At 42.6% G+C, this 131458-nt stretch overlaps 2 protein-coding genes, 2 long non-coding RNA genes and 1 other non-coding gene across 13 annotated transcripts; 2 read left to right on the top strand and 3 right to left on the bottom strand.

The window, feature by feature from the left end:
- Positions 1 to 12671: 12671 nt before the first annotated feature.
- Positions 12672 to 18020, bottom strand: LOC147369721 (uncharacterized). Its single transcript, XR_015167824.1, has 3 exons — positions 17839 to 18020; positions 13527 to 13693; positions 12672 to 12905 (listed from the first exon to the last, which is right to left on the bottom strand). It is a non-coding gene; the product is annotated as an uncharacterized LOC147369721 (long non-coding RNA).
- LOC147369722 (uncharacterized) lies at positions 14282 to 25143 on the top strand. Of its 2 annotated transcripts, XR_015167822.1 has the most exons (5): positions 14285 to 14420; positions 14576 to 14681; positions 20226 to 20320; positions 24062 to 24203; positions 24844 to 25143. It is a non-coding gene; the product is annotated as an uncharacterized LOC147369722 (long non-coding RNA). The 2 variants fall into 2 exon arrangements; XR_015167823.1 differs by lacking the exon at positions 24062 to 24203 and having other exon boundaries at positions 14282 to 14420.
- Positions 25144 to 35828: 10685 nt separating this feature from the next.
- On the bottom strand, positions 35829 to 70303 carry FAM114A2 (family with sequence similarity 114 member A2). Of its 7 annotated transcripts, none has more exons than XM_086412560.1 (14): positions 70256 to 70303; positions 65195 to 65436; positions 64789 to 64888; positions 64297 to 64389; positions 61159 to 61250; positions 59888 to 60022; positions 59221 to 59379; positions 58475 to 58598; positions 54220 to 54299; positions 46477 to 46599; positions 45832 to 45971; positions 42143 to 42215; positions 38516 to 38569; positions 35829 to 36462 (listed from the first exon to the last, which is right to left on the bottom strand). In XM_086412560.1, exons 2-14 carry the CDS (start codon positions 65420 to 65422, stop codon positions 36361 to 36363), a joined length of 1503 nt encoding a protein of 500 aa, XP_086268686.1. In that variant the 5' UTR covers positions 65423 to 65436; positions 70256 to 70303; the 3' UTR covers positions 35829 to 36360. The 7 variants fall into 7 exon arrangements, with proteins under 7 accessions (XP_086268686.1, XP_086268684.1, XP_086268687.1 ...); XM_086412558.1 differs by having other exon boundaries at positions 70235 to 70303; XM_086412561.1 differs by having other exon boundaries at positions 70038 to 70303.
- LOC147369724 (U6 spliceosomal RNA) lies at positions 68663 to 68765 on the bottom strand. The gene has a single exon (XR_015168728.1). It is a non-coding gene; the product is annotated as a U6 spliceosomal RNA (small nuclear RNA).
- MFAP3 (microfibril associated protein 3) lies at positions 70274 to 87347 on the top strand. 2 transcript variants are annotated; one of them, XM_086412566.1, is made up of 3 exons: positions 70274 to 70392; positions 79755 to 80239; positions 83091 to 87347. In XM_086412566.1, exons 2-3 carry the CDS (start codon positions 79945 to 79947, stop codon positions 83882 to 83884), a joined length of 1089 nt encoding a protein of 362 aa, XP_086268692.1. In that variant the 5' UTR covers positions 70274 to 70392; positions 79755 to 79944; the 3' UTR covers positions 83885 to 87347. The 2 variants fall into 2 exon arrangements, with proteins under 2 accessions (XP_086268692.1, XP_086268693.1); XM_086412567.1 differs by lacking the exon at positions 70274 to 70392 and adding an exon at positions 73144 to 73260.
- Positions 87348 to 131458: the final 44111 nt, after the last annotated feature.

Here is a 131458-nt window from a genome sequence, read left to right on the forward strand (position 1 = left end):
CTCCAAATAGAGTCACTGATAGGGGAGTGGTAGGAAGTAGGGATTCAATTTAGGAATTTAAGAGTGGGACACAATTCAACCTGTAACAGGGGGATTCCTCTGAATTGTCACTCAGAGGGAGAGAGAAAGGTGAGTGTGGGAGTTTGAGAAACAGAAAGACTCAGAAAAGGAAGCAATAGGAAATGCCTTCCAGGGCTGAGAGGATCAAGTGGTCTGCAGGTGCCTCCTGCCCTCGCAGGCAGTGATGCGCTTGGAGATCAAAGGGGATGTCTTGCGACACACCTTGAGAGGCTGTGCCCTGTGTGCTTTCCAGGAGCCAGCGAGGCACAGAAGATAGAGAGTCACGCGCTTTCAAAACCCCGTAGGCTTGAACAACGAAGGATCAGCTGCAAGTGTGTGGACACAAGGTCTGAGCCATACACACCGCCCCCCACCAACCCCTGGTACACAAGACCTCAGGACATGCCAGGGACAAGGAAGGGCCTGAGCGATGACTGCAACGGAATCACCCACCACCCAGAACCATGGAATCTTGCAGCAGATTCAACCCGTTTTAGAAACATGAACTAGCTATTGCACACACCTGTGTTTGGAGTAAAGTTCACACCTGACACTGACATTACTAGCTGGGGGCCGGGGTATAATCCATGGGGAGTAGAGTGAGAAGCAAGGTCTCAGGGGCAGGTCCAAGCCTGGGAGAGAGAGATCTGGAGGATTTCCAGCAAGGCTGGACCACAAGAATTCGGACCAGTCCAAATTCATGACACAGGATTTGTAATAAGCAATAGAGTAAATGCTGACTCCTGCGGGACAATCAAGCCCAGTAACTCAGTCTGACTTAGCTGCCCTCTTTGACTTAGTGAAGGGAATATTAGTTTCCTGATATAAAAAATTATCACAAACTTGACGACTGAAAACAACAGGAATTCTTTCACAGTTCTGGAGGCCAGAACTCCAAAATGAAGGGTCACCTGATTTTGTTGACAAAAAAAGGGTGTTGACAGGGCCACCCTCCCTCCAAACGCTCCTGGGAGAATCTGTTCTTTGCCTCGTCCAGCCCATGGAGGCTGTAAGTGTTCCGTGCCTTGAGGCTGCATCACTCCAGTCTCAGCCTCCATCTTCACACCACCTCCTCCTCCTCAGTGTGTCTCTCAAAACTCTCCCTGCCTCCCTCTTGTAAGGATGTATGTGACTGCATCGACGGTCCACTGGATACTTCAGGGAAAATGCCCCCTCTCCAGATCTGTAACTGAATCACAGTGTCTGCAAAATGAGGTCCATTCACAAGTTTAAGAGCTTTGACACGGATATCTGTTGCAAGGTCATTTTCAGCCCACTACAGGAGGGTCGAGACCTTGGGAAGCTTGCGACCCATCCCCCCCACCATAGCTCCCAGGACAAGGCCTGGGACATAGTGTGGTGGGCTCTTGAGATTTGCTGAGTGAATAGTTTGTTGGAAGCAATGTGATGAGAAGTAAAGTCACGGGCTAGGCTCACCCTTGAAAGGACTTATCGGTGGACTCTAATTTTTTAAATTTTTAACTAGATAAACCTACATACAAACACAGAAGTTGAAAGTGGGGTCATGCACGGAAGGGCCCCCACCTAGAACTTCCAGGCTTTTCAATTGCTATGTGAGGAGATGAAAGAAAATGCCATTTACTTTCATAATCATTTCATAAAAGAAAGAACATTTTAACACCAAAAGGAAGGTCATTGCCTCAGAATAAAAGACAGTCCTTGAAATTAAATAAACCCAGCCTCATTAAAAATTCACACAAAGTCCTTTTTTTTTTTTTCTTTCTCAGTTTGCCACAGACATATGAAAATTCCATCATAGACCCATTCCAGTTTGCAGATGGGCGTCTGGAAGCAATGACAGAGGGAAAACGTTAGAAGAGAAAAAGCTGAACCCAAGCAGGCCCCTGTGGGGCTCCTGGGCACAAAAGCCTTTCCTTATCCCTCGTTTCTTGCTTGTAGGAAACAGGCTTCATTCAGCCTCCATGACCTTTCCTGAGTTCCAAAGGAAGGACAGGTTCAAACAGTTGCTAATCACAGAGGGAGAGGATGAAGAGACGAGGGAGGAGCAGTGAAGAAACCCCAGCATGGGGCATGGTCCCGGTTCCTCCTCGAGGGACATACATTAACAATATCTTTGAGCTGTTCTGCAGACACTGAAGCCCCCACCAGGTGGAAGAAGTTAACTGTACGCTGTCCACAAGCATGGAGACCACAGACCGGCTGGAACCAGAAGGTTGATGATGCTGACTCCCAATTACTTCACCACCAACCAATCAGAAGAATGTCCATGAGCTGATCACACCCTCCTCTCTGAACCACTGCTATAAACCTCACTACCACCCTCCAGGGGGCATGCACAGTTTTGAGGGCATTAGCCTGCTGTGGCCCTTTTTCCTGGGGAAACAATCAAGCTATTCTTTTCTACTTCATCCCAGACTCTGTCTCTGAGATTCTATTTAGTACCAGGGTACAGAGGCCGAATTTCAGCTACAAATCTACTCAATTCTAAGAATGAAGGAATGAGCGTGTGTTGTTCAGACTGCCTCCTTCTCCCCACAATGCCATCAGAACTCCAGGGCATCAGCCTATCTGTGCCCTTTTCTGCCATGAAGCAGATGTGTACATTCTTCAGGAGCCTCTCCCCTTGCCAGGGTCCACCCCAGGGTTGTGCCAGCAGCATCTGCTTCTTAAGGACCTGTCTGTTCCCCATCCCTGGGCCCATGTGAGGTGAGCTCCAGGTGCTACTGTCAGGGAAGCCACTAAGGAAGGAGGTGCATTCCCCCAGGTGCTATGTGGCCAGGGGGATTTCACAACACCTCAGAGAAAGAAGCCACTGGAACCCAAGAGTCAAGCCTGTGAAGTCCCTGGAGTGATGCCAGAGGTCGCCTCTGATCCCTGGGAAGAACTCAGGACTCTGCCTGGGAATTTACACAACCATCAGGGCTTCTCAGGTGGCACAATGGTAAATAATCCGCCTGCCAAAGCAGGAGATGCAGGAGACAAGGGTTCGACCCCTGGGTCAGGAAGATCCCTTGGAGAAAGGAATGGCTACCCACTCCAGTATTCTTGCCTGGAGAATCCCCATGGACAGAGGAGCCTGGCAGCTACAGTCCATGTGGTTGCAAAGAGTCAGACATGACTGAGCATGCATGCACGCATGCTAGAGGACAAAAAAAGACCAAGTTCCTTGGAAATGAGCCGGATGAGGGGCTAAAGGAGGAGGACAAGCTAGGTGCTGTCCAGTGTGTATAAGCCTTCAGTTATGCTCAGATAGATTGCCTATTTCCATGGCACATTAAAAAAAATTCAATTATGTAAGATGAGTAAGTTATAGAGATCTGTACCTACAGTTAACTATACTGTATGTACACTTAAACATTTGTTGAGGTAGGCCTCATTATCTATTCTAACCACAATTTTTAAAAATAAAGAAAATAATTTTTTAAGCTAGACTCTTTAACCCAGTAACCCTACTGCCAGGAATTACGAGAAAACACCAGAGATCCACCTGCATTTTAGGTGTAAGAATGTTCGCTCTAGTTACATGTAACAGGAAAGCACTGGGGAAACCGGAAATGCCAATGTGCTGGATTATCTTACAGCTAATACAGGTTACCCTGTAAAAAAAGAATTCTTAATTACATTTAGAAAACAGTGACAGAATAATAAGTTGAGATACTCTCTGGTGGTGTTGTCACTGTGTAGAAGCATTGGCGAGGACAGAAGCTACTGTGGCTTGCTCTCCCTGCGTTCCTTCCTTGCCCACACAAGCCGCGGCTCCGCTTGCTGGCCTCAGGGGAGACTGGTGATGCAAGGCAACCTCCTTTCTGGGTTTTAGTTCTAAATTCTAAAGTCACTGGGGCGATCTGCAGGGGGAAAGGGAGAAGCTGTTGACAGGGAGAGAGAAGTGAGAGGAGAGAGGGGAGATCAGGTTTTGCAGGCGCTCGTTGCCCCTCCTCGCTTCCCGGGTATCCCCTCCTCTGCACCACAGGGCGTTGGAGGCCCCGGGAGAAGGGTGGCAGCCTGCCCCGGGGGCTTTCCCTGAGTTCCAGCCCCGCACTGTCAGTCTTGACGAAAGTTGCCTGAGCAAACCCAGCACAGAACCTGCAGCAGGCTCACCATGAAGGGACACCTGGCAATGGGCCCATAGCCCAGCAAAGGACCCGGGACAAGACTCATTATTTCCAGGCCAGTCCTAGGGAGGCCCAAGGTGCGGACATGGAGAGCCCACCAATGGGGCAGGGTGGATATGCTAAAGGAGAAAATATTTGATTTAAAGATCTAATCTGCCTCTGCTTACATGCCCAGGTTTATGGAATAACATCCATACTGACTGCAGTAGTAAAGTGAAAAACACACGTCATAAAATAGTGTGACCTGCATCATCCCATGAGAAAGATGATGCCATTTTCTCCATTTCACAGATGAAGGCACAAGGAAATCAAGCAGCTCCCTGGATGGAGGCCATGCAGCTGCCAAGTGTCAGAACCAGGTTTTGAACCCAGGTTGTCCAAGTCGAGTGCCCCTCACCCTCCACAGTCCCTACCTCACACCCATGCAAGTGCACCCCACAGAAACATATGGACTACAAGGGTCATAGTCTAACCTCGTTAGCTATTTTTTATAACAAGCATACATTTCTTTCACAGTTAGAGAAAATTCAGTTCAGTTCAGTTCAGTCGCTCAGTCGTGTCCAACTCTTTGCGACCCCATGAATCGCAGCACACCAGGCCTCCCTGTCCATCACCAACTCCAAGCTATATTTAAAATAAGGAGTGGGGGGGAGGCCTCTGTGTTCTCTGAAGTCCCAGGAAGCACCCAGAGCTCAGAACAGCCCCAAGGGAGAGCAAGTTGTAAGTAGGCACACCCTACCCCTACTCCTGCAGGCTCGGGACCCTGCTCCTTCCCCAGCGGGATGAGTCCAGCTGCCTCTTTGGGGCCCAGGAGAGAAAGTCACATGGACACAGAGGTCAGCTGAGCTGCCTTCTCCCCTCAAGAACCCACCTGCCAATGCAGGAGGCATAAGAGACAAGGGTTTGATCCCTGGAGGAGGGCATGGTGATCCACTCCAGTACTCTTGCCTGGAGAATCCCATGGACAGTGGAGCCTGGCAGGCTACAGTCCATGGGGTCACAAAGAGTCAGACATGACTGAAGAGACTTAGCTCACAAAAGGGACCCCAAAAGGCAGCTCCACAGCACTTCTTCCCCTCTATGCTCCAGGCTCCAGGCCCTGAATCTGCTGGCTCACTGGCTGGGTGGGAGGACTCCTGGGGGCCCTCGGGATGCATAACATTTGGCTGTGCAGGAGCTGCCCTCCCAGCCCAGCTCCAGCCCTGATGTCAAATCCCAGTCAATGAGACCAGAGCTGGTGAAGGAGGCTCGGATTCCACTGAGGGGGGAAGGTCTACTAAACGCCCCCTTGAGAGGGGAGGGCAGAATCTTCCCTGATAGCCAGGAACCAGGTCAGCCCCAGGGCAGAGATATGTCAAGAGCCCGTTGACTGCCGGTTCCATTCAGCCTCTGACAGCTCAGTCCTCCTGTAGCAGCCTCAGTGGGCCCTTCTTGGCTGCCCTATGTCTTCACAGCTGGGATGGCTCTCTGACTTGTTCTAATAGGCTTTCTCTCCTCCTCCTGATGGACAGTCTGTCCTGAGCACCCATTCCAGGAGTTCCCAGAGCACAGGAGCCTTTTCCTGCCTCAGAGCCTCTGCTGGACCTCCTGCTTGGCACACATCGTAGGACAGGCTGGGTCTTCAGGTCTCAGCTTGGAGTTACCGCCACCACAGCCCCCTGAACACCCTAAGTAGGGAGCCAGGTCCTGAGTGCAACATTCCCTGGCCAGACATCACCAACTCAAAGATGAAACTGGCCCAGAGTTGGTGGGTGAATGGCTATGGCACTGGACTCCTGGGCTAGACGATGCTGGGGAGTAATGGGGACGGTATTAGACCAGAGAATGGGTGCCTAATCCAAAAGGGACAGCCAGCATCAGCCTCAGTCAGGGTGCTGCCTTGTAGAAATGTAAGCTATGCTGTTGAATTTCTAGTTCTCAAGAGGAGTCAGAAACCTGGATTTCCATGGGAACCCCTTAGGTAATTTCTATCGGCTTCAAGCACTGCCGAAGGCACCAGCAGGTTCCCCTGAGTCTCTAGGGTTGAGCCCCACCACTGCAGCCAGGGCTTCCCCCCGGGATCAGGCCCCTTACCTATCTCCTCGCCACTGTCCTTGGCTCCACACCCCACCCCCAGGATGTGCGTGGTGGTCCCCACACTGGCCTCGCTGACCCCACTGTTCAGACAGTAAAGCTGGTGGCCCCACCTCTTGCCCTACTGAAGGAAAGACCCTTACAGGATTTTTCCAAGTCTGCCAACACCGTACAAGTGCCCAGGAGCATCGGTGCCAAATCACCAGGGAACACAGACAAATGCCACCCCCACCCCTCGAGTTGGTGAGCTGTTTCCTACCACATCCTGCCCTCCCACCCACAATCTGCAAACCAGCATAGTCTGGAGCAGATCCCAGCATTTTTCCCAGTTCTGGAACTCAGTTCCTAAACTCCCTGGGAAGGGACTTCCAGCTGGAATAAGGCTGTCCATCTCCCCACCTCTTCAGGTTCTTCATCCACGACTCCACAGAAAGATAGCCAAGGTTCCAGCTGCAGAGCATACAGCAGGGGCACAGTGGCACCTTCTCTGGCTGGCGGGTCTAGTGAGGAGATGTCCCATCCCCAACACCAGCTTCCAGGCTGAAATCGATGTGCAAAGACGGGGTTCATCCATTAGTTCAAAAATTTCAGCAAACCCATTTGGCAGGGGCTGCGCCATGCCCAGCACCAGGTGGGCTGTACTAGCTAGCTGGGTAAGGTCAGCTGACACTACCATCTCCTTTCACAAATGAGGAAACTGAGGTACAAGCTTTAAGTAACTTTCCCAAAGTCACACGGCCAGTAAGTGGCAGAAGTGGTATTGAACCCCAGCCCATGGAGGCTCTCATGCTTTAATGCTGCCCAGTACTTGTCACAAAACTACTGGGGCACTTCTACACTTATCCACGTAGAAACATGCTCACGATCTGTTATAAAGAGAAAGTGGCAGAAGAATACACAGAGATCAATCCCTTTGGGAGAAATACACACATATGAACATGCAGTTGCACAGGCTAGAACATGAAAAGTCATGTCCCAGTGACAAGGCGGCGGAGGACCGTGGGCCACACAGACCTTAGCTGGGTCCTTGCTACTCCATTCTCTCCTCCTGTGCCAGCTGCCCACAGGTCACTTACCCTTGCAAAGCCTCAGTTTCCTCATCTGTAAATGAGAAGCATCTATCACCATTCATGTTGATAAAGACCATCTAGCGCACTGCTTCATTTATACGAAATGTCCAGAAAAAGTAAAACTATGGAAAGAGCAAATAGATTAGTGGCTGCCTTGGGCTGAAGGTTGGGAATGAGGATTAACTATAACCAGTCCTGAGGGATTTTACTGGGGCACTGGAAGTATTCAACAATTGGACTGTGCTGATGGTTGTACAACTCTGTAAATTTACTTAAAAGTCTCTGCATTAAAATGACTGATTAATTAAAATGTGTGGATTTTATGGCATATAAATCATACCTCAATAAAGTTCTTAAAAAATTATATGGAGTGGTGCACAGCAGACCCTCAGCATGTAGAGGTGGTTACTGCCATTATGATTGTTAATTGAATTGTTGACAGGCTTATGAAGTGGTATTCCAAGTGAATTAAAATGTTTCTGCTTATCCATATTTTTTTATGTTTGTACAATAAACATGTATTTCTTGAATAATAAAAAGAGAAAGAGAAAAACAGTTACACTAAAATATCCTTGAAGAGAAGGATCCTATTATCATGGGGTTGATTTTAATTTTCTTCCTTTGGTTTATTTTCTCTTTGGCAACAGTGACTATGTACTGCTTGGGTAAAACACTGTTGTTTTCACATAGAGCTTATTTTATGTTCAACCCCAGGCTAGACACTGTGATGTACGCACACAGGAAGGTGAGAGAATGTCTGCTAGGGTCTTTTCATCTGGAGTGGAGGCAGGACAGGTAAAGGACAGATCTAGAAAGTTGAAGAACAAGAAGACAGCCTGTGCTAAGAAGCCAATGTGTGCCCCTGGCAGGGCTAGAGGACCCCACCGAGGAGAAACTCCTGCAGGCCGAGAGCTGAGCGGCCAGGGAAGAGGGCCTGGAAGACAGCCAAAGAAGAGTAATGTCTATTCCCTCCATAAATATTAACTGAGCACTGATTGTATTCTAGACCACGTTATGAGCTGGGAATTCATGATGACAGGACTGACAGGCTCACTGCCCCACGATGCCATCCCTGCGCCCGGCCATACCAGCCCGGCTCTGAACACTGCTGCTGCTGCTGCCAAGTCGCTTCAGTCGTGTCTGACTCTATGTGACCCCATAGACGGCAGCCCACCAGGCTCCCCGTCCCTGGGATTCTCCAGGCAAGAACACTGGAGTGGGTTGCCATTTCCTTCTCCAATACATGAAAGTGAAACCGTGAAAGTAAAGTCGCTCAGTCGTGTCCAACTCTTAGCAACCCCACAGACCGCAGCCTACCAGGCTCCTCCGTCCATGGGATTTTCCAGGCAAGAGTACTGGAGTGGGGTGCCATTGCCTTCTCCAGGCTCTGAACACAGCACCCGCCAAACATCCTGTGCCTGGAGACGGGGAGGGCAGGGACTCCCCCACTGCCCAGGGCCTCATCCACAGCTGCCGGAGGCCTGAGAATAAGAGGAGGCCCAGAATTATGAGATGGCCTGAATTCACAAGCCAGCAATGCTGCTAATTCCCCGATGTATATCTCTTCCTTCTCCACGTATCACTTTCCCCATCAGTTTAAATGAGAGGGTAAAGATTAAGTGCGCAGCTCCGAAGCCAGAAACCTGCAGGTCCCAGCCGGGCTCTGCCAGTGAACCAGCACCCTGACCTTCACCAGGCGGCTTAGCTTCTCGGAGCTCCAGTTTCCTCCTCTGAACAAATAGGTGACATGACAGCACCTAACTCGGAGAGGGCTTGGGGGTAGAGGGAATTAAACTAGGTAACGCATAGAAAGCATGTCGGGAAGCCAGATGAATAACTGGGCAAACGTAGAGCACAGCTGCAGCTGGCTTCTACCAGATGAGGGTTAGAGGAGACCCGGAATTCCTGGGGCAGCCCAGCCACGAAGATCAGATCTGAGGTAACAGACAGCATCAGCTCAGCAAATGCAGATTTAATAGCCTAGTTTGGCTAGAATGTGGGAGGGAAACAGGCTGCAAAGCCACCTGAGGAAAACAATAGAGGATGGTTCTCCAGTTAGCGGTTCCTCTTCCCCCTCCCCCGCCCCTCTTACCCACGAACTCAGTCCAGCACTGCCCCCTGCTGGAGCTTTGCAGGAAAGACACCTTCCCACTGGTTGTTGAGTCGCCCGGTCCTGCCGGACTCTGCGACCCCATGGACTGCAGCACACCAGGCCTCCCTGTCCCTCACCATCTCCCGGAGTTTGCCCAAGTTCATGTCTATTGCATCAATGATGCCATCCATCCATCTCGTCCTCTGACGCCCTCTTCTCCTTCTGCCCTCAATCCTTCCCAACATAAGGGGCTTTTCCACTGAGTCCGTGGGTCCTCCAATTAGCCGCTCCCACCCTTGCCCACATACTCAGTCCAACACTGCCACCTGCTGGAGCTCTGCAAGAACGACACCTTTCCCATTGGCTGGAGATCTTTAATTCCAGCCTGAAAAGATGGAGTCGGAGATGCGGGAGGAGGGGGTCATGCAGATAATTCCATCAGAAGAGATTTGAGCTCCGGAGCTGTGAGACTCAAGTTCAAAGACAGACTTCTGTAGTTGCCAGCCATGAGACTTTGGATAAACTATTTAACTTCCCTAAGACTCAATTTTCTCAACTATGCAACAGGAATAACAATGTCTCCTTGTAGGAAGACAATGCATGTAAAGTACCTGATCCAATGAGAACTCAATAAAGGGTTTTTTTCCCGTTGGATTTCTCCTCCCACCACACCACACCTCTGGGGTTTAGAAAGTGAGGTATAGTGCAGGGGTGTATCATCATCCCTGAATGCTTGTCAAAAACACAGATGCTCCAATTATTAGAGAAATGCAAGCCAAAACTACAATAAGGTACCGCCTCACACCAGTCAGAATGGCCATCATTAACGAGTCTTCAAATAAAAGCTGGAGAGGATGTGGATAAAAGGGAACCTTCCTACACTGTTGGTGGGAATGTAAGTTGGTGCAACCACTGTGGAAAACAGTGTAGAAGTTCCTCAGAAAACTAAAAACAGAACCAACATATGATCTCGCAATCCCACTCTTGGGCACATATCCAGAGAAAACAGGAATTTGAAAAGATACATGCGCCCCAGCGTTCACTGCAGCACTGTTTACAATAGCCAAGACATAGAAGCAACCTAAACGTCCATCGACAGATGGAGAAAGATGTGGTATATATATAGATGTGTCTATATATATATGAATATTACTCAGCCTTAAAAAATGCCATTTGCAGCAACATGGTTGCAGCTAGAGATTATCATACTAAGTGAGTCAGAAAGAGAAAGACAAATACCATATTACACCACTTACGCATGGAATTTAAAATATGACGCAGATGAACCTAAGAAAGAGAAACAGAATCACGGGCACAGAACAGCAGACTGGTAGCTGCCGAGGGGGAGAGGGGTGGAGGAGGGGTGGAGTGGGAGATTGGAGTTGGCAGATGCAGGCTTTCAAAGATGGAATGGATAAGCAGCAAGTGCCTACTATATGACACAGAGAACTATGTTCAATATCTTATGATAAATTATAATGGAAAAAGAATATTTTATATATATGTATTTGAGGCACTTTGCTATATAGCAGTAATTAACACAACACTGTAAGTCAACTATACTTCAGTTAGAAGAAATACAGATGCTCAGGCACCACTGAAGTTGCTCTGGATCTCCTTTCTGGGGATGATGGCCTAAGAATCTGCATTTTAGCTAAGTCTCATGTAACTCTTACACTCCAAGGTTTAGAGTCACCAGCATGGTGCAAAGAATACCAGGGCAGGAGTTGTAGTTCTACCAGAAGGGCATGTCCTTTGGCCTCTCTCAGCTTCTGTTTCCCTGCCCATGAAATGTGGCTAAGAGTCCTGGCCAGCAGTCCTCACAGTGGGGGGCAGGAGGATGCCCTTTGGAGACTGTGGTGCCCATATTAGCAAGAGAAGCAGGGGTGGTCAGGATAGCAGGGGCTGACAGCTGATGGGGAGAGGAGGAGCAGGCACAGCTCATTGACCTCTCTTTCCAGGAAGGGCCAGAAAGCCTGGGTATGCAGGCACATGAGCCTGACTCTCAGCCCCCACAGAGCCTGTCACCTGCAAGCTATGTAACCCATCCCACCAGGTAAAAGGTAGGAGACAGAATTCCACCTTTGGCATGCCAGCCCCCTCCAGCAGCCACCACGGTAGGCTGGTCCTTTCTGAGAAGCGGGTCAGAAGCGAGGGGAAGAATCTGGGGTGTGCCTGGGTTATGCTGCCAGGGAGAGCAGCAGCCCCTCCACTTCCCTGCACCCTCCCAGGTCACCTTCCTCTCCCCCATCTCCTGGCTGGACTCACAGCCTCCCTGAACCCTGGAGACAGATGGAGTATTCACTTTGCAAAAAGTAAAATCAAGGCCCACAAAATGGATGAGAGGCCCTTGCCCAGCACACTGGCCTGGGACAGGAAGCAAGCTAGATTCCAGAATCTATGTGCTTTCTGGTACAGGGGTCGCCGCTTATCCATGGGGGATTCATTCCAAGAGCCCCAGGGATGCCTGAAACCAGATAGTACCAAATCCTGTACATATCAATACTATGATTTTTCCTATGACTACATACCTATGATAAAGTTTAGGCACAGGAAGAGATTAGCAATAACTAGCAATAAAATAGAACAATTATAACAATATACTGTAATAAAAGTTACATGAACGTGGCCTTACTCTCTCTCAAAATATCTTATTGGACAAGTTTAACGCGTTTTCCATCTTAACTGAGCACTTATCCCGCACTGTGGTAGCAAAATTTGCAATTTGAGGCACAACAGTAAAACTAGCACAAATTGCTTTTTCCTTCTTCTCAATTTCACGGATAGAAGATTCATTCTTATCACAGATATTAGCAACCTCAGCAAACAATTGCATCTTTATTAAGTCAAGACATTTCCCCTTTTCCCTTAAACAGAGCATTTTATCACTTCACTTTGGTATATCCGAATTGCCAGCATCACTGCTCTGGGGCTTTGGGGTCATTAGTAAGTCAAATAAGGATGACTTGGACACAAGCACCGAGAGACCGCAAAGTGGTCTGAAGCGAAGTTGGTTACTGAGTGACTAATGGACAAGTTAGCTGAACACAAGGGTGATTCACACGCTGAGCAGGACAGAGCGGGACAACCCGAGATTTCGCCACACTACTCGGGACAGCATGCAATTCAAAACTTATGAGTTATTTACTTCCGGAATTTTCCATTTAATATTTTTGGACCTCAGTTGACCACAGAAAGGAAACCGCTGCGAGTAAAAGCGAGGATAATGGGGGACTGTACACAAATGACATGTAATTTTCAAAGTTACTCAGAAATACTTACTTAGAAGGCTCCTCTACTGCTGGTCTGGCTCATGGCCACTGTCCTGATTTGCCACCGTCCTGGGTACCCAGACGCCCTCCTGGTGTTCAGGCGACTCTGACACTCCCGGACCCCTGATTCTGTAGAAACCCACTTCAAGTCTTCACCATCATCAAAAGTTCCATGTGAAAATGACAGGTTTTCTGGAGGGGTTTGCTCCTTGGTAGATTCATGGCTCAGTGCCAGAACAAAGCCCTGGGCAAATAGAAAGTACAGCGTGGAGAAAGGGGCTGGAGAAGAGGCAGGCACCCATTCACCCAGTGAAGCCTGAAGGTCCCTCTGCAGGTTTTGGGTACAGTGAGAACAAGACAATCCCCAGAGTCCAAGACACAGATGCTGCCTCCCTCCCAAGTTAGCTGTGGGGGAGGAGAGCACAGGAGGGCTCCTCCTACCCAGGGACCCTGGTGGTCCCACTGGCTTGGAGTCCCTCTCAGCCACAAGCTCCATTCATCACCCCTTGTCACCCTTCTAGGTCCAGCTCTTAGTGGACCTTCCCTGGAGTGGCCTCCCAGAATCCCAGTTCTCCTCCCACCCCACCCCAGAGCTGGATATGAGCTCTCCTTCCATCCTGCATCCCTCCCCCTCCCCTGTGTATCCATCACATCCACCCAGAGCCCAGGTCTGATCCCCTCAGGGACCTCTCAGGGTCTTGGAGATGCAAAAAAATTTTTTCTAAAAGCGTGAGTGAGCGAGTGAGGTCAGTCAAGGATAGAAGGGGCTAGCTATTCCACAGTCCTGACTCTGTAAAGGAAGCTGATTGGTGACAGGGTGAATCCAGGCAGGTGAATGCGAGTAATTTGGGTTTATCTTGTCTACCTGAGAAGCCACCTGGCAGGCAGCACCACCAAATGCAGGTGGCCGGGTATGAGACCACAGGAAGAGTGAACAACTGGAGATCATGGTCAGTGGTGGCTGGGTTGCCCAGTGGATTCAGGCAGTGTTTCTACACAACGGGTCCGTGGAAGCCCAATTTGAGAGATGATCTGTAAGAACAGAGGCCACGGTTAGATTTGTTTAGTGAATGCAGCACATTCCTCCTCTTTTTACAGACCCACAGCACTAAGGTACTGAGCAGTTGTGCTGCAAAGTCAGCAGTTTAACCACATTGAATTATTTTTGCTTGTTTGTTTGTTTCAGTAAAATCTGTTTCACATCCCAAGGAACTAGTGTGTCCACAGGACACACCCAGAACACAAGAGAGTGCTAGTTATTTAGGTGTCTGTCTTTCAAGGAGGCAATCTATGATGGTCTGGAACATGTTTCTTCCTCTGTCAAAAAAGAAAAAGAAAGAAACAAAAATCTGTATTTTACAAGAATTACCGCTTTAAAACAAAAGGACAAAATTCCAATGGTGGACGGTTAGGTACCGGTCAGCCACGTGGGAGGGGGAAGGAATCTGCCATACAAGCTCTTTTGCCCTCTGTCCTTGACTGTAGATGTGGCCTTTTAACAAGTGACTTTTCTGGGCCCCCTGTTCCTGTTTTGTAAACAGTCACAAGGATCAAATGAGTTACTCGTGACTAGCTCTTATTGTCGCAAACATACAAATTTAGTGATTTCCTTTTCCACTCACATGATAAGCTTGATAGGCTTATAACTTAGTAAAATAGCCCTTTGTGTGACATAATTTTGGAACAGAGAATGTTTACAAAGGGAGGATTCATCTGAGTCTGGGTTGCTGCTAGGAAGACTTTCTGGAGGAGTGGAAAGGTGAGTAGGGTGTGGCCTGGGTAGGGAGGACAGTACCCAATAAATAAATAAATAAGAAAGGACTGTCCCCGGAAGGGAAGAGTGTCAAGTGAATACAGGCATGGAGGTGCCGATGAAAAGAGCCTGGGCCTTGTTCACTCAGCTGTCGTTCTCAGAGTCCGCTCCCAGGAAGACTGCTGCTGACCGGAGGCGAGCCAACCACTGGGAGCTGGCAGCTCTGCTCTGACTGCTGAAAAAGAGAACCATCTCCAAGTCGCGGAGGTAACGAGCACTGACAGGTGGTCCCCTGAGCAGAAGGCAGCGTTTGCTCCCCCAGTGTGCAGCATTTGCTCCCAGGCAGCTCTGTGAGCTTCCCACCGCCACCCCCTCCCAGAAACCCCTCCAGGGCCAGGCTGGTTGGGAACTGCATCACTGAGAGAGGCAGAAATCCAGTGGAGCTCACTCAAGTGAAAGGTGGTTGGGGAGAGATTCGGGGCATCTCGGGGAAGGCAGACAAGGGCAGGGGGCAGCGAGACTTTGGGGCTCTGTCTGACTTCTTCTCTTTCATTGTCTAAGTCAATCTCCATCCCCTCTCTCTCCCTCCCTCTCTCTCACACATGTCTCTATTCCAGTCTCTCCCTCTATGTCTCTCTGTGTTTTTATCCCTGTATTTCTATCTCTTTGTGTATATGTATGTGTGTGTATCTCTGTCTCTCTCTGATGTTTGTTGCAATCTCTTTCACTCTCTAAGTGCCCCTCTTTCCCTCTCCCTCTCTCTCACTGCACAGTCTCCTACCTCTAGTTTCTCTCTGCTGGTCCTCTTCCTCGATTTGCTCCTCAGCATACGTGGTACAAAAATTACCACCACAACCCCCAACCCTGGAGTCTGCTTGACCTCTTAGCCCAGGGCTGAAGAGCATCAGTGACCCACTCTCTTTCAAGAGAAAATCTGAATGACCCAACTCAGAGAGCTCTGCTGGCCAGGGAGAATCCCGTGATGACACCATGATGGCTTCTTTTAAGAAGGGGTCTCAGAGGGGTGTTGGCCTTCAGTGTGGCTTTTCCAGCAGGACAGAACTGCACTGCACAGTGGGAAGGGCACCCACCAGGAGTCATGGGATTGGGTCTCCTATGGGCACCCATGGAACAGCCGTGTGAGCTGAGGCAAGCCACTGCCCTCTCTGGGTCTCAAATATCCCATCTATAAAAGGAGCAGTTGGATAAGGTGTTCTGTTAAGAATACTTCCAGACCCCAAATTCTATGATGCTCTCTTTACAAAACAGGTCTGGAGACCAGGAAAAAGACAGGAGAACCTGAAAAGTGACAGAAGAGTGTTAAGAAAAGAAAAACTATGTCCTATCAGAAACAATTGGTAGAGTGTGTCCAGGGCAGGCTTTGAGGATGGCAGGGCAGGGGGTGGGGGCAGGGGGTCGGGGCCAATGGTAACAGCTGTCATTCCCAGTGTGGAGAAGGGGGGCCAATGGCTCCTCTTCACCTGCCGAGGCTGTTGTAGGTGCAGATTCCAGGCCTCTCCCAACTGGTCTGATGCAGTGCGTCACCCTATGTGACTATAGTACAGGAGGTCTCAGAACCACCCTTTCCAATCACTGAGTGGGACTTTTTGAAGGGTTAGAGCTGCTTGAGGAGAAACTGGGCTTCCTAGAAAAGGTAGTGATCCCTCCACCTTTGGGAGTATGCAAGCAAGGCAAGGCTGCTCTAGATGACCTCATCTCTAGATGCTAGACCTGTAGATCTAGACTTCAACTCTAGATGCTCTAGATGACCTCAACAGGGCTGCTCTAGAGGACCATCTTGCCTCCTGTTTCCTCAACACTCTGAAGTGCAAACAGAATCAAGACTGTACTGGGAACTCAAGACTCAGGTGGAAAAAAAACTTTCCTTTCTTTCTGAGGCTGCTTATCTAGATCTCACTCATCCAAGCGAGAGCCCGTGGATCTTTAAAAAAAAAAAACAAAACACTTATTAATTTGGCTGCAGCAGGTCTTAGTTGCAGCACATGGGATCTTAGATCTTCATTGCAGCCTGAAAGATTTTCAGTTGCAGCCTGTGGAATCTTTAACTGTGGCATGTGGGATCTAGTCCCCTGACCAGGGATTAAACCTGAGCCCTGTCCCCCACCCTGCATTGAGAGCATGGAGTCTTAGCCACAGGACTACCAGGGAAGACCCAAGGCCATGGATCTTATGTCCAGACAAGGGGCAGGAAGAGAGTTGGCTAAACTGATCCTCCTCTGCCTCTCCCATTATAGCTCCTGAGCTTTCAAAGCCTAGAATCCAGGTCAGTGGGGAGTAACTCTAAGATACTGTCTTGGACTAGGACTCACTCATCTTTCAGAAATAAGCAGAATCTGGGTGGAAGGAGGGAGTTCAGCTATAGACTCTGTCCTGCGATCCTGAAGCCAGGACATTAGAAGAATGGCTCATCTCCCGTCTCCAAGGCGGGCCCCACGGCCTGTGCACTAACTGGGCTCCAGCTAGCACCTGGCATCCTATGTGGCTTGGGAGGACCTAAATAGAGGTGGTAACTTAAAGCTCTTTATTAAAGGGCTCAAGAACTCACAAAGCACCTCACACCAACTAATCCGTTTAATCTCAGGAATCTGGTGTAGGGGTTGGTTGAGTGTCGGAAGGGGAAACTGAGGTTCAGAGAGGCTGGGAGTGGTGCAGATCTGAAAGAGACACAGATCTCCACCTCCCTCTTTCTTCTGTGCCCCCTACTCCTCCAGGAAAGCCCTGGCATGGAGAGGTAGATGGACACCCCACCCAGTCAGAGCAGAAGCTGGGACCAAGAGAGAGTGGATCCCATGGAAGCAAGTGGATGGAGCAGCGTGCTTATTAAGTAGATAGGCCTGTCTCAGGAGGACAAGGAGAGTGACCAGCTGGGATGGAATCCTTGGAGAAAGGGGTAGGAGTCAGCTAGGCAGACAGGAGGCCCGAGGGTTTGGGTGTCAGGGGACCTGGGACCTATGTGTGATGTGTGTAGCCTGGAGCAAGTCCCTACTTCTTCCCAGACCTCCGTGTCCCCACCTGTTCTTTGGAGTGGCTGGACTCCATGGTCTCCACTGTCCATCCTTCTCTGGCACTGGGGATTTTCCCTCCCTGAGTCATCACCCACCCACTAGCAGCATACGGCCAGTGTGACTCAGAGGCCACAGAAATTCCCTGGGCTTTCAGGTCACCTCTGGTTCTGCCCGCAGGCATCCCTAATCCCCAGAGCGACGACCAGAAGTTTCCTAGAAGCCTCAGTATTACCTGAAGTCCGTAGTGGATGGACACACTGCAAAAGGCTGCAGTGATGGGGATTGGCCAGAAGATGGAGCCAAATGCCCTGAAAACCTAAGTTTGACCTTGTGAGTTTTTGTTTCTAGCAGTACAGGTGCAGAAACTAAACCATAAACACTGTAAGAGATGTACTTACGGCATTCTACCTGCTCACTGGCAGAACTGGAAACCAAGCGCCTCTCTCCTACCCTTGGATCTTTCTACCATCCCTTCATCTCTGCTTATGCCGCAGGATTCTGGTTCAGTTGAGTTCATCCCAAGACGCCCTGATCTAGTTGTAGCTCATTTGCGTTAGGTTTATGGCACTGGAGAGGCCCTGAGGGAGAGACAGTAAACCTTTAAGTGGATGGGGTCTGGCTTTCTTGTTTCATGTGGATAGGCAATATGTTCATACACACTCATATGTGAAGCCCACCCACTCCACCACTGTGTTAACTTTGGGAAGTCTCTGATGCTCCTTAAACCTGTTTTTCTCATCTATAATTTAGAATTTCTCATCTATAATTATAGACTTATTGTGTTGTGATGTTAAGTAATTGAGAAGCACTCTAGGCACCCTGCCTATGATATAGTTGGGGCAGTAAGGACCAGGAAAGTGGACACTGCAACAAAGAGACATAGATTTTAGTCCAAATTCTGACACTAGCTTCTTGAAGTCTCTGACCTTAACTATAAATGGCTGCTGTCAGATTCCTTCTAGAGAGCTGGTAAAGGTGTAAGGAAGAACCCCTAGCCTCAGTATCAAAGGCTACAAGGGGAGGATGGAGGAGGAAGAAGTAAGCAGAGAAAAAGGATGGGGTGGCATCACAATTTTCCTACTGTAAGACCTCTCCAAGAGCTGCCCAAGGCAGAAGGCAGCTGCATCCATTAATCTGCTTCTTCACACGCTTCAAAGAGAAGTTGGTTAGGAAAGTAAATTTCTAGAGGAAAGGGAGAATGTTATTTGGGGATGCTGCTGCTTGGACATAGGACTCAGGCCAGTGACTCTTTGAGGAAGCTAGGACCGTGCCCCTGCCCGGCTGAGGTGAGGCTGGAGAGGAATCAGGAGCAGATTCCTTGGTCTGATACAAGGAATCACAAGGACTGAATCAGACCAGTCCTTGGTCTGAGAACAAGGACAGCATCCTGTAAATCAACATGCCTTATGAAGCCCACAGTCCTGCTTCCCCAGCCTCTCAACCCTACTCAGTAATTTGTATGTGGTTTTTGAGTCCTCTTATACAGCCATTTGACATTGACAGGTCCATTCACAAAGTACTGAAGTCAATTCACAGTTGGCCAACAACTTCCTTTCTGGGTCCTCTTATCCCTGAGCATAGCCAGCCTCCCCCACTCCAGGACATCTGCTGGCCAGGAGAAGCTTAAAGCTGGACAGCACAGTCACCCCAGAGAGAGTGTCCACATGAACTGTGGGCCCGGCAAGTTTCATTTCCTGAGTTCTGACACAGAGAGGGTACAGGGGCCTCTCCACCTTCTCAACCTTCTGCTGCTACTTCTCACAGGACATACTCTTCAGCTTCCCCTTCTCTTTCTCATGCTCCTTCTCTTTCATCATCTTTGCCAAACTCTGGACCGGGTGGTGGAGAGAAAGCATGCACAGATGAGAGACTGGCTTGACAGTGTGACCTGAACTCATCAGGGTCTGTTCCTCCCATGCCTACCTCTCCTGTGCCCCTTCCCCCTCTCACATGCTCAGTTTTTGCAACTTTCTCAGAGCACTTTCATACCGAGTATCACATCTGAGCCCTACTGCCATTTTCAGAAGTGGGTAGGATGGGGATTATGGACCCATTTCACGGAGATATAAACCGAGATCCAAGGAAGAAAAGTGGCATCTGTAAAAGCAAGAAAGGAAATTGGTGCCATGGGGGAACTAGAATCTAGGATTTCTCCCACACGGTCCAGGGTCCTTCCCCAACTAAGTAGACCATGATGGTTGTTGAGGGAAACGGCCAGCTCCCCCATCAACATTGACTGGTGGCCCTAGTTAAGCACCTCCCCAGGTAGGACCTGGAGTCTCTGCCTGTGAGGGAAACTTTGAGGTCAGCCTTTGGGCTCCTGCAGGCTGTGGGAAGGGATGCTGGGTGCCTGGTATATGTAATGACAAGTGAGTGTCCGTGGGTGATGTGTGTGCACGTAGCATGCCCGAGCTCGGCCATTCACCCTTCAACAACCCACGTGTGTATGTCCCCGTGCCCATTTCTGCTCATGGCTGGCATGGCCTCTCACTCCAGTATTGTTCGTCCGGGGCTCCAGACTTCCTGATAAACATTTGTTGTCATTGTTTAGCCGCTCAGTGATTTCTGATTCTTTTGTGGCCCCATGGACTGTATCCCGCCAGGCTCCTCCATCCATGGGATTCTCCAAGCAAGAATACTGGAGTGGGTTGCCATTTCCTTCTCCAGGGGATCTTCCTGACCCAGGGATCGAAACTGCGTCTCCTGCACTGGCAGGCTAATTCTTCACCACTGAGCCACCAGTGAAGCCCCTGATAAACATTATTTTTTTCTAAATCCTAATCAGACCTCAGAAACCCTGGGAAGAGCCTGCTGAGCTGGCTGTTTCTCCCACCAGCCCCGCAGAAGGTCATGCCCAGGATACAGAGAAAAAAATCCCAGGTAAGGAGTAACTCGCACTTTAGGACAAAATCTATCTTGAGTGAAATTTCTTGCTTCTCTGCACACCAACCTGAGAACAAATAGATGGACAGCAACTGGCATCTTCCTGGCACATTCTAGCTTACAGAGGGTGTTTATGGATATTGTCTATGATGGGCAGCCGTATGAGGTCAGCATTGCTAGCCCCACTCGACAGATGAGGAAACAGAGGCCCAGGGAGGTGAGAGGAATTTCCCAAGAACCCATGGAATCAGTGCTCACATACAGTTCTCTTTGCCTAAAACCTCTGATATCTCTCAACAAAGGAAGGAGCTGCGTCAGGTGGAGAGCCAGGCTGGGGTGCAGAATAAGGACCATTTGCCACTCTTTGTGTTCCTTTTCTCTGCCTCCCTGAGCCAGGCCTCCAACAGCCCGGAAGCCTGGAGGACCCCCCTGTTTATATGAAGCCCCACGGGGAGGTTGCCTCCAGGCCCAAGTGCACATTCTCCAGGGACGACTGCCAGGAAAGGCTACCCCTCCATTCCTCATGACTCATCCCTGCCCGGTGCCCATGAGACTGCTCCGCTTCTCAGCCGTGGTCTCAGGATTCTCTGAGAACATTGACACCTCCCTTCTTTCCACCTCCACCAGACAACTTACTAGAGCAGCAAAGACAAGGCCAGATCAGACAGCACTGGGCTTTAAATATGGGATTTCAGACTGCAGAGGACTGGAAATGATAGTTGTGTGGATGTGAAAACTGAGGCCCGAGTGGGCAGGGACTTGCTGAGAATCTGTTGGGAGCTTAAAGGCAGAGCTGGGCTGGAACCCAGGTCCAGGAACCCACCACCAGCACGCCTGGCCAGACATTGGCCCTGCTTCCCACCATCCTGTGATCACAGGAACTGATTTTCACAGGCTCTCGTGAGCTGCCCAAGGACTTCTCTTCCTCCCCAGGGAATCTGCCCTCTGGTCTGGGGACACCTCCATTTAGGTTTGGAAGGAGGCATCTACCCTGGTGAGAAGAGGAAATGAGTTTCTCAAAGCCCCAGCCAGTTCAGAGACCTAGGAGCTCCTTTCCAATGCACCTTTGACTCACAAACTCTCATGGGTGCATACTTCTCAAGTCTCCCTGCCCATAGAAGCCTGGAGGAACTGGACTTTCTCTGCACAGCCCTGGTGGATAGAACTAGGGCCAGTAGGTGGAGTTTATACAGAGGCAGATTCCAGCTCCACATAAAACAGAACTTTGTATAATCAGAACTGTTCCCAAATGGAATGGGCTGTCTCCTGAGGTGGTGAGCTCCCCAACACTAGAGGCAACCAACCTGCTAGGGAATCCTACTAATAGAATAGAGTTCCTCAAAGTGTAGCCCACCTGTATCAGAATGAATTATCTGGGATTATTCTTAAAAGGGCAAAGTCCTGGGACCCACTCAACAATCACTGAATCAGGCTGAGTGTGGGCTAGGATCTACCTTTCTAACAAGCTCCCAGGTACTTCTGATGTAGGATTCTGGTTCACAAATGAATGTTTGAGAATTCCTGCTCCAGAAGAATACCAGATGGAATCTACTCCCTTTCGCCTCTGAAATTCTATGATTCTATCCTCTGAAATGCATATCTCCCCTCCTTATTTGTGTTGTACAAGGACCATCCTAAAGACAGATTATTAAGTTACAAAGTCACAGCTCCATGATGGGAAATGGCTGGCAGGGGAAGTGTGTGGGGGCAGACCAACCACAAAGGCAGCTGTTAATTCTCTGCCCCCCAACCCAGTGCTGACCTGAAGTGATAGCCTAATATTGCAGATCCTTGACTATCTAAGACTCCATGGTCCCACTCAATTTTATCTCAACACCATAGTATCTAAGGCCCAAATTCACTAGTCATAGCAGAAGCCAAGAGAACAGAGGAAATATCCACTTACCAATCTGGAGCTCGAGGGCAAACTGGTCTCTTTGCTGCGCTGGCAGATACTTTCCTGGGCGTCTCTATTTTGCATGCTTTCTACGCTTCCTTTTTTCAGCCCTGAGGTGAACTAACTCATTGTTCATACTTCGTAAGGCATCACAGTCAGATCATGACAGATGTTTCCAGCCAAAGCCTGGGGCTCAGTTCCACCCCTTTGGTCTCCCTGTCAGTGGCAAGCACACCCTCCATAAATTGGGGATGAATTTTATGCCAGCCTTCACACTGCTCTACCCTCTGACCCAGGAAATAATCACTTATGTGTTCAAAGATGCGTATAAAATGGTAACAACTATAGCATTATCAAAATAATAGACCTAAAAGAATAACCTTCGCTAACACACATACAGTACTTGTTTCATTTCCTAAACACTTTTCCTATAATAATTTATTTAATCAGCACAATGACCCATGAGCCAAGTATTGTGATTATCCCCAGGTTAGAACTTGTACATTCCCTTCAAGAAACTGAAAAATAATTTGAAACAACCTGAGTATCTGACAATAAGGGATTTGCCAAATAAACTATGGAACTTCTCTAAAATAGAATATTATGAAGCTATTATAAATGAGGTTAAAAATGTTTAATAAGCCACAAATATGCTCATATATTTGGTAGTATAAAAAGCACAGGAAATAAAACTACATATAACTGAATTTGGGGTGAATGTGCATATGAAATAAAAGCATATTGTGGTTAGGTTCTTGGCAGGGAAGGCTTCCTGGAGGAGGCTGGCATGGAGCTGGGGTTTGTTCAGAAAGCTGGTAGGGGGCTGGGGCAAGGGCTGTGCTCCTGAGGGGAGATGTCCTGATGGGAGAAGCATGAGCTGTTGCCACTCACAATCTCAGGTAACGATGTCAGAGGACGCGCAGGACTTAAGATGCTTAACACTGCCTAAGAGTTTGGAGATCACGGTTCACTTCTGACTGTTACCAGCTGCACAGTGAACATGGCCAAGTACTATCCCTTCTCTGGGCCTCAGTTTCCCCATTGGTACAAAGGTGATAATAACACTTTTCCAACTCTCCTATGAACCAGGCTGGAAATGCAAAGCTCAAGTGAGGACTTAAGCTTGAGAACTCCTAATGAGCCATAGCAAAGCTGGACTCTCTCCTAACCACTTACTGAGGGCTTACTGTGGACCACAGACCAGGCCAAAGGCTTGTCGGCACATACAGGGCCAGCTTCATGGGTGTGTGATCAGTTCAACGCACAAGGCCCACGCTCAGAAGGGCCTGTGCTTGGGGGTTTAATGCTCTGTGGCTACCATCGTGAAATGCTTAATAATTTTATCTTTGGACTGGACTCTTAGAAGCAATGTCAGATGGACAATGAACATGTGCTGGGGTCTTGGAGCCTCCACTAACACATGGCCCAACTCACTTTGTCTCAGGGCTTCCCCTGTGGCTCAGTTGGTAAAGAATCCGCCTGCAACGCGGGAGACCTGGGTTCGATCCCTGGGTGGGAAGATTCCCTGGAGAAGGGAAAGGCTACCCACTCCAGTATTCTGGCCTGGAGAATTCCGTGGACTGTATAGCCCATGGGGTCACGAAGAGTCGGACATGACTGAGCGATTTTCACTTATTCACTTGCACTTGGGGCCCCAGGCGCCTGTGAGGGTCTACGCTAGCCTGCCAAGTATCCTTGTGCTTGATTCAACACCAAATAAAAACACCATGGCATGCTGAGAGAGGAACCATGGGTGCCTGCCTGCTCAGTTGTGTCTGACTCTGCGACCCCATGGACTGTATTAAAGCCTACCAGGCTCCTTCATCCATGGAATTTTCCAGGCAAGAACAGTGGAGTAAGTTGCCATTTCCTCCTCCATGGGGATCCTCCCGACCCAGGAATCTAAGCCACGTCTCCTGCATTGGCGAGTGGATTCTTTACCACTGGAACTACCCAGGAAGCCCTGAAGAACCATGGAAGAAGGTAAAAAGCTCTATTCTTGCTTTTTGAACAGAGAACCCCATTTCCATTTTGCACTGGAGCCCATAAATTAAATTGCCTGGGAAAATCCAGACATTCCTATAAGGAATGTGCTTGTTTTCTTCCATTTCACAGACAAGGAAGTTGCTCTTAAGAGTTTATGGTGCCTAAGGTAACATAGCTGGAAGTATTAATAGCTTAGACAGAATTTGAACCCAAGTCAATTGGAGTCCAGAGCCTGGACTGGACTCCAGCCCGGGTGGGGAGCCCCTCCAGAACAGTAGTCCCTGATGCCCTCTAACCACAATCAAGGCCATCACAATTCATACCAGGGTCAGCGTCTCACCTAGATGGAGAAGGCAGAGACCCCCTAGAGGCAATGAGAGGCTTAGGAAAGCGTTCACACCTTGAAATACTCTTCATTAGCTGAGAGTCTGACCCAACCTCAGCTGGCTGTATGAGATTCCTCTGCCTCCTGGGGAAGCTGAGCAGAACCCAGAAAAACCCACATTTCAGCAGAGCCACCTACAACTGAGCGAACAGACACTCCTCTCAACCCCTCCAGACCTCAGATACCCCACCTTAAAACAGGTGTGAGGCTTCTCTGGTGGCACAGTGGATAAGAATCTGCCTGCCAATACAGGAGACATGGGTTCAGTGCCTGGTCGGGGAAGATCCCACGTGCCGTGGAGCAGCCAAGCCCATGCACCACAACTACTGAGCCTGTGCTATGGAGCCCAGGGGCTGCAGCAGCTGAGCCCGTGTGCTGCAACTACTGAAGCCTGCACCCTACAGCCAGTTCTCTGCAACAAGGGAAGCCACCACAATGAGAAGTCCACCCACGGCAACTACAGAGTAACCCCCACTCGCCACACCTGAGTAAAGCCTGGGGATCAACGAAGACCCAGCACAGCCAAAAATAAGTAAAATTATTTCTTTCAAACGGGTGTGGAAATACTTTTGTGCAAGTTTTATACACAGGGAAGGTGATACAGTCATTGCCATATGACTTTGCCCACATCAGCAAGGACTTGCCAGAAGCTGACTGCTTTTATGGTCCTGATGATTTGTCTAGGTGTGTGGTATTATGGGCACTGGGACTGAAAATATGAGCCAGGGCATCTTTTGGGGTAGGGAGGAGAGCAGAAGGCAAGAAGGAGACTTTGGAGAAACCCAGAATTCAGAGGAATATCATTTGGTTTGCAAATGCTTTGTTTGAGATCCCAGAGCTCTTCCTGCTAGTCTCTACGTTAAATCTCACTATTGTGGGGTGGGGATCTGAAGTCCGCCCAGCAGCCTGAATTCAGGATGAGGGAAATAAGCAGATCTAGCTGATTCAGACTGGTTGGGATGGCCAGAATGAAGCTTGTTCTGGCATTTACTTCCCCTGCTGCATCTCTCAAGCTTGCAAACCAGAGATGTTGGCTCCTTTAATCAGGAAACAGGACCACAGATGGGGACAGTGTGGGGAGCAGATTCTGCACTGGAACTGAGTTCCAAGGGCTTTATCACCTCAGTCCTCACTCTGGAAGTTAGGGATTACTGCCCGTATTCCACAGTGGAAGAGACAGTCTCAGAATGGGAATCATTTACTCAAGAATATCTTTTAACATTCTAGGCCCCATGGTGCCAATTCTTCTTTAAGTGCTCTCATATACAGTGTCTTAAGAGATGCACAAAGGTGTTATGAGATGAACAGAGGCAGATCCTAGTATTCCCATATTATAGGTGAGGAAGCTGAGACTCAAAAAGAAAAACTAAAGGACTAAGGCAAGAAGTCCCGTTTCTCCATTCTCTGCCCCCTGGAGGTCCTAGAGCCTAATGAAGACAAAAACTACTCTGGCTTGCAGAATACCAGGAAGCTTTGGGGACCTTATAATATCCTCAGACATCTTAGAGTCATAATCATTGGAGCTAACATTTATGGAGGGACTTCTGTGGCCAGGCACTGTGCCAAGCACCTGTGTAACACCTCACCCAACTCTGGGGTGGATGCCAACCCGATGTTACAGGGCATGAAACAGCAGAGAGGTTCAACAACTTGCCAGGTCACAAAGCCTGGGGCTGGGAAATGAACTGAGGCTCTGTGGCTCCAGGGCTCACCCTTGCTCTAAAACATCTTGCCATTCTGCCTCCTCAGGGAAAGTGATCAGGGTAAGGATTGCAAGCTGAAGTGGATTTTAAGCAGCTGCTGACAGCCGATGGGCCCGCCCACTCTAGGGAGAAGCGTTCTCTCACCCTAATTTCATTTGAGTGACCCCCTTTTTAAGACATGCTAACCCTGAAGTATAGAACCAAAAACCACCCAAAGGTAGTCTCCTTAAGCCCAGAGGAACTTCGAAATGCAGAAGAAAACCCCTCAGCAGTAATTCTGCTTGTTTGTGGTGTTGTATGTTATCTGTCCTCTCCTGTTGGATCTTGGTATTTATCTTGGCTAACAGGGGTCCTATCCTGGTTTCCTTCCTATGGTATATTAACAGCACCAGCTGCTTTTCCAGGAGGGCTTAATGTGAAATTGAATGAACCAGAATACCAATATTTTATCATCCTATTGCTTGTCTTGGAGAAGGCAATGGCACCCTACTCCAGTACTCTTGCCTGGAAAATCCCATGGACGCAGGAGCCTGGTAGGTTGCAGTCCATGGGGCCACTAAGAGTCAGACACGACTAAGCGACTTCACTTTCACTTTTCACTTTCATGCACTGGAGAAGGAAATGGCAACCCACTCCAGTGTTCTTGCCTGGAAATCCCAGGGACGGGGCAGCCTGGTGGGCTGCCGTCTATGGGGTCACAGAGAGTTGGACACGACTGAGGTGACTTAGCAGCAGCAGTAGCACTGCTTGTCTTTCAAGTAATCAAGAGACAGGCTATGATATACATTCAACCATCAGGACTCTTTAGAGATCCTAAGTCTACTGGAGAGAGAGGGCTTATTATTCAGATTTAATTAGGCTATAACAGGAAGTCCTAAGTCAGTCACATCCCTTTGAAGGGTAAAAAATAATTTCCTTACCCTCTCTGACCCTCAGCCTGCCCAGACTTATCTTCTTCCCTGTAGGGCAAGATTGGCAGTTCTTACATTATTTCCTTACTACCCCCTGATAGGTTCAGGTGAGAACTAGCTAATTGGCTCAGCATCCATTAGAGCCATGGAGAATCCAGACCCAACAACCCAATCTCCTCTTTTCACGGCTGAGAACCAAGCTGCCATCGGTGCAGTGGCTATAAAGGCAGGCAGAGCTGGTGGTGAGTCTGCTTGCCACACCAACCCCCCAACCCCCACCACACACCATATAACCTCAGGCTAATGTCTTCACCTCTGCAGGCCATCATAACAGTTCTGGCTTTGTTGGGCTGTTGTGAAAATAAATAGCATAAAGTACTTAACACCTTCAGCACACTAGCCTGACACATAGTAATCACTGTTAACATTATCTATTATCAAGATTAATACACTGAAAGTGTCTCCATATAAATCTTGAGTTAGAAACTAAACCAGCATTACAATCCCGCTGTCCTGGGTAGCTTCTGTTCAAACCTTTGTTTATAAATAACTTTAATTCATAATGCTTCTTTCACCCATTTGATGCAGAATCTGGCTTTGATAATGCTGGAAGCAGAATTCCACAAATATCTTTTCGACTAAATGGGTGGATTTCAATGAACAGTTCAGTTGCTCAGTTGTGTATGACTCTGTGACCCCATGGACTGAAGCATTCCAGGCTTCCCTGTCCATCACCAACTCCCGGAGCTTGTTCAAACTCATGTTCATCAGGTCAGTGATGCCATCCAACCATCTCATCCTGTCGTCCCCTTCTCCTCCTGCCTTCAATCTTTCCCTGCATCAGCGTCTTTTCCAATGAGTCGGTTCTTCGCATCAGGTGACCAAAGTATTGGAGCTTCAGCATCAGTCCTTGCAAAGAATATTCAGCACTGATTTCCCTTAGGATTGACAGGTTTGATCTCCTTGTAGTCTAAGGGACTTGCAAGAGTCTTCTCCAGCACTACAGTTTGAAAGCATGAATTCTTTGGCGCTCAGCTTTCTTCATGGTCCAACCCTCATATCCATACATGACTACTGGAAAAACCATAGCATTGACTAGACAGACCTTTGTTGGTAATGTCTCTGCTTTTTCATATGCTATCTAGGTTTGTCATAGCTTTTCTTCCAAGGAGCACGTGTCTTTTAATTTCATGGCTGCAGTCACCAACTGCAGTGACAATGGATTAAAATTATCCCAAGAAACTTCTCAAACACTTTCCACTTTGGAACCTGCTCCCCAAGGACCTGCTTATGAAGAGGAGCCAGATGGTGCTATACTTACTACCGTTCCTGCTTCTGAGCCCCTGTAACAGGGACAGTCACCTGAGAGGCCCCGAGGCCTTTGTTAAACCCAGGAAGTGGGCAATGTTTCTTGACTCTTTGGCTCTGTTGGCCCAAAGCCCTCGTTTTTTTTAAAAATTGAAAAGTATTGAGATAACTGTAGATTCACATTTGATTATAAGAAACAAAGTCTGTGTATGTTTTACCCAATTCCTCCCAATGGTAACATCTTACAACACTAAAATTTCCCAACCAGGATACACATTGATACAATCTATCTGCCTCATTCAGATTCCTCAGGTTTCCTGTACGCAGTATGTGTGTATGTGTGTGTGCATTTAGTCTATATACCTTACTTTATGACTAGATCCCTGTGGCCACCATTACAGCCAAGTTAGTCCATCACCACAAGGATGATGTTGCTCTTTTAAAAACATACCTACCTACCTCTTCCCCCATCCCCATTCCTAACCCCCTATAGCTATTCATCTGTTCTTCATTTCTGTAACTTTGTCATTCCTGTTACAGAAATGGAATTATATACCTTAAGCAGTTTTGAGGGGATTGGATTTTTTTCACTCAGTGTAATTCCCTTGAGATTCAGCCAAGATCTTACATGTAGTTTGCTTGTTCCTTTTGACTGCTGAGTAGCAACCCATGGTGGGGACACACCACCATTTAATTATTCACTCACTAAAGGACATCTCCAAACCAAGCTTCCAGTTTGGAGCTATTACAAATAAAGCTGTTATGAACATTCATGTACTCCTCTATCCACTTTGATCACTAATTGATACAGATGCTCTTACTTCACTGAGATCTTTGTTCCTGTGGCTGCAAACATGACTCATCACCACACCATCCTTTCTGTGCCAGCTCCTAGTGGCTTTGGATAATCTGCCCAGATGCTCCCCTACAGACACTTATCACTAGATAGGCACCTTCAAGCCTTTCTCCTAAAAGAAATAAAATAGAACAAACATGAGTTTGCAAGCCAGACAACGTGGGCTCACATGGCAGGGGCTCTGCTATTTACCGTGGTGAAGTCTCACGAGAGTCACTTAATGCTCAATCTGTTTCATAATCATAATAAAGTAGCTGATAGCTGGGAAGGTTTCTTTATCGACAGCTTTTGGTGGCAGTGTAATGTAATGGCTAAAAACAGGAACTCTGGTACCAAGCTGCCTGGGTTTGAATCCTGACTCTATCACCTGTTGGGTATGAGATCTCAGGCAAGTTATTTAACCTCCTTGTGCCTCAGTTTTTCCATCTGTAAACAGTTCCTATCTCATCAGAATTAAAGTAATACACACAAAACAAATGTTCACAACAGTGCCTGGCACATAGCATTTACTAAGCATTAGTTCCCACTGCTATGTGGCAGACACTATTCTAAGCACTTTATGCAGATTATTTAATCCTATCAATGACTTTATTTATTAGTGCTATTAGAAGATCAGTTTTACAGATGACAAAGCTGCAATTTTAAGGGATTAAGTCACTTGCTCATGATCACATGGTTGGAAAATGAGGGAACTGAGAATCCATTTTGAGCCTGTCTTTGCTTCTCACCTCTATGCCACCCTGAAGGCCCATGAACTGGAAATGGCAGTGCCCTGCCTCGAGCAGTTATAAGGATTTACAAAGAAGTGTTTTTCATGGTGCCTGGGAGTCAACCTGCTCCATACGTGTTAGTGTCCCCTTGTAACTACTGGTGGCTGATGAACAATACATCACTCTATAGTTCTATATACAGCAGAAACAGGCCTAAGACACAAACCACCAAAACAGAAATCTGAGGGTTTTGAGGATGCATCTTCATTTACAATGTGACCTGCCCAACAATCACAACCACATTTGGGATGAGTCCATCCAACTCAGCCTCAAAATCCCTTACAACAGAGCAGCTGCCTCACTTCTTTCTCAGGTTTTACAGCTACCATGCAGAGATCACTCAGTGGCATCCACGGAGTTCCTACAGGATAGAAGCTACACATTCTGCAGTCTGCTCCCTGCAGCCCTTATCCCAGTAAACACGTACAGAACCCCAGGGAGGCTCTGGTGTAATGGAGTGACAAGGCCAGCATCCAAAGACCCAGGTTCAAGTCTCCACTGAGCCTTCTATCAAGCCATGTGACTTTGGGGGTCACTTCCTTCTATGAGGCCTCAATGTCCCCAGCTATGAAATAAGCATTTTCCACCTTGTTGTTGTTCAGTAGCTCAGTCATGTCTGACTCTCTGTAACACCATGGAATTCAGCACGCCAGCCTTCCCTGTCCTTCACCATGCCTGGACCTTGCTCGAACTCATGTCCATTGAGTCAGTGATGCCATCCAACCACCACTTCCTCTGTCACCCCCTTCTCCTCCTGCCCTCAGTCTTTCCCAGTATCAAGGTCTTTTCCAACGAGCCAGCTCTTCGCATCAAGTGGCCGAAGTATCGGAGATTCAGCTTCAGCATCAGTACTTCCAATGAATATTCACAACTGATTTCCTTTAGGATTGACTGGTTTCATCTCCTTGTTGTTCAAGGGACTCTCATCTTCTCAAGCACCACAGTTCAAAAGCATCTATTCTTTGGTGCTCAGTCTTCTTTGTGGTCCAACTCTCACATCCATACGTGACTACCGAAAAAACCACAGCTTTGACCATGTGGACCTTTGTCAGCAAAGTAATGTCTCCGCTTTTTAATATGCAGTCTAGGTTTCCACTGCTTTTCTTCCAAGGAGCAAGCATCTTTGAATTTCATGGCTGTAGTCACCATCCACAGTGATTTTGGAGCTCAAGAAAATAAAGTCTGTCACTGTTCCCATTGTTTCCCCATCTATTTGCCATGAAGTGATGCGACCGGATGACATGATCTTAATTTCCTGAATGCTGAGTTTTAAACTAGCCACACTCTTCTTTCACCTTCATCAAGAGGCTCTTTAGTTTCTCTGCTTTCTGCCATTAGGGTGGTATCACCTGCATATCTGAGGTCATTGGTATTTCTCCCAGCTATCTTGATTCCAGCTTGTGCTTCATCCAGCCCATCATTTCTCATGATGTACTCTGCATATAAATTAAATCAACAGGGACAATATACAGCCTTGACATACTCCTTCCCCAATTTTGAACCAGTCTGTTGTTCCATGTCTGCTTCTAACTGTTGCTTCTTGACCTGCATACAGATTTCTCAGAAGGCAGGTACGGTGGTATTGTATTCCCATCTTTAAGAATTTTCCAGTTTGTTGTGTGAAAGGTTTTAGCATAATCAATGAAGCAAATGTTTTTTTGGAATTCCCTTGCTTTTTCTATGATCCAACGAACACTGGCAATTTGATCTCTCATCCCTCTGCCTTTTCTAAATCCAGCTTGTACATCTGGAATTTCTCAGTCCACGTACTACTGAAGCCTAGCTTGAAGGATTTTGAGCATAACCTTGCTACCATATGAAATGAGTACAATTGTTGGTAGTTTGAACATTCTTTGGGATTGGAATGAAAACTGACCTTTTCCAGTTCTGTGGCCACTGCTGTTTTTCAAATTTGCTGGCATATTGAGTGCAGCACTTTCACAGCATTATCTTTTAGGATTTGAAATAGCTCAGCTGGAATTCCACCACCTCCACTAGCTTTGTCTGTAGTGATGCTTCCTAAGGCCCACTTGACTTCACACTCCAGGATGTCTGGCTCTAGGTGAGTGATCACACCATCATGGTTATCTGGATTAAGACCTTTTCTGTACAGTTCTTCTGTGTATTCTTGTCACCTCTTCTTAATATCTTCTGCTTCTGTTAAGTCCATACCATTTCTACTGGTTAGGATTTGGTGCTCTTACTGCTGTGGCTCAGGTTCAATTCCTGGTCAGGGAAGCCTTTCTTCTTGAGTTCCAAAGAACAGCAAGGAGAGATGAGAAAGTCTTCTTAAGTGAACAATGCAAAGAAATAGAAGGAAACAACAGAATGGGAAAGACTAGAGATCTCTCCAAGAAAATTAGATACCAAGGGAACATTTAACGCAAAGATGGACACAATTAAGGACAGAAATGGTATGGACCTAACAGAAGCAGAAGTTTCCACCTTATATGTTTGATATTCTAGCTCCATATTCTCTAGTAGCAGGAAAGCACTAAGCATCCTGTTCTTTTTCCTTCCCTTGCTCCTTTTTCTTCATTCTTTCTTACAGTCAGACAGTATTTCCTACCATGCGCCAGACCCAATACCAAGAGCTGGGAATGCAATGGTGAGCAAAACAAACACAGAAAAACAGGTACTTAAGTGTTTGTTGATTTACTGAATGCTCTAAATGCTTTTATTGTTGTTATTTAGTCACTCAGTCATGGCCAACTTTTTTGCAACTCCATGGACTGTCACCCACCAGGCTCCTCCATCCATGGGATTTCCCAGGCAAGAATACTAGAGTGGGCTATTTCCTTCACCAGGGGATCCTCCCGACCCAGGGATCGAACCTGCATCTCCTGCATTGACAGGCAATTCTTTACCACTGATTCTTACCACCTGAGAAGCCCCTCTAAACGCCTAAGAATACTCAATTCTTACTTTCAAACTTTTGCTTCAACATACATGCTAACCATGCAGTTTTCATTATGCTCAGTAATGCAACTGGAAGCAACAAACGAAGAACAGGCTGTACTAAAGAGAAGTTCTTCAGTTATGACATAAACAGCCACAATTATGATATAAACAACTCAGGCTTAAACAAGTTTGGCTGAAATTGGCTGAACTGTCTGGTAGAAACTTTGTGACAGATTATTCCAATTTTTTAAATGTGCTTTAAAAAATTAACGATACTGGTACATGTACAGCAGATTTGGGAAAACGACTTCCCTTTAGAACAGCTTAAGAGCATAGCACTGGCCAGTGTGTACACTGGAGATAAATGTGGGGTTGACATTAGTTTATGAACATTTCTATTTCCTTTAGATCAAATTAATGAAGTCTCTTAATCACAGCCTTTAAAAAATCCAATAGTAGGAAGAGGAACATTTACTCTAGTAATAACATTTAATCTATCAAGGTGCTAAGTGAATTGGGAAGAGGTGGGTGGCACATACTAAGACATAGCGGTAAATCTTTGATACCAGAAAATTTAAAGGAAGTAGCACCAAAAAGGGAGAAGGCAATGGCACCCCACTCTAGTACTCTTGCCTGGAAAATCCCCTGGACAGAGAAGCCTGGTGGGCTTCAGTCCATGGGGTTGCTAAGAGTCGGACACGACTGAGCGACTTCACTTTCACTTTTCACTTTCATGCATTGGAGAAGGAAATGGCAATCCACTCCAGTGTTCTTGCCTGGAGAATCCCAGGGATGGGGGAGCCTGCGGGCTGCCGTCTATGGGGTCGCACAGAGTCAGACACGACTGAAGCGACTTAGCAGCAGCAGCACCAAAAAAAAGTAAGGATCGTTACGAAACTACATCATGTACTCACTCCAAATGGGATAATGAAGCATGCATCATCCAAAACCATCACCATAATCCAACAGGTTCCAATATGCCCCCTCAACCTACCTACTTCACCTATCAATGAATGTTTACGTTCTTATTTCCTCAACTCTACATCAAGGAACTTTCATTTTTTTTCATTATATTCTAGGTGAAAGGTAGGCAACTGTTATGTAGAATCAACTGGCCCTTTCATCACCTCATTGGTGGTCTCCAGAATCCACTGAAACACATGTGGGTGGGCGGGTGAAGCTGATGAGAGGGATGAGAGAAGAAGAAGAGGCGGTAAGTCACATTGGCCTTTTGTAAGGTCTAATCTAAATAGGTGAAAATGGGGGCTGCAATCTGGACAGATGCATAAACAGTCACTGTTATATCCCCGACTCTATACCCCTTTCTTGAAGAAAAACCTTAGATATGTTTCCAGATAGAAGAGTAAAAGCTGAAAATTGCCCTTATATGAGAGTCCAAACAGGTAATAGTCAGCGTGACCAGTTTCCAAACCTTGCTCAAAAGAATACTAAGTTCAGTTCAGACAGAGCAACTAAGCTTGAGGCACACATTAGGGCTGGAACACCAGCTTTATTTACCATAACACAACCGCTTTTCTGAAATTACAGAATTGCTCACTTTGGGAACAGTGAAATGCGTCTATTAAAAAAAAATACTCAAAAACTTTTCTCATCATGTTAGAACATAGTATAAGCAGAGTTAACATTTTCGTGATGTCGGTGATTCCAAATCTGCCTAGCTTAACAAATTGCCCCCTACCCCAAATAAGGTGCACATAGAAATAGTCTTGATATCAATCTATGTTATAGCTTCACTTTGCTATTTCTTCGGTCCGGGAAAATACTGGGGCTTACATTTGGAAAACTAAATAAAAGGATAAACTGACAGAATTATTACATTTTACTTAAAGGTTTACAAGATATGGGGCAGAGCTCATAAAAGTTACCTGAAACATTAAAAATCACCAAGTTGGAGAACTTTTTTTTTTTTTTTTTTTCAAAAGAGTGGATAGCAAAATAGCTGTTGCTACTGCTGCTGCTAAGTCGCTTCAGTCGTGTCCGACTCTGTGCGACGTCATAGATGGCAGCCCACCAGGCTCCCCGGTCCCTGGGATTCTGAAGGCAAGAACACTGGAGTGGGTTGCCATTTCCTTCTCCAATGCATGAAAGTGAAGAGTGAAAGTGAAGTCGCTCAGTCGTGTCCAACTCTCAGCGGCCCCATGGACTGCAGCCTACCAGGCTCCTGCGTCCATGGGATTTTCCAGAGGACTTATAAATCTTTTAAATTGCTGAAGAAAGCAAAAGAAGGCTTAGAATCTGAAGGATAAAACTTATATTTATAAACATGCTAAAGAATACATTAAAAGAAACCAAAAAAAGTGAAGAAAAATATACTGTGTCTTAATCCTATTATACATGAACATCATTTTCATGGGACTCTACAATCCATTTCAACCAAGTAACAAAATCTCCATCACTGAAAGAGCTTCAACCCTCCTTTGGAGCTAGCTATTACAGAATTCATCCTGCATACAGGGTATGAGTGAAAAACATCCTAGAAACTCAGAATATCTACAAACATGAAACTGTTTCTCCAAATTGCATTTCTTTGTCTTGAATCCGGTAGAGTGGGAGGCAACAACAATTTGAAGCTTACCATTGTGGGACAGGAGAGCAACTTGAAGTCAAAGGACACTTGGCTATAGTTAATTAATGTGGCTATAGGTAGGTATATTCCATAAGCTTCTCCTCAATGCCACTGAGAATTAAAGAGTAGATGAAATTTTCTAGCCAATTCCAAAAATCCATGTAATCAAGGGCAATCACTACAGAGTTTATACATACTCAGTTTTCTTAAAAGCAATAGATTTTATTATAAAAAGGAGAAAGAAAATGGCATTAACAGATCAAGCACATAAATTCCAAAATACTGAATTCCTTTTCCTCTTTTTTTTTAATTTCTTTTCCTCTTGCTTAACAACCAATTATATCCATGGACTATAAAATGACATCCATGACAAAAATATTAGTGTTTTACATATTGCCAAAGAAAGATCAATATCTTTGCCTGAGTATCCCATTAACTTTCGCCTGGAGCTATTATTTTTGAACTGTCTATAAAACTTTCTTTTCAAATAATTTATTAATTATAACAACTGGGAAGAGCAGTGTGAGGACCTGAATACTTCAGTCAAGCAGTGAAGACAACAAACTTCCTTCAAATCTGCTCTCCTGCCAGCATTTTTATATACCAAAATAACCTTTCTCCCTCACTTCCGCAGGGCTACGCAGAAGTGAGTGGCATTTCTCAGCCATCACAAGTCTCAGGTAGAATCTTCTCTGTTCCTCAATGTTCAGACAAAGGCCTCTGGACATGAAGCTCATGCCTCTGGTAATTCAGTCTTGTTCTCAATAAAAGAGATCTCCAATACAGGTAAAAGTAGCTGAAAGGCATCCTGAATGTAGGAAGCACTGTTTGATGCCTACAGGGATAAGAAATGAAAAATAAGAAAATGAAAATATTGCTGTCTCTTAAAAGAGAAAATATAAGACAACAAAAACCAAACTAATTTTTATAATCTAACTGAATCTATAGCCTGGCAAATAAGAATACAGACTTAATCATTGCACTGAAGTTAAAAGGAAAAGAATGATCCAGCTCTTAAGATGATATGATAGCACAAAAAAAAGAATGTCACCATTTTTGTCCAACTGGTCCATCAAAAATAACAGCCATTTTTTGGCATCATGCTCAGATTCAGCATTCAAAGCTTACTGATTCCTTGAATGAGTGGGTAAATCCTGTCACAAGCATTTTACTCAATTACTCAAAGAGGATTTCAGAAGGCTATGAATTCTAAATCAACAGAATTTATAGTCCGTTGTGACTGCTCCTCTACCATGGACTCAGCACAGTTGTGAACATGTGACAGGTGCTCACAAGTATAAACAAAGAATACTACTTTTAAAGATGATAAAGTACAGATATGTTTCTGTCTAGTACAAGAGATGTATTTATGAAAAGCTAGGATTCATTATGCCCAGAGTTTACCAGACTTCATTAATATCTGACAACTTCTGACTTTCTAGAAGAACAGAGTTCATTACATTAAAAAAAAAAAAAAAAAAAGTATAACTTCAAGGACAAGAGTGTTCAAATCTATAAGCAAGAACAACCAACTCAAAAATAGCAGAAGGGTACCCATATCAAGTGTGTTAACCCTTTTTTGATTTATCAGTAGCATAATTTAAATGGTTATTTTAACTTCAATGTGACATCTGATGCCAAACTTTCAAGCCAAAAGAGACCTCACAACACATCTAGTTAAATCTCTTATTCTGTATATAAATATAACAAGACTGCCGAGAAGGTAAATGCCTGGTCCATGATCATACTGCAAATCAGGGGAGATCCAGAACAGGACTGGGCTCCTGGTTTGCAAGCTCCTTTCATCTATACCACTCTGTCATCTATTAAATCATAAACATATTTAATTGCTTAAGTGATCAGAATGATTTCTTTGACTATTAAAGGAAAATGATTCAGTTAAGGAATGAAAGGCATTCCCTCATTGGTAATATTAAAAGAATCTAAAACTAAAGAAGTAACAGTCTGGTGGCAAAAATATTTAATTCATATTTAAAACCTAACTGATTATCAAATGTATTTTTCCCCTTAGACTTAGATAATATGCTTTAAATAGGTAATCAAACATCTAAATTTTTGCACAATTAATTTACAAGATAGAGTTCTTAAACCACAGAATCCAGAAAGCATCCCATATGGAGGGACTATAATCCATCCATGGATTTAAACCACCCACCTCCTTAAATCTAATGAATTGAAAAGGGTTATATAAACACATGTACCCTTTTGACAAAATAAAGAAAATTCCCAGGCAAGGAAAAAGACAAAATGTTTTATTTTTGTTTTGTAACTAATCTCCTCTGCATGAACCTTAGCCCTTCAAGTAGCAATACTAGCCTATTTGTAATTTCCAGCCCCTCATGTTTACCAGCTGGTCTCCAGAAGATGTTTCATTACTGAGAATTGTCCACTAATTACCAAGGGGTAGTACTAAGTAATGACAGCCTAACTGCTTCTTCCTCTGCACTTTACCTGGCATCTTTATGCTTTGTAATTAAAGGACAGGAAATATGTATCAAATATACATCATTTTGGTCATACCTGCATCAACACAGCTAAAATAGTTTAAAAAAAGCCAAAAAATAAAACTTAGAAGTGAAGTGAAAGTCGCTCAGTCATGTCCAACTCTTTGCGACCCCATGGACTATACAGTCCACGGAACTCTCCAGGCCAGAATACTGGAGTGGGTAGCCTTTCCCTTCTTCAGGGGATCTTCCCAACCCAGGGACTGAACCCAGGTCTCCCACATTGCAGGTGGATTCTTTACCAGCCGAGCCACAAGGGAAGCCCCCCCACCAAAAAAAAAAACACTTAAGAAGAGTTATTAATACACAATGCCCTAGAAGTTAGAGACTTAAAAAATAATAATAATAATTAGTACTACTAACCTCTAGAAATACTGCAGTGATTAATGGATTAAGGACGTCAGCCTTTTCCTTAACCTAGAACAAAGGATAATATGTTAAGGGAGCATAGCATATTTAAAAAAGAAAAAATAGGTAAAGTATGACCCCACTTTGAAACACACCCATACACACCCATACATAAATATAAGCATAGAAAAAGTCTGAATCAGATCAGGAAGGACTTTAAATTTCCTTCTTTCTATCCTTCTGTGATATCCAAGTTGAGAGTGTACTCCTTCGTAGTTTTTACTGACTTTGAAAAGTATCTTCATTTCAGAAGGGGATAGAAATGGTCTATTTGACCAAGAAAACCAGAAAAAATTTTAAAACAAAATCTGCAGATATAAAACTTGTGCTCAAAAGACTCAATTGATTTTTTAAGATACACCATTTGGAAAACATGAAAACAAATAATGCAAATTTAATACTTCCATGTATTAGCTAGCACCTCAGAACCAACTTGCTGTGACATCTTTATGAAATACATGGAAAAATTTAGCCTCAGAAGATTAACTTTAGGAAACCCAGAAATTCTTTTAAAGAAAATACTAAGAGGAAAAAAGAAGCTATATAACAGAATTGTCCCCTACAGGAAAAATCTAAACTCAAAGTGAGAAAAATTAATTTGGGCCATGCTCTTAACTAAAATAAATGTAAAGGCCCAGAATAACTTTGCTGCCATACTGATACTTACCACAAGCTGATTTTTTTTCAATTGAGGTATAACTGACATATAACAGTATATAAACTGCAGGTATTTTTGCAGATGTACAACATAATGATTGTTATCTGCATACACAGCAAAATGAGGACAGTAAGACCAGTCAACATCTATCACTATACATAAATCATTTTTTTCTTGTGATGAGAACTTTTAAAAACTCTCTTAGCAACTTTCAAATATGCAATAGGCACTATTAACTACAGACACCATGCTGTGCATTACATCCCCAATGCTGTACATTACATCCCCAATGCTGTACATTATTTATTTATAACTGAAAGTTTGCATCTTTTGACTCACTTTACCCATGTGGCCCAGCCCCACCACTTGCCTCTGGCAACCACCTATCTGTTCTCTGTATGGATGAGCTTGGTTTACTACAAAATGATTTTTATTTGTCCATTTAAAATGCCCTTGATTTTGTCCCAATTCATGATTACTGATGTCTGAATCATCTTCCTTAGTTCACACACCTTCAGTAAATTTTTACAATTCCTTAAACCAGAACAAAACAAACAAACAAAAAAAAAAACTTTAGCTTTAACTACAACTCTTCTACTGGCTGCCAACTGCAAAATATTAGAGTTACCATAGTCAAAGTAAGGCGCTGCCCTTAAGACTAGAGTCAAACTTCGGAATTCTTATCTTATAAAGTCTACATTCTCATCACAGGTCTCAGGAGAGCAGCACAAAATATACTGAAGATTGTATATAAAAGAACAAAAATGAGTTGCAAAATTCAGTTAGATGTAGATAAACTGATCCTAAAATTCAGATGTAATTGCACAGGGCCCAAAACAGACAAAAAAAAAAGTCTTGAAAAAGAATAACAAAGTTGGAAAACTTACACTGCTTGATTTCAAAACCTACTACAAAGCTACAGTAGTCTATATTGGCATAAAGATACACACAGATCAATGCAATAGAAATAAGAGTCCAGAAAGAAATCCACATGTCTACAGTCAGTTGATATTAGACAGAGAGGGGCTAAGACAATTCAAAACAGGAAAATTTTTCAACAAACGGTGCTGGGAATACTGGATATCCACACGCAAAAAAAAATAAAGTCGGGCCCCTACCTCACATCCTACACAAAAAAATGGATAACAGACATAAACATAAGAGCTGCAACACAGAAGTCTTAGGAAAAAAACATGAATAAATCCTCATAATCTTGGGTGAGGCAATGATTCTTTAGATACAATACCAAAAGAACAAGTGATAAAAGAGAATATTGACAATTTGGATTATATCACTATTCACTATCAAGAAAGTGAGAGAATAGCCCATGGACTGGCAGAAAACATGTGCATATCATATATTTGAAAGGAATTTGTATCTAGAAAAACTAAAGAACTTCTATAACTCAATGTTGTTCAGTTGCTCAGTTATATCTGACTCTTTGCAACCCATGGATGGCAGCACATCAGGCTTCCCTGTCCTTCACCATCTCCTTCAGTCATGTCTGACTCTTTACAACCCCATGAACTGTAGCCCACCAGGCTCCTCTGTCTGTGGGATTGTCAATGCAAGAATACTGGAGTGGGTTGCCATTCCTTTCTCCAGGGGATCTTCCCAACCCGGGGATCAAACCCAGGTCTCCTACATTGCAGGTAGATTCTTCACTGTCTGAGTTACAGGGAAGCCCCCTATAACTCAATAATAAATCGTAAATAATAAAAGACAAGTAATTAAAATCAGAATAAATAAGAAATAATAAACATCCCAATTTAGAAACTAACAATAAAAAGATAACCTTAAAGAGAGGCAAAGGACTTGAAATGACATTTCTTTAACAAAGACATACAAATTGCTAACAAGCACATGAAAAGATGCTCAACATAATTAGCCAACAGGGAAATGCAAAAAAAAAAAAAAAACAATAATGAGATAATACTTCACACCTACTAGCTCAGGTAAAATTTTTAAAAACAAAACAGAAAACACCAAGTGTCAACAAGGATGTGGAGAAACTGGAACCCTCATACATTGCTGGCAGGGGTGTAAAATGGTACAACTACTTTGGAAAACAGTCTGACAGTTCCTTAATGGTCTGTATTACCCATATGACCCAGAAATTCTACTCCTAACTATCCACCCAAGAGAAATAAAAACATATATGCATGTTTATAGTAACAACATTCATTATAATCAAAAAGCATAGACAATCCGAATGTCTATCAACTGATGAACAGATAAATAAGATATATCCATAAAATACGAGTACTATTTAGTAATAAAAAGGAAATACTGATACAATGTGGACAAATCTCAAAAACATTATGCTAAGTGAAAGAAGGGCTTCCCAGGTGATTCAGTGGTAAAGAATCTGCCTGTCAGGAAGGAGACGCAGGTTTGATCCCTGGGTTAGGAAGATCCCCTGGAAAAGGAAATGGCAACCCATGCCAGTATTCTTACCTGAGAAATTCCATGGACAGAAGAGCCTGGTGGGCTATAGTCCATGAGGTCGCAGAGTCAGATACAACTTAGCAACTAAACCACCACAAACAAGTGAAAGAAACCAGACACAAACACCACAATACTGAGTGATCCCATTTATAGTAAATGCCCAGAATAGGCCAATCTATAGACAGAAAATATATTAATGTTGCTTAAGGTTAGAAGTATATAGAGGGTAAGGGAAAAGTAAGTGATTGCTAATGGTGTGAGGTTTTCTGAGAGGTGATGAAAAAGATCTAAAATTAGATTATGGTGATGGCTACACAGCTCTGTAAATATATTAAAAATCACTAAAATGTACACTTAAATCAGCAAATTTTTAAGATATGCCTGTTTTAAATTTAAATGTCTGTTAAAACATTTTAAAATGTCTGTTTTAACAAAACAAAACAGACATTAGCCCAATAAAAGTCATGAATTCTTACCCCAGCAGTTGTTAGGCAGGTGGTGAACTCTTTAGACAGACAGGACAATTCTTTACACAACAAAACTGTCATCCTAGAAAAGAAGGGAAAAGAGAAGGGTTCTTTTCTGTTTTATTATTTTCTCTCTGTTTTTTAAAATAAAGCTACTACCAGAAAAAAAAAAAAAAACCCACACCTGATACTAAATGTGAAAGAAGGCAGCTTTTAAAGCAAGTATTTGGAGGCCCATACTACAGGAAGAGAAGGTTTAGTCCTTAGAGAAATATTTTTCTACAAAATTCTCTGGAAAAAACTATGCTTTCAAATTAAATCAAAGGAAATAACTAAGATACATTTTAAGGATACAAGGTAGTACCTGAAAGATCCTACTTTTCATTTAGAAAAATAGTTAAATATTTATTCATTCATTCAACACATACTGAAAGGCTTCTATGTGCCAGGTACTTCTGAGCACTGGGGATATATTAGTAAACAAGCAAAGTACCAGTGTTCATGAATACTGACTTACTTGCTGATTAAGAGGGAGACTATAAATATAGAAAGGATGGGTATTTGTATATGTTTATAGTTATGTATGTATACATTTATACATAGACACATAAACATATAGATATATTTATATATACATAATATGCACTAAATGGTGATATGAGCTAAGAAAATAAAGAATTCAAAAATATATCAGGAAAAGGCAAATCAAAGCCACAGTAAGACAGTAACATTACACTGAGTGAAGTAAGTCAGATACAAAAAGACAAATATGGTATCACTTTTATGGGGAATCTTAAAAAAAACTTATTTACAAAACAGAAGTAGAGTCATGGATATAGGAAACAAACTTATGGTTACCAGGGTGGTGAGGGATAAACTGGAAGATTGGGACTGATGTATACATACTACTATATATAAAATACATAACTAATAATAACCTGCTATACATAGAACAAGGAACTCTACTTAGTACTCTAATGGCCTACATGGGAAAAGAATCTTAAAAAAAAAAAAGTGGACATATGCACAGCTGATTCAGTTTGCTGTACCCCTGAAACTAGTACAACACTGTAAATCAACTACACTCCAATGAAAGTTTTTTTAATTTTTAAAAATTTAAAATTTTTTTAGAAAACTACAATGAGATATCACCTCATACCTGTCAGAATGGCTGTCATCAAAAAGAACACAAATAACAAATGTTAGCAACAATGTGGAAAAAGGGGTACCCTTGTAACTGATGGTGGCAATGTAAATTGGTGTAGCCACTGTGGGAATAGTATAGTTTTCTCAAAAAACTAAAAATAGGACTACCATGTGACCCAACAATTCCACTCCTGGGTATATATCAAAAAAGAACAAAAACACTAACTCAAAAAGATACATGCACTCCAATGTTCATAACAGTATTATTCATAATTGCCAAGATATGGAAGTGACCTGAGTGTCTATCAACAGATGAATGGATAAAGATGCAGTATACATACACAATGGAATACTACTTGGCCATAAACAAAGAATGAAATTCTGCCATTTGCAACAACATGGATGGACTAAGAGGACACAAGTCAGATAGAGAAAGACAAATACTGTATGATATCACATATATGGAATAAAAAACATACAACTATTGAATAAAATAAACCAGAGGCAGACTCACATATATGGAGAACACAGTGGTTACCAGTAGGGAGAGGGAGGGAGGGGCAACATGTAGGTGAGGGAGTGGGAAGTACAAACTATTGGGTGTTAAGACAGGCTCAAGGATGTACTATACAACATGGGTAATAAAGCCAATATTCTGTAATAACTGTGAATCTTTATACTTTTTAAAGGTAATCTTTAAAAACTGTATAAAACTTTTTTTTAATTAAAAAAATTAAAAAACAAAACAAAATGGGCTTCCTTGGTGGTCAAGTGGTTAAGAATCCACCTGCCAACGTATGGGTCACAGGTTCAATCCCTGGTCCAGGAAGACCCCACATGCCGTAGAGTCACTAAGCCTGTGAACCAGAACTACTGAAGCCCAGGCGCCTAGAGCCTGAGATCTGCAACGAGAAGCCACTGTAATGAGAACACTGCACACCACACTGAAGGGCAGCCCCCAACTTGCCACAACTAGAGAAAGCCTGTGCACAGCAATGAAGACCCAATGCAGCCAAAAATAAAATAAATAAATAAATCTTAATAAATAAATAAATAAAATATAAATCCAAACCTTGAGGAAGTTAAATTGATCTATGTGATACTGAAACAGTCAGAGGGGAAAAAAGAATGAGAAAATGGTTGAAGATAGCATTTTAGACTGGAGGTGAAAAAAGGAACCTCTTAGAAGTAAAAACTGAATTCAGTGAGGGGAAGAGCCATGACTTGAAAAGCATTCCAAGCAGTGGAAATAGCTACTTTCCCAAAGAACAGGATGCTGTAGGTTTGTGAATCCCTCATCCTAAGGATGGGGCTTCCTTGGTGGCTCAGACAGTAAAGTGTCTGCCTGTAATGCAGGAGCCCTGGGTTCGACCTCCAGGTAGGGAAGATCCCCTGGAGAAGGAAATGGCAAACCACTCCAGAACTCTTGCCTGCACAATTCCATGGATGGAGGAGCCTGGTCAGCTATAGTCCATGGGATCGCAAAGAGTCGCACATGACTGAGCAACTTCACTTCTCATCCTAAAAATGTTTAAAACAAGACTAAGCCCCCTCCTTATGGGATGTTGTAGAGGGGCAGCAAAAGTGTAGTGAAGAAGAGGCCCAGAGACCATCAAGGGTCTCTTCTAATCCTAATACACTAGACACTCTCTCTCACGTTTTTTTCCCAATGAAAATTCTCATTATTTTTTTGGGAGATTTAGTTAGAAAACAGTAGGATTTTGTTTTCTCCCTCTTGTGACTATAGAAAACAGTAGGGTTTTTTTTTCCTCCTGTGATTATCTACATTCTATTATTTTTAAAAATTTTGTTCAAAATCATCAATATAGTAAAAAACAAACCAAAAAAAAAAAAAAAGGGTTTGAAACTTAGACCTGGGTTTAAATCCCAGTCTGCAAAACTTGGCAATTTACTTAAGTCTGTGTTTCCTCATTTTTAAAGCTGGACTGATCACTTATCTTAAAGTTTGTTTTAAAGATTACTAATGATACATTTACATGTATCCCTTAGCATGGAGAAGGCAATGGCAGCCCACTCCAGTACTCTTGCCTGGAAAATCCCATGGACGGAGGAGCCTGGTAGGCTGCCATCCATGGGGTCACTAAGAGTCAGACACGACTGAGCGACTTCACTTCACTTCATTTAGCATGGTACCTGGCATATAGCTAGCACTCAAAATCTAGCAACTGTTACGCAATGTAGACTCAGCACAACCAAAAATAAATAATTTTTTTAAAAAATTTTAAAAAACTGAGGTTCTCAGAACTATTTTCTGTTTTCACTTATGTACAATTCTACTCCAAATAAGGCCAATAATCTGGGGAAATAAATAGTTTTCAGAGTATGAGTTGGTTAATTAAAAAGGGTAAATTTCTAATGCAGATTTAAGGCTCAATGAAAATAAACAAAATCCAAAATAAACCTCAAAGATGTGAATGGTGCAACGTGAATAACATCTTATTGAGAGGAAAGTTTCTAAAACTTTGGAAAGAAAACTGAGAAAACTCTTACAGCAATATGCTTCCTTTTAGAGGGATACTTATTACACTTACTGGCAAAGGGCTCTGCTCCTTTCTATGGTTGTTACTTCCTGTTTCCGGCCATGTAGAACCAGAGCCGCTGTTTTGTGAAAAAGTTCAATTGAGCAGGCAGTCAGTTCTGCTAGGCTTCGGATTGCAAATGCATGGATATCCTGGATGGAAAACAAAACAAAGCATAAGAAGTCTGAGCACTTGGCTTTTTTTATACAAGAGGAAATGACACCACCTTGCTTCTCCCATACTGAAGTATTCAGTACCTTGAAAGCAACGAAGACTAGTATCTGCCCGTCAATAAACCTCCTCTTCTTCTAGAGTTGTTACATAATTTTATAACTGGGCTCACAGAGGTAAAAAAGAGGCTCCCATGAAGTGTGACCATGTGACCAAGTTTTAGTCAAACGATTAGAATAAAAAGTGTCAGATGTTAGCTTCTGGGAACGTTCTCATGACGCCACATACATGCACCCTTTGCCTCTTTTTCTTCACTCTTTCCATCCTATAGTTTGGAACTAAGATGCTGGGATCTTGGATCACAAAGCAGAAATTATGGATAGCAGTACAACAAAAATAGAAATTGCTTAGGGCCTTCTCTTACGTATCGATACTCCCATCTCAAATTAAAAAAAAAAAAAAAAGCCTTAGTTGTTTTCATTTTACCTCTATTGATTTGTTATTGATCTGTTCAGTGTTTTCTGCTTCCAACTGTTTTTCTCCTTCTTCCTTCTCTTTCAACGGTTTGGCCAGAGATGTCCTGATCCACTCATAGGCTGTATTTCTTGCCTAAATAAGAAAAAGATTACAGTCAGCCCTCTATATCCACAGGCTCCACATCTTCAGAGTTAATCAACCATGGTCTGAAAATATTCAGAAAAAAAAAAAATCCAGAAAGTTCCAAAAAGCAAAACCCGAGTTTGCCAAAGGCTGGCAACTTCAACAGCATTTATATTGCTTTTACAACTATATACACACCATTTACACTGTATTAGGTATTATAAGTAATCAAGAGATGATTTAACATATACTAGAGGATGTACATGGGGTATATGCAAATATTACACCATTTTGTATCAGGGAATTGAGCATCCCTGAATTTTGGTATCAAGAGGGGTCCCTGGAAGCAGGATACTTCTGAGGCTGTCAAGGGATAGCTGTATAGTCCATCAGCAATTTAATTTAGCTCACCAAGATTCCTGTGCCTCCACCAGAAACATATTAGCACAATGGAAGTCAGCGTTCTTGTTCTCACCCGAACATACTATTGAACTTCTCAGTGCTGAACTCACCAGATCTCTATAAAACTCTTAACATCTATGACCACTCATTCCCTCTTGAATTCTCTAATCCTTTGGCTGTTTTTAAACTCAGGTGTAACTTACATAAAGTGCACAAATTTTCAGAGTATGACAGGTTACATGTGTACACATTTATGTTTATGTGACCCAGATCAAGATACAGAACATTCCCATCCCTCTAGAAAGTCCCCCATACCCCTTCCTAGTCAGTACTGATCAAACCAAATAGCAGTCATGGCTCTCTACTTCCCTCACCCTACTCTCTTCTCTCTCCATCAGTCCTAACTCAGTAATTTTAACTATTCCCTATCTGCTGCTGACTCCTGAATCCTTATCTCCAGCACTAACTTCTCCTGAAAACAACATATTCCAACTCCTTGCTTGACATACATATCAGGATATCCTATGGCATCTGTATCATGTATAACATGGACAAAATTTAATTAAATGTCATCTTTCTCTCCCTACCCCTAATTTTTTCATCTTCTCTTATTCCCTTGAGCTTTAGAAGAACCACCAGTCATCCAAGCCAAAATACCTGAGCCATCCTAGATTCTTCCTTTCCAAGCACCAACATGGTCTGATTTTAGCCTACGTATTTCTCCAATTTGCCTCTCCTCTTCCTGTTACCACCACAGGAGTCCAGATATACTTTATGGCAATAGCACTCTGGTCTCCCTGCTTCCAATTTGGCTCATCTTAAAATCCATCTTCCACAGTGGTACCAGTGACCTATCTAAGCCCATAGCTGATTTCTCCGCTTCTCTTCAATGGCTCCCCATCAACTAGATCATGCTCTTTGACATGATCTAAAAAGTGCCCATGATCTAGTCTACCTACCTCTCCAGCTTCTCTCACCACTTTCCACTTTATGAACTGATAATAATGTCCGGTAATGTGCCTGTTCTTTCATGTTATTTACTTAGTCCAGAGTGTCTTTCCCATTTTTCCCCCTTAAATCAAGGCAACTCAATTTTCTTTCAATTCTCCATCCAAACACTGTCTGCTCCAAGTAACTTTCAAAGACATCTCAGGAGATGGGCACCTCAACAACCCTTTTATGTATGCCTACAGTCCCCTAAATACCTTTTCAACTTGTTGTTTGGTTCTAGGTTGTGTCCGACTCTTGCAACCCATGGACTGTAGCCCACCAGGCTCCTAAGTCCATGGGATTTCCCAGGGAAGAATACTGGAGTGAGTTGCCATTTCCTTCCCCAAGGGATCTTCCCAACCCAGTGACTGAACCCAGGTCTCCTTGCATTGGCAGGCAGATTCTTTACCACTGAGCCACCAAGGAAGCCCCAGCTTTCTAGTTTCTTGAGCTAATAAATATGCCTTTCTCTTAATCCAGTCTGATTTAAGTTTCTGTCATTTGCAACTGAGAGAGTCCAGGTTTCTAAGGAAATGTTTACTGTCATTACATGAGTTAACCCACTTGAGTGACTTTATATAGACAGAATGTGTTCAGAGTTGTAACTAAGCAATAGGAATCCAAAGAAGACCTTGAGAGTCATTCCAACTGAAAACTGAGAGAATCGCAGGCTTTATTACAGACATAGTATTAGGGCTGAGCCTTTAAGGATCAATAAGTGGTGCCATAACCAAGGGTACACATGAATGAGCTAGAGTAGAATCTATGTACTCGACATTCACTTCAAGGTTCTTTCCCCTGTAATACAGGGACTCCCAGAAGTCCCTCAGGTATAATCTGGCTCTGATCTATAACCTTCCCACTACTTATGCATTTTATGCATTAACCTTCAAAATTAAAAAATAAATAAAAACATTAACTATATAAAGGTTTGGAAGCAAGAAAACACAAGGTGTACTGAGAAAACTGTCAGATAACTGGTAAGACCAGATAACAGGGCACATTCATTCATTTGTTACAAATATGTAGCACATACTGTCCTAGATGCTGGGAATATAGTGACTAACACAAACTATGGCCCTGATCTTTATTCTACTACCAAAGGACAATTAACAAGCAAACATGTAAATGTGTGAAGAAAATAAAATGGAGTGCTAAAGAGTGTAGAGTGGGTGAGTAGAAAGCAGATTCCATTTGGGTGGGCAGGAAATCTCTGAGGAGCAATATCTGAGCTGAATTATGAAATGTAAGAGGTATTAGCCATATAAAATATTTAGACAATGAGAGACATAAGCAGAGGGAAACCAAATTGGTATATTCAAGGAACAGAACCAAGGCCAATATGGGAGAAGTGTGATAAAAGATGAGGTTGGGGAGGTAAAATTTATATAGAAGAGAACAGTGAAAGATGAGGCTGTTAAGAATTCTAACAGTTGACGAATAGTCTAAATATATGTGAAAGTCTTTACAATTTCTTTGAGGAGATAAAATGAGAGGAAAAAACAGACACTGATTTATGTGAGATGGAAAAAAGAAAAATAAAGAGATAAGGCCATATAAAACAGAAAGAAAACTGATACTATAAATTTAACATACTTAAGAATCATTTTAGTAGGCATAATATATACTTAAAATAACCTCTCTAGTAATAAATACATTAAGTGATGTTATTACAGTCTATTGTATCAACTCAGTGTAATTTATCATCCTTTTCAAAAAAATACCAACGGTAGCCACCCTCCACACCCAGATCAGTCTGGAACTAGTCTGAGATCTAGACTCATCAGTGCTTATTGCTGTTGTCAGTTGCTCAGTTGTGTCCGACTCTTTGCAACCTCATGGACTGTAGCCCATAAGCTGTCACTCTCCTGTCCATGGAATTCTCCAGGCAAGGGAACTGGAGTTTGCAGCCATTCCCTTCTCCAGGGGATCTTCCTGACCCACGGATCAAACCCAGGTCTCCTGCATTGCAGGCAGATTCCTTACCATCTGAGCCTCTAGGCTCATGCTTAGTCATGTCCAACTCTTTTCGACCCCATGGACTGTAGCCCGCCAGGCTCCTCTGTCTGTGGGATTTTTCAGGCAAGAATACTGGAGTGGGTTGCCATTTCCTCCTCCAGGGGATCTTCCCGACCCAGTGATACAACCTGCAACTCCTGCACTGCAGGCAGATTATTTAACCACTGAGCCATTAGGGAAGACCTAAAAATTAAAAGGCACCTTTGAGCCTAGCTTCTGCAACAGCTTATTTATTTATTTATTTTGCTTAAAAAAAGTGAGGCCTGAAGAAGGAATGGGATTTGCCCATATCACATGTGAGGGTCAGAATAAGAATCAGAATTGTGCTTTCAGATTTTTACTTCATTGCTTTTCCTCTGAATCATACAGACTCTCATATAAATTCCTGGAAATAATCAGGCCCTTATCCTTAATCATTGTATATCTTAAGTCTCAAAACCCAAAATATAAACAATATGAAAACTGCTTTCAGAGAATGACTAGGACTAATAACTTATTATTATAATCTCTTTGAGCAAAGAATCTATGTCTCTTTCATTACTTTTTCCCTAGCACCTAGCAAAATAAAGGTTTATTGTAAACATATATTTATTGAACATCTAAATGTATAACACACTGAGATAGCTTCTTCAGGACCATAAACAATGTATATTTACTATGGGCCAGGCACTTTTAAGAGCTCTGTGTGTATTAACACATTAAATCTTTACAGGAACCCTACATTATCCCTGCCTCACAGACAGAGAAGCTGAGGCACAGAGAGATTGAGCAACTTGTTTAAGACTGCACAGAAAGTAAGATGGCAGAGGTGGGATCTTAAGAACAATAAAGCATATCACAGATCCAGCCTTGACGAAATTTAACTGTTAGAATGGGAGGTAAGATACACACATTTAAAAACAAATAAGAACCAATGATAATTTTATGAAGTACATCTGCACAGTTAAGTGAATAAAGTGCTACATGGAGTATACATATAGTATGTATACTTTTATATAAGAAGGAGATTAAAAAAATATATCTGTTATCTAAAAAAGAAACATAGGAAGGATATGCTGGAAAACAAGAAAGTTCAAAATATAAAAGGAGAGTGGAGAATGGAGTAGATAGGAATTGAGAGGGAGCGACACTTCTGTGTATATTTTTTTGAAGTTGTGACTTGAAAACATGTTAATACTCTACATATTCAAAGATGAAATCAAATTAACCAGAGGAGACAGTAAATAAATCATAAATTTTTTTGTAGATTGGTTTTATAGTAGTATGGGCAAGCATACATTTCAAATGCATTACAGAATAGAGGAAAGTAGAAAGTGTGGTAATGTTACTGGGAGACAGAGTTCTTACTGTGAAAGAGACAAATGTAAAATGGGGAGAGGCAAGGAAGAACCCATAAAAATGGACTGAAACTGGGGTTATTGGTATGAACTCATGATCTCTAAAATAAGTATATGAGTATACACATTTACACACATGCATACACTTATGCATATACACAGGGTGGTGCACATGTGTGTAGTTAAATACATTTCCTAGCTCTGCAGCTTCCCAGGTGGCACTACTGGTAAAGAACTTGCCTGCCAACTCAAGAGACATAAGACTCACAGGTTCGATCCCTGGGTTGGGAAGATTCCCTAGAGGAGAGCATGGCAATCCCTTCTAGTATTCTTGCCTGGAAAATCCCATGGATGAGGAGTCTGGTGAGCTATAGTCCTTAGGGTCACAAAGAGCTGGATGCGACTGAAGCAACTTAACACATGCACACAGCTCTGCCAACAAACACACACACACACACACACACACACACACACACACACACACAGCTCTGCCAACAAGCCTAGAAGCAAAGATACCCTAAGCAATGAATACATCTAGCACCCAAGTTTTGGCTTGAAATAGCAAAAAGGAACCATGGCTCCTTGAATTTCAGGTTGATTCTAGGGAGAAATATGGAAGGCACAAGATCTTGTTATGCCCCCAAATAAGGAAGTACTCAAAGACTAATAGGGACACATCACACAGGAGTCAGCTTGAAGGACAATTTGAACACCAAAGTAATTAAGGACAGTAATGAATTACAAACCAATGGGGAAAAAAATAGAAACCCATGAGACCATACCAATAACAGATAATAAAGAGACAAAGGGAGAAGGGAAAGTTCTTAACTCTTCAGCAGCTGACAGCCAACTGGTAAATGTGAAGCATGTACTGGGATTGAAACAAATCATCATTTGGCAATCCTCACAGTAAAGACTGGTGCATCAAGAATCATGAATAGTTGCTAAATCTAGAATGCTAAATTATGAGCAGCAGGGTATTTGTATGGTCTTAAAAATGTCTCCCCACAGAAAGCTCATTAGCAGCACAGGAACAAAATCATAACCATACAGTAAGAAATCAGACAACACCCCACCAATCAGGGACAGATGGACATCATGTGCCTCGAGATATGTTGTACCCTGTGCAGGATACAACATTATTTATGAGCTCTTTCAGCTGAGAATGCATAACCTGACTTTAATCATGAGAAAACATCAGATAACCCTCAAGTAAGGAATACTCTACTTCTATAAAGGGAGAAGGGGCTTGTATTTCTCAAAAATGTCAAAATCATAAAGGACAAAGAAAGGCTAAGGACTATTCCATATTAAAGGAGACTAAACAAACAAAAACAAAGCAAATACAGATTAAGAGAGACAGAGTATGTGACAAAGAAATACAATTTATGATCATGTTCTTGCTCCAACATTAGAGGAAAAAAATGAAGGACATTATCAGGTCATGACAAAACTGGAATGCAGACAACAGACTACCTAAAGTATAATATCAATGTTAAATTTATTGCAGTTGATAATTAGTGTGGTTATATAAGGGAATATCCATATTCTTAAGAGACACATATTGAAATATTTAGGAGTACAGGGCTATCATACTTATAATTTACTCTAAAAAAAATAGTCCCAGGGACTTCCCTGGCAGTCCAGTGGTTAAGATTCCGTGCTTTCACTGTGGAGGGCATGGGTTTGATCCCTGGTTGTGGAACTAAAGACCCTGCATTGCACATGACAGGGCCAGAAATAATCCCAACAATAGTTATAACATGTGTGTGCATGTGTGTATGAGGGAGGTAGAGAGAAAGGGATAGAAAAAGAGAACATATTTGCAAGCACAAATGATTAAGTAAATGAAGTAAAATGTTATCAGGTACATCTGCATAAAAGGTATATGAATGGCTATTTGTACTATTCTTGCAACTTTTTTCTAAGCTGGATATTATTTCCAAAACAAAAACATTATGATCCAAGCTATAAAATGCTATAGACAAGATGAGGGAGAGGAGCTGCTGAGGCGAGGTGCTGAAAGCTTTCTTGGAGAATGCAGCATTTTCACTGGTAATGACAGAGCAATGCATAACTTCCCTCAAGCATCATATTTCTTACCCTGGGGTATGCAAGAGATGACTCTGATGTCTATTTAATGGCTGTAAGTTCTCCCTGGCCAGGAAGCAATGTGTACCTGCTGCTGATTCTAAGATGTTTCTCGAGATTAGGAGAAGAGAGTGAAGAGGCAGCAGGCAGCCCAAGACCCAGAGAATAGTTCCCAAGAGCTGGCACACTGGCGTAAATGGTATGCAGGTCCTACTCTGCTAACAGTCTCTCCCAACCCACTCTGAGCTCTGACCAAAGTCCTTCCATGCTCCAGTTGTGTGACGACAGCTCAGGCACCACCACCAAAGAGCAAGGTCCAGGCCAAGAACTCTCATTTCCACAAGCTAAACGGTCATTATCTGAGTTACTGGGTTCTGGGAAATGGCAACCTCTAGCTACCTAATTGCAGGGGTCATGCCATCATCTGTGAATCACTCAGAGCCCTGAGAACGTCAACAGAGTGAGACCTCAATAGAGAACTAGCCCGTTGGTATCACAATGGCTGGTGAGCACAACCAATGGCTGGGGCCTAATTTAAGCTTTTAGACAAGCAAAGCAATCCATATGAAAACAGGTGAGGATGGCAGACGTGTAGGGGCGTTGGGGGTGGGAAGCACAGTGTGAGTTTAGCACACTAACCTGTGAAACCAAGAAGAGGATACAAGGTATGGATCTCAGAATGTACCCTTGGTGTTGGTGACATCCTTGCCAGGAATTTACAACCTTACATTCTTTATCCACTAAATATATGTATGTAAAAAACTGAAACTCACCAAGAGGAAAAACTTACCCTGGCAAGTTTCTCTGGTTTGGAGGAGACATGCAGCTGGGAAAATAGCTCTGTTATCTCTTTGGTAAAGTCTTCATCCCCTAGAAAAACAAGTCCCATGTAAAACACTGTACAAAGACTGGAGTGGATCATTGCAGGGGAAGAAAAGAGAAATAGTAGCAGCAGCAGTAGTACTAACAGCAGAAGCGAATTATACGAGCAAGGTGCTTTAGTGGTTACAAAATCCTTTTTAATGTATATTTTATTATGAATTCTTTTAATGGGCTTGTTAAAAAAAAAAAGGCATCATTATCCCATTTTAGAGATGAAGAAAATAGGGCCTGAAGAGGTTAATTTTACATCCCCCAAATCTCATAACAAATTAGGAGTCAAACCTTGCCCTTCCCACCCCCAATCCACAGCCTGTGCTCTTTGTATTCCATCCTATAAGCATGAATGGAGAACTGATGAAGGCAGAGTACTAACCGAGTACTACGCATGTGCTTCCCAAGAAACTAAATTTAAGTTGGAACATAAAAGATGAGTACAAGTTAGCCAAGAGAATGGCTTCAGGCAGAGAAAACAAGTACAAAGATCCAGAAAGCAAGGCAAGAAGTTCCATACGTTGGGATTGTCCTGATGGAAGAAGGAGAAGAGGGATAGAATGAAGCTAGGCAAGTAAGCAGGATTCAGGTATTAAGGGATGTCATGGTGAAGCCATGGTGAAGAATTCAGAACTTTTCACAAAGAGAATTAGGAGCTGCTGAATGATTTTAAACAGACAGGTAAATCCAATTAAAATTTTAGAAAGATCACTTTAGCTTCCTGGTAGGAATGGAATCAAAGAGAAACATGAAGGAAAGCAGGAAGGCTGAGGCAATAATCCAGGATCCAGATAAGAATAGTGGTAGATAGTAAGAAAGGAAGAGGAAAAAGGATTCCAAGATGTTGGAAGGATGGTGAGGAAGCTATTGGAATAAGCTTGATGAGCAATGATGTGGAACATGGAATACTTAATACCTGAGAAACACGCAAGCAAATGGGTGAGTCAAGATCAAAAACAATCAACACATCCAAACAAATGACAGGAAATTCTCTGTTTCTCTCTATTCATCTAAATCCTAGCCAATCTCCTCTTTGAAGCAGAGCCCAAGTGTTTTCTGCACCAAAGACTACAGAGAGAACTCTTGTATACAGAAATCTCCTAGCACTTACAATCTATGTGAGTATCTCTCAGTCACTAGTTCATGGTTACCAAAGCAAATTATTACAGCTTCATACCTGCTTTCCTCCCCAAAATCCTTAGGGGGAAGAAAATCTGCCTTGATTCTTCTCTATCTGCTAGTCTTTTGTCCTCGCTTGGGATTCAAGGCAGACCATTCAAATCGTTTAGTGATCCCAGGTATAACACAGTTTGGGAAAAACTGACCTCACTCAATGATACAACTGTGACCTTTGTAACTTGTTTAAACAATTCCTAATCATATCCTACTAAAAATCTGACTCTTAGCAGGGAATTTTGTTTTCCCAGCAAAGCTCTAAATTATTTGGGATCAAGGGATGAATATGCATCCAAGTGGGATGCAAGCATCTCAAAGAGTAAGTGTAGGAGGGAAAAAAAAAATGACTTTTACTTATAGCCATTTGTCTCACTCTTTAAGAAGTTATTTTCTAGGATACACTTTAAAATGTAAATTAACATATTATTATGGGGACATGTTTATAATTTATACACATTCAAATATACACACACACACACAACACACACACATATTAGGGTTTAAGTGCTCAAAAAACTTTTACTGCTGAAGGTTAATCAAAAAATGTATTTGCAATATGTACAGACCTGGTATTAGGCTTAGTGAAATAAGTGAAACAGAGAAAGATAAAAACTATGTTATCACTTATATGTGGAATCTAAAAAACAAAACAAATAAGTATTTTTTGAAAAGATAAAATACAGGGGGGGAAATGGAGATCTTTGTCATGTACTCCCCATCAATTTGAGCATAAAAAGCAGTTGTTGTATTAGAACAAAAGTATACAAAGACAAAAGGAAGACAGGGTTGGTGCTTTGGGGGGACTCAGAAGACAGGCTGGCACCACAAGCAGGAAGTCTCCTACAAAAATGAAGGGATCAGGTACATAAGGTAGAAGGGCAAAGGCTAAGGATGCTGACAGAAACTGAAGATGATCAATATCACCAGAATCGGGCTCTGTGGTTTTCTCTCCTCTATCCTACCATCACTTTTTTTTTTTAAACTTCATTGAGATATAATTAAATACCAAGGTCAGTGTTGCATTCTCACCCAGAATCACTATGGAGGTCTGTTGGAAAGGGTGGCATGCAGCACTCCAATGCTGTCTTTGAAGAATCCTGATCTCTGGCAAACAGGTAGGGAATAAAAATCTCATAGACACAAATCCATCTGTTTAGAAATTCCCTAGAGTCCTCTGAATGGTATTTAAAATCAGGATTTCTGATTACTATACAAAGTGAGATGTTGACTAAATTAAACAAATACTGTTAATGGTATTATGTACAAATAACCTAAATTAAGTTCATAAAATAACCAGGAATTGGTTAGGAATAATGGAGCAACTCGGAGAAGGCAATGGCACCCCACTCCAGTACTCTTGCCTGGAAAATCCCATGGGCGGAGGAGCCTGGTCGGCTGCAGTCCATGGGGTCGCTAAGAGTCAGACACAACTGAGCGACTTTACTTTCACTTTTCACATTCATGCCTTGGAGAAGGAAATGGCAACCCACTCCAGTGTGCTTGCCTGGAGAATCCCAGGGACGGGGGAGCCTGGTGGGCTGCCGTCTCTGGGGTCGCAGAGTCGGACACGACTGAAGTGACTTAGCAGCAATGGAGCAACTTAAGCAAATCAAAAATCAATTTATAGGTGTCCTGCTAAGTGAGACTTTGAAAATGAACATCTTTATTTATTTACTCCTGCTATTCTAATAACGAAAATAATAGCCACCATTTGTTGAGTGTTTACTATGAGCCACACATTAAACATAACATTTCATTGAGTCCTTATAACAAACTGAGAGGGATTAGCCACCTCTACTTATAGTTGAGGAAACAGAAGCTCAGGGTTAAGTAACTTCCCAAGTCACAAGGCTTAATAAATGGCAGATCTTGATTTAGAACCCAGGTCTAACTCCAAAATCCATCCTTTGATCTACCATGCTTACTGTCTTCTCAGTATGTCAAGACAGCTTTAAAAATTCATATTCAAGGACCATTTCGTATCAGGACTCTTTACACAGAGTAAGATACTATATAAATATTATCTATTTAGCAAGATATTATATAACCAGACAAATGGTTTAAGAAGATGTGGTACATACAGGGCTCTGGGATAACCTAGAGGAGTGGGACGGGGTGGGAGGCAGGAGGGAGACAGGAGGGGACATATGTATACCTATGGCTGATTCATGTTGATGTACGGCAGAAACCAACACAACATTGTAAAGCAATTATCCTCCAAATAAAAATAAATAAAATATATTCCACATCACCCATTAAAATTACCACAGACCAGAATAGATCCCTGCCCAATATTCATTAATTAATACCCCATTAGGTAGGAGGCCATAAAAGAAAAAAAATCTATGCTATCAGCTTACATTGAGACAGGGCATATTGTGCCTTGCCCCAACCCTTTAACACTCCCCATCTGCTGGTTAAAAAATCTAATGGCAAAAGTTAGAGATTTGTAAAAGACTTGAGATCTATCAATGCTATTATTCTTTGCCATTCTGTAGTGCCAAACCCCCATATCTTACTGTCCTATATTTCTAAAATAGTGACTTGTTTTCTGTGCTAGATCTCTATAGTGCATTCTTCAGTATCTCTGTACATTCTGGTGACCAATATCCTTTTGCCTTCATCACTTGGAATGAACAATAATATATAGGGACTCTAATGCCACAGGGCTATGCTGAAAGCCCCACTTATTTTCCCAGATATTAAAAGCTGACCTTGATGATCTAGATTTTCCTCACAAGTCAGTTCTAATACAATACACAGACCATTTGCTGCCATGTTCAAGTTCTTTGATAAATAGCCAACAAGATACCCTGTACTTACTTCAGAAGCTAGTTTCAAAGGTATATAAAGTGTCCAAGGAAAAATTATAATTTTGCAAGACTAGTATAAAATATTTAGGACATATGATGGTTATATATGTACTGACATCTACATACGTACAGCACATAAACACACTGTATCTTTCCCACTCAAAGGCTGGATTTCCATATTACCTTTCTTCTCTTCCTCCTCTTCCTCACAGAGCTCTGCTAGGGAAAATGCTTCTTTGAGTTGCTCCAATTCAAGTTTCAGAGTCTCTAACTCTTCTCCACTTAGAGAATTAAGAATAGACTTCACCTGAATTGATATAAGATAATAAGCATGAAAAAGAAAAACACTCTCAAATGCAAAAGAGGTTATAGACCATAGTAAAATGAAAATTATGAATTCACAAGCTCTTAAGAACCTTAACACAAGAGGAAAGATAGGGAGAATTTGTGCTTCCAAAAACAATATAAACCACTGCAGCCATACCACCCTGAATGTACTTCATCTAGTGAAAAACATATAAATCAGAAATGTATAGAAATTAGTGCTTAACTCAGCTTAAAAATTAGGAGAAAATGAAATAGTCTTGAATCAATTAAAAGCTAACAGGTAACTAAATCCAAATCAGCATCTTAAGCCAAAGAAACTTGAAAAAAAGAACAAGATGAAGGACAAATAATAGATGTACTATTAAGACATCTTTGTTAATCTGTCCATTTGTCTTTAAAAATTTAGAGAAACAACACTTGACTCATTCTTTTCTAGCAATTAATTCAAATATTAATTTGTTTGTTTTGGCATAGTATTTTCAGAGTGTCTCATGCCTCTACCTGACATACATTTCATTTTCCAACTGCACAAAGGCAAAGAGACTATGCAGTGTGCTTTTGCTGAAAGACTACCCCAGATGAAATTTTTGGTTTGGAATTACCTTTATTTCACTTTCTCGAGAGAGCATCTCCAGAGCTTCTAGATGTGAAAGGCCTTGAAATTCATCAAAGAGTAGCCCATAATGAGTTTTTTTGTCTGTTTCCATGGTAACCTCATTGGAAGTCCATAGTTCTTCTTTCTCCTTTGCCTCTCGTAAAACCTGAAAGAGAGATGGAGGCATTATACTGCAATACATAACAAAAGCTTAAGGATGAGTTTTGAAAGTCGAGGGAAGCAAAACTGAGATGAATAACACTGCTCTTTCATTATGGAACTGTGATTCAAATCAGATAGGCTCAGGAGCTGCAGGGAAAATATGATCACATAACTTGCTCCTACACAGGGTAAATAACACCCTAGGAACCAAGTATTTTTCTGAACGTGGTTTTTACTATTAATCTAATAAACAACCCTAAAAGGGCTTGGCATCTTATACTGCATTGAGAATACATTCTGAGGGAAGGAAAGAGGAGGAAAAAAAAAGAACTGCGCATTTTTCTAAGCATTAGAGCTGTGCATCTCCTCACCAAAAAAAAAAAAAAAAAAACCTTAATTAAAAAAACATTCACTAAAAAGTCCTCAAAAGGAAATACTAACAAGGTCCCAAGTTAACACAGGCAAAAAATCAAAATAGAAACAGAAAGTAAACAGATAAATGCAAATAGTACCTGAGACAGCGTAGAAGTCCGGTTCATCAGACCCTTGGTTCTTTTAAATCCAGGATCCCCCTCTGCTATTACATCCATTGTCTTTTTTCCAATGAATTCTAAGGCATCCAAACCCCCACTGATAACACTCTTTCCCTAGGAAACACATGTAACCTCGTCACAATAATGTTGAAGAAAGACACCTGCATGTTTTGATCATGTAAAATAGTGGATAACAATACCAAATGGCAAGAAAGTGGGGCAACTAAAACAATCATATTGTACTTATGGGAATGTAAAGCAGTATACCCACTTTGGAAAACTATGAGTATGTCTGAATATATGAATATCCTATGACCTAGCAACGGTACCCATGGTTAAAAACTCAAAAAATTGTGTAGAGGTTCATCAAAACACACACAAGAATGCTCACAGGAGTACTATTATAAAAGCTAAAAACTGAAAACTACCTCAACACTTACCAACTCTGGAATGAGTGTTACACAGTCACTCAATGAAGCACAACAAAGAAAATAGAATATACCACACAGCTATACCATGAATAAATTATACAAACATAATAATGAATGAAAGAAACCAGATACAATAGAGTACATTCTTTATGATTCTTTATACAGCAAGCAAAATTAATGTATGTTGGTAGAAGACAGAAGTGTAGCTATCTTAGAGGACAATAGAGGGAGGCATAGAAGACAGGGAGACAGCACAGGGAGACATCTGATATACCACCATGCTGTTTCTCAGTCTGAATATGAGCACATTGTGAAAATTAAAACCAAACACTTACGATTTCATTTTTCTGAATATAGATTATACTAAGTAAAAAGTTAAAATAAAAAGTACTAGCTATTGTCATGCAGGAGATATTAAGCTTCCTATATAATCCTTTCAAAAATGTTTCTAATCATCTATGCCTTTATAAGTACTCATCATAAACATCTCATTTTCCCTTCATCTAAAAGATGTAATTATGAGAAAAATATTTTTGTAAAGCAGAGAGGTTTTTCTAGGATCAACAAACTAAGAATTCTTAGTCCATAAAATATTATGTACATTACCTCTCCATTACTCATCTCCTCCTCCCTCTTTTACTTCTAAGTTTTTCAAGTAGCTCTCACTCTACACTTAAGATCAAAGTGAATGATCTTCGGCAATTTGAACTACCATAAGAGTAATCAGTCCCCACAACTTTTAAGGAAAAAGAAAGAAAGAGAGACAAGACCCATTATAATCATGGAAGGAAGCAGGCCACCTTGGCAATTTTTACTCACTGTGCTCTGAACAGCAGTAGAGATGGTCGAGAATACCCCAAACGGCCCACTCATTGGAGAGGAGTTTCCATTCTCTTTGGCACTTGTCTCTCCTATAGTAGGGAAGGGATGTGTAAATAGGTTTGCTTTATTAGCATCTATATGAATTTTTTAAAATCAGATCTTACTTCCAACATACAAGGCCTTAGCATTTTTCAAGCATTTTAAACCATTTGCCTATTTAAAATATAAGCTAAGGCAACTTTTTTTCATTTTCATTTCAAAACAAAATCCAGTCTTTTGAACAACCTACTGATTATATACAAGAGACAACATGATTTTCTGCACAAGGTAAAACCACAGGGTCAGAAAACAGGTCAGTGGTCACTGAGAGTGGAGAACTGGTGGAGGGGAGTGACTACAAAGGGGCATGGGGGGTGTGGTGTAAAAATATTCTTGTGTCCTGTCTATACAGATATAGGAAATATTCTATATCTGAATAATCACAATGGACTATGATTACACAGTGTAAAGAGGATTTAATGCTTGTCAAAATACATAAAACTATAAACAGTTGGTCCTCTGTTCTGTGATGTCAAACCTGTGGATACTCATTTTTATATAAAGGACTTGAGCATCTGAGGATTTTGATATCTATTGGAGGGCTCCTGGAACCAATCTCCATGGATATTACAGGATGACTATACCTAAAGAGAGCAAACTTTATATAAATTATTAACTCAATAAATCTGATTTTTTTTTCAAATCCAGGCTATTTTAAACTTTATCCTAGAAAATTATGCTTCTTCATAAGATTCAGACATGCATTAGGGAGATTTTTTTTTTAATCTGTACTATTAACACTAAAATCTATTATAGGAGATCAACAAATAATCTACTGTAGGGAGGACTTTTGCTTCCAACTATGATGGATTATCTGATGTCAGACTTGCCCTTCTACCACAACATCTAGAAAAGTAGACAAAATATGAAGAACAATTATCTCCAGATACTAGACAACAGACTATACTGGACTATGGTTCAGGAGAGAAAAGAAAAAAATGAAGAGAATTCTCATTGGTTTGCTTTCCAGACCACAGCACAAGGAAGGGAAACCCAAGCAGAGCATGGTAGTCTTACTAAGTGGAAGAAACAGGCAAGAAAGCTGAAGCACCTGGAATTTGCAGGTCAGAGTACAAGTACACCTCATTTTATTGCACTTTACTGCACTCTTCAGATAATGCTTTTTTTTTTTTTTAACAAACTGAAGGTTTGTGTAACCCTCCATTGTCAGATAATGGTTAGTATTTTTCATTAATGAAGTATTTTTTAATTAAGGTATATAGACTTTTTTTAAGATATAATGCTACTGCACACTTAATAGGTTATAACATAGTATAAATTTTTACATATGCTTGAAAACTAAAAAAAAAAAACTTGTGAGACTCGCTTTATTGCAATATTCACTTTATTGAAGTGGCCTGAAACTGAACCCACAATATCTTCAGACTTTACTGTACTGAAGAGGAGGGAGCTACAGAGGTAAAGATTTCCAGCTATCTACACAGGCATGCCCTTGAGTCTTGGGCTGAATACTAAGCTATTCTTATATTGGAAGACTCCATGATACTGGGCAAAGAATGACCATGAAGCTATAAACTAAACAATGCCCAAAGCTCATGCTAGGCTGAGAGATACTTGACTTCCAAACAATCAAGTAGACAGACCTAGTTAAACACCTAGAAATTAGATAGAAACCTCAGAAGGATTAGAGGCTTAGTAGCTAAGCTAACTAGCACTTATAAAGGCTACCCTAGATTCACCCTAAAGCAGCTTAAAATGAAGTCTTAAAAACATCAACCTAATCTACAAATGGGCTTCCCTGGTAGCTCAGCTGGTAATGAATCGGCCTGCAATGCAGAAAACCCCGGTTCGATTCCTGGGTCAGGAAGATTCCCTGAAGAAGGGATAGGCTACCCACGCCAGCATTCTTGGGCTTCTCCAGTGGCTCAGACGGTAAATAATCCACCTGCAATGTGGGAGACCTGGGTTCGATCCCTGGGTTGGAAAGATCCCCTGGAAGAAGACATGGCAACCCAATCCAGTATTCTTGCCTGGAGAACCCCATGGACAGAGAAGCCTGGCAGACTGCAGTCCATTGGGTCATAGAGTCGGACATGACTGAGCAACTAAGCATGCACACAAGCTACAAATATCTTCACTGCCCTCCAAACAAAACTCACTCCCTTTAAAAGACAACAAAATCCACTCAACTATGTAACATTTTTAATTTTGAGAATCAAAGAAATGAAAAATGTGATCCATAACCAAGAAAAAATACTACTCAACAAAAATAGATTCAGATGTCAGAGATGACAGTATTAGCAGACAGGGACACTAAAATAAATACATCAGAAGGTGAGAAACGGAAAATTCAAAGAAAAAAGAAACAAATGGAATTTCTAGAATTGAAAATATAATGAAAGTAAAACTGAACATCATTCAGTCGTGTCTTATTCTTTGCAACCCCATGGATTGTAACCTGCCAGACTCCTCTCTCCATGAAATTCTTCAGGCCAGAACACTGGAGTAGGTAGCTGTTCCCTTCTCCAGGGGAGCTTCCCAACCCAGGGATAGAATCCAGGTCCTTTTAAAAGTCACTGAGTGGACTTAATAGCATTAGACACAGCAAAAGATTAGCAAAGCCACAACAAAAACTATGCAAACTGAAGGACAGGAAAAAAAGGCTTAAAAAAATGAACCAAACTTTAGTGACAGGGCAACAACACCAAAACTAATACATTAAAATATTTTTTCAAGCCACAACAGATTCACATTCAGCTAACTCTTATTAGACTCTTACTCAATTGTGCCAAGCAAAAAGGTAGACAATTTTTACATTCTATATTCATGGTTTTATTTAATGTTTATAACAGTCCTCTGCAATATAAAATATCATCCCCTTGCATAAATAATGAAAAACAGACACCTAAGTGGTTAAAGGACATATATCTCTGTCAGTCAAAGATTTCAAGTCTCCTTTCTCATCAGTCCCATGACACCCTGAACATCACAATCCATAAACATCTACTGAAGAAATGAGCTGAACTATTCCATTTCAATCCATAATTCTAGGCTGTAACATTTCCATATACTGACCTGTTGCATACTGGACTTCCGTTGAAATTTCACTAGGACTAGGGATTCCAAGGGAAGTCTCTGCCTTCTCAATGACATTTGAAATACCTTGTCCTGATGAGAAAAATGATAACATTTTCATATTTGAATATTACTTGCAATTAGCCACCAAAACTTAAGAAACAAACCAAAATTCAAACCCACAGATTTTAAAATTCATTACAAGACTTTACTTTGACCTTATATAACTGATTTTGGGGAGTTTATCCTTATCTCCTCCCCCCAAAAATTGATTATCACTAAATAATAGTTTTATATTTATAATTCCTAAATGTCAACCTTCTAATGAAAATTATAAATTTTAGTGGCAATATAAATCAGCCCATCGTTCTAATGCATCCTCAAACTATAAAGCCTCTGCATAATCATGGAAGAATGATTAACAAAGTCATTTTTAACACAGATCTGTAGCAAAATATGCACAAAAATTAACAAAATGACTGATGACCTTACCTACTGTGGCTACTGTAGCTGAGGCTGAGGACAGCAAGGACTTGCCCCAACTGCCCCAATAGCCCCATCCGGACTGGGGTACATCTTTGGAAACAGTCTCCTATTTTTCCCAGTAGCCAGAAAAACCAAAGAAAAATGGAAAAATTAGAGGGAAGTCAGAGTGCATACACAAGGTAGCTAATTATTGGCCAAAAGTATGGCTGAACAAATACATACTGTGTGGCTCAAGAAATGTACTGACTGGCAGATGTATGTTAACTGCATGTAAGCATTTATAGAACTGAGAAAATTTAGTGTTTTATGGTTTTAAAAGGAAGTAAATAAGTATAATCCCAAGTTTGTTTTGATTCCATATTCCTTTTAGCCCCAATATTTTTTAATTTCAGTGTTTTAATAGATACTCTACTTTGCCTGCAGCCTGTGATGCCTGAACAGGGAGAACTTCTGTCTCAAGGTCACTGGAAGGTTTGGACTCTGGTCTTTTCCGAGTAGAAGCTACAGGTTCTGATTTACTCTCCGACTTGGCACTCTGGTCAACTGACTCAAAATTCTTGACTGGCTCACAGTTCTCATCTTCACGGATAGGAGTTGCTTCAGTTATCACTGCAGTCTCAAGATCATCTTTATTCGACATGATTAGATCATTGCCTGGTAAAATAAAAGCCCCCCCACCCCAAAAAATTAATTATAGGCTTTTTTTACTTGTTACTTGTTTAAACTTTTTGAGATTATCACTAAGTCACATGCAGGTGTAAGAAATAATAGAGCTCTAATGTACTCTTCACCCAATTTTCCCCAAGGTAACAGTTTGTGTAACTATAGCATTTCATAACCAGGATACCGATATGTACCGATATGTACCATCCCCTGATCTAACTCAAAATTTCACCAGCTTTACACTCATTCATGCGAGCATAATTACTTCCATGAAATTTTATCACATGCACAGATTCATATAATCATTACCACAGTCAGGATACAGAATAATTCAATTACAATGATCCCTTGTGTTTTAGCTATCTTTAGCCACTCCCACCCACCTCCTAACCCACAGCAATCACTGACACTCTCCATCTCTATACTTCTGTCATTTCAAGATGTTATATAAATGCAGTCATACAGCATGTAACCTTTTGAGACTGAGTTTTTTTACTCAGCAAAAGTCCCTCAAGATCCATGCAAGCTGCTGCATTAGTAGTTTCTCCCTCTTCATTGCTGAGCAGTGTTCCTTGGTATGGGTGCATCTCAGTTGTTTCACCACTCACCTGCTGAAGGATGCCCGGGCTGTTTCCAGTTTAGGCCTATTACAACTAAAATGCCTATAAACATTTATATACAGGTTTTTATGGGAACATAAGCTTTCATTTCCCTGGAATAAATGACCAGTGCATGCTTAATTTTGTAAGAAGCTGTGTGAAAGTGAAGTCGCTCAGTTGTGTCCGACTCTGTGACCCCATGGACCTGCCAAGCACCGTGGTCCATGGGATTCTCCAGGCAAGAATACTGGAGTGGGCTGCCATCTCCTTCTCCAGGGGATCTTCCCAACCCAGGGGTCAAACCCGAGTCTCCTGCATCGCAGACAGACACTTTACCGTCTGAGCCGCTAGTGGCAATCTTGGACTTAAGAAGCTGCCATACTCTTTTCCAAAGTAGTTGAACTATTTTACATTTCTACCAGCAATATACGAGAAATCAAGTTTCTTTTTATTCTCATCAGCATTTGGCAGTGTTATTTTTTATTTGAACCATTCTGATATAGGTGCGCTAATATGGGTTTAAGCTTTACATTGCATTTCTCTAATGGTAATGATACTGAACATCTTTTCATGTGCTTGCCATCTGTATATCCTCTTCAGTGAAACAGCTATTTTTATCTTTTGCTCGATTTCTAATTGGACTTTTTTTTTACTGTTAAGTTTTGAGAGCTCAATTCAAGTCCTTTGTCAGATATGTGCTTTGTAAATATTTTATTTTAGTTTGTAGCTTATCTTTTCAACCTCTTCATAATTTTTCACAGAGCAAAACTTTTAAATTTCAATGAAGTCCAATTTATTAACTTTTCCTTTAATTGACATTTTTTTAAAAACCTTATTAGTTCTTAATCATCCCTACCTCAATTTTTCAAAGAGAAGATTATGAAATTTCAGCTATCAGGATAAGATTTACATCACGCCAGCTTTTGAATAGCAAAGTTAACCAATTCAATTCCTTCCAGAAGTACAGATCTTTAGCGATTAAAGCAAAGATATTACTGGTGTATTTACAAACAGGAGATGCTGGTTTCTGAGATAACAAAGTATCACCAGGGGAGGAAAAGAAATGCATTTCACACATACATACACACACCCAGACCTTAAATATAAATAAGCACATATCTTGTACCTATATATACTAACCACGGGCTTTCCTAGTGGCTCAGATGGTAAAGAGTCCACCTGCAATGCAGGAGACCCAGGTTCAATGCCTGGGCTGGGAAGATTCCCTGGAGAAGGGAATGGCAACCCACTCCAGTATTCTTGCTGGAGAATTCCATGGACACAGGGGCAGTTTATGAGGTTGCAAAGAGTCAGAGGAGACTAACTCACACACACACAATCTAACCACATAATTAGATCCAATCCATCAATGCCATCAAAACATTTCTAACATACTAAAAATGAGAGACATAATAACAACTAAGGCAGCCTGTAAACAGCACTATAACTGAGGTACACAGAAAATTTTAAAGGACAGGCAGCAAGGAAAAGTATGCAAGGATCAGGAAATAACATTCAACTTTAAATACCTTTAAAAACTTTAAATAGCACAGAACAGTGATCACAAACTGGAATTCTGAGTTCCAAATCAAGCCTACAGAGGTTTTTGTTTGGCCTGCAGAGTGTTTAATGCTTTTTTATACTAATTGGTTTAACATTTTAAAATCAGACTTCATATACAAATAGAAATCTCCAACTTCCTTTGTAAAACCGAAAGATCTGACAACACTGGGCCCACATTCAACTTGGTAATAACTGCTGCTGCTGCTGCTGCTAAGTCACTTCAGTCGTGTCCGACTCTGTGCGACCCCATAGACCCACCAGGCTCCCCCGTCCCTGGGATTCTCCAGGCAAGAACACTGGAGTGGGTTGCCATTTCCTTCTCCAATGCATGAAGGTGAAAACTGAAAGTGTTAAGTCGCTCAGTCGTGTCCGACTCTTAGCGACCCCAAGGACTGCAGCCTACCAGGCTCCTCTGCCCATGGGATTTTCCAGGCAACAGTACTGGAGTGGGGTGCCACTGCCTTCTCCGTGGTAATAACTAGCTCATGCCAAATATTTGCTAGGATCTTTTAGACAGGGTAGTGCTCTCTAGATCCCCATAACCTCCACCCAACTCCACTTGACTCATTTATGTTACCTGAGTAACCTCTGTAGGCATCTGAACTTGTAACATCTGCCTTAAAGGGAACTTAGGATTTTGGTCTTTTTTAGTTTTTTTTTTTTATTACAAAAGCATGATAACACATTTACAGGAGACTTGGGAAAACTGAACAAGGTTACGTATGGATCCACTATATATTACAATTATTTTTTTAAGTAGATAAACCAAGATTTTTAGTCAGAGTTTCAATATAAAACTCTCAAAATTAATAGAATGAATATACAGAGAAATAGAAGGATATTAATAGAATGAATATCCACTAATAGAATGAATTAGAGAAATGAATATCCATTAATAGAATGAATATAGAGAGAAACAGAAGGTCTACTACCTGTAAAGCACTGTGAATCAAACCAACATAATTAAGATTTATACAATTTTCACATAATAGTAGAATGCAAATTCTATTCAAGTTCCCATGGACTATAAACTGCAAGACACTGGAGCATAGCCAAAAAATTTGGAAGGCTTCACAAATTTGGGAGTCATTCTTGAGCAGGGCCCCTGATAATCTTCTCTGGATGGTTCCAATTTTAGTATATTAGCTGCCAAAGCCAGCACAAGGGCACTTAGGATTTTGACAGATCAAGACGCCAAAGAGAGAATTCAAGGGTGTGGAAACAACACAAAGGAAAGCTCAAAGGTCTGAAAGTGTGGAATGCAGACAGATACTGGAAGTAGTTGTTATGAGAAGGAGAATGATGAGGAGGCATAAAGCTAGAAAGATAGATTTATATAACATCATAGATCCTAAACCATAGAGAATATGATAAACCATACATTATATGATACATTATACACTTCTAAAACATCAAGGAAATCAGTCTGAATATTCATTGGAAGGACTGATGTTGAAGCTGAAACTCCAATACTTTGGCCACCTGATGCGAAGAGCTAACTCATTTGAAAAGACCCTGATTCTGGGAAAGATTGAAGGCAAGAGGAGAATGGGGCACAGAGGATGAGACGATTGGATGGCATCACCAACTCAACGGACATGAGTTTCAGTAAACTCCGGGAGCTGGTGATGGACAGGGAGGTCTGGCATGCTCCAGTCCATGGGGTCGCAAAGAGTCAGACACGACTGAGGGACTGAACTGAACTGAACCGTATGACAAGTTTTGGAGACTGGGAATTAATTTAAGACAATTTCTGCCTACTTACAGGGGCCTAACAGGAAAGGCTACAGAGTTGCTATTTTGTTGCTGTTTTAATTAAATTATTTATTTAGGCCACACAGCGTGGTTTGTAGGATCTTAGTTGCCCTGGTCCCCAGTCCGGGGCAGTGAGGGTGCAGAGTCTCAATCACTGGACCACCAGAGAACTCCCAGAGCTACACAGTTCTTGCACAAAGTTCCATCAATGTTTCCTGTAGCTGAATACACATATTTACTTTTTCTTTTACCATCTTTTTGCTATCCGTGTGCTCTCGCCAAGCTACAAAACACAGTGGTATGTACTTAACACACATATTAGATGTTATATATAGTATATAGTAATATAATGGGCTCTGGAGTTAGGCTGACACTCTTCCAACTCTATAACTGAGTGACTGTGGGATTAGTCACCTATCTGCGTCTCTGGTTCCACATCTGTAAAACCTACATGCCAGAGTTCCTAGAAAGACAAAACGACCCAGTGGACGTGAGGGGTTCGGAACAGAGCCTGGCACATAATCGCTCACGGGTAACAGCAGCTGTTAGTACGAAGTGGTTGCCTGGAGCATTACTATCTTTACTAAATAACCACTTGTCTCGAGACGGACAAAATCTGCTCTCCCTTCTTCCCAATTACAAGACCGAGTGCCCAACGGGAGTTCTGGCGTAAACCTGGGCTCCTAAGTTCTCCGACGCTGACAACGACGAGAATTCCTCACACGGGCTTAGCGTTTCAATAACCAAAGGACTTCCGCAGCATCAGCGTCCACCGCGAGGGGCCAGCCGCCCAGCCCCAGGCTGCTTCCTCCCGTTCCTCGGCGACCCCAGGACCCCACACCCGGCCCGCCTCCTCCGGGAAAGCCCCTCACCCAGGCCGCCTCCTCCCTCACCGCCGCCACTGCCTTCTCCGACAAGCTGCTCCTACTGCCCCGGAAGTCCTCTTTCAGGGTGGAGACGGCCTCGCTTAACCGAGAGAACTTCCGGGTCAAGCAGCAGCTCCGGCCGGAAGGAGCTCGGCAGGCGTCTGGTGAGTGAGGGCTGGTTTGGGGTCGCTGTAGGGGGTGTGGAGGGTTTAGTGGGGCACCCGAGACGTGGGTTTGAGCCGGTGGGTTAGGGTACAAGGTAAAAGAAGCTGGAGTATCCGTGGCCGTTTTGCAAGCCTGGCTTGGACTGCTGCAGGCATTCGGCCATCCTGTATTTACTGAGCTCCACCTACCTGCCAGACACTTCTCTGGGCTTTTGGGACACCCTGGTTTACGAGAGACTGTGGCTTTGTGCTCAAGTAGTTGACAGCCTAGTGGAGAAAACCGACCATAAACAAGTTTACAAGCAAACACGGTTATCTAAGATAGTAGTGCGTGCTTTAAAGAAAATTAAGCAGAACAAAGTGATGGAACGAAGCGAGGGGTAAATCTTATGAAGAGCTGCTGATGAGTATTAGGAGCAGAAGAAATAGCAACTGCAAAGGCCTTATCATGGGAACAGACTGAGCCAGGTTAAGGAAAAGGCAAAGGGCCACTGTGAGTGGACCGAAAAGAGGAAGATGAGACCAGGAACTTAAACTGGCCAAATTTTGTAGGGTTTGTGAGCCAAGATAAGAATTTTGACTTTTATTTGAAAAGCAGTGGAAAGGCATTAGAAGGCTTCTGTGCTGAAGAGTAACATGCTGTGATTTATGACTTTAGCTTACCCCTGACCCCTCATCAAAAAGATGTACCTCTTCAGTTGCTCTTGGGCAATGAGAATGCGTGAAACCAAACTGATAGCCAGAAAAAAGTTACAGACACCCTCATTGTACAGATGTACAGATGTGAAAAAAGTCCCAGAGAGGTGAAGGCACCTGACCTTTTAAGAACCCTAGACTTCTAACTCAATTTCATGTTTTCAGAGTTATTTTAATATCTATACATAATAACTGTCACTTCCTAAAACCCTTCAGATAGTTTATTTGCTTTAATGGTGATCCTCTAAATTTAGGGGCATCAGTATCACCTGGGAGCATGTTAAAAATGTGTATTCTCCCCAAACTAAAAACACTATAAGTATAAAATAGGTGTTTTCTTCTGATCTTCTGTTGTAATGTAAAGTGCATAGAATTTGGAGTTTAAGAATAGAAATTTGGTAAACCGCTTGCTGCTGCTGCTGCTGCTAAGTCGCTTCAGTCGTGTCCGACTCTGTGCGACCCCATAGACGGCAGCCCACCAGGCTCCCCTGTCCCTGGGATTCTCCAGCCAAGAACACGAGTGGGTTGCCATTTCCTTCTCCAGTGCATGAAAGTGAAAAGTGAAAGTGAAGTCGCTCAGTTGTGTCCGACCCTCAGCAACCCCATGGACTGCAGCCTTCCAGGCTCCTCTGTCCATGGGATTTTCCAGGCAAGAGTACTGGAGTGGGGTGCCATTGCCGCTTAATTGTGTCTTAATCTTACCTTTTAAATAGTGTTGATGATAATTGTAGTGAAAATTGTTCCAATTTTTTGATCTTAGAATCTCTTGAGACTTTTCAAACTTTTTGAGAATATTGAAGAGGTTTTGTTTGTGTGGCTTATATCTATTATTATGCCATTTTAGATGTCAAAACAGTTTTCCAAAGAGTTATTTATTTAAAATAATTAAATTCATTACATGTTAACATAAAAGGCATGTCTATGAAGAATAGTTTGCCCGCAAAAAAAATTTTTGAGAGAATGGCATTGTTTTGCATTTTTACAAGTTTCTTTAATATCTGACTTAATGGACGACAGCTAGATTGTCATACTTCCTTTGCATTCATTCTCTTGTGATATCATTCATTATGTAGCCTCTGGAAAACAGCACCTATTGTGTGAGAATGAGAGTGAAAGGGCAAATAATGTTCTAGTGTTGTTACGAAAATCATTTTGAAGACGTCTCAGGGACCCCCAGGGACCCGTGCAACACATTTTGCAAATTGCTGAATGACAATATGGTTATGAAAAATTAAAAGATATATGGGCTAAGTTTGCGTGGGACCAAGAAATCTGCATCTTTAATAAGCACCCCAGATTAATTTAAGTGATCTAAGAATTGCATTTTGAGAAAACGAGTTATAGATCAAATTCACTCTAGAGTGTTCTGCCCACCAAAAAAAAGAGAGAAAAACTATGTTTCCATATTTCATATCTCTCGATTAATAATTTCCAGAGATTGAGACTAAAAAGTCAATAAGACATTTATAGCAGGTCCCTTTCTGACTGCCACATTAATGGGGGTCTGAATTCAGAATGTTGATTCCACCCCCACCAAGGGGGTTTTAGACTCTTGTCTTTGGTAAGCTTACAGTCTTTTGGACATACAGATAATTCATAAAAGAAGGAAACTGCGAAGTCTTACAGTTGAGTGCTGTCAGTGTGCTAGAAGACTGACAGCAAAAGAATTCATCTGAAATCCAGAAGGAAGAGTGAGAGCTTAGGTAGGAAGGCTTCTTGAATAAGGTCAAAAACACATTGGATATTGTAGAGAAGGTCCAATTTCCACAGAAAGATGGGGAGGGCAGGAAGTTTCAAGCAGAAGGGACAATTAGAACCAAAACTTTTAGGTGGAAAGTTATTTGGAGATAATAGAGAGTGAAATAAGTATAGTTAAAGCTTTGAGCCATGACAGGGAAGCTGGGGAAATTATAGGATTTAAAGGAAAATAGGAATGATAATCAGTTTGTAAGAAAACTGAGACCACTAAAGATTAGGTTACACCTGTCACACAACTGATTAGTGACAGGTATAACTAAAGACCAGATTTGACTTCTAATCCACTCATTCCTTTAGCAAGGAATTAGTGTACATGCAGGCACAGCTGGGCTCCAACTTCGTGCTTCTCTTCTACCACCTGAATCCATTCCTGGAGAATTACGGATACCATAAAATGTGAAGCTTATTTCATGGGTAGAGGATTTTAAAATTGCCTTGACTCTTTTGGGTTTGTGTTTAGGACCAGTTCTGAGGGGAGCAATATTTGGGACATCAGAGGGATATGGTGGGAATTAAGGAGACCCATTTAAGAATTAAGAGGATAGTGTGGTACCCAGGTAAGGTAAAAGGACCCAGGTGACCTAGGGCAGGGACAGCAGGACTTAATCGAAAAACATCTAGAAGGAAGAAGGAAAAGGTGAATAATAATGGCATGAATTTAAAATGTACATTAGTTCATCTAGTGTTCACAACTACCTTATGAGGTGGTTACTGTAAATAACCTTATTCAATAGATGTATATACTAAGGCCTCTTGATCCCATAGCTTCACACAAGGATAGGATCAAGCACTCTTAATCCTAATTCGCACTCCTAACCACACAGCCATGATGATACTGTAACTTTGATCTTGCAAAACTGGAAGATTTGTATTGTGTGGCTATCATTCAAGTTACATATATGCTAGACAGGTAGATCTGAGGGTGAGAGTAAAGATCTTTTTTTTAGTTATCCTGAAGTTTGAGATACTGGGGGGTAGGGTCAGACCACAGAGGGAAAAAAAATGAGCAAGGAAATCAGTGTCTTTGTGTAGCTTCAGCAGATGCTTATGGCAAAAATGATCATAGTCAAGGGCAAAACAAATAACCCTGGGTTTGAAGCACAGCTTCAGCAAATACAGAAGAGGGTATTCCTCAGTGTGCCAGAAAATATGCTGACGTTTGAGTGCCTAAGCGCCAATGATGAGGTATGCAGTGGCTCCAAGATTCTATTGGGAGCATAAGGGCTATGTTAAGTTAGAAACTTTTTGGAAAATGGCCCTCAAAATGGTGATTTCTGTTTGTGTATTACTAACCTTTGTATGTTACAGATTGCTATAGTAAGGCTTGCGTGTAAGCAGAACAGCTTTTTGTTTGTTCTCTGAAAGGATAGAGGAGTGCTAACAGTCTGCTCTTCATTTCCTTTTTCTCCCCTTTGCCAATTCAGAATGTCACTGACCATTTGTGTGCCTTGTGTAAGGGAACTTCTCCATTTTTCAAGTGTAACAGTGCAGGCAGAGAAGAGTGGATGAGTTGTAAATACAGCTCAAATGCATTTAATTATGGAGAATGAACCATTACGATCCCAGTATTCTTGGAGCAAAAACCAGTACCATCTGGGCATCAGTGTTTTTCCTTCCTTTGAATTATCCCAGAACTATTTCTGCAAACAGCCATTTCTTCAGCCAACTTAATATTGAGCCACGAGAATGGAAATTAGCCACGTTGCTTCCTTATTCACTTCTGTTGAGAATTGGAACAGAATGGGAATATTTCTTCTCTCAGAAGTTGGCAGGCACAGCAACAAGGCAGTCTGTTAGGGATAATAACTTAGGCACTTTTCTTTTTCCTTTTTAATGATACAGCCAATATCCAGAATGGTTCTGTAGGGTAAAATCATCTATATTTCTGATTATTCATGATCCTAGAGAAGCTAACTTTTTACTGTACCTGAAAGATGAAAAAGGAGTTAGATTAAATTTAAATATCACACTCTTCTGTTATTCCTATTCATGCAGAAGACAGGTAATAAAACATTCTACTAAGTAACTTCACTCACAAGCATAGCATAGCTCTTTTTAACTATTTACAGAAAGTGGCACTTTGATTTTCCTTTTTGAATTCTTCTTACCCTCCATATGTCAGCTGCCCCATTGAGAATAGCAGGCATGATATACAAAGTCCCAAACTTAAAACTGAATTGCATTCCTAAAATTTCTGAAGTCTCCCTTTCTCTTTTGTGCTCAGAGCACAATTACACTTCTGTTAAGTACTTCTCCCTGTCTTATATATAGTTAGCCCTTTCTTTTCCTGTCTTCCAGGTTTTGCTGAACTTAATCTTCTTTCTCCCACCTGACCAGTTCTCCATTTCTTTCATTGTTTGCACATTCAGTTTTCATTTTTGTGGTTTTAATTTTGAATGAAATTAGATAAAGATGTTTATTTCTTTAAAAAAAAAAAAGTCTTATTGGAGCCAGGAAGTAGAACTCTGTCAAGAGCCAGAGCAGCATGTGTGAGCCTCTCTTTCTCTTCCCCTCTGTAACTCTCTCCACCACCACCACCACCCGCCTCCCTAGACCCCGTCTCCTGGCTGCTCTTTTTCCCTTCTCCATCCCTGTTGTCCTTTAACGTGGTTGCCTCAGCTCCCTATAATCCTTCTTTTCCTCAAATGTCCCTAACCCACAGTGTCTCAGTCCACATTCCAAGGGAACATTCTTCTTAGTGAGTTGACTTCCTCCTGGATCCAAGAAGGCAGAGTTCCAAAAAAGAAACAACAAAGGCTCTCTGGCACAAACTCAGGACATGGTGAAAACAATGTAATGTCCTGTTAGTCTCCAAGGTCCGTTTACAATGCCTGTTTGATCCATATTTTTGTGAACTATTTGCACTGAGAGAGGAGTGTGAAATTTAAAATTAAAGACTGAAATTACCTTATGATGTTACTCCTTCCCCCTCCAAAATATTTAAGTGGTTTCATGGTATTCCAAGTAAAAGTGTTTTATATATCTTAAATAATGGTTTTGCTGTAAAGTGTTGATTTTAGCACTCGAAGTGATATCAACAATAATAATAACTAGAGTTAACAGTGATTACTGTTACCAGACTCTGTTTTTCACATACTGTCTTTTTCAGACCTTGCAATAATCTTGTGGAAGTAGATGCTATTATTTTCCCTCATTTAAAGATGAGGGAACTGAGGCATAGAGAGATTAAGTCATTAACAGAAGTCGAAAGGCTGATTAGAGTCGAGCCTAGGAAACCTGGTTAGAGAGTCTGTTCACTGAAGTTCTCTGCCACTCTGCCTATCAGAGGCCTGCAAGTATGAGTTTCTAGGGTGAACTTAATCCAGAGTGGAATCTGAGTGATAGCTCTTTTGTGCTGAAAGTGTTCAGACAGTCGAGCACCATTAGGTAGGGCTGTTACAGAGGAAATGAAGAAGTATATTAGTGGTTGCTAGTCCATGAGCCCTCTGCCTCAGAATCACCCAGAGAGCTAATTAAAAACCGTAATTCCAAGGTCCAAACCCAGAGATTTTTATTCACTGGTCTGGGGTGGGACCCAGTAATCTTTATTTTTAACAAGTTCTTTAGGAGATTGAGATGTTCAACCTGGTTTGGAAACTGTACTTGGTTATCTTTTATTCCTACCATTATTTCCTGGGACACGATGGTAAGTGAAGACATTGAGGGTTAGTGGTCGGTTCAAGGAATGCATTTAGGCATTATGCCTTTAAGATCTTTTGAGGTTACTAGCAGTAGCTCTTTTTGTCTCAGAGAATAATCACAAGTGCTAGTAAGTGCACGTAAGTCTGGATAATTATGATCCCTGTTGTATAACATTTGTCAGTTTACAAAGATCCATCACATACTTGATCAGATTTAAACTATTCATCATTAAGTATTTATTGAGTATGTGCTAGTTATGACACATAGCGTTAAAAAATACAGTCCTTGAGCTTAAGAGGCTCATAGGTGAGATGGAGTAGACTGCCTGGCAGTACAGAGCCAGGTGAGTCGTGTACTGGTGAGGGCCACAGGGCTCAGGGAATAGCCGTCTTGCATTCAGGTGAACTCCTGATCTGGATGGGAAGAAGCAGCAGGCCTTGCGAGGAGGCTCGGGGAAGCTGCGTAAAGAAGGAATTCCACACTGCAGTAATACTGCCAGGACACTTGCCCCACAGCCCCCTCACGTGGAGGCTATTCGTTCCTCTGAAATGCTTACATGTCAGAGCAGGGAGAGTGAGTCCATTTCTTCCATTCCTGATGTCTTCTTCCTTGATCTTGGGGTGACAGTAGCATCCCCACAGGTGATCTACCTCACTTTTGAGCCTTTTAGTTCTTTGACTGCTTCACCTTGGACAATTCTTAATTATAGTGAATTTCCTTCACTCACTTCAGCCTCCCACTCCAGTTCCCAAAGTCTTATCTCCAGTTTTTATCTTGGGCCAAACTGCTCCTCTTCAGGATCAGGAATGAGACCCATGACTCTCTAGCCACCATCTCTCATTATGACTGCTTGTAGCTCTTTTTCTTGACTACCTTGCTAACCAATGACTGATCTGCTTTTTCTCTGCCCCGTGTCCCTTTACCTTGATGGCTCTCCCCAACATTCTCCATTCCCATTTACCCCCCAAGTCTTGTCACACACCTTACTTTCTCAGGGAAGCTTTCTGCAACATGGTTAGCTCCCTATAGCATCCTGTACTTTCCTTTGGGTAGCATTTAGTGTATTTTGAATATATTTAATGACCATGTCCTCCACCTGACTGAGTTCCATGAAGGCAGAGACAGTGTCTGTGGTACAGTAGGTTGGCACATAGTAGGTACTCAGTAGACACTGTTGAATAGATGAAAATGTATACCCCTAGTCTAAGATAGTGGGTTGTAGACTCAGTGGTAGGAAGCAGTGGGGAGGAAAGGAATGGCAGGATAAGAAGTGAGGTACTATTAGAATAAACAAGTTGTGGAGGTTTGTTTTGTTTTCTCTACAAAAGAGAGCAGGCCTGCAGCTCAGAGCCTTCAACAGATAGAAGTTTCTCTGCAAGTTAATAACATAGCTTTGTTTGCATTGTGCCTAGTGTACAGTTACTTTTATCCAGACTTTGTGAAAGACAATGAGTTTAAGAAAAGCAGAAATAATAATTTATGAAAAGCATAAAATATAATTTTAAGAAAAGCATAAAAAATAATAAAAAGATATAGTTTTTAAACAAATCATGACAGTAGAAGAAATGAATGAAATTTGGGAAATGCCAACTTGGACGAAGCCACAGAATCTCCTTATGGAAGTCCTGGGTGAAACTTGGAGTACTTTTCAGCACATTCATTTCCTATCACCATTGAGAACCAGTAGTCTAGAATAAAGGACAAAAATCTTATCTGCCAGTTGTAGTAGAAAAGAAGTTGAGAACTATCAAGCCTGAGCACAGTGCCTGGTTTACTTCAGTCATTCTGTAAGCTTTTATTTCCATTGTTTCCACTCTCAACTCCCTCCCAATAGAGGCCAGGATTCTCCTGCTTACTATATAATATGAAGAGCAAGTCAGGGTGAAGAGGTTAGATCAGATCACTTCTGTAATCCCCTTCAGTGCCCAAGAGCTTTGTGTCATTTTAATGGGATTTGGGGAAGAAATGAAAACATACAGTGTTCATCTATTATGTATAGCAAACTCTGAAGTTCTTTGTTTTACTTCAAATGGTCCCTCCTTAAATTTGCAAGATAGAGAAAATTATTGTCATCATCTAACCATCCTTTCAAGGACTAATGAAATTTATATGATATTTACAACTTAACTGTCAAATTTAGACTCTGAGCAGTTTAATGGCAAAATACAGTGATCTGTTGCTTTTTGTGTTACATGATCAAGCAGCTTTTGTATGAATATACAGGGAAGTAAGTGTCATTTCCAAAACTCTTTAGTTTGGCCCTTACAAGAAATAAAGCTAGGTGTTTCATCCCATATTTTATAGAAATTGAAATGAAATATTTCTGTAAGAGTCAGTGATTTTAAAAGAGGAATCAGATGACCAGGAAGTTGATCATAATCACATAGATTCTTGAAATGGGATATTATTTTGCTTTTATTTGTGATATTTTACTCTTCTGAATGTGTCTAACAATCTTTCTCTGTAGTTTGTATTTCTGCTAACTAGACATTTAAGGTGTCAGTTCCTCCCATAGCTAGTTTATAGACTTTGAGTTAGAAATTTGGTATTCTTACAAGCTTATTAAATATACTGTATCTTATCTCTTGATATTGAAAAAATTATTAAAGGAAAATTCTTTTGTTTAATGTTCTTACCCAAGAGGAAAGTTCTATAGCCTCAAAAGCCAGTAACTATTTATTTATGCATAGTGGTGCAATTTTCTAATATTACAAAAAAAACTACTTCAGGTAGCCCTGCGTTATTTATATCTAATGTCTATATACTTGAATTACTCAAATTTTGAACTCCATGGTTATAATTATTATGTAGCAGTTGATTTACATTATTGATATAACAGCAGATGGTAATGGTGCAGGTTGGAATAAAAGATCATTAAGTTAAATATTTTAGCCTTCATTGGCTCCCTCTTGGATGGAATTTGTCAGAGTGAAATAGAATCACAACATTTCAGAACTAGAAGAGCCCTTAGAGATTGTCTCATCTAGTCCCCATTTGACACATGAGAAAACAAGCATAGCTATTTGCCAAGGGCTTACAGCTAGTTATTAGCAAAGCTAATACCGGAATCTAGATCTGCCATTTCCCAGTTCAGTGTTTTTTCTGCTGACTCTGTTGAAATTTTTAGGTGGTATTTTCACTGTTTCACTTCATAATATTTATGTCAGTTATTCTAATCAGTTTCACATCTATTTATTTCTCGAACATAAAGCTTCACTCCATTATGAGTCTTTGTTGGTTAAATTTTGTATCTGGCTCTCTTTCAGGTTGGTCTCCACTCGTATCTTTTAATCTTGAAGACTCCAGAATATACCTGGATCTACCTGTTTGGTTGTTTTTTTTTTTTTTTTTTTGGAAAATTCCAGTACCAAGCAATCAATGACCCACTGTGCTCTTGTTATAATATAGAAGCTATTGAGTTCTCCAAATATAAACGAGATTTTCTCCCATTTTCCCATGAAGCCACTTTGTTGTTTATCCACTTTAGTGGTGAGTGTTATTGTGCCAGCTGCTTTTGCTTTGGAAGATGTAGACTTCAACCAGATGATCCCACTGGGAACAAATCACAGTTCTTCCAATGCATCATTTCTTCCAAGTTTTGAACTCTCAGCAGATTCCCACTCAGGTGATGACGTCATCATAGCCAGAGAGGGAACTAGTGTTTCAATCAAGTGTCTTCTCACAGTCGACCACTATGAACCGGTCTCTTGGTACAACTCAAAAGGACAGCAGCTGGATGACAGAGACAGAGGTAATTATCCCAAAGCATAATTAGTCAAGATTACTCATTTCCTGTTACTTCAATCTTGGTTTTATGGCATATTCAACAAGGAATATCCAAGATGAGGTACTGCAATAAATAGTTAAAACTTTTGAAAGGCCCAGGGTATTATACCTATCAGGAAAAGTGAAATAATGGTAATTACTGAACCAGAAGAAGAAAAAAAATAAAGTATAGTTACAAATTTAAGAAGTGTTCACATAATGATGGTGAGCTGTTTCTTCCCCTCTTGGCGAACTGGTTTCCTTCTTCATTCAAGGTTGGCTCCATCAGGGTTGCTGCACACAGCTGTGTGGACTGTGTACTGCACAGCTCCAGGAGTACCATTTACCTAGACTGTACTGTGAGTAGTACAGTGTGCTGGCCCTGTATGAGTAGATCAAGAAGGATTTTGGTTAAGTGAACTTGTCATAAATAATTTTTTTGTTTTTACTCAGAAATGAATTACTAAAAATGTTGGAAGAAATCCCGGATGTTTTTGAAAATGGTTATAAAGATCAGTACATAAAAGTTTTAACTCCCTCTGAGAATCAGAAGGGCATGGAGGAGGAACTTTATAAGCCCTTCCAGCTCATTTCTCTTTTTAATTCTGTACCTTAACTGCATGAAAATAGGAAAGTTTCTCTTTACATATTTTTGTGTCTCAGTCTTAAAAAATCACACAAACATCATAGTAAGGTGACCAAGGTCTACCTTTTGACAGGTTTTTATTTGATTTTGCTATTTAAGAACCTGTGTACACATCTTAATCAGAATATTGTTTCCTTTAACTAGTGTTCTGTTAGATTTTTTTTTTGAAGACTACCTGTGTTAAAACACCTTAGAAAGAAATCGCCATGAAATATCAATGGGGTAAAGATTAAATTATGGTATCCTCACAAGCTACATTTTGGAAAAGGCCTGCTTATATTTTCTGTTAGAAAGATAGTCTAATCTCTTGGCTATTTATCTTAGACTGGAAAACAGAAAAGGAGACAGATGGTGCTTCCTTCTAAAGTATATGCTAAACATTTTAACCTTCTACAGACTGAGAAACTGGCCACCAAGGAATTGAAGAGTTAGAATGTTAGAAAGAACAGAGCTTCTTAAGAATATAGATCTGTTAAATCAGAATGTCTAGAGTGGTGCCCTGAACATGTATTTTGAACATGATTTGGGGTTCCCTATTTGGAGCCTTATCTTTTTTGGCCCTAGGGTCCTGACAAACACATCTAAGATGTGAGTTACTCAGTAAGTGTGATTATTATAGACTGGTCGTATAAACAGATTTTAGGAGACCAGCCAAGTAGAATGGCAGTTTTATTTTTCTATTTTGCCTTTACTTTGAAAACCACTAACATCTATCACTGATGCTTTCAGCAGCAGCTCTGGACAATTGTATTAAATTTTATGAATCTCAAGTGAGAGGAGTTTAAAAAGCATGTCAGTCTAGTATAAGGTTCATAAATCTTGAGCTATTATCAGCAAGTGAGCTAGAGAGTTTAGATTGTGGTTATAGTGGTTGATGAATGGAGTCTATGTATATAGTTCATCATACTGTGGATTCACAAGATATCTTTTTTATAGCTCCAGGTTTATAGACAGAAGCTTGTAAAATAATGACTATATTCATAGCTACATGTTTTCCTTCTCTTTTTACATTAGTAAAAATATAACTACACAATTTAGATAAATGTTGATGTAGATAAGAATGGGCACGGTCCACAGTGCTTACTAATTGAAGTGCCCCTAAATCCTGAACCGTAGAATCTCAGAGATGAAAGGGAGCTAGAAAATTAGGCACTGAAGCAGTGCTTAACAAGCAGTCCCCCAGCCTCCTCTGGGCCACTACCTGTAGGCATGGGGACCCATACCCTCCACCCCATGTTAGCCCATCTATCCTGTCTTTGAATGGCAGTTAAAGCATTTGTATAGTTAAAGCACAGAGCACACTGAGGACTTAGAGGTGAGAACTGTGCAGGCAGAGCCAAGTTATTCAAGGCTGTTGGTCCTTGTGCTTTGGTTTTCATACTCATATACATTTGTATACACATTCCTGAATGAAGATACCTTCGTGTATGGGAGAAAGGCAGCATGTTTTCAATTTAAAGTAGAAGCCTAGGCATGTTAGGGCAACTTTTATTCTGTCTGCCAGGCTGTTCATTTACCCTCACTTGTGAGACATTGCTTTTGGCTTGTGCTTTATTTACTCTGGCCAGAAAATCAAGATGTTATCATCAACCAACCTTTTCTAACAAGACAAATTAACATGTATAAGGCATGCCAGATTAGCCAGTTAGTAATTGAACAAATACATTAAATTGGTAGGGTTTTGTTTGTCTTTTCTTAAGTAAATAAGTAAACAGTAAATTATTGAAAGTTAAAAAGGAAGTAAAAATTACTCATTACCCTATAAATAGCCATTGTTTTGTATTTCTGAGACATAGCCTTCTAGTTTATGAGAATGTGTAGGTAGAGACTGTGATATAGACACATACACACATATATATAAACATTTCTTTTTAAGGTTAGTCACTTAGCATTATGTTGACACACCTGTCTCCCTGAAAGGTGTCTTACATCTAGCAGTGAAAAGGCAGCCACAATAATCGTTAGTTTCAGGAAGATCTTGATTCCCTTTTTTAAGTTCCAGCCTGTATAAAATTCAGACTCTGAACATAAAAGTCTGCCCTGTCTTACATCATTTAACAAAATAGCAGAACCTAATAGATGAGTTGATGTAACGTGCTCTCATGAAGAGGTGGAATATTGATAAGGCAGTTTGCGTATTTAGTAATAGTACTGTTTATGCTGTAATTTTTTATTTCTGTTGGGTTATCAGGTGGAAAATGGTTGGTTTCTGATAACTTCCTGAATATCACCAACGTAGCCTTTGCTGACCGTGGGCTCTATACATGTCATATCACCTCTCCAACCCGTGCCTCCTACTCGGTCACCCTGCGTGTTATCTTCACCTCGGGAGACATGAGTGTCTACTACATGGTTGTTTGCCTGATTGCCTTTACAATCACTCTCATCTTGAATGTTACACGGCTGTGCATGATGAGCAGCCATCTTCGTAAAACTGAGAAAGCCATCAATGAATTCTTCCGAACTGAAGGGGCAGAGAAACTCCAGAAGGCCTTTGAGATTGCAAAACGCATCCCCATCATCACCTCGGCCAAGACTCTGGAACTTGCCAAAGTCACGCAATTTAAAACCATGGAGTTTGCTCGTTATATCGAAGAACTGGCAAGAAGCGTCCCTCTGCCACCCCTTATTCTAAACTGCCGGGCCTTTGTAGAGGAGATGTTTGAGGCTGTGCGAGTGGATGACCCTGATGAGATGGGAGAGAGAATTAAAGAGAGACCTGCCTTGAATGCGCAAGATGGCATCTTTGTCATTAACCCAGAGATGGGCCGGAGTAATTCACCAGGAGGAGATTCAGATGATGGTTCCCTGAGTGAACAAGGCCAGGAGATAGCAGTTCAAGTTTCTGTCCACCCTCAGTCAGAGACGAAAAGTATTGATACTGATTCTCAGGACAGCAGTCATTTCAGCCCACCTGATGATACAGGATCTACTGAATCGAACTCTAACTACAAAGATGGGTCATTTGAAAGCTGCCAACTGTGAGCTACCCTCATACCTACAAAAACAGCTTGCAGAAAAAGAACATGTTTCATGCAGAAAATAACATTTTTATCAAAAAATAAGTAGGATTTCCCCCCTCATTAATATTAAGCCTATCAGAACATGAATTATTACCAAAATCTTTCTAAAACTTCAGCATTTTTCCTTTCTGATCTTTCTCAGTCATTTTCCCCAAGCTTGATTAAATGATACACATTGAGATTTAAAGGAGCCTGAGAGATCAGTGTAACGGGAAAAGTACCACACCCAAAATTGCATGACTTCTCTTCTAGTCACAGTTCTTTCATTGCTTAAAGCTGACACTTCTCTTGAAGCCTCAGTTTTCCCTCCATTAAAAATGAGGGATTTGCACTAGATGATATCTAAAGTCCTTTCTAGCCCTCTGACTTCTTACCTACCACCTTTAAACCATAAGAATCTTCAGCTCATTTCTAAATAAACCCTTCCCTAGACTTTGAGTCCCTTTTTACAGAAAGGACCTACCTGAGATTTTATTCTGTGATTTGGATTCCCACATCAATGCGGTGCATAGAGGTGTGGGTGTTTTTCAGATGTCTTGCTGGTAGAGCATACAATTGTATATGCTCTGTTGAATCTTTCCAGTATCACCCATGAATATATTGCTATACAGATATCAGGGACCTAACTGCTCATGAGTAAGCTACTTTCCATGAGTAAATTGGTCCTTGTGAGGGTATAGCAGTCTTTTTAACTTACTGAGGTATCATTTAGCTCACTGAGCTGGCACTGATTTCTCAGCTGATCTCCCAAAGTGAAAAATTTGTTCCTAAAGAATAATGTCTTTATTGTTTTTAGAATAAGAAGCAGTGTCAAATCATCTGTCTCTGGTAAATTATGGATTTTGACATTTCTGTTAATGGAATTTCTCAGGCTTTCCCTTTTTAAAAGTACTGGACTCTACGAGACAGTTCTGTGTTTGGGATCTCATTCCAGAGGGAAACCCACAGCTGAATTCCTCTTTAGATCTCTGTCAACACTCTTTACTCTATCGTCTTAAATACGGTGCTAAAGGTTGCATGCCTCCTTACCTTGTTCGTCTTGTTTATATTTTATTGTTGCTGAGGTTTTTATTTTTGTGTACATCAGATGTAGAATTTTAAGCTAGGGCTGCTTTTGTGGCCTTTCTGAGAAGCACTAACCTGAAATAAGATTAGAGAATGGTGTGTGCTGTGTGTTACTATATTAAATATATAGATACAGATATATAGGTATATATATACACACACATACAAATGATCTAGACATAAAGAGGGAGAAAAATTATGAATGATGCCACTTGATTCAACTGTGTATAATAAACACTTCGGACAGTATTTGTTGCCTGGCTGAGATCTGATATAATGGAATTGTAAATACTCCTCAGAGTCATTTCTTCAACTACAGTAAGCTTGGCGTCATATAATTTTAAGAACTTGGCAATGGAGCTCTGTGTGCTTCACATTTCTTCATTTGGCTTCTGATTACTGAAGCTTTACTTGAACTAGAGGTTCCTGAGGGAAATGTTCAGGGGAGGTTTTATCAGGATTTTAATTTAAGGTTTCAAATGGAGGAAGGCAGGAAATTTGAAGTGTGGCCAGATAGAACTCCTGCCTCCCTTTGTGAAGGCTTATCAGAAGTAATACATCTGGTTCTGGATAGCACAAATGAATCAATATGCAGTTTTATCAGGTGGCATTTCAGATAAAGACGATAATGCTGCCTTTTCTGTCTCTCAGGCTGTTTCCATGGAAACCTCCAGAGCCAAACAGAAGCTACCAATCATTTAGCCAAATCTTGTCTTGGCTCATAGACCTGTATTCCTTTAAAGAAAACTGTTTTCATACATTTGGCTATGAGAACAAGGGCTCTGGAACATGCCCTAGATTATAGAACACTTCTTCCCTTCCCAGAATGTTTCTCTTGAGAATTTAAAATTCTTTAAAATCCTTTTCTAAGGTCTGAGTCTGTCCCCTAAATGTCCCTCAGATCTTTAGATAACACTTCATAACCTGTACCTATATAGCAGGTTTGGGGTCATTTTTAGAATGTAGCTTGTCACATTAAAGAGAATGAATTTACCCCCCCATGTTTTCATAATAGACATAGGTATTTGGAACCTTAAGGTAGACATATTTAATGATCAAAGTCCTGGGAAACAGGGCTTGGGAAAAATAAGAAATATTCAGAAAAAAACTGTAAGTTGCACAATACTGTATAAGAGATATAGGCTACTCTAGTGTATCCTGGATAAATTACTTTAGAAGTGTAATGGTGACAATTTAGTTGCCAAAGTAATTGGATTACTCTGAGTATTCCAGGTTATGGTGCCACTGATAAAGTAGGTCAAAATTTAAGTGGAGCCGGTACTTTGTAAATCTGAAATAGTTGTTCACAGGAAGAAAATCACACTCGCTAACATTTTCTCTAGCTAATCAAATACTCTTCATATATAATTAATACTCCTGTTATCTTTTTGTAAAATCCTTAACCTTTTGAACTTCAGCTACAGTCTAACAGTCTTTTGACAATAGTGGTAGTGTAATTATCCTTCTGTCTTGCTAGATTTTATAATTGGTGAACATGCCTTTACTCGGCAATTTGGATTTGAAATAGTTCTGTCATCATTTATAAATTTTGTCTTGTATTGGGATTTAATGACCCTTATCATCCTTGTGAAATAAAATGGTGGCTTTGTAAAATAAATTTACCAAGACAAGGCATATAAACATTTTTAGAGATTCCTTGCCAGCTGAAATTCCTTACCAGTCAGGCATCTTTTGAACTGGTATGCCACTTGTTTATAAGCTGTTTGATAAACCTATCCTCAAAGTTGTATCTGTTCCAACACTTTAGTTCTTGAGTCTGGCCCAGTGGACATTTTTATTTCCTCCCAGCCACCTTGATATAAGTATCTTGGGAGTTGCTGACACCAAATGGTTGTGTGAAGGCTCCTGGCTTCGTCACCTCACTTAACACATATTTTTAAAGTGAAAATTCACAGCTTTCCCTTTTGTCCTCAGTGAACCCGCGCCATAGTCCTCTCCACACCCTGCACGTTGTTTCAGCCTAGGTCAGATTTTGTATTCTGTATCCCAGAGCAGCATGGGAGCATGGCATGTTTGTTTCCAGGGCCCAGCCAGTCATGGGTGCTAGTCTTGCCTCTACACACCAGCTATTGTAACACAAGTATTGAATATATCAGATTTCCTGAATCACCATTTAAAGAATACAATCTTTTCTCTCCTAGGCCAGCAATGTTAAAAATGCTAAGCCTTATGCATAACCTCTAGGTTCTCAACACATTTCATAAAAGTAAATGAATTACTTAATATGGTTCAGATGATGTTTAAATAGTTACCTTTTTAATGAATACTTATAATTTTGTCCTTTTTTTTAAAAAAAAGTTGTACTTGAATGTAATGCATTAAATGTTCAGTGGAGTATATTTTGTTTGTCTGAAGTCTTCTGTAGAGATGTATTCATTTTTATGTTGGTGGAATTTGATGTTAATGATTTTGAGCAGGGGTAAATTTGAAGTCAATTTGGATGCTACTATGTCTACCCATTTAAATTTTACAGATGTTTACTAAGCATCTGTATGTTCTCGGTGCTATGAGCCATACTGAGATGGGTGTCCTGCCTACAGTTGGCATGAGAGTGAAGTTACCAGACCATCCTCACCTGGCGCAAGTACAGCAGTTTCCCATTTCTAAAATAAAGCCATTCTTAGGAAAGGCAGAGCTTGAGTAAAGGCCTAGAGATAATTTAGCACATGTTTTAGAGCAGTGGTCCCCAACCTTTTTGGCACCAGGGGCAGACAGAGCAGGGGAAGTGGGTGGGTGAGTGTGAGGGTGGGCAGGATGATTTCAGGATGATTCTCATAAGACGTGCACAACCCGAATCCCTCATATGCGAAGTTCACAGTAGGGTTCTCACTCCTATGAGAATCCAATGCCACCACTGACCTGACAGGAGGTGGAGCTCAGGCAGCAATGTGATGAATGGGGAGTGGCTATAAATACAGAGGAAGCTTGACTCGTTCCCCCACCGCTCACCTCCTGCTGTGCAGCCCAGGCCACCGACAGAGGGGTAACAGTCTGAGGCTGGGGCAGTTGGGGACCCCTGTCTTACAGAGCTTATGATTAGTGTGTAGGGTTTGTGATGAGGTGTGGCAGTGGGGAGAGCAAATGTCTGCAGTCCCATGGCAGTGAAGCAGGCATGGAAAAGCACAGGATCTCAGGAGACAGGCAAAAGAACAAGTAGAGGTCAACTCATTTCTTAAATGCCACAGACTCCTTAGAATGACCATTTAGCCCCTATCTTGGGACTTGGCCTCTCTGGACTTCAGTAAAGTGGAGTTGGTAACACCTACCTCACAAAATTAACATGAGGATTAAATACAGCAACATGTCAGCAAATACTGTGCAAGCTATGACATGCAATATAGTGTTCAGTTGTTCAGTCGCTCAGTCGTGTCCGACTCTTTACAACCCCGTGAATTGCAGCACGCCAGGCCTCCCTATCCATCACCAACTCCCGGAGTTCACCCAGACTCAACGTCCATCGAGTCAGCGATGCCATCCAGCCATCTCATCCTCTGTCATCCCCTTCTCCTCCTGCCCCCAAACCCTCCCAGCATCAGAGTCTTTTCCAATGAGTCAACTCTTCGCATGAGGTGGCCAAAGTACTGGAGTTTCAGCTTTAGCATCATTCCTTCCAAAGAAATCCCAGGGCTAATCTCCTTCAGAATGGACTGATTGGATCTCCTTGCAATCCAAGGGACTCTCAAGAGTCTTCTCCAACACCACAGTTCAAAAGCATGAATTCTTCGGCACTCAGCCTTCTTCACAGTCCAACTCTCACAGTGTCTGGTAATCACGTAGCCATAGCGTCAGCTTTATTAGCAGGCATGTCCAGCTGATGACTGGTTGCACTTGGACTCAACTGAGAATTCTCCAGATGTCTCTCAGTTACAGTTGCATTTGGCTGCATGCCACAGAAACCCAGTTGTGGTGGCCTACCCAAGTAAGAGGTTTATTTTTCTTAAATAACACAAAGTCCAGAGAAACTCAGCCCTAGGCTAGAACAGCCCAAGTTTGGCATCAAGGGCTCCATCCGAGTCTTTTTTTATCGAAAGACTTCTAGATTTCTTTCCATCCTTAGCATGTAGCCTTCATCTGCACAGTCACAAGATGTTTGAGATTGGGTTCCCCAGAGAAAGGATTCCTCTGCAAGTAGTTTATCTGGAAGGTGAACCCAGGAGTGAGATGAAAAAGAGAGCCAGTACAGGATGAGTTCATTATTTCTCTGAGCAACTGGGCTCAGGCCCTCTGGGGGAGTCAGGACACCCTATCTGCCCCTTGTGTTTGTAGCTTACACCTCAAAGTTGTCCCATCTGAAGGCCAAGGAGCTTGGATGTTTATACACCAACTTCTGTCTGTCAGTGAGGGCTGCTTCCAGCATCACTAACTCTCTGGTACTTCCGACCAGGCTAAGCATGATCCTATAGCCAGCAGAAGCCCTCTGCCAGAGGTACAGGAGCTTTCAATAGAAAAATCTGTAGTCAATATAACAATTTCATATGAGTTTCAAAAGGTTATGGACAGAGTTCTGATGGTACCTGCTACATAGGACAGTTGCTTCCCTTCAGCATCACGTATACATTCCAGGCAGGGAGAAGGCAACAGACACAGCAGCTGAGTCTGTACCTTTGTATTAGGAAGGCAGTAGCTTTCCAGAAGCCTCACCTGACTTCACTGCCAGAACTGGGTTCCATGCTACCTGCTGTAGCTGTAAGGAAGCCTGGGAAGATGAAATTGTATGTTTTTTAACTGGACACACTTCCCCAAAGTGTTCTATTAAGAAAGGAGGGAGGAACGGAAGTTGTGGGCAACTGGTAATTGCAACAAGTTCATCTTCATGTGAATTACAGGAGTAAAATGCAATTCTGTGGTGGGTAAAATTGCAGGCTATGTTCCTTGATATTCACATGTGTGGACGACAAATGTCACCTGCTATATCTGTAAACAAAGGATGGTGCAGCCATCAAGCCATCAGCCACTGCAGCCTTCCCCAGTTGCGCACCATAAGGGGATTCAGGATGGAGACTAGCAGGATACTGGCCTTAGATAGGTAAGGTGCCTATCAAAGGGATGATTTCAGTGACCCAGACTCACATCTTCCCAGACATAGAGAAGGGTTCAGTTCACTAAATTGAGATATCTGGGTTTTCTTTGATTTACAGTAAGCTTCTGCAGTAACCTTTCTGCTTTTGTTGCAAAAACATGTACCTGGCTCCTCTGTTACTTCTTCAGAACAATCCCTCAGAGCTCTCTGGGAGCCTGGATCCTGGACTTAAGTCCTCAGTATAAAGTCCTTGGAGTCCACTGAATAAAACATAATTCTCAACTTTTAGGTTGTGGTGGTGGTTTTTTGTTGTTTTTTTTCAGTTGACACATGCAAGAATCAAGCATTAAATCTTAGGTTAAATCTTCAAGTCATCACTTATATTATCTCCAATTGGCTCAAACAGCAGACAGACAAGTTATGGGTTTCTGTTGGGGCATAATTGGCTTATCTTAACCTATTTATTCATGAACAGATATGTACTGGCCACCTGCTATGAGCAAGCAATAACAAAAATCCTAGGGGACAAGCTTGGCCTGTTGTTAAAAGAAAAGTAAGCCTGTGTGGCTATGAGGAAAGACTGTCAGAAAAGCATACAGGGGCCGGGAATAAGGTTAAAATATTTCAAAGTTTATTTCTTAAGAGGAAATGCTAGCAGTACCTAATTTAGAAGAGGGGATTTGGCAATGTAGGTAGGAAAGTTTGATCATTCAGTAGTACTATTCATTATTGTCCTGGAGTTATCTGCAGCTGAAAAAAATTCCAATTTGCTAATTTTCTTTAAGGAATTAAACTCCTTCAGAGCTCCTTAAATCCCAATCATGTTTATGAGTTTTCATGTTTTCACTGGAACCTATTGATTAGGAAATATATATGTAAATATACATATGTCGCTCCATCTGCCTGGATGATCATAGCTGCTGCCAGCAGGCCGCTTCTTCCTAACAGTTGGGAACACTGCTTTGCCTCCTGCTCAGCTGTATGAAGAAGGAAGACTCAAGTGTCCTAAGTGACAATAAATCAGCCTTCTGGGGGCCTCCTTACCAGAGAAGAGCCACTCTCTGGGAAAGTTTGTCCCTAAGCAGAAGGGAAGTTAATCAGGAAGAATTCCATCTGAGGGGTAGTTTTGCCATATGAATTTCATTGCTCTTTCAGAAACTACAAGCAGGTGGATGGATCATGCTTGAGGCTGCTGTGCTCAAGCCCCTGACCCTTTGAACACCTAAGGCCCTGCCTATTCAGTTTTTCAACAAATGTTTGTTGCACACAAATGAGGGATATCATCATGAGCAAAATCAGAAGTGGTTCCTGTTCTTTGGGAACTAATAGTCTATAGGAAGACAGAACCTATTCAAATAGTCACATGTAGGGTTGTTTTAGTTGCTCAGTCGTGTCCGACTCTGTGACCCCATGGACTGTGGCCCACCAGGTTCCTCTGTTCGTGGGATTTCCCAGGCAAAAAGTACTGAAGTGGATTGCCATTTCCTTCTCCAGGGGATCTTCCCAACCCAGGGATCTAACTTATGTCTACTGCTTGGCGGGCAGATTCTTTACCACTGAGTCACATGGGAAGCCCCCATATGTGGGGTAGATAGTTAAAAACTGAGAGGTGTGCTAGAAAATGAGTCTGTGAGATCTGGATCTAATCAGAGGTCAAAGAAGAATCCACTGAAGTGACACTAGAAGCAGCAGTCATTGCTTGAGGGCTTATTATGTTTCCCTCCTGAGCCAGAGACTATGAATTTAAGACCGGGATCCTACTTAGAAGGAATTTATAGACATCTTGAAAAAGGAACTATCTGAAAGAGACAGTGTGGCATCAAGCACTAAATGGATTAGCACTAGATAGGAAAAGCTGAAGGAGTTAAAGATGAAAAGTGAGTGATAATAGAGGGTGGGCAATAATATGAAGGGGGTGAGATTTGAGGCAGACCAGAGAGGCTGAACAAGACTTCAACAGGGAAGGAAAGGTGTTGATCTGGTCATGGAACTCAGAAATCTTCAATACTGTCCTACTTTCTTTGCAGTAAAAAAAAAAAAAAATTGACCTCCCCATAATCTTCTGGGCTTCCCCAGTGGCTCAGCAGTAGAGAATCCACCTGTGATGCCGGGGACAAGAGTTTGATCGCTGGGTGAGGAAGATCCCCAGGAGAAGGGCATGGCAACCCACCCCAGTGTTCTTGCCTGGAGAATCCCATGGACAGAGGAGCCTGCTGGGCTACAGTCTATAGGGTCACAAAGAGTCAAACACGACTGAAGTGACTTAGCAGGCATGTACATGATCTGCTCCGAGTGTGTCTTCCCAAGTCTACCTTTTAAAGACACCTCCACTCTCTTGGAAATAAAATAACATTCTACCTTTTATATTTGCTCTTTTCCTTTCCAGTTTATGAGCAACTTGAGAGATGACATCATGTATTAGTCACCTATCTTTATAGCCCTTTATTCCTTAGTGTAACACCTTTCTTACAGAAGAGACAGTAAATGTTTTGTCTAATGTAACTGGATTTTGGTTGGGAGGGAGCGAAATTGTTGTGGTATGGTGTATGACCATATTGGTTAATATAGGACTTAGGGGTGAGGGCTGGGGAGGTGTGGCTGCCCCTTCTCCAACAGCACTCTCTTCCTTGGAGACATCAGTGACGTTCAAGTTCTAAATACCATCATCACACTGGTGACTCCAATTTGATATTTCTACCTCTAAGTGCTCTCTTCCAGACTTGTGAATCTAACACTTCACGACTTGGCATCTCCAATTGGCCAGGTACCTCTAAAAGGCATCTCAAAATTAATATGTCCAAAACAGAATTTTTTATTCCCTGCCCTGATAACAAAGGAATACATTCGTTTCTATGCCCACCATCTTCTCTCAGTAAATAGCACCATCATCTAGTTATTTGCTCAAGCCCAAAATTGGTTTCATCCTTGACTCAAGTTCCCTTACTCTCAATATTCAATAGATTAGCAATTTCTCTTATTTAACTTCAGAAACCATATATCTAATCCATCCACTGCCCTCGACTTCCTTTGACATTGATGGTGTCTGGTCCAGAACACCATCCTCTCTTGCCTGTATTATTTGATGTCCCCCACTGTTGTTCCCAGGTGATCCATCCATTCTCAACAGTTCAACCAGACTGAACTTTAAAAGCATAAACCGTGTGTTATCCTAGGCTTATATTCTATAGTGTCTCCCATCACTAGAAGAAAATTCTGAAAGACAGTCCATACTCCTCACTGTGGCCTTTAAGACTCGCTATAAGCTGGCTCCTCAATTGTCCACACTCCTCGCCCACCACACACCTCATTTTGCATCCCAGCCACCCTGACTTCCTTGCTGTTCCTTGAACATACCAAGCTGCTCCCACTGCAGAACCTTTGGTCATGTTCCCTCTGCCTAGAATGCCTTCCTCCAGATGTTCCCTTCACTGGTTTCTTCTTGGCATTGAGATCTCAATGATGCCATTACTATTTCAGAGAGGCTTCCACACAATAGTAGGTATCCCCAGGGTTGGGATTAGAGTCAGGGCTAAATAACTCTAATAATAACTTTTATTTTTACCACAGTGTTTGTCACTATTTGTCTTAGTCCATTTGGGCTACTGTGACAGAACACCATAGACCGAGTAGATCAAAATTACCTCTCACAGGTCTAGTGGCTGGGAAGTCCAAGATCAAGGTGCCAGCAGATTAAGTGTATGGTAAGAACCTGCTTCCTGGCTTGCAGATGGCTTTCTTCTTCTTGTGTCCTCATGTGGTAGAAACAGGTGAGAGAGCTCAGCATGGTCTCTTTTATAAGGACACTAATCTCATTCGTGAGGGTCTACCCCCATGACCTAATTACTTCCCAAAGACCCCCCACCTGACTACCCCCTAATACTGTCACACTGGAGATTAGATTTCAACATACAAATTTGGGGGAACACAAATATTCCATCTATCACTCCATTAGATATTTATTTACTTACTCCTTGTCTATTCCCCCTATCTACAGTATCAACTACATGAAAACAAGGACATTACCTTATTTCCTGTTATCAGCAACTAAAACAGAGCTGGGCACCAAATTGACAATCACTAAAAATTTGTTGCATCACTGATACAGGTGGATGGATGAATTCTGATTACATAAACTTAAATCATTTAGCATCTTTGCCTCAGTTTACCTCCTTCCCTGATGCAGATGGAAGGTACTATACTGCTTATCTCATCTGGAACACAAAGGACACGGTTAAGAAATGAGAAGGCTGAAGGCTTTACCACTTATTATGAGAAAAATATTGGAGTATATGGGCAGGAAGCCATTTGAAAGTGGCAATGACAGGCTAATGGAGAAAGAAATTCATTTGTTCTATTACCCGTGAACCTCCTGGGGAGTAAATAAGATGGGGGAAAATGAAATGTACCCATTTGTAATATAAAAATTCATAAATACAGCTTATGTTAATTCAGAGTAGAGTAACACTTTGTTTTGCTGGCATCAATAGGTATTTTGCTAAGTGTTTTGTTTTTCCAGATAGTTAATGTTCCCATTGTAAGAAGATTTTTTTCAGTTTGACCGCTTTAATGGAGATAGTTTTCAAATGAATTTCATTGCCACTTTCTCTGGCAGCACACTGAGTAGAGTCTTTTGTCAATAACTTGGGAATATCATTATAAGCTTACATTATCTACTTGGGTATAAAATAGTGATAAACTATGAAATCACAGATGTGTACACCTTTTATATAAATCCTGAGATCTTTTATGTATATTGCATATTTTTTTGTTTGTTTGTTTACTTACTCAACAAGTAAAACACTAGTCCCTGCAGGCTGACCACTAAGAACATTGCCCAGAGTGATAAATAAGAGAAATGTGGTTTCTGCCCTCTTGGAGCCCACAGGCTGCTGGGAAAGATTACAGTGACCCAGGAAGTACAAGGGTGACAAGAACCTCAAAAGCCTGCCCTGAGGCTTGGGAAACACCTCCCCAAAGAAATGGCCTTTAAGCTAATCCCTACTGATGAATTGCTCAGGGGAAGAATGTTCCAGGCAGGTGGAAAAGCATCTTCAGAAGGTGTGAACGACAAAGTTGCATTTGAGCAGAAAAACTAAGATGAGCAAGTCTCCTGATAATGCCATAGCATCAGGGAACCAGATTGAGGACCCCTCCTTCCATAAACACAGGCTAGGAACCTGAGACTTTATTCTAAAAATTAATGGTTTTAAAGAAGGGAGTAACAAAATCAGCATTACCCTTCAAAATACATGTTAGAAGGAAATAACCATTAAGCTCTATGCTTTCACACATATTTTTGGTTTAGAGGAAGTTAAGTGGTGCCATATATATCGACCATCCACAAAGTATGGAATTGACAAGGGCCATAGGGACAGTGCAAAAATTGAGAAGAGAACGTTCAGATTTGGGAAGTACAAGTTTCAGAAAGGAGCCTCATTATTGGAGACCTCACAATATAGTACATGTAAGAGCCCAATTTAATTCAGTTCAACATTGTCTGAAACACCTTCCATATACCCAAGAGTTAAAGGAAAGTTAAGGTGGGTGAACGTGTACTGCAAGCAGATGCCCAAGTTCAAGACCCGCCTCAGCCACTACCAGGATGGACCCTGGTGTAGGGACCCTTCGGCAAGGCTCTTCCTCCATGGACCTCAGCTTCCTCTCCCGCAGGATGAGATGATGCCTAAGCCAGCCCCTTTCCTGAAATGCTGAGATGCACATAGCTTAGCAGACAGGAGGCTCAATGCAGGGCTCCACTTGGACAGATTACTTGACTTCTTTGAAAGCCAGTTTACCTATTTGTGAATCCCCTACTTCACAGATGGCTGTGAAGTGTAAAATGCCTGGCACAGACAATGCAATCAGGAGATATAAAGATCACTCTGTAATTTTACAGCTTAATGTCTGTTGACTCACATTAGCCCACTACAGCAGGAAAAAGAATTTGGAAATAAATGTTTGCTTCAGGAAAAAAAGTGGCCCCTTATGAATTAAGAACTCATGCTACATATTACATTTTTCTGTATCCTTTGGAGATTTAGTAACATTTTGGGAACTATCTTGCACCATCCATCTGTCCAATATTTGTGCTCTGGAGTATCTTTCCTCTATGACTTGGCCACTCTATTTTGAATGTGTTGTGACACTAGCCCTAGTCTGTCTATTCTGAGCATCTTATTAAGCTGATGTTGCATGAATCAGTATAAATTCTGCTAAGAGCCAACATTTTCTTAGTTTCTGAGCATCAGTGCAGAAATGAGCTTGCATGGTTTCTTTGTGGTCTCTTTGTAAACCCCAAGGGTGTTAATAACAAGTCATATACTCAATATTTTTCTTAGTATTTTTAAATAACTGGGTTTTAAATTAGTTTAATACATGCACATTGTTTTAAAATATGAAGATTGAAGAAGGTTTTGAGGTTAAAATCTTTTTTGCTTCCTACTTTCTGTTCCCTAGTTATTATATTCCCCATATATGATCAGTATTTTATACATTGTTCCAGAAATGTTTCCCCTCCCTCCCTTTCTATATATACCCTTTGTAATTATCTTTATTTTACACAAATAAGACAATATCATCCTTCTTTTCCACCTTCCTTCCTTTGTGTATTTTTTATCATTGTATTTACTTTACACAAATGGGACTGTACTATTCAGACCTTACATCTTGGATATTTTTCCGTGGGAATAGTTGTAGATCTGCCTCATCCTTTTGAGTGGCTTTCTGGAATCCTATCAACTGAATGTACCCTTTAACCAACCCCTGTTGTTGGGCATTTTAGATGTTTCCAATCTTCTGCTCTTGCAAACATTTCTGTAACAACTATCTCTGGACATATCTCTTTGCACACTTGAGAAACTTTATCTGTAACATAAGTTCTTATAAGTTTTAAAACCCAGAAGAACATCTTCCTGCATGTTCACCAAACCATCAGCCGGTCGCTGGTAATGTCAGACCTCCAAAAAGAGCTCATTCTGAGACTGGTGGCAGACTCAGGAACAATCAATATCTTGAAAGGTATTATCCACTCAGGTGGACACTCAGGTCCACTCAGGTGGACACCACAGGTACAATCAATATCTTGAAAGGTGTTATCAATCTTTATTGTGAAGATAGGTAATAATGTAGCAAAGTGCCTGATGAATATCCAACATACCATTGTTACCTGATGAATGGTGGCTTTTAGTCATGTTTCCTTTATGCTTATGAACAACCAGTGAAGAATTTATCTCCAAGGCCTGAAGATAAGCATAACTAGAGTTAATGGGTTGGTATAATATTAGCAAATTTTAGGTGGCACTACTTTTATAAAACTCAGCCATTTATTAAAGAAGAATGTCCAATGGAACAAGGAAGTCCTTTTCGGGTAGTAAAGGAAAACCTATGAAGCATTATGCTTCAATTTTAGAAATTTTCTCTGGTTGGATTCTCCAAGAAGCCTTGACATTTTCAGCAATAGAAATCGATTCATAGCTAATAGGTATTAGTCGTGGCATTTGGGGAAAAAGAATTGCTAATTTAAATAATGTAGTATGGGTTTTGATCTTAGCAAGTCTTGAGAACACAATCAGGCATTTGGGTCCCATTCATTCATTCATAGGACAAATGTTTATTGAGCACCTGCTAGGTACCAGCAGGGTTCCAGGTTACAGGGGTGGAACATAAACTAAATAGCCACGTGACCTTGAACACGCCTCTTTCCCTTCTTCGACTTTATCTTCCACATCTTTAAAAGAAGCTGGCTGTGCTGTATTATCTCCAAGGATCCTCCCGGATGTATCATTCTGACCCTTTCCTTCATGCATTCTTAATGGTGATCTCGATGCAGTGCTGTGCTACTTGACAGGCATAGCGCATGGAGGTACCACAGAATCCCTCACAGGAGCACTGCCAAATGTTGGCCAATGGATACTGTATTAGTTTCCTCAAACTGCTCCCACAAACGGGGTGACTTAAGACAAAAGGAATTTATTCTCTCCCAGTTCTGGAAGTTCAGGTGTGAGGTCAAGGTCATCAGGGCCATGCTCTCTCTGAAGAGTCTACAGAAGAATTCTTCCTTGCTTCTTCCCAGGTTCTGGTGTTGCCAGCAATCCTTGGTATTCCTGGGCTTGTAGCTGCATCACTGCAGTCCCTGCCTCGGTCGTCACGTGGCCTTCTCCCTGAGGGTCTGTCCGTGTATCTGTTTTCTCATATAAAAACAACCATCAGTAGAGTAGGGCCCACTGTAATCCAGAATGACCTCAGCTAGTTACACTGAAAAGACCCTCTTTCCAAATAAAGTCACATCCGAAGGTTCCAAGTGGACATAAAGCTTCAGGGGACACTGTTCAACCCAGTCAAAATACTGTTTTCTTTGCTTCTACCAAGGGTATGGACTGTTACAACAGTGTCTGCCAGCAGACCCTGAGCTGGGGGGGTCACTCAGCCTGGGGCAGAGGGGCACTCTGTGAGGAAGAGGTAGGGAGCACACCTGAGCATCAAGGCTGGCAACAAAGGAAGGAGATGTGTTGAGCAGAACCTGTGAGACTGCCTTGCAGATGGCTACAACAGGGCGAGAAAGGCCAGCTTGTGCACCCAGGATGTTCCAGGTCGTAGACAGCAACATTGTGTTAGGAGGGGCAGTGGAAAGAGAAAACTGTAAGTTTTCCTCCCAGTTATAACTGGGAGAGTTTCTAGTGGTGCTTTTGGCATGATTGCTTCTAATTAATTGTTGGTTGCTTTGGTATTGTTTTGAGTCATTTCTTCCCTTCTGGCTGAGCACCCAAAATGCAAGGATTTAAAAGGGCAGCCCACATGCGGGAAGGCAGACAGTGGGGCTTGGAGAGAAGGGATCAAGGGCTGTAGCTCTGGAGCCAATTCCAGGATGGAACCTCTGCTTTCCCCTCTTATTGGCAGTGTGTCTGGGAACATTCATTTATTTCTCAGAGCTCAGGCTCCTTAGGTGTAAACTGGGGATAATAATAGAAACTTCTCATAGGATGGTGGTGAGGAGAAAATGTGAGGAGAATAATTCATGTGCACCATGAATAAAACAGTGCCAGGAGCATAAAAATGTGCTTAATATATGTTTGTTGCTATTAACATATCTACTAATCTCCCTGCACTGGAAGAGTGTTCCCAACAAAAGATAGAAACATGTTTTATGCTTCTTGTATTAAAAAAAAAAAAAAAAGACCATTCTTCACTCTATTCTCTTCCAACACCTACCCTTTGCAGCAAAATTTCATAAAAGATTTGTTTGTCTTCTGTGTCTCTAATTCCTCTCCTCCCATTCCATGAACAGGCCTCTGCCCCTCTCCCAGTCCCTTCACTGACACTGTTCTCAGTCAATGCAGTTCACCGTGACCTTGATGCTGCTAAATCCAGCGATCAGTTCTCAGTCCTCACATTACTTGCCTGGTCATCCACTTGTGACAGTTGGCCACTCCCTTTCTCCTGCAACACTTTACCACTTGGGTTCCTGGGACACCTCTGGCTCTTGGAGCCTCCCTTGAACTTCTCTTTTTCATCTACACTCCCTTCCTAAGTGACTTCAGCCAGTCTTAGGGCTTTAAGTACCACCTACACCGACATCTCACACACAGAATGTCCAGCATGAACATTTCCCCTGAACCTAGTTCAGCATCTCCATTTGGATCTCAAATAGACATCCCAAAGTCAACAATAGACATCCCAAAGTCAACATGTTCAAAATCTTGATTCCTGATCCTGCTCCATGGGGGAAACCTCTTCCTCCCACTGTCTTCCCCACCTTAGCAAAGAGGAAACTGTGTCCTCCCAGTTACTCAGGGTAAAAACATGACAGTCATCTGATTTTTCACTTTCTCTTTCACTCTGCATTGAATCTATCAGAAAATCTTGACAGTTCTACCTTCAGAACAGATCCAGAACCTGACTATTCATTACCTCCACTGCTGCCTCTCTGGTCTAAGCCAACATCACTCCTCGCCTGTATAATAGCAATATCCTCCTAACTCACCCATATTACGTCAGTAGCCTCCCAACTGAGCTTCTCCTTCTTCCCTTGATCCCTTGCAGTCTGTTCTTGACCTGGAAGCCAGAGGGGCTGCACTCTTGGCTGCATGTTAGAATCACCTGGAAAGTTTCAGAAATTTCACTGCCCAGCCCATATCGCAGACTAATTAAATTAGAATCTCTGAGGGTAGGACCAGGGCACAAGTGTGGTTTTCTTAAGTCAGATCACGTCACTCCTCTGCCCCCAAACTTCTAATGTCTTCTCACCTCAGAATAAAAGTCAGAGTCTCCAAGATGGCCCAGGGGGCCTCACGTCAGCGGTTCTCACAATGCAACAGCATCTGATTCACCTGGGGGGCTTGTTCAAACACAGGCCACTGGAACCCACTCCCAGAGTTTCTGACTCAGTGGGTCCAGAGCAAGGCCCGATAGTTTACATTTCTAGCAAGTCCCCAGGTGACACTGATGCTGCCCAGCTGGGGGCCACACTTGGAGACCCAGCACCTTGTGTGATCTGGCCCCACCACCTCTCAGACAGCAGCTCTTGCTGCTCTTCCCTGACTCGGTCTATTCCATTCAAACTGGCCACCTTGTTCGTAACACGGCCAGGTGTCCCTCACTTCAAGGCCTTTAATCCTTGCTGTAGCAACTCCCTGGGTGTCCCTCCCTCATGTCTCTCACGTCCATCTTAGGTGTCACCTATTAATGAGACTTTGCGCTTATTGCAAAGTGCTCCCCTCCCCCTCCCCCCACAAACCCTCTTCCCTGCCTTACTTTTCTATAATTCTTTTTCTATATTTCTTCTATAGTTTTTCATGTATATTTACACATATATGTATGTACATTTTCTGTCCCCTACCCACAACTCACACAAGAAAGTGTAAACCTTATGAGGGGTAAAAACTGTTTTGTTCACTGATATGTCCAGAGTGCCTAGAACCATAGCTGACACTCAATAGGTTTCAATACATACAAACAGGAAAAACTGAAGAAAACCCAGAGACAGACAGGAATGTCTTAGTTCTGCTGACAGCCACGAGAGGCCACTGTTGTGTCGCAGAATGGACAGCAAGGCTCACGGCTGCTCTGCCTCCCACATCCAAGGGCCTAATGTAGACCCTGGGTGGAAAACAGCATGTGGTACCTGGGTGGCCATGCAGGCCCAGCTGGGACCTGGGGACATGTCTGTTATTGTCTCCTAAAGCCTCATGCTCAACACCAAGCCAAGCTCCTCCTGGACATCAGCCACAGCCCATATCCTCACTGCTTTTGGAAGGCAACACATCAGGATGAAGGCATTTGCACAAGTCCCTGATGGGGTTTGATGGATACCAGCTCCTGAGGAAAGGCTGAGAAGGAGTAAAGTCGGCCTTGTCCAGGTAGACACAGCCCAGGGGCAAAATTAGATAGCGTAGGGCAGTTACTTCAAGGTTATATCAAGAAGCCAAATTCTCAAGAATTCCAGAGGGGAGTGGTGAGGAGCCTAGCTTGAATGTATCCCTCCCTGGATCTGGGATATTCCAGGGCCTGCTTTTTCCTCCTTCTTTTTAAACATAGCCATCTATCTATCCAGATGAACTGAAGGCTCAGAAAGAATTCATTTTCATTCTCTATAACATAATATGTAAAAGCTCTGGGCTTAGGAGTTAAAAAAAGTTTTAGTTTCACTTCCAGCTATGTGTCTCAAGTCTTACCTTATCTGTTTCCTACTTGTGCTGATCAAATGATGAAATACTGTGAAAGCTCTTTATGAACCATCTAAACATCAAGATGGCAGTTTTGATGAGAGTGGGGCTGCTTTCACATATGGCACTTGAATCCAGCAGGAATTTAACAGAAGGCCCCATGCAGCATAGAATCAAAGTGAGCCAATTCAGTCGCTCAGTTGTGTCTGACTCTTTGCAACCCCATGGACTGCAGCACACCAGGCTTCCCTGTCCATCACCAAAACTCCTGGAGCCTACTTAAACTCACATCCATTGCATCAGTGATACCATCCAACCATCTCATCCTCTGGCGTCTCCTTTTCCTCCAGCCTTCAATCTTTCCCAGCATCAGGGTCTTTTCTAATGAGTCAGTTCTTTGCATCAGGTAGCCAAAGTGTCGGAGTTTTAGCTTCAGCCTGTCCTTCCAATGAATATTCAGGACTGATTTCCTTTAGGATGGACTGGTTGGATCTCCTTGCAGTCTGAGGGACTCTCAAGAGTCTTCCCCAACACCACAGTTCAAAAGCATAAATTCTTGAGGGTGAAGCTTTCTTTATAGTCCAACTCTCACATCCATACATGACTACTGAAAAAAACATAGCTTTGACTAGACAGACCTTTGTTGGCAACGTAATATCTGTGTTTTTTAATATGCTGTCTAGATTGGTCATAGTTTTTCTTCCAAGGAGCAAGCGTCTTTTAATTTCATGGTTGCAGTCACCATCTGCAGTGATTTTAGAGCCCCCAAGAATAAAGTCTGACACTGTTTGCACTGTTTCCCTATCTATTTGCCATGAAGTGATGGGACCAGATGCCATGATCTTAGTTTTCTGGATGTTGAGTTTTAAGCCAACTTTTTCACTCTCCTCTTTCACTTTCATCAAGAGGCTCTTAAGTTCTTCTTTTCTTTCTGCTTAGGGTTGTATCATCTGCATATCTGAGGTTATTGATATTTCTCCCAGCAATCTTGATTCCAGCTTGTGCTGCATCCAACCCAGCATTTCTCATGATGTACTCTGCATATAAGTTAAATAAGCAGGGTGACAATATACAGCCTTGATGTACTCCTTTTCCTATTTGGAACCAGTCTGTTGTTCCCTGTCCAGTTCTAACTGTTGCTTCCTGGCCTGCACACAGGTTTCTCAAGAGGCAGGTCAGGTGGTCTGGTATTCCCATCTCTTGAAGAATTTTCCACAGTTTGTGGTGATCCACACAGTCAAAGGCTTTGGCGTAGTCAATAAAGCAAAAATAGATGTTTTTCTGGAATTCTCTTGCTTTTTCAATGATCGGAGGATGTTGGAAATTTGATCACTTGTTCCTCTGGCTTTTCTAAATCCAGCATGAACATCTGGAAGTTCACTGTTCACGTACTGTTGAAGCCTGGCTTGGAGAATTTTGAGCATTACTTTACTAGCGTGTGAGATGAGTGCAATTGTGCTGTAATTTGAACATTCTTGGCATGCCTTTCTTTGGAATTGGAATGAAAACTGAACTTTTCCAGTCCTGTGGCCACTGCTGAGTTTTCCAAATTTGCTGGCATATTAAGTGTAGCAGTTTCACAGCATCATCTTTTAGGATTTGAAATAGCTCAACTGGAATTCCATCACCTCCACTAGCTTTGTTCATAGTGATGCTTCCTAAGGCCCACTTGACTTCACATTCCAGGATGTCTGGATCTAGGTGAGTGATCACACCATTGTGGTTATCTGGGTCATGAAGATCTTTTTTGTATAGTTCTTCTGTGTATTCTTGCCACCTCTTCTTAATATCTTCTGCTTCTGTTAGGTCCATACCATTTCTGTCCTTTATCGAGCCCATCTTTGCATGAAATTTTCCCTTGGTATCTCTCATTTTCTTGACGAGATCTCTAGTCTTTCCCATTCTATTGTTCCCCTCTATTTCTTTGCACCGATGGCTGAGGTAGGCTTTCTTATCTTTCCTTGCTATTCTTTGGAACTCTGTATTCAAATGCGTATATCTTTCCTTTTCTCCTTTGCCTTTCATTTCTCTTCTTTTCTCAGCTATTTGTAAGGCCTTGTCAGACAGCCATTTTGCCTTTTTGTATTTCTTTTTCTTGAGCATGGTCTCAATCACTGCCTCCTGTTCACTGTCACAAACTTCCATCCATAGTTCTTCAGGCACTCTGTCAGATCTAATCTCTTGAATCTATTTGTCACTTCCACTGTATAGTCGTAAGGGATTTGATTTAGGTCATACCTGAATGGTCTCATGGTTATCCCTACTTTCTTCAATTTAAGTCTGAATTTAGCAATAAGGAGTTCATAATCTGAGCCACAGTCAGCTCCCGGTCTTATTTTTGCTGACTGTATAGAGCTTCTCCTTCTTTGGCTGCAAAGAATATAATCAATCTGATTTCGGTATTGACCATCTGGTGATGTCCATGTGTAGAGTCTTCTCTTGTGTTGTTGGAAGAGGGTGTTTGCTATGACCAGCACATTCTCTTAACAAAATTCTGCTAGCCTTTGGCCTACTTCGTTTTGTCCTCCAAGGCCAAATTTGCCTGTTACTCCAGGTGTTTCTTGACTTCCTACTTTTGCATTCCAGTCCCCTATAAGGAAAAAGACGTCTTTTTTGGGTGTCGGTTCAAGAAGGTCTTGTAGGTCTTCATAGAACCATTCGATTTCAACTTCTTCAGCATTACTGTTCAGGGCATAGACTTGGATTACTGTGATACTGAATGGTTTACCTTGAAAATGGACAGAGATCATTCTGTCATTTTTGAGATTGCATCCAAGTACTACATTTTGGACTCTGGTTGACTATGATGGGTACTCCATTTCTTCTAAAGGATTCTTGTCCACAGTAATAGATATAATGGTCATTTGAGTTAAATCCACCCATTCCAGTCCATTTTAGTTCGCTGATTCCTAAAATGTCGATATTCACTCTTGCCATCTCCTGTCTGACCACTTCCAATTTGCCTTGATTCGCGGACCTAACATTCCAGGTTCCCATGCAATATTTCTCTTTATAGCATCAGACTTTACTTCCATCACCCATCATATCCCCAACTGGGTGTTGTATTTTTTTTGGCCCCTCCCCATCCAGGAGGCAGAGAGACAATTTTTCAACAGCCAGAGCCAGAAGGCAAGGGCTGCTGCAATCTCAGCCCCAGAGACAGCATCTTCCACCAAACTTTGAGCAGGCTCCCAGCTGCTAACCACATCTTCCTGAGATCCTGGATGGTTGACATCTGCCAGCAAGGTCTCAGCCTGAGATCAGCTCTCCAAAGGAGACATACAGGACACCTGAGAAGGTGCTCTTGCGGTGCACTGGGGGAAACCAAGGTGATTAAGATGCACGGCCCACCTGGGACAGTGCTCTCACCAAGCACCCTTTGAGGGTAGATGTTCATTAAATATTACTTTAAATCTGACTCCTCACTAAAGATGAAAAAGCAAAACACTGAGAAGGTAAATGTCTTAGCTGATATTTCCCAGTGTGTTTTTCCAGACTTTGTGGTCAGTCCCTGGACCATCTCCAGATAAGGTTTTCCTCTTTGCTGCAGTTAATGGTCAAACATCTTGACTCTCGTCAGTGTCCTCTTAGCCAAGGTGGCACCTGATCAGAGAGGACCCATCAGAAGCTTTTGTTCAGCCACTATTCCCTCTTGCTGTCTTTTCTGCTCCCCTTCCCATAGGTTGAAAAGAATAGGACAAGGAGAAGTTAAAAGCTTTCCTTGGTCATCAAGAGAATTAAGATGAGGAGAAGGGATGACGTGGAGGGGAGAGATCTGTGGTTTGGATCATGTCTGCACTCTAGTCAAGAGCCTCTTAGCCCTAAGCCACCCACTTATGCACAGCAAGATTCACTTAGGCACTCAGTCCAGAATCGCATTTAGTATTAGAGCTGAAAGACCTCAGAGATTATTTCATTTTCAGCCAAACTTCATGCTTGGTAGGTGAGGCATCACAGGGCAATTAACCTGTCTAGAGTCTCACATTAGCAGACTCACCCCAGCCTCCCTCCCAGGGTCCTGGTTCCCTGGCCTCTTTGCCTTTTACCACTTTGTCTCCCATGACCTGGCCATTCTCTACAGGGCCGTCACCTAGGAGCTTTGCATGGGCAAGGCTGCAGTGATAGATTTTACCCTCCTAGTGCCATCTTCCCCCCACCCCCACCCCCACCCCCAACACTTTTGCTCTACTGAGAACCACTTATTCAAAACATTTTTGCTGCCTCCTGGCTGCCCAGGACCCCACACTGAGGTAACCTCCTTTGACAAAAATCCATGTCCTGAAGCTTCCCCTCTGACCATTTCCCTAGCACAGTTTACCTTTCTTATATCCCAGCCAACAGTCAAATTCAAAAGGAGATCTGATATGTAAGAAGTTCCACCATGCATATGACTGAAAATGAACTCAAATGGTTGTAAGGTTGTTTATTTTTAAAATTGGGCTCCTAGAGGAACAAAATCTCTACCCAAAGAGATAAGGCCATTAGGGCAGAGAGAATTCTAGGAATTCTGATGCAGAAAACTCTCCCCAGCATGCCTCCAAGTGTCCAGTGGAGACAGCCACCAGCACTGCCTACGTGTGATACTAGCCTTGAGTTAGAGGTATGTGTGGTTTCAAGCAATAGTCTGATAGTAGTTTGGTCTCTTTCCTGAATCTAAGAAATTCCTTGGTCTTCTTATCATAGCAAATCTAAAGTCGTTTATCTCCATTTCCTTGGAGACTGTTTTAATCTATTTCTCTTTTTCACTTAGTGCATGCAGTCAGAGAGTGAAAGAAAACCAGTCTCTAGGGGGACGGTGCCAGCTGCTCTTTGACTACTTCTTGTAGCAACTCTAGAGGCAATTAAATTCACCGCTTCCAAAAATGTCAAACACCAAACCCCAAATGCCTTATTTCCACAGGACTTTACCTCTTCCCTAAAATGCTTCCTAAGATCAATGTAAATGTTAATTGTAACAATTAAATTGGTGCTTCTGTCAGCTGTAGTAGATTTCCTCTCCATGTCATCCTGATTTGGGGTGGTCCTGACGGATGCAGAGAACCCGATGGTCAGGAACTGGAATGACCACACACCCCTGTTTCTATCTGCTATCCTGGCATAATTGTTGATAGTGCCTTTCTCTCTCAAAGGTGTCCCTGGTTGAATGATAAGCTCTATTAAGAGCATGGGCTTGGGAGTGAGTTTGACCTGAATTCAAAGCCTAACTGGCTCTTAGTGGCTGAGTAAACTTGGACAAGTTACATAAAGTCTAGGAACCTCGGTTAGCAGATCTGTTATTCCCCACCCCCACCCCCGTTTATAAAGTCATTTGGAAGGGCTGACTTTGCACAGTGCCAAGCACATGCTAAAAGTGTGACCTGAGTTACCTCTGATTCTGGAATTAGCATCCGTGTACATCCCTCTTACCTGTGGAATCCCCACAGAGAGACTCCATTGAGGGATATTTTGAACTGGAAAAGCATAACCAGACAGACTAGCACTCAAATCCCAGCTGTGCTCTTTCTAGTTCTGTGACCCTGGGCAATTGAAATTAACTTTTTTAGCCTCACCTTACTCGTCTGAAGTGGGGATAAACATCTCAGGGCAGTTTCAACTTTCAAGGAGAAAATGAGGTAAAGGTATTGGAGAGCACTGTGCCCTGTGTACTAATAAAATGCTGCTTCTTATTGCTACGTTTAGGGAAGTGAGGCACAGAGAGAGAAGAAGAATTGCCCAAGTACACAACGAGGGCTCCCCAGTGAGAGAGGAGACTGTCTGGCCCTGCGCACTCTCCGCTCGGTCTTATAGTCTCTGAGAACTAGATTCTCCCTCCTCCCAAGGTCATAATCATACCCTAAGCCAGCAGCATCATTCCCAGTGCTGTATCAATCCTCCTCAGGCCCTCCCCTCCCTTACCACAGAGATTCGAAACCAGCAAAGGAATTGTCATGAGGACATGCTGCTGGCCCTGGGGTTTCTGGATTAGAACCAAATTTCATGTTTGTGGAATAGACATCAATTTGCTGGCTGTGTGACATTGAGCAAATTACTTCACCCTGCTGAGCTGCAATTTCCTCCTGTGTAAAAAGAAAATGATACCCCTTACAGGGTTAGCAGGGAACTAAAGTCATCCTGACTCCCAAACCTGTGCTTTTAACTTTGATCCTCTACGTCAAGTTCAGTGGCTGTCCAGCCCCATGGTCATATGGGAGTCAGTTAAGATGAAAGAACCCACGTTTCAGGTGTGTAAGGTTGGCTTGAAAAACTGGGGATTTGAACGAAGGTATGAGATAGAATGCTTTTGTTTTCCATACCTATGAGCCTCTAGCAGAAACTGTAACCTGCAGGTCAAGTCCCGCCTGCTACTATTTTTGTAAATCGAGTTTTATTGGAGCACAGTCATGCCCATTTGTTTATGTACTACCTCTGGCTGCTTTCTGGCTGCTGTGGCAGAGATGAGTGGTTGCAACAGAGACCATACAAACTGCAGAGCCTAAGATATTTACTATGTAAACCTTTACAAATAAATTTGTAATTCTACTAGAGAGTAAATACCACTTAAAATTTTAATAATGATAATTACAGGAATACCTGATGCTGTCACGTGCTTGCTCTGTGCCAAGCAGCATTCTGACGGCTCTATATGTACTGTCTAATTGAATGCTTGCAACAATCCCATGGCACACACACACTTTTGTTCCCATTTGATGAGTGAAGAAACTGAAACGGAAAGAGGTTAAGTTAACTTGCTCAAAGTAAGTGACACAACTGGAATTCTAATCTAGGTAAAGTATTAGACTTCCTTAGACACTTTCACACCCATTTTCTTTCCTGATAAACTTAGTCACTCATGATATGAGAGAATTTTAGATAGTCCACAGCACATTAAAAAACATCCTCTCCTATGGTTAAAATAAAAACACTTTCCCTTTTAAATTCTCTTTAACATTATGACTCCCCCTTTTCAAAGACTGAGTAGTCTCTTCACATATAGCACTACCTTGCTAAAATTGAACTGTGTGGCTTCGGTTCATAGCATTTATTTTTACAGTCACCTTCTATTTGTGGTAAATGATCCTTGCTTTCCCTTTGCAGCAGTTTCCTTTCAAAATAAATTTATTTAGGAATAAAAAACCAAATCAACTCAATTAATAAAGAAACCAGGTTAATAAAGGTACAGATGGCGTGTAAATATGACAAAAATCATGACAAGGGCACAGAAATGAATGGCAGAGCCCAGAGCATTGGCCCAGACTCAGTTCAGCTCCCAGGCTCAGTCAGCAGCAATTTGTTATGTGGCCATGGACACACCAGTGCCTCCTCTCCACCCCCAAGCTTCAGGTTCCTTATCTAACAAGAGAGGGAGTTGAATTAAATTATCTCTAATGTCCTATGGCATCTCAGTTTATTCTTCCCAGCCTGGAATTCACTGTTCCTTCATTTGAGCCAAGATTAAATTAGACTTGTTAGAGATCCATCCTTTCAAGTGCTGTAAACACAAAGGACTCGATGGCACTCCTTGCGTCTCTCCTTCTTAGAGTAAGCCTATTAATCCCTCCCCCAGCCCCAGACTCCTGCAGAAAAGAGAGAGGAGACAAATGCATATGGTACAAGATTCAGTTTGTACTTCCGGCCTATAAATTAAACAGGTCCATTTTGGTCAAAGGCCTTTACTAGGAGAAAGAGAAGGGTTTGACATTTCCTCACTCATAGTTATTCCACCTGGACCCAGCAGACCTGATCTGATGGGCTTTCTTTCCCACTGGAAGGCCCTGTGTCCACTCACCCAGAGACAGCCATAGTCATAAGCTCACAATGGCTGCGGGGAAAGCAATAGGATTTCTATTAGAAACCACAGGATGCAGCACTTCAAATGAGCTTCATGTCTATATGAAAAATGTCCTGAGCAGTAGTGGCAATTGTGGAAAGAGCCACTCTTCTTTCCTTTAAAGAGACTGAGGGTTAGAGGGGCACCCAGGATAGGCCAGGGGCAGTAACCTATTCACAGCACACTGCTATATTTAGTTCTTTAACCACTCCCCCACCACCCCACCACATCAATTCTGAGAGGTAAGAATGATCAACATTGTCATAATCATTTATCATTCATTTATTACACTGCTGTATAGATGAATAAATTAAGACTCAGAAAGGGTCCAGTCCCCTATAACTTCAATAGAGTCCTAATGGGTGTAGCTGTTGGGTTTCCCTGGTGATTTAGGTGGTTAAGAATCAACCTGTAATGCGGGAGACCTGGGTTCTATTCCTAGGTTGGGAAGATCTCCTGGAAGAGGGCATGGCAACCCACTCCAGTTTTCTTGCCTGGAGAATCCCCATGGACAGGGGAGACTGGCAGGCTCTAGCCCATGAGAATCACAGAGTCAGATACGACTGAGAGACTGAGCATAGCACAGCACAAAACGGGTTATCACTCCCAATTTTATATGTAAGGAACTTGAGATTCAGGGTAAGTGACAGAGCCAGGTTTTGAACCCAGGACTGATTCTCTACAAATCTTTTTCCTGTGCTTTCTCTCATGCAGGCCTTAGGCAGCTTTGACTTAAGCCTTCTAGTCCTTAGCAGGAGAGAGGGAGGGAGAGGGAGAAGCAAGCAGGCTGGATTCCAGTCAAGATGATAGTAAGAGAGGGCAAGATGATAGTAAGAGAGGTCACATCTTCATAAGGGCACCAGGCCCACCCAACAAGTCATTTTTCATCCCTCAAGTTTGTAAAAAATTTCAACACAGTCAATACAATGCACTTTCCCCCCCAGCTATTCACGTAGTCTAGTCAAGGCTATGGTTTTTCCTGTGGTCATGTATGGATGTGAGAGTTGGACTGTGAAGAAGGCTGAGCGCCGAAGAATTCATGCTTTTGAACTGTGGTGTTGGAGAAGACTCTTGAGAGTCCCTTGGACTGCAAGGAGATCCAACCAGTCCATTCTGAAGGAGATCAGCCCTGGGATTTCTTTGGAAGGAATGATGCTAACGCTGAAACTCCAGTACTTTGGCCACCTCATGTGAAGAGTTGACTCATTGGAAAAGACCCTGATGCTGGGAGGGATTGGGGGCAAGAGGAGAAGGGGACGACAGAGGATGAGATGGCTGGATGGCATCGCTGACTTGATGGACGTTGAGTCTGGGTGAACTCCGGGAGTTGGTGATGGACAGGGAGGCCTGGTGTGCTGCGATTCATGGGGTCGCAAAGAGTCGGACACGACTGAGCGACTGATCTGATCTGATCTGATTCATGTAGACTTGAAACCACCTGCCAGTCCTTCACAACAGTAGCATATCAGGTATCTATGGCCAAAAGCCACATGGGTCCCCCCCACCACTGCCAGCAAGAAACTGGCATGGTTAAGAGCCATGTTGTCTGTCTTGATTAAAATTATTTCCCATGGGCTCTTACTTAAGCCCCATTCACAGTCTATGAAGCCCAAGTTATCTGGGTGCTAGGACATCAGTCTGCAGGGAATCTCCATCTATAGTGGGCATATTCCACTACTCCATCCATTGTGTCCCACCCAGAGCCCTTGGATCCCCTTCACCATTTCTGCAATCCCTCAGCCAGCTTCTACGTGCTCTTCTGATGAATTACCTGCTACTTTTTGCAGAGGCCTGCCTCTCCGGCTGTTGGTCTGCTCTGCCCTCGCTTCTGGAGAGCTGAAAGTGCCTGAGAACCAATGACCAACGAGGGCGGGGGTCTGAAAACTCAGCTCTCTTGCCTCAAGTCAGGGCCAGACCTAAGGCGTCACTTAACATTCCAGAGCGCCCCCAGGGGTCAGGCTGGGACTGAGCATGAAATCACAGCTTTGCCTGGCCTCTTTCTGCTGCTCACACTCCCTCACCAGTTTCTCCTTGAAGCATTCCCTTAATAAATCACATGTGAGCACAGTATCATCTCAGGGTCTCCTTCTGGGAAACCTGCCCTAAGACACCACCTCTCATCCATTATATACCTTCTTTTTCTCTAGGCCTAGAGACTGTATTCCCTTGAATAAACATCCCCTCCCCATGATCTTCATCAGTCACATTTGTGGAAGTTTATCTCATCAATATAAACATGGTAAACGGGACAACACAGTTCAAAGTTATCTACTCTATCAGCAAATTTCTACGCGATAAGAAACTAACCTGGTGGTTTTTGTGTTCATTTCCATCTTATATATAAAGTCTCTCAAATAAGGAAATTTCATTACATGTAATGGCAACCTTATCCATTCCTTTTACAGGAAAAAAAAAGTGAGAAATTTAGAGTTGGGGTTTTTGCCTTTTAAAAAATTTTCTTGGCCCATGCATTTATTAAGTGGTTCATCTATTCATTAACCATTGATAAGTTATATAACCTTTATTTTTAAAAGTAAACGTTTCCCTGCTGCTTATTAAGGTGATATACATATATCTTTTGTGAAAATATTAGAAAATACAGAAAAATATTTAATTCAAGTATAAGCTAACATCAATCAGCCCTTTTTGGTAAATTTTTACCCAATTGTTTTTTCTATACTGATATTCATGAATAATTGTGATAGACATTACTCATGTCTATCACCTGGCTCTCTTCTCCTTCTAGATACTTTAGACAATTATACTTCCTTCCCCTCCCCCCTCCCCCCCACCCTTGATATTCTGCATGGTCATATTGTTACAGAAAGAGGAGTCTAGCTGCTTGCCACTCAAAAACCAATAAGGAGGGAAGGCTAGTAGAAAGGGCAGTTTGCTTTGTTTTGGATGCCAAAAGGGAGAGCGAGTCCTGTCCAAAGGCCAACTCCTCCTGCTCCACTGACAATCAGTGAATAAGATCTTTTATCAATTTACTTATTTATGTTACATAAATAAATAGCACAGTCAGCTCTGACAGTCATCTTGCAATTGGTCATGCAGTGGCCTGATCAGCGTCATCTTGATTGCCTTAAGTATAGTCAGTCTTTAGTTCCAGGGTTGGTTTGTTCCCACTTCTTTGAGGCCAATTCTTGAAATTGTGGCAGCTTATGTCATGGCTGCAGGCTGGTCATCATGTAGTTAACTTCTGCCTGGTGGGGGTTTCAGTGTCTATAAGACAGCTCACAGAATATGGCACAGAATATTATCTATAGACTTTGGGAAGGAGTCCTTGGGTTTGCTTACTCACCTAACCATTATTGTTTGGTCTCATCTGACTATTTTCCTGTTTCTGCATTTTCTCACTTCTCTGATTAAACTTATTCTTTTGCTAAAGTTTTTCCATAGACAAAAGGTAGGCTGAGGACATGGAGGGCAAGGACCATAGGGTCCTGCTTGGTTTCAGTATGACTTGGTTTGGTCAATGAAATGTGAGCAGGGTATTTAAGGAATTATTTGTTATTCTCCAGGCTTCCCAGGTGGCACTGGTGGTAAAGAACCCGCCTGCCAATGCAGGAGACATAAGACATATGTTCGATCCCTGGGTCAGGAAGAGCCCCTGGAGGAGGGCATGGCAACCCACTCCAGTATTCTTGCCTGGAGAATCCCCATGAACAGAGGAGCCTGGTGGGCTACGGTCCATGGAGTTCCAAAGAACTGGATATGACTGAAGCCACTTAGCACACAAGCACCTGCTAAGCTCCATGCCGTCTTTCATCACTAAGGGAAACCCTGAGCTTCAAGTTGAGATGGTGACTCTCCCATCATTTTGGGTACCTGAAAGATTATGATAGCAGAGCTGCCTGCCAACCCCAAATGGGCATGTAGCATATGCAAAATATAAACTTGTTTTGAGCCATTAGAACTCAGTAGATACAATAGTTTGCTAGTGATACTGTAACAAAGTACCACAAACTGCATGGCTTAACACCCGAACTTACTGTCTGACAATTCTAAAGATTAGAGGTTCAAGTTTAAGATGTTCCTGTGGCTTGATCCTTTCTGAGGGTTGTGCAGGAGAATCTGTTCCATGCTCTCTGCTAGATTCTGGTGGTTTACTACCTATCTTGGGCATTTCTTGGCTTGTAAAAGCATTACCCTGATTTCTGCCTTCATCTTTGATTTTTTTGTTTTTGTTTTTGATGTGGACATTTTTAAACTTTTTATTGAATTTGTTACAATATTGCTTCTGTTTTATTTTTTGGCTGTGAGGAATGTGGATCTTAGCTCCCTAACCAGGGATTGAGCCTGTACTTCCTGCTTTGGAAGCAAAGTCTTAACCACTGGACCACCAGGGAAGGCCCCTCTGCCTCATCTTCACCTGGTATCTTGCAAATATACATATCTTTGTCTAAATTTCTTCTCTTTAATAAGGATACTAGTCATATTTGATTAGGGCCCACCATAATGACCTCATCTTAATTGTATAATGTAATGGCCCTACTTTCTAATAAGGTTACATTCTGACTTATTTGAAAAGACCCTGATGCTGGAAAAGATTGAGGGCAGGAGGAGAAGGGGACGACAGAGGATGAGATGGCTGGATGGCATCACCAACTCAATGGGTATGAATTTGGGCAAACTCCGGAGTTGGTGATGGACAGGGAGGCCTGGCGTGCTGCGGTTCATGGGGTGGCAAAGAGTCAGACACGACTGAGCAACTGAACTGAACTGAACTGAGTACTGGGGAGTTAGGACTTTAATATATGATTTTTAGGGAGACACAATACAACCTATAACAGTGGATGTTTGTTACAGCAGTTTATTTTAGCCTAAACTGACCAATATAGCAATCATCCTTCTCATGCTGTTTTTTAACTTCCTGTTTTCACTTTATGTGGTTGAATAACTTTCCCCCAATCACATAACCAGTAAGAGGCAGAACTGGAACTCTAATCTAGGTTTTTTTGATTCAATAAAGTATATTTACAACTAGTTTCCAGAGGTTGATCCCTGACAGTTCAAGTGCATTGTAGCTCAGCACAGTACCCACCACTCCCCATTATATTCCAGAAATTGAGGGTGAAAAGTGAAAGTCACTCAGTCATGTCCAATTTTTTGCAACCCCATGGACTATATAGTCCATGGAATTCTCCAGGCAAGAATACTGGAGTGTGTAGCCTTTCTCTTCTCCAGGGTGTCTTCCCAACCGAGGGATCAAACCCAGGTCTCCCACACTGCAGACCGATTCTTTACCAGCTGAGCCCAGAAATCCAGGGTAAGTACTGCTTATCTTTGGGCTTGGCCTGTTGTGTTTCCTACACGAATCAATTTACCATTTATGTTACCTGTTGTCTCCCTGTGGGCACTGCCTTTGCAACCTTGCACTATGCTATCGTCCCTCTGTAATAGAGATTAAAATGGTAACATATGACCTTCCAGGTCACCAAAAATCCTCGAGTCATTAAGATAATCTGAGCCACTCTCACTATAAGCTCCCCTTGTCCCTGACTTTCTCCTCCCTTGAGCACAGATGAAGGAACTAGGTCCCCATTATCCATCTTGTACCTGTTTTCTGCCAAGCAAATTTCCTCTCAAAGGAATGAGCCAGTAATAAAAATATTGGATCGATTAAAGCAAATGGGTTGTCAGGTAATGGCAGCTCCTTCTGTGTACATCCTTTGTAAAAGAATCTCCCCATTACAAGGGACTCAATCAAATGGCAACTTTCATTTCTGAAGTTTGCATCTCTAGGGCAGAGAAAAGAAGAAATCCTGCTTTGTAAAGCTTATACCCAGGCAGAGAATAACAGAAGCTCTTCAATCTCTTATTGCTTTTTCCCTCTCGCCATTCCTATTGAGCATGATGTCTTTTTTATCCGACACCAAGGGGCTTTGTGTGTGTGCTACTCCTCATTAATTTGATCACAGAGGGTAGATCTAAGATGTGATTCAAGTAAATGAAAGGTTCTCCAGAAACTATCCAGGTATAGGCATTCTTTTCTAAGCTCTCATCCGTGCCTTTGAATTCATTAGCTCGGCGCGCACAGCACTTCCAAAGAGGCACGTAGACCGCATACACACACCCCAGAGAGCCCGACTCTGCAGACTGGCATCAAGTCACCTTCTCCCAACCCCAGTCAACAAGACACACATCATGTTTACTCCAATTTTCTCATTAATTTTTCTGGCTGCCTGACAGTCTCTGCCTCTCTGGATTAGATTTCTGGAATTAAACTGATCTTAATGCTGCTGGAGAATGGCAGGCCCAACCCTATCCTTCCAGGCAAAAAAAAACCCCATCCCCATTTTGCAGATGAAAGCAACTGAAGATCTGCCAAGGAAAGACGTCTCTGAATTGGTGAATGCTGGGGAGACTTGCCTTAGTGTCCAGGTCAAGTGATTTGCCTAACCAGAAAGAAACAAACCCTCACCAAAATATTTCTCAGGCTGCCTGCCACTATACTGCAGTGTACAGCATTGGTCCAGGATTTAGATGAGGTGTTTTAAAATGCAGCACTTACCCAGAAGGATTGCTATAATAAGCCATTAATGCTTTAGTGCAAATGAGTTTGATCAAATTGACTTTAGCCACCTGGCAGGGTCAGGAGGGACATGGCAAGATAAATTCTAGTGAGTAAAAAGGATTCAAGAAAGGCAGCAAAGGCAGGAATAAGAAGGAATGCAGCACCGCAGGAACATCAAGTGGACATTAGGTACCAGGTGGGGGAATGAAATGGAGTGGCCAGAGAACTCAGGGAGGCAGTGCAGACAACTCTTAATCATTTAACAGTCTTGGGTAGTGGGGACTTGAGATGATGTCAAACAATCTGTGACCTTGAACAAGCCCCTTAAAAGTCTCTGACCCCATTGCAACTATCAGTATCCCCCTAAAGGCAAAGGGATGAATTAGAAGATCCCTTTCTCCACGGGGGTTCTGTGGGTCAGACTGAAGTCTAGTCAGTGAAGATGTCCTCTGGTTTAACCCTTCCAAGCCTTACCATCATCTTTAGAGCCAGGTAGACTTGGTCTCACGGAGAAGACAATGGCACCCCACTCCAGTACTCTTGCCTGGAAAATCCCATGGATGGAGGAGCCTGGTGGGCTGCAGTTCATGGGGTCACTAAGAGTTGGGCACGACTGAGCAACTTCCCTTTCACTTTTCACTTTCATGCATTGGAGAAGGAAATGGCAACCCACTCCAGTGTTCTTGCCTGGAGAATCCCAGGGACGAGGGAGCCTGGTGGGCTGCCGTCTATGGGGTCACAGAGTTGGACACGACTGAAGCCACTTAATAGCAGCAGCAGCAGCAGCAGACGTGATCTCAATTCTGAGCTCCGCCACTGCACCATTCACTGGGCAACCTTTGTTGTTGTTGTTGTTCAGTCGCTCAGTCATGATGGACTGCAGCATGACAGGCTTCCCTGTCCTTCACCATCTCTCAGAGCTTGCTCAAACTTATGTCCATTGAGTCAGTGATGCCATCCAACCATCTCATCCTCTGTTATTCCCTTCTGTCTTTCCCAGCATCAGGGTCTTTTCCAATGAGTCGGCTCTTTGCATCAGGTAGCCAAAGTATTGGAGCTTCAGCATCAGTCCTTCCAACCTTGGGTGAGTCTAAATCTCTCTGGACTTCAAGTTTCTCATCTACAAGCCATAAAACCTACCTCACCTACCTGTCAGGAGGTTTCAATAGGGCAATGTAGGTAAATCACTTAGTAATGATGTTAGGCACAAAATACCCTCAGTAATAATAAACTAGCTTTCACGTGTCATCATCATCACCACTGCCACCGACATCGTTGCCGTCACGCCACACCCATCAGTGATTGTCTGCCTCCTGGTGGGCAGAGTCCAGCAACATCCTGGTGAAGGGAGTGGGCTCTGGAATCAAACCATCTTGGTCTCAAATCTGGGCTCTAATGAGGATCAGATATCTGATCTTGGGCAAGTTATTTATTCTCAGCTTCAGTTCCCTCATCTGTAAATGGGAATAATAAAAGTACCTACCCAAAGGTGAGGATTAAATGAGATGACCCACGCAACTTGCTGAGGATTTCAATGAATGGAAAGTCGGGAACCCCAAAAGTCCCTTTCTTATCCTCTGCTTTTCTCTGTGGCTCTCTTTTTTTGTGACAGATGTGATTGAGTAGGGAGAACGACATCCAGTTCTATGGGTGATCACAGTAGATGCAAAAAACCTTGCTTTTCAACCAAGAAACAAAGACCCCCGTGAGCCATCTCGAGCCAAATCTGGTTTCATCCAGCTTTCGTGGTAGCATTCTGCCTTTTAGGCTGCAGTACAGAAAATTAGTTCCCCTGAAGCTGTCCCCTTCAGAGTGGAACTGCAGAAGATAAAGAGCAGCCAAAGAAGTCTGAACAATGGAGTTCTTTGTCATTAATCTTTTCATTAGCACTTCAGAGCGGAGTGATAATAAGAATTCACTGTCAGCTGAGCCCCTACCTTTTAAATTTGTGTCTCCCTCCTGGAACCTTACCATCTGTCCCTCTCTTTTATTATTCTTTCCTTTTCCTCATTTTCTATCTTCCTGTTTCCTTCTGACTCAGAACTAGGCACACCCCCTTTCATCTTTTTCTATAACTAACATAATATAGGGTTGTGTGGTCAAGTGTTTATTTCTTCATCAGTGAGACATTTGTGTGTACATGCTCAGTCACCCAGTCATATCCAACTCTTTGCAACCCCATGGGCTGTTGCCTCCCAGGCTCCTCAGTCCATGGGATCTCCCTGACAAGAATACTTGAGTGGGTCGCCATGCCCTCCTCCAGGGGGGATCGAGCCGGTATCTCCTCCATTGGCTGGTGGATTCTTTACCACTGAGTCACCGAGGAAGCCTGTTCTCAAGGAGATGGACTAACACACCACGGACAGTGCTTCCAAACAACCGCAATTGTTTCAGCAAGAGCTTTTTCAGAAGAATTCATCAGGCACAAAGTGCCAAATTGTGGCTGAGTGGGGCAGAGAAAGCTGTTTCACAGAAGCAGATCCTGGGCCTGAGGCATGAAAATTAAGTCTAGGCTTTCAAACAGTATAATCACTCAGCCAAGTGCAGTTCTTTGTCTTCATTCAAACAGTTGTGACTTAAACGTGCATTCGTCTGTCACACAGGAACCATATTCTTAAACTAACCAACTGAGTTGTTTCAGACGTTTGGATAGCCCTCAGTTTTTCCCTCTATATGTCAGTGACCAGGATGAAAAGGACCTTCCCCTCCTCTGGGACTCCTTAATCCCAGGGAGGGTTTAAGGTGAGGTGAGTGGAGGAATTGATTGGGAAAGTCAGTAGTAAGGCTCCTCACTCATAATATCTGTAGGATGAGGGTCCTGTGCTTACAGTCTCTAATGTTTATTCCTTGTGATTAAGGTAAGGTTTTCAAAATAACCCAGTGCCTTCCCCGCCCCCCACACTCCCCACCCCCGCCCCCACCATCCCTCTCCCTGGCCAGAAATAGCAAATAAGAGAAGCATGGACTTGAAAGGCAGACCTCTCCCTACCCAATCATTGATTTGTCCTCACTCTCCCCAGATCAATGGTTGGAGCAGTTTCTGAGTGACAGCTTACAGAGACAGCGTGTTACATTTAAGCCTTTTGGGTTTTGAAGCCTTTCAAGTTTGTCAAAACAATGCCACCCCCCACTGTGTCTCTGGCATAATAATAGGCCTGCACAGGCCACATCTTGACTCAACTTCCATGTGACCATTTGAACATATGAGGATAAAAGGAGATGGAGAAGGGAGAGGGAGTTCTTTCTTCTTTCTTTTCTTTCTTTCTTTTTTTTTAATTCTTAACAAATACAGGGATCTTTTTGGCCCACTTTTCCCTGTGATTCAATGCCATGCGCCAGTAAATCTGGATCTAAGAAGAGCCCAGTTTATCTTGGAGTATTAAGGGCTTAGTGAAGCAAAGGAAATTCACTCCCAGCATTTAGAGGAAGTTGAAGACTATCCAGTTACCTCTTTCAGGGTGGGAACAGGAAATGCTTTATTCATTGGTGTCCAACTCTTTTGCAACTCTATGGACTGTAGCCTGCCAGGCTCCATGGGATTCTTTAGGCAAGAATACTAGAGTGGGTTACCATTTCTTTCTCCAGAGGTGTGGTAGATGCACAAAAATATTTGTTGAAGGCATGAATGTTTTTACCAACACCATCTCTACCATCCCCCACCCTCTTGCCATATGGACTTTATTCTCAATAGTCCACTCCTGGTGGTGTTATCATTCATGCCAGCACCTTGGATTTTGAGGGAGCTACTTTGAATGATGCATCTTCATCTCATATTTGAGTAGTTTTTGATCTGCAGCTGAAACCATTTGTTTGTCAGCCCTGTATTTTTACAGAGGGACTACTAGAGCCAAGCTTCCAATTAGTGACAAGATGCAAAGATGAGAGATATATGGGAGAGGCCCTTGAAGAGATGACAGTTTGGTAGGGAAGACAGGGATATGGACATCTAAAGTCAAGAGAATGAGCCTGAGCAGAGATGAGTAAAGATGCAAACAGGGGCAAAAAAGGGACAAATCCTCAAGGCAACATCATCAAAGGGTTTAGAGAAATGAGAGACGTCTAGTTTGTGGGACTGGAGGTTAAGAGTGTGAACCAGTGAAAGAACTATAAAAGGAGTGTCTTTGGAGTTGTATATGTGGGTTGCCTGGAAACAAGCTAGTTAGGACCAAGATACCTCCCCCTTCACACTACCACACTACACCCAAACTCAGCTCCCCACAGGACTGATGGTTTCCTTCACCTGGTAAGGAGAACTCTAACCATCGTCCCTTCAGACACAAGTCAGGTCATGTCAGTAACAGGCTTGGGCTTTCCAGTGGCTCCTGATCACACTTGGAATAAAACCCAAAGTCCTCATCATAGCCCATGTGGCCCCTGCTGTCTGCTGCCCCTTCATCTTGTCTGCTTCCTGTACTTCCCCATCCTGGGGTTATCTCCAGTGCTTGGGCTTTAAAAGCTCTCTCCCCAGGGTCTTTGCCCTTGCTGTTTGCTCTGCTGAGAAAGCTGTTCCTTCTCCTCTTCTCATTTCTGACTTCTGCTGAGTTTTCAGCTTACATATTCTTTCCTCAAAGAGGCTTTCTTGACTCTGTGGTAGGCAGAATAACATCTGCTCCCCTACCCCCCACAAAATGTCCACATTCCGATCCCTGGAACCTATCAATCTGTCACCTCACGTGGCAAAAGGGACTTTGCAGGTGTGATTAAGAATTTTTTTTTTTTTGGCCATGCTACGCAGCTCATAGGATCTTAGTTTCCCAAACGACAATAGAACCCATGTCCACAGGAATGAAAAAGCTGAGTCCTAACCACTGGCTTGCCAGGGAATTCCCTGATTAAGACTCTTGAGATGGGGAGATTATTCTGGATTATTTTCTTGGGCCCAGTGTCATCACAGGGGTCTTTTTATGAAAGGGAAGTGGGAAGACCAGAGTCAGAGAGGTGATGTGACAACAGACACAGAGGTTGGCATGATTCCAGGAAAGGGTCATGAACCAAAGAATATGGGTAACCTCTGAAAGCTGGTAGAGGCAAGGAAACATTCTCCCCAACACCTCCAGAAGGAAAGCAGTCCCCAGACACCTTGACCCTTAATTCAGTGAGACTGATTCTGAACTTCATTCACATCTATAACTGAAAGAGAATACACTTGTTTTGTTTTCAGCCACTAAGTTTGTGTTGATTTGTTACACCTGCAGTAGGAAACCAGTACAACCACTTATTCTAAAATATTCCCTTCCCTCTCAATAGTCTGCAACTTAGGCGTTTGTTAGTGTCCTTCCATGCATTTATCACAACTTGAAATTACTTTGATTGTTTGCTTAGTTTTGGTCCCTTTGGCTGCTAGGCTGGTCTCAAGATGACAGTGCTCAGCACACTCTAGGAGCTCGGCAGATATTTATTGAAAGACTAAATTGGTTATTGAATAATTGCCTCATTATCCATCCCAGGTGCCTTCATCTGAGCACATTGAGGTTGAAAATGTCCCTATTTAATGGTGGAACTTAGGACTGAACTCAGCCAGGTGCAAGTATTTCTCTGAAGCATAAGAAATAATCAGAGCTTTTAAGGAAATTAGGCAGCAAGCCCAATGACAAAACAGGCAATGAGCCCAATGTAAATTCATCTTCTGTTTCCTACATCCCTGCTTCTCTCAGCATCACCTGGGAACTTGTTAGAAATGCAGACTATCAGGCCTCTCCTCAGACCTAGTGAATTAGAATCTGCATTTTAACAAGATGCCCAGGAAACCCACATGCACATGAAAGACTCAGAGAAGCGGCACTGCGTAAGTGGTTGGAGGTGGCGCTCTTCTGAAGGACGTGCTGTGGGTATGTTTGCCACAGGCAGCTGCAATAGCATTAGCCACCTCATGGCTGTGGCTGGAGCGAGCCGACCCAACAGCTCTTTGCTGCCTCATTCCATCACCTGCTCCATATACTGAATTCTCTGACTCTGCTGATGATACTCTTAGTCCCATCTCTCCACCCCCAGTCACCTGTCAAGTCTGTGGAGACAGGCAAACAGAGTCCATTAAGAACCATGGCTAATCAGTCTAAGAAGTCCCTTCCCACCATTGGTGATGATGATGGGCTCTGACTTTGTTGAATCCCACCCTGCCTTATTCTTCCAGAGAGTGGAAGAAGCTAGAAACTATGAAGGGCCTCTAGGCAGCTGGGTCTGTAGTTGGAGACAATAAAAATATCAAGAGTTGGGGGAAGGAATCAATAGGTGGAGTGCAGGGGATTCTTAGGGCAGTGAAGCTATCCTGTTTAATATCATAATGGTGGAGGCATGTCATTACACATTTGTCAAAACCCATAGAATATACAATACCAAGAGTGAACCCTAATGTAAACTATGGACTCCTATATAGTCAATAGCCATGTATCAATATTAGCTCATCAAATGTACCACACCAATGCAAGACGCTAACAATAGAGGACACTCTATAATTGGGGAGGGACAAAGATAATGGGATATATGGGAACTCTCTATACTTTTCACTTCATTTTTCTATAAGCCCAAAACTACTTTAAAAAATCAAGTCTATTAAAAGTAATAATAAAAAAAAGGGGAAATGCAGACTGTTCAGGTTTAAATCTGGATTAGGCACTTATAAACTGGGAGATCTTAGGCAGGCTGTTTAATCTCTCAGCCTCAGTTTACTCAGCTGTATTATAAGGAGGAAATGGCAACCCACTCCAGTATTCTTGCCTGGGAAGTCCCATGGACAGAGGAGCCTGGCAGGCTACAGTTCATGGGGTCACCAAGAGTTGGACATGATTTAGCAGCTAAATGACAATTACTCACCTCATAGGGCTGTTGTGAAAGACAAGTTAATGCATGAAGTGGCTAGTGTCGTTCCTGCCATCATGGAGTAAGCACACAATAAGTGTTAGGCTTGGAGAACGGGCCATAGAAGTGTTGTTTTCTGTAAATACTCAAGAAGCCTTGGAAATCTCCTATGCTGGAAAGCTGCTGTTCCAGAATCCCCCTTCAACAGTCTTCAAATGGCAACTTTCTACAGAATGGATTGTCATACAGAGATGTTAGAGGCAGGAAGATAAGTTAGGACATTATTCCAAGAGGATATGGCAGAAGAAATAGAAAAGAGGTAATGCTGTAGGAGGTGTTGATCTATGGCAGACATGGAGAGGGATCTTGGGAGAGGCCTTGTACAAAGACTGGACTTGTGAGGGTAGAGGCAGTCAGTACTGAAATCTTCAGCTGGTGAAAGAATTGGCTGGATTCCAGAGATTGTTTATCCCTCTTCCTCTCTGGCTGAAGGCAGTCCTCATGTCTGACTGCCATCAGAGAATCTTACATGATCTCCTTGCTCCGAAGCTGAAAGTGGAATTTTTATGCAGAAATTTACCTGCCAGTTGCGCTGCGGCCTTGACATCTTAAGTGGTACCTGTCCTTATGTGTCAGATTTTCCCCAGAAATATGAAAGGGATGAGCTTCCCTAATGGACATTCAGCATTCAACCAAGTGAGAGCACTGCTGGGGGTAGGGAAATGAGGTGTCTTCAGAGACAATGGTGGCACCAGCAGCAAGCATATTTTGAGTAATTGTCTCAGGGTCTTCCCACCCAGTGTCCCGTGCTCAGCCAAGCATGGTCTTCAGGAGGAAGACTGAGTGACGGATGGGTGTTTCCTCCCTGCCTCCTGAGTAACTTGAGCAAATTGCAGCTGGAAAATAGAGCTACCTCGCAATCAGCATGACCAAGCTTCAGGGAGCACAAATGTTGGCCTTTTAGATTTGAAAACAGACGGAAAAAAATTGGCATCAGACTCTCATAGGAGGAAGAACTGTAAAGGTCATGGGTACATATCTCACTGTCCCATGATTGAACCCCCTCTGTGACTTAGTGACCATGGACTTCCCTGGATAAGACTAAGGTGTATTTCCAATGATAGGCATCTGGCTACTGAATCAGGGCTACCTGGAGGATTTAGAGCTGATCCACTCATTTAGCTGAAGAATTCAAAACCCATATGAGAAATTTCACTTGCTCTAAAGTCACCCAATGAGCTGGAGGCTAACCTTCTGGGTCTTCTAGAATGCAGTCCCAGGCAAGTTCACTAGGCCTGACATGGTATCTACAAGGTGGGTTATGAGGTCAAAACTCAGTCTCTGCCCTGAGTCTAGCCATTTTTCAAGTTCCAGTTTTATTGACTAAAAAAAATGAAGCAATAATAGTACCTAACTTACTGGGATGTTCTAAGGGTTAAGTGAAAAAATAGATACTAGTACCTGGCACTGTGCCTGGCATATAGCAAGTAAACAGTACTATAAAAGGTGCTAAATATAATTAATACTGATTCTCCTTATGTTTATCTATAATCCAAGATGAATGTTAGAAAGTCATATTTACCATCCTCACTCTTTACTGCTCATCATATGGTTCTGTTTGAATCCTAGGGTCTCAGAGTCAAGATGGCTGTGAACTTCCAAGAAGACATGCTTACAGGAAACAACTCAGGATGATCAGGGCCGCCCCACCTCCTCGTACCAATCTTTTCAGTCCTGCAAACACACACACACGCACACGCACACACACAGAGGCTTCCCTGGTGGCTCAGATGGTAGAGAATCTGCCTGCAAGGCAGGAGACCTGGGTTTGATCTCTGGGTGGGGAAGATCCCCTAGAGAAGGGAATGGCAACCCACTCCAGTATTCTTGCCTGGGAAATCCCATGGACAGAGGACCCTGGCGGACTATAGTCCACAGGGTCGCAAAGAGTCAGACATGACTGAGTGACAAATATTTTCACTTTAACACACACACACACCCTGCCCCCTAAGCACTGGTCTCTGTGACTGTGCACAGTGCAGTCTTCGAGATCTCCTCTGAGATTTCCATAATACTAGCAGCTATCAGCACCTTGGACAGCAACTAAGTGATTCCACATTTCCGGATATCAGGTAGGTGTCAATCCCCTGACACAATACCAGGGTGGCTGAGATATTTGAGAAGAAGGAGTGCTGAGGGTTTTATCCCTTGAGATAAAATTCTTAGGGAAATTGTATAGATAAGGGAATAAAACAAACAAACAAAGAATAAAGTCTCCCAGTTGTACAGCTTTCATTCTCCTCTCACAGAAAGCCCACTGCTTATTAAAAGTTTGAGATGGAAAAATAAAGTTGGTAGCCATTCCAAAGAAAGTGATTGGAACAAAGTAGGCACATTTCACGGGACTGGTTGATTTGCCAGCTCCCTCTCTGCAGCACTGTTACAATTACAGCTATTCTCGGAGACACAATTCATTATGGACCCATTATTCCCAGGAAGCAGAGAAGAGCAAAAATCAAAGATTTATCATCTGGCTGTGGTGCACAGAACACAGCAGGCTGCCTGCTGGGCACATCCTGGGTGGCAATTAGAAACCAGAGATCAGGGACAAATATACATTCCACTGAGCCCGACTGTCCACTCAGATGAGACGATGCTATTTGCAACAAGGAAAGAAGGCTGTTGGCCTTCTGGGCAATTTACGGTCAGCTGGCCAACAGAGGAAGAGCTGCTTCCTGGGAGATGCCAGAAGACGGAGGACCATGACCAGTGTGGAGCTCCCACTCTGGGCCAGTGCTGTGCTAGACATCTCACAAGTGTGGGAGGGGTCCTGTCAAACCTTATTTAACAGAGGACAACCCTGAGGCAGAGAGAGGTTCTTCAGGACTCTTACAGTGACAAAAACCCAATTGTGACCAGCTTAAACAAAAAAGAGAAGATATTGACTAGATTCTCTAAAAGGTCTAGGGGTATGTTGGTCTTCAAGTTCAGCTGGATAGAGGGACTTAAAGCTGTCACCGTCCCATCTCCTGCCTTGACTTTTCCTTTCCCTCTGCGTTGCCATCACTCCCAGACAGGCTTTTCATTTTGGTTGTAAGATGGTGGTTGTGAACTCCTGGTTTCATCCTTCTAGTCTAGGAATGCCACAGAGAAAGAAATTCTCTTCTTTAACAGTTCCAGTAAAAGTCCCAGAACTGACGGCCACTGGCCTATCCATGGGTCACACGCCCATCTCCAAAACAAGCCCTGTGATCACTGTAGGTCAAGTCTCTGACTTGAAGTTAGTGTTCTTGACTATGTGCAAGGATCTAAAGAAACCTCCATTCTTGTTGGGAGATGAAGAAAAGTTTTTTAGGAGAAGGTGGCATTTGAGGCATGTATCAGTCAGTAACTTGGAGTTGTAAATGACAGAGATTCCACTCCTGCTGGCTTAAACAGAAATACAGGAAATTTTTTTTGTCTTGTTAAAAAAAAAAGAAAGAAAAAAACTGGGAGAGATGAAACTATAGACACAGGCCAACCCTGGAAACTGGGTTGGCAGGACTCACTCTCTGTCTCAGTCCTTCTCTTTCTGTGGGAGCTATGTGAGCACTTGAGGCTGACCCCCTAGCTTAGCCACTGTGCTGGAAAAAGAGCATTATTATTTCAGGAATTCCAACAAAAATCCCAGATGTGAATCTTATCATGTGCCCATCCTAGTGGCCCCTGATGGACACTGAATGACTGTCTTGGAGTCAGAGGAACAGGTGGATTAACTTCACCAAAAGCACACAGCATAGAACGGCATTAGGTGTGTGTGCTTTGTTGTGTCCAGTTCTTTGTGACCCCAGGGACTATAGCCTGCCAGGCTCCTCTGTCCATGGGATTTTCCAGGCAAGAATACTGTAAGTTGCCATTTCCTTCTCAAGGAGATCTTCCTGACCCAGGGATCAAACCCGTGTCCCTTGCATTTCCTGCACTGGTCAGTGGATTCTTTACCACTGGTACCACCTGGGAAGCCCAGCATAGACTGGAGGAGGGTGCTAATCACTATAAAAACAGGTTGCTAGTACCAATAGAAGGGGTAGAAGATTAGACTGGTAAGACAAATCAATGGCTGCAGTAGGTATCTATTGTGTTCAAGAAAGCGCCCAAAAAGTGTAACTTAAGACAACTATTTGTTTAGCAGAGGATTCTGTGGTTGACAGTTTGGACTCATTCAGGCATCTGTGAACAGACATGGGGTCCGCTTGGGGCTGACTGGTCTAGGGCCCTTTGCTGAGCCATCATCTTCGTTTCACAAGATTTCTCAGGCTCCCCCAGGCTATCCCAGGCTCATTCACACAGAGGTAGAAGATTTCCAAGAGAAGCTGAAAGAGTACAAGCACACTTTAGGCCTTTTCCTGCATCACATTCACTATTATCCCATTGGCCAAAACCAGTCACATGGCTGAACCCCGAGTCAGAACAGGAGGGCAGGTGGAGTCAAAGAGGGGAAGGATTTATGGTCTTTCTTGCAGTCTACTACCATGGCCATTTCAAGTAGCATCAGAATAGTCTCTGCCACATAATAGACAGTCTCTCATCTAATGAATGACAAGGATGAGAGAAGAGCATAGGCCTTCAGGCAGAGGAAACAGCATCAGCAGAGGCCCAGAGGTAGTAAATAGGGGTTCATTTGTGGTGAGCATGTATTGTGGAGTTGAAACATGTAGCAGAGGAAGCAGTGGGACTTCAGGGCCATAGCAGAGTAAGCTGCCCTAGGCGCTGAGTTTATGGGTTAGACTTAATTCTGTATTCTGGGGACAGTTGTTGAATGTGTTCAAGCAGTGACATGAGTCATTCAGCAAGTCCCCCAGCAGGGAAGCTGTAGATGGGGGACTCCTCTGGAGGACAAAATCCTGGGGAAGGGGGAGGGACAGTGACATCCTTGAAGGCACAGAGACAGAGCAGCTGCAGAGTCTGTGTGCTCCAATGGGCAGCACAGCTGAGTTTTGAGCTCATTTCGCCTTGGCATATCCCAGATCCCGAGCTTCCTCCAGCCTCCCTCAGGCTGTGAGGACTTGGAGATGCTCAGTATCCTCAGTGCCAGACAAATACTGCTTGTTTCCCATATCGGCTTGTGTGCAGCCACCCCTAGCACCTGGGACCAGCTGGCTGTTGGTCCTCCCACCCCAGATGTTTCTTAGTGGGTCTCACTCCTAGGGAGTGAGATTTTGGCCATAAGCTTCTACCTACTGCTCTGTTCTAAAATCCAAACTTTCTCTCACAGATAACCTGTCCTGGGCTTTGCCAGCCCGCACCCCTCCCTTGACGTGATGCCAGCAAATACCAAAGACCCAAGACCCGAGACCTGATGAGGCATGTCATTTCTGTGCAGAACCTCCCCAAGCCTTGTCACAAGCACAGCAGACTTTGAAAATGGCTGTGGTGGATTTTTACTCTCCTGATTTGCCTAAACGTGCCTCTCAATAGCAGTGTTTTGCAGTGTGGACTTTTTTGTTTGTGTATTTTAGCAAATGAGACACATGCTGGCCTATGGCAAACAAAAACAAACCCACAGGCCACATGGTTGTCTTTTGAGAAATAGTAAGCTTCATGTCCATATCCCCAATGATCTCCCACCGCGATCCTCAGAGCAGCACTGCAGGTTAACCGAGCCATGGGCTGCACCCACAGACCCCAGCTCACAGAAGCTGGACATGGCTCCTGCAGCCTCCAGGGACACAATTTGGAAACTGCAAGTGTCTGAACTGCTGCTGCGACTAATTCAGACCCACTTTCCACCTGAGGGTGTCCTCTGGGATGGAAGGAAAGAATCATAGCATACAGTGCAGGGCCTCATTCTAAGCACTGTATACATTTTAACTCATCCAAGCACACTTGGAAGAGAGGCTTGTGAATCTGCTAAAATTCACACAGCTTTGATGATAATGCTTTCTTCATAATTAAATGCTCAAACTTATACAAAACTGAAGCTAAAATAAATAAGTGAATTTTTAAACTTCTAATACAAGTTTAAGCAAATGGAAAATTCAAGTAACTCATTGGAAAGAGCAGGAGACAGCTCAAGCATTACCTTTGCCCTAGATCTTCAAGACCCCACCCACCTGCTTCCCCTCTCTACCACAGAAGTATATATTCCCTACTCTGGGGTCCCCCTGGCAGGTGACCCGCATTTATTCCTGTACCATCACTTCTAAGGTAACATTCATAACTTCATGTTTCTCTCTCAGTAGACATGCACTTATCTTCACGTAACACAGTGCCTGGCACCCAGCAGATACTCAACACCTGGCTGAAGACCAAGACTTAGAAGGGTCCCTGGATTCTAGCCAGAACTCATAAATGCAAAAAACTATAAGTAACTCTTTGCCTGGTTTGTGCATCTATTTTCTCATAAAGAAAGTCTGAGACAACAAGGACTACTGATTAATTTCGAGTGGTAGGAAACTCAGAGAAGTTATATCTATGGACTCCTGAGCTCAGATGCCAAAGACTGGGAAAGCACGTGTGCTAGGCTGCACGTGGGAACCAGCCTGCCTGGCACTCCCACCCATCACTGGCACTGTGTCTGGAAGCGAAGACACTCCCTCAGTGCTCATGCTGTGGGTCTGTGGCTGCCACATGGGGCGGGGAGGTGTTACTGACTTAGCCATGGCGCTTCCCTGAATCTCTGCATCATGCAAAGACTGCCAGGTGACAGCTGGCATCTTTGGCTGCCACAGTGGACCAGGCAGTGTGTGTTGCTCCAGGCACCCAGCTGGCTTTGTTGGGGAAAGACTGGTGAGATTTGCCTTCCTTCTGCTGGGTGTATTGGCTGGCAACACTCAGCAGGTGGGTGGGGGGTCATCAATGACACTGGGCTTAAAGACGATCATTTTCTGCACATGGAAGCTGGGCACTGGCATGAGCGAGGCAATCATCTGGATTCCTAACATCCCCATCCGAGGTCTTCCGCTGCCCGGTGCCTTCTGGGTCACCTACAAATAACTGGCTTCAAGTCCCCATTCCTTCTTGTGCTGCTGGGGCAAAGAATCTGATTTCTCTGAGCCATGGCTTCCTCACAAGAAAAAAAGGAGAGGAAGGGGTGGGAGAAATAAGAATAGGCACCTGGCAAGGTTGTTATAAGATTCCAAGATGAAATATGTCACCTCTATACTCTAGCTAAACACCTGAACTCCTGGGTACTGATTCACTTTGCAGTCACTAGTCCTGATAATCATCTAAAAAGTGTCCTCAATCCTTCCCCATCAGTCAATCCTGTTCTATTTTCTATGTATTAGTAGCACCACAGTCCATTTAATTAAGTTCTTATTTAATAATTTGCTTATAAAATGTATATTTTAAATGTTTGTTTAGAACATTAATTAAGTTAATTCAGTGTTAAGCTGTGTGGTCTTCCCTGCCTAGAACCTAAGTTCCATGAGGGCACAAGCTTTGGGCACAGTCTTGGTCACTGCTATTTTCCCAGCACTTTAGGCAATGCCTGGCATATAGTAGGCATTTTAAAAACAAAAGTCCAATAAATTAATGTTGAATGAATGAATCACAACTCATTTTATAAACTCTAAAATTCTCCTTAGACGTTACGGATTATTATTACTATTAAGGTCAGACCAAGGGCTGCAAATGAAACAGATATCCATGAATTCAGGTATTCAAGAAACAAGCAAGAAGGGTCTACCAAGAAGATTCCTGGGGTACAATGCCAAATGAACTCTAGCTGGAGTGCACAGACTTATCATCACCATCATCATGGTTACCATTTATTGCATGCTCACTGTCTACTTGGCACTGCATTAAGTGGAGGAAAAGCTATTATGGCAAGAAAAAAGTATTTACTTGCTCTTTATATCATCTATGTATTTGAAATTGAGTTCCTCCAGAAGTAGACCCTGAGACAAAGATCAGGATGCACATAGTTTATTTGGAGATAATCTCAGGAAGTGATGATGAGGGAGTGGATTAAGAAAGACAGGGAAGGGAAAGAAGTCAATACCACGTTTATTTCTGGGAGGATGATACTGTGGACAATTGGGGCTCAAATCTTTGGAGTCCTCAGGAAGACAGTGCAGAACATGCCTCAGAGTTGCCCCATCAAAGGGATGAAGAATCTGAAGGCTCTATCCACCAACTCCTGTCCATCACACAACAGAGCCAATTCCCTGGCCTTTCTGTCCTGCCTGTGGGCAAACCAAACCGAGCAAAGTCTTTAAGAGAGAAAAAATCTCAAGTGTATTTGTGAAGAAGCAGAAGATGTGGCAGTTTGGGGACAGTGAGTGCCAAGGGACTCTAGGTGGCTCAGTGACACTGTCTGTCACACCATCTAAGGGGGTGGTCCTTGAGAACTTAAGTCTCTCTTGCTGCTGTTCTTAGATGTACCTGAAGATAATGTTAAGTGATGGCATAGGATACAAGACTAAAGGGGACAGGCTAAAGCTAACTTGCTCTGAGGATAAAAGGAACAATGAAGAAGGTTTCAGAGACAGCATGGGGTTTAGGGGCAGATAGAGAGTGATGACCAGATGTTAGTAACATTTATGTTGCTTCTTGAGGTCATGGACTCTGTTTGGGCAGGGGTGAGTTGATAACATCAGAGTCCTACCTTGAGGGTAGTGCAGACTGAACAAAGCAGTGGTGCATGGAGATGACAACATCCAGGTAAC

The sequence above is a fragment of the Bos grunniens genome, chromosome 7 (genome assembly GCF_055505025.1).
Source record: "Bos grunniens cultivar Pamir isolate PY7600 chromosome 7, Bosgru_T2T1.0, whole genome shotgun sequence".
Classification (NCBI taxonomy): Eukaryota; Metazoa; Chordata; class Mammalia; order Artiodactyla; family Bovidae; genus Bos; species Bos grunniens.

What these genes read in the sequence shown, in the direction of transcription:
- FAM114A2 (XM_086412560.1), bottom strand. Translation starts at nt 65,422, where the DNA reads ATGTCGAATAAAGATGATCTTGAGACTGCAGTGATAACTGAAGCAACT. An exon ending in GGAAGTCCAGTATGCAACAG is followed by an intron (nt 61,251 to 64,296) that starts GTCAGTATATGG and finishes TCCCTACTATAG; the next exon opens with GAGAGACAAGTGCCAAAGAG. An exon ending in CCTGCCTAACAACTGCTGGG is followed by an intron (nt 38,570 to 42,142) that starts GTAAGAATTCAT and finishes CCTTTGTTCTAG; the next exon opens with GTTAAGGAAAAGGCTGACGT.
- MFAP3 (XM_086412566.1), top strand. Translation starts at nt 79,945, where the DNA reads ATGAAGCCACTTTGTTGTTTATCCACTTTAGTGGTGAGTGTTATTGTG. An exon ending in GCTGGATGACAGAGACAGAG is followed by an intron (nt 80,240 to 83,090) that starts GTAATTATCCCA and finishes TTGGGTTATCAG; the next exon opens with GTGGAAAATGGTTGGTTTCT.